Source organism: Leopardus geoffroyi, chromosome D2 (genome assembly GCF_018350155.1).
Source record: "Leopardus geoffroyi isolate Oge1 chromosome D2, O.geoffroyi_Oge1_pat1.0, whole genome shotgun sequence".
Taxonomy (NCBI): domain Eukaryota; kingdom Metazoa; phylum Chordata; class Mammalia; order Carnivora; family Felidae; genus Leopardus; species Leopardus geoffroyi.
This window is the reverse complement of record NC_059334.1, coordinates 85,993,373-86,137,551: the sequence shown is the minus strand read 5'-3', so window position 1 is coordinate 86,137,551 and position 144,179 is coordinate 85,993,373. Positions and strand designations below refer to the sequence as shown.

The following is a 144,179-nucleotide window of genomic DNA, read 5'->3' as shown; positions in this document are numbered from 1 at the left end:
TTGTGTAGAGCAGAGGCAATTCAGGGGCGTGGAGACCATTCCTCAAATTGTACTCTCTGATTTCGTTTGTGTTTTCTAGCTAATAAAATGTGAGACAAATACCAAATGGCAGAAGCAAATGCCTGTGATCTTGGACTCAGCCCCTCCATACAGGCGGCGTTCCTAATGAACATGTTAGTGCGACCATATATTAAAGACCTGGCACTCTTTATGAGTGGTAATAGGACATTTTGCCTCTCATCTAAAGACTTTATTTGCCCTGAAAAAAGCAGTTAAGATTGTTCTGATTTCTCTGCATGGCCCCCTGGATGTCTGAGCATGGTTAGAGCCCAGCGGTAGGGCGTGCTGAACCAATTAGGGGTGTTTACCACCTGATGACAAGAAAACAGCCCCAGGATCAAGAAGACGTCCTCAGAGAGGCTCATCAGCTCTCCTTCAAAGGGAAAAGGGATGTGAAGTCGTTATTGCTCAAGATATAAGAATCTTCAAATGCCATCCTAATATGATATTTTGACAGATATTTGTTTCCACAAAAAGTAATGAATTTCACAAGGGAAACAGATTGGGAAATGATTAAATGGACACAGTGCTTTAACGTGTGGCTCCTGGACCGCGTTCCCTGAATAATGATGCTCTCTGCTGTGCGGTTCAGGCAGAAGCGCCATCCAGACCGTCCAGGCCAATCTTGGTGGGCATGTGTGTGCTCCCTGCCTGCGGCCCCTGGGACCGCATAAGGTAAGGAGGGGCTTCTGTAACACCTGGAACGGACCCAAGAACAGAGTGCTCAGGATTTCCCAGAGATGGGAAGTTTCCAGTTTCTTCTTCATTGAACTGTAATTACCATATTGATCCATGATGTTATCAGAGTCCTCAGCAATCCATTACCCTTTATCTGGCACTTTTTCAAGTTTTCAGCGTTTTCATATATTATGCTTTTTTAAGTGATAAAAGCAGAGACAGAACTCTGCTTTGGACGAGACATTTCTCTTGGTTCAAAGACGACATATCTATAGGGTCTGTTCACTTGGGACTCTGAGCATGAGGCCTTCCATCCCATTTTGGTTTGTTGAAGTTTTCTCTAAAGGCTAAATTTCACCCCTTTGAAAACAAAAATCCCAACAGCCCATTTCGGATCGGCCCCTGTCCCTCATCTTGTCAGAGCAGCAGCACATCACTGAGTGACGCCTCACCAACGTGGCCACTCCTGTGTCACTGGGGCTGCAGATGTTCTGTCCCCTTCACACGTGGCTGATAAGAGCCGAGTTCGTAAGCCACGTGATGGCTGTTGGACTGACCTTGTGGCCCCTACCATGCGGATTCTGTCAGGGTCCGGCAATGACTGGATCATAAATTCCGCCCAGTGAGAAAAATGGGGCCACACGGGGCACAACAGGCTGCCTCGGGGATGGCAGATCTCATATGGGGAGACGTGGGGAGTTTGGGTTTGTGTTACTATAGACAAGGTCTTGGTATTAAGACAATGTGCAATAGATTTCTTTCTGAGCTTAAATGGAGAATCTGCACTCGCGTACTTAATTGAAGTAACAATTTAAAATAAACTTTTTTCGGGCACCGGTGTAGCTCGGTTGGCTAAACATCTGACTTCAGCTCAGGTCATGATCTCATAGTTCATGGGTTCGAGCCCCACGTTGGGCTCTGTGCTGTCAGGGAGGAGCCTGCTTCAGATCCTCTGTCCCTGCTCTGCTCCTCTCCCCTTCTCAAAAATAAACACACACACATACATACATACATAAACAAACAAACTTTTTCACATTTGTAGAATGTCGGTAATACTCTGCCCTGAGTTTTATGAATTAACCTTCACTGTCATTAGAAATATGTTTGAGAAAGAACATTTACTCAGTCGGGCCCTCGCACCCTGGGGTTTGAAGGCAGGCTGCCTCCTGTCTGACACCCCAGGAGGAGCTTCCCAGTTTTCAGCACTTACTCATACACCCCGCTAAGGGTCTCCAGGAGATATCCTCAAAATTGAGGACTCAGAATCAATGAACTATCAAGAGAGATAGCTTTCATCTTTAAAAAAAATTTTTTTTAACGTTTATTCATTTTTGAGAGACAGAGAGAGACAGAGCATGAGCAGGGAAGGGGTAGAGAGACAAGGAGATACAGAATCTAAAGCAGGCTCTAGGCTTTGCGCTGTCAGCACAGAGCCCGACGCGGGGCTCGAACCCACGAACTGTGAGAACATGACCTGAGCCAAAGTCGGATGCTCAACCGACTGAGCCACCCAGGCACCCCTAGCTTTCACCTTTTAAAAGATCCAACTTTTTCAAGGTGCCTGGGTGGCTCAGCTGATTAAGCGTACAACTATTTCGGCTCAGCTTATGATGTCACAGTTTGTGAGTTCGAGCCCCACATCAGGCTCTGCACTGAGGACAGAGCCTGTTTGGGATTCTCTCTCTCCCTCTCTCTCTGCTCCGCTCACTCTTGCATGCTCCCTCTTTCTCAAAATAAATAAATGAACTTAATAAAATAAAAGATCCAACTCTTTAAAAATGTTTTAAAACTGAGATGCAGGTGGTTTATACACACATAAATAGGTCTGCAATTTATGCGGAGGAAGCTGGAGAAAATGTAAGCCATAAATCTGGAACGTTTGGCCTCCTGTAAACAAAATATACAGTAATGGATACGATCGTAAAATGAGACCCAGCTACTTCCTGTCCTTTGCAGAGTGTGGCTGTAACGCTACCGCCAGTGGCCCACTTTACAAAATAGCAAAAACACCTGGTGGCGGGGGGGGGGGGGGTGGCGGGGGGAGGAAGACGCGTTTGTTTTAAAGTTGAATCAGTTCTCAGAACCCGTCATCCAGGCCTAACAGCCAGCAAGTGGTGGCCAGAGGCAGCAGCAGGGGTCCGGGGCCCGGGCCATTCTTTTCAACATTCACAAGCCAGGTCCAGGGCTCAGTCTGCACGTTGGCACTCGTCCAGTGGTTACAGGGTTTGTGAGTCTTTAAATATTGTATTAATCACGATTCGGTGGCTTCGCAATTTTCCTTGGACTGTGGGATGACACGGACGAAACAGGGAGATGAAACGCAGAATTCGACAGGCACAGTGGGCCCAGGAGGCCGTGGGTTTTCATTCTTCCACCGACCGAGCCCACGGACTGCGCAGAAGCAACGTGCTGAGGTCACAGGGATCCTGTGTCATTGATCCTCCCATGCTCACGTTCCCGTGAGAGGGCATGGCGCATCCTGGTATCTCATAATGGTCTACAGCTGGCATCTGGACCGTCTGGGCTGAGTGCTCGTCCCTGAAGATCCTTCTGTCCCTTCATCAGTACACAGTGGACAGTCTCCATCTGAAGCAGCCTATCGTTTCAAGCAGCCTATCGTTTCTTCACCCAGAAATACTCACCGCGCACCAAATATGCGCCAGACGTGATGCTGGACGTTCCTTGACTCCAGCCTGAGATCCAGCAATGACTGAAGGGGCACGTTTTGCCTGTCCCCTTAACAAAGGGCAATGGATGCTGGCACCCACGATCAGGGAAGATGTGAGGAAATAGGGAAGGTCGGAGGAGGAATAACAATTGAACAAAATATTACTGGTGGGCAAGTTGTGGGGGGAAACATCAAAAAATGTCTGTGTCCTGGGGCGTCTAGGTGGCTAGTCGGTTAAACGTCCAACTCTTGATTGCGGCTCAGGTCATGATCTCGCGGTTTGTGGGTTCGATTTGAGCCCCGAGTCGGGCTCTGTGCTGACAGCGTGGAGGCTGCTTGGGATTCTGTCCCTGTCCTCCTCTCTCTGCCCCTCCCCCGCTGGCTCGCATGCGCTCTCTCTCTCTCTCTCTCTCTCTCAAAATAAATAAACTTAAAAAAAATGTCTGTGTCCTTTGGGTTAGCAATACCACTTGCAAAAATTTATAACAAGTAAATAATTAGAAATGCATTTGATAAATTATATTTAAGGAACTTCAAAACAGTGCCTTTTGTATTAATGAAAAACAGAAAATATCTAAATGTCAAGCAATTAGAGATTGCTTAGGTAAATTATGGTATGTCCACACAATAGAATTCTTTAAAGAATTCACTCGAATCATCATATGAGAATACTACTTGATACAGGAAAAATCTCAATGCACTGACTCTAGAAACCAGTTTTGGGGGGAATTTATAGCTTTATGATATTGTGTCTCCCTCCATGCACTTGTTATAATCTCTCTGTTTACTTAGGTCTTCTTTAATGACTTTTTAAATAAATTTCCACTTTTTCTTACACATCTCCTTTAGATTTATCCCTTGATATTTATTTTTTTTAAGTTTATTTATTGTTGAGAGAGAGAGAGAGAGAGGAGACCATGTGCTTGCACATATAAGAAGGGAAAAGCTGAAAGGGAGGGAGACACAGAATCTGAAGCAGCTCCGGGATCAGCACAGAGCCCGAAGCCGGGCTTGAACTTGAGAACTGCAAGCTCATGACTTGAGCAGAAGTCAGACGCTTAACCAACTGAGCCACCCAGGCGCCCCTATTCCTTGATACTTATTCAGATATATTTCTGGAATGTTTTTTGCTGATATTAAAAATGCGATTTAATTTAGCATATTGATAAAATAGTGGCTTTCTCTTAGTTACTGTTTTCCTGGTATATCTTCTGTCCAATCTAAAAAGCAGACATAGTATCACACACAATCTTCCTATTAAAAATATAATAAGGGGCGCCTGGGTGGCGCAGTCGGTTAAGCGTCCGACTTCAGCCAGGTCACGATCTCACGGTCCGTGAGTTCGAGCCCCATGTCAGGCTCTGGGCTGATGGCTCAGAGCCTGGAGCCTGTTTCCGATTCTGTGTCTCCCTCTCTCTCTGCCCCTCCCCCATTCATGCTCTGTCTCTCTCTGTCCCAAAAATAAATAAAAACGTTGAAAAAAAATTAAAAAAAAATATATAATAAAATTATAGCCACAGATATAGGCTAAAAAGTCTTACCTCAAGGTTAGCAACATATACACCTGGGTAGTACCGACATAGGCAATTCTATTATTTACTTATTTTAGTCCTTGTGATTTTTTTTCATTTTCTCAGACTTCCATTCTGAATACATATTTTTCAACTTGAATAAACACAGAGGCATTCTTATTCAAAAGTGTATAATGTGTCTTCTCAGTTAACCACCTCCGAGCACCCCTCGCCCTTCTATAAACTAGTAAAGCACATACACATGCTTTATTTTGTAAATTCCAAACCCAGGTTGCATTTGCACACTAGAGGATCTATTCTAGACGTTAGGAAGTGTCTACTCTTCCTCTGGGACTCCTCAGCTTCAGCCTGATGGACACTGCTTCACTCGGCCCCTCCCCCTGCACCCCCTCAAGGCCACCTCTGTGGCCAGGGTCCCATCCATCCCTGGGAAATGAGTCGGAGCCCCAGCAACCACAGCAGCTGTCTGCGGACCACTCAGAAGGGACGGTGCACCCTGCAAAGTCAAGCAGGAACGGTGCACCCTTCATGGTCAAGCCGGAAGTTCAGACCCAGATGCAACCTGTCCTTCGACAGCAATGCATCTTCTCTCTTGTGTGAAAAAGAACAGTTGATGCCAGCGTGGGCTTCTATCAAGAGGCAGGGATGTGACCGAAGGGCTGGAGGAGGTTCCCACGTCAGGACCTTCGAAGACACGCACAGCATCGTCCCCCAGACACAGCGAATGCTTGAGATAATCAGGGGAGGTGGAGGTCCTAGGCAAGCCCCCCAGTCTCCCCATCAGAAAACTATGTCAGAGTTGTGTTCTTAGAACAGGAGGCACCGATGAGCCCACCTCAGAGGCCTCGGCTTTCCTTCTGATCCGCTGGCTTCACTCCCTAGTCTGTGGTCCTCTGGGGAGCGGCCGTCTCTGGAGAGAAGGTATCTTAGTCAGTGGGGGTCACCATAACAAAATGCCACAGACAGGGGGGCTTGGGCAACGGGCATTTATTCTCATAGTTCTGGAGACTGAGAAGATCGAGATCAACGTGCCAGCAGGTTCTGTTCTTGGTGAAGGCCCTCTTCCTCGCTTACAGGTAGAACCTGCTCACTGTGTCCTCCCGTGGCAAAGAGAGCAAACTTTGGCGTCTCTCTTCGTCCAAAGGCACTAATCCCATCATGGGGGCCCTACCCTCATGACCTCATCTGCCCCTAATCCCCTCCCAAAGGCCCCACCTCCTAATTCCATCATGCTGGGGTTAGGGCTTCTTGTATGATTAGCGAAGGAAGCATAAACATTCAGTCCAAAACTGGGAGGTGACCGTCCCCTGGCTCACACATAACCACCGAGGACTGGTGAGTGATGATTCCCTCTTTCCTCCAGGACCCTCTGAAATATTGGAACAAGGTCCAGATAAAGAGCTCCAAGCTCACACGTCACCCCTCAAAGCAAGCATGAATGTCCAACTTAAGTTCTTGCCTCAAATGACACCCAGCGCTGTGGGCTCATAGTCCTTCGGCCATTAGATAAGGAGGCTAAGGGCCAACCTCAAATTCCCCAAGACATACGTTAATAACGTAAAAATGGTGTTGGTGCTGTCTTAACATGTACATTGCCTTGCATTATGAAACTCTGAAAACTAAATCTCTCTCCTTGTGTCTATTAAAGCCCGAGGACGTTGATCTCTAAAGTTGTTCCTTCTCCTCCTTGGTCTGGTCAGAGGGTCCTGTCTTGCACAGAGCCGTCTGCTTCCTGCCAGCGGGTGCTGTGGCGCTGACTTCCGGGGGACATGAGAAACCCCCCTGCTCCCTCCCCCGCTGAATTCTTCTTCCCCACGAGTTCTGGAGACGAAGATCCCATCCCACGGTCTGTGACAGCTCCCGGCAGCACGTCTGGATCTAGAACCTGACGCACGACAGAAGTCGAGAGCGCGCTGATACTGGCCACAGACACTCGGCGTGAGCTAGAGGAAGGAAGTCACACAGACAACACGACAAACATGGGAGGAAAAGGCTTTTGACTTGTCTGAATGCCAGCCAGTTGGCACTTGTTGTCCGGAGGTCACAACCTGTGAACTTCAACTCTGCCGGGAGAAATCATCCATCAGGAGTTTAATTGAGTTGTCCTGTGCTCTCCTCTCCTAGAAGCCCATGGCCTTTTGAAGCCCGTAGTATGTTTCTGGGATTTCTGACCTCTGTCAGAGGCTTCTCCCCGACAAAATTGCCTTTTCTCCGAGTTCGGTTCTCTAGGGCTTCTGTTGACCTTCGCTACATTCAAGGTCGCTGAGGTCTGCGTCATCAGCAGCTGTTGCACAGCTACAAGCCGTAGCACCTGACTCCTCCCCACACCCGGGTCCAGCACAAATCCCAGCCAGCCCCACCCAGCAACCGGCTGCCGGGGAAAAGCAGCCACCCACCCGGGAACACCAGACACCATGCATCACAGCCACACCATAAGCACCGCCCCCGAGCATGCGTCATCGCTCCCCGAAAGCTACACCTGTGGAAGCATCCCACTGGCACCACGTTGGGCACCAAGATGGCAGAGGTTCAGCGTGGATTTGCTGCCTGAGTCCCGCGCTCCTTCCTTATTCCCCCCAGGGTCCAACCAATAAAACATAAACAGGCAAACTGAGAAAACAGTAGAGGCAAGGCGTCAGGCAGAGGAGACAGAGATTGCCCCGAACCAAGGGAGGCAGATACCCGAGGGATGGGGGTAGAGACAAGAGGAAAGTCTGCCTGGGAGAAGCCGCGTTCGACTCTCCCACCGTCACAAAGAGCATGGCGGGGGGCTCCCTTTCCCATTCTGACAGCGCCCTTCCCATGGTGCGGAAAGCCAGTGCTGGCCTACACAAGTGCTCCCGCAATCCCGCCTGCCCCATGGAGGGACCCCTGCTGGGACGGCGTGGCAGACGCAGGCCAGGTGGCTGTGGCCGTCCTTCTGCGTGAATTCCTCTGATGTCCCAGTACTGGCCACAGGGGACTGTTGTCAGACTTACATATTCTTCATCACTTTTTGAAAGTATGCCTCGAATCACAGCTCATGTTATTTTTGTGATACTCCTGTTTTTATAAGCAGAACAACAATTATATCCATGCCCTTTGTAGCTTCAGTAATCTAATTTCAAGATTTTTCTCCTGAAATGACGGATTTTACCCTACTGATAGAACGAAGTGTGTCTATCAATCTTCTATTATTGAATTAACCTTTTCTTTTTAAAATAAGCCTTTGGTTGTGGTCGACTATCGTTTAAATATATAATTTTCCTTTCCCTCTGGACTCTGAAAGAGCCCCTAAACTTCCCCTCTTTGTGCTGGTTCAGCACTCAGCTGGGGAATTTCTCTGCCTCTCAGCTTTACACGCTGCTTTTCTTTCTGCTGCCACACGTTACGTTCTGCTGCGGTGTCTCCTGACCTCCGGGCCCCCCCTGCTCCTGTGTTGCCTTTCTCTCTCCTCCCTGTCTCATCCGGCTCTGACCCCTCACGTCTCTCCAGTCTGAGCGTTTCCAGCACAGAGTTTAAGAGGAATGCTTTCCTCCATGGCTTGGGCTCCGCTCCTTCCCTGGTAGTTCAGCAACGTTAGAGTCCCCGTGTGGCCGTGGCTGTTTGTCCTTCTGGTGCACAGATCCCTGGAGACTCAACATCTGCCAGAGACTGAGAGTCCGGGGTGGCTTAGCCTCCAGGACCAGCGCCTCGGGTCCAGGCAACCCTTCTGCTGGGTAAGAGCACAGCCACCCACCTCACACGGTCGGGCCATCAGGTACATTTGTGGAGCGTGACGTCTCCTCTTTAGTTTCTAACACTGGCGTCGTTTCTCTCTTTTCTCCTATGCCCGGGACTATTTACAAATAACTCAGGATAGTCGAAGTCGTCTTGTCACAACCCCAGTCTCAATGGCCGATGTCGATGAAGGCCTGTTTCTTCCTCCTGACACATGTTCGCTGACAGACATGGTGGGGTGGGGGGAGCGGCACAGGGGGGAAGGAGGGTTTTCTCAGCCTGGTCCTCAATCCAGGGGGGAACGGTGGAATAGAGACTCAATCTCGGAGGGGACAGAGCCCTGCAGGGTCTCACCCTGGCCATCAAACACGCCATGCCAGCAATGGCGCTCAGGACTTCTGGTTAGAATCCCTGGCCTGGACTCCAGTCTTACCTCGAACCAGCAGGAGCAGGAGGGGGAGATCGGAAGAGCAGCGCACAGACTTCCGAAATGTCAAAGGTAAGCGCGAGGCAGAGTCAGACGTGGCTGGTCCCTTGCCATGTTACCCTGGAGCCCTGACACTTTCTGAATCCGGAGCTCGTCCCAGAAGCACAGCTTGGTTGCTCTGGGACTCCGCGGCTCTTTGCCCACCTCTCGCTCCGGCCCTTGGCAACACAAATCGCCCACAAATCCGGAGTCCCTGGCGTGCTCTCTCCCTGGCTGCCCCTCCAGGCACAGGGGTGTGCCAGCCCATCCCCATCGGCCAGTGGTTGAGGGGCTCCGTTCCCCTTCCCGCCTGCACTCTCCACCAGGGGCTGGCACCACCTCTGCACCTGCCACGTGTGCATATCCAGCCCCGAACCTGTGTCTGAGCTCAGACCCACATCTGCAGCCACTTCCTCTAGAGCCGGATGTGGTGAGCTGCGGGCCTCACACGTCCCCAGAGCCCTTTCCATCATTCCTCCGGCACCCCAGGCCCCATCCTGGAAGTCCGCGTGTCTCCCTTCCCTGTCTCCCCCTGCAACACATCCTCTCCCACGTAGCTCCTGAACTGCCTGCTTCCTCACGTTCCATTGCCACCCCCACTCCCCGACCCCAACAAGCCATTGACGTGCATCTCCTGAACACAGCTGTGACAGCTGCCACATTAGTCACCAGCAGCCAACCCAGTCCATGCTCCACACAGCGGCCAGGGAAACCCCTTAAAATGCCAGTCTTGATATATTCCCACCCACCTGGACCCCATGACCTCCAATTACCCTTGGACCAAAGTCTGGCATCTCCGTATGGCCTCCCGGCTCAGCTCCCCACCCCGCCTCCCTATCCACCTCCTCCTGTCCTCTGCCCTCCAGCCCTGGTGCTGTCCCTCCTGGACAGGACACAGAGCCCTGTGCTTGACTCCATGCTTTCCTGTCACCATCTCTAAATTCCTAATAAGTTTTGAACAGGGGCCCTGCCTTTGTATTTTGCACTGAACCCCACAAATTATGTAGCTGTCCCTATTGCTGGAGAGGTCTCCTTACCACTCAGGACTCTACCCAAGCCAGTCTGTCTGGAATGTCCTTGCCTGTCTCCCCTCCTATCCAGTGTTCGAGTCCCAAAATAAACACTTCTTCCCCAAGAAACCCTCACAATCCTGTGGCCTTCCAGAGCCTTCTCTGTAACCCTCATCATTGCAGCCCTGGTCAAGCTCTATCTTGCCTCCTCACCCAAGCCCCAAGGGCTTCCAAGTACTTTTCACAAACACAGTGTGGTCAGGGGGCACAAGTGCGGGTCAGGGATTGACTCAGGGGACAGCTGGCCTGGACTTGAATCCTGCCTCATCTACTTCCTGGCTGTGTGGCTCTGGGCGACTCCTTAACTTCTCTGTGCTTTAGTTTTCTGAAGAGCTACTAACAGCACCCAGTTAAATTTCCATTTTAGATAAATAACAAACTTCTCAGTACAAGTTCCACTCTGTATATGTCCCATTAAATATTTGGGACAATAATTGGGATCCATTGTTATTGATCTGAAATTCAAATTGTAAAGGGTTATTGCAAAGATTGGACACGTCCAGCACATTGGGCACCGAGCTCTGCCCCCTGAGTGCTTCACGTGGGCCACCACCACCCTCATGGGGAGGAGCACTTGGCAGGAGCTAGAAATTCACTCTCAGCACAGAGTAGTTACTGGAGAGATGTATAAGAACTTCTGGGACACTTAGGGGTGCCTGCGTGGCTCAGCCGGTTGGGCGTCCGACTTCCACTCAGGTCCTGATCTCACAGTTCATGAGTTCGAGCCCACGTCACGCTCTGTACTGACAGCTCAGAGCCTGGAACCTGCTTCGGATTCTGTGTCTCCCTCTCTCTCTGCCCCTTTCCCACTTGCTCTCTGTCTCTTTCTCTCTCTCTCAAATATAAATAAACATTAAAATTTTCTTTAAAAAAATAAAAAAAACAGAAAAGAACTTCTGGGACAATTAAATGATGGAAAATACGTAAAACACTTAGCGTAGCCCCCTTTAACACAGTGAATGTTAAATATTCGCTATGATTATTTTATTGTTCAAATAAGGTGTCACGGTAAAGAAGCATTTTGGGGAAAGCTGTGTTATGATGGGGTCTCCCTGCCAGGTGCGTGAGGGTTTACTGGAGCCCATATGCTGCACATTTGCTTCCAGGGGATGTGGAATGCACTTTTCTTTCTTTTTTTTTTAATATGAAATTTATTGTCAAATTGGTTTCCATACAACACCCAGTGCTCATCCCAAAAGGGGAATGCACTTTTCAACCTCATCATTGGAAGCACGTCTGCGACGAGACCACCACCCTGGATGTGCACACTCAGATGCCCTCTCCGTGCACAGACTCGAGCCTGGGGCCTCCCAACAACTACTCAGAGCCCTGGCCAGCACCTCAGAACCCAGCGTCGCCTCCACTAGAAGGCCCATCTCGTGAATTCCAGGAGGTTCCTCATGGGCTTGTGAGCCCCTTCCTCCTTCCTCCCTGACCCAAATGCCCACCCCAGTCTATCCTTGACAGACATGGTCAATAAAAAATAGGGTGCCTAGTTAGTTTTGAACTTGAGATAAGTAACCTTTTTTTTTTTAGTATTAGTCTCGGGGACACATATCCCCAAATACTGACGTCGTTTATCTGAAAATAGAAGCGGGCACCCTGCGTTCTATCTGGCAACCCTACACCAGTCCTACCCTCCTAGCTCTCCAGATCCCCATCTGCCTCCCGCTGACTCCCATCCCGGGGGGTTGGATTTTGCTCACCTGAGTCCCACCCCCACCCCCTGAGGACAGCAGGAAACACTGACGTCTCTCCTTGCTTCCCGCGGGCCTCTTTGCCGACCCTGCTCCCCTCATATCAGGCAAGTCCCTCTGCTACCAGAGCTGCCCTGGGGAAGTGACACGGGGTCTGGGTTCAGAGGGTGGGATGGCAGAGGAAGCCTGGGAGCTCGGCGGCCGCAGAACCGCTTCGCGTGCTTTGCTGGTCTCGGGCATCATCTCTTTCCTGTTCAGCAAAGCACTTCCCAAATGGAAACATTCACCTGTTTCATCGTCCGGAGCACCATCCGCTCTCCCAAGAAAGGTTCCTTCTCGGAGCCGTGGGCCCGGCCGCCCTCTGTGTCACAGCCCTCCGGGCACCAGAGGCGACCAGTCACCCTGAAAGATCCATCACAGCTCCATTCCCGTCTGTCAATTCTCCTTCCTTTTCGCAGCGATGAGGGAGCCTCCCGGACCTTTCCCTCACTGCACAGACGTTTCCTTCCTCCCCTCGGTTTTCATTCAGCCCAGATGGTCTCATCAACACTGCATGATTGTAACAGACCCACCATCCTGGATTCTGGGAAGTCACCACACTCCCTTCACTAATTTTGTGTAATGGGGGAATTTTTCTCAATACCAGGCAAAAAGGGACAGCTTTATTTTCAATAATAATGCTATTTCAGAATTTTTTAAAGCATCCTTCTTCCTTGTGAATCTTTGACATTAGAGTTGCAAATTAACTTAACATTTTCTTAAATTGGAGATTCTCGGTGAATAACTACATCTGAATCCCAATCAAATTTTTCATGTCAACAAAGTGGTTCACATCAAAGTGGAAAAGGGCTTTTAGCTCCTCATAATGAATCTTGCTTGCTGCCTCCAAGTGCAATCACTGCGAGGCTACAGATAATTTAATTACCACGATTGGTGCCATCTGCTTTAACTCGCGTTTCCAGGCAAAGCGACAACGGAGACAGAACCTGCGACCAGAAAAGACGGAAGGGACCTGGGCCCAGGGGGCGGTTTGGGGACAGGGAACGGGGACGGGGTCAGGGACAGAACCGTGAGCAGGGACGGTTTCTTTTCTTGTTTTATTAAGTTCCACAAGTAACTGACACTGTTCTATTTTAATAAAACCGATTGCGTAACAGAAAAAGTCCTGGTGTGAAGATTAACTCTCCCTCGTGGCAGAGGAGGCAGATTCCTGCCATTTTCCTGATGCAGATTCTCTTCTGTCCTTAACACACTCGGGAAGGTGATGAAGGTTCTGCTCTAGAACGTTGGGCAGAAGAGGAAGAGAAGCGGCGGGCAGCCTTGCTTCTGATCTAGAATCAGGAATGTCCCGCGTGTAGTTTAGAAGCGCTTTGCTCTCACTAGTACAATCCATAGCCTGTGACACGTGCCCTTAGGGTCCACACCGCAGCCTTTCCTTTGACGGAAGACGTGAGAAAGACCTCACTGCTGGAGGACATCTTTGGCTGTATTTTCATCCAAATAACTGCAAAAGTTAAACCACAGGACTCATCAGAGTCAGCTAAAGATTTTATCTGTTGAATAAGTTCTAAGCCCTGTCTTTGGCCTGGTCTGGCCTATAGGACGACCTGAGCAAAAGCAGAATCTGTGACTGTCGCCCGCGGCCAGTCTGGCGCGAGAGACTTTGCCTGTAAACGGTTGATCCCGATCCAAGACGACACGGCTGCTTCCGGTGGGGTCTTCCTGGCTTTGTTCGTGTGGGGGTTTCATAGTTACACACCTCCACAGCGACCCTGCTGGGTCATCCCCCAAGGCGTCCCACAGAAATAAATGTCCTGCCCGTGCCTGGTCAGGCACACGTCCAGTGGCTCTGAACTGAAGGACACTGTTCTCGGCCCAAAGGAAACCATGAAGCCTGTCTGTGCCTACAGCCTCAGCTGTGGCCCGGGACCACCCGCCCCGCACCTGAAACAGCAATGGCAAATCAACACCCGCAGATGCTTGAACTCCGCCGGGATTCTAGGGTCAGAGGAGATACGGTGTCCACTTCTTCTGATGCAGTGAATCACACAATTCGCTGAGTCCCAGCCTTTCCAGAGCATTAACTGCACAAGCTCGAGCAGAGCTGCTGCATGTACGTGACCTCATCGGACCCTCACGGTACTCTGAGTGTCCACAGTATAACCTCTGCATCCGAGGAGGTCTTACATAACCTACTCCAGGTCAGAAACCTAGGCAAGGGGGAAACTAGGTTCATATTCAGAATTCTCTGACCCCAAAGACCCGTGCTCTTAAGAGGCACCTGCTTTTTTATTCCGAAGATGGATACAGATGGTTATTTGTGAAGAACTAAAGCCCGTTACCGTGTGGAAAAATACAAATTCTTGGCTCGCAAAGGAAGTCCTCTGGCAGAAAATCACATCATTCCTTTGTAAAGCAGTTCCTGTTGTACTGCCCAACAGAGGGCCTGAACTTTCTAAATGGTGAGGGGTCTGGCAGAAAATTCAGAGTGAAACTATATTGAAACTGAAGGGAAAGAACTGAATTGCACGGGGCTGAAAAGCGGTGTGTGGTTGCTGCTCGGAGGCCGTGGCAGATGAGGCGGATGCCCGCTGGGTTCGGAGCCGCCATCGACAGGCATCTCCCCCCTTCAGCACCCCCCCCCCCGCCCCGGCACGGCTGCACGCTCTCAGATGGCGCGGCGACTCCGATGTCCTCGTCCACCCCGAGGAGGGTCCTCGTTCCTGAGGAAATGTAAAGGAATCTTCAGGAAGGGCTTCTGGGTCAACCGAGGGTGGCCGTTTAGACACTTCATGGGGCCTCTACACTTCTGCTCAGACTCGAAAGAACTGAACTCCTGCGGAGACTGCCTCGTTTATTTACGTATTGAACCCTGAAGGACTGAAAACCAATGACCGCCCTGTAGTAGTTCTAAACTGAATCGTTCCTCAACAGTGAGAAGCCAGGCACTTCAGGTAGCAGATACCGCGGGTGCCCTACTCCACGCTCTTTCTCAGATGTGAGATCCAAGTGGGCATCTGAGTGAGCGGGTCCCCGTGGGCACCTGTCTTCTCAGGTGGACTGTCCCCCAGGGGCATCTTCTCCCTGGGTGATTGACACCTTGGCCACGGGCACAGCCCGGAAATGCAGGGACGCTTTGTTGGCCCCGAGGCTTCCCTCGGCCACTTGTGAGGCGCCCCTGCCTCCAGTCCTTCAGGCTGATGCCCCTGGGGGCTTCTCCAGGGGTCCCGGAGGAATCAAGGGCCCCCTGCCCACAGCAGGCGCCTTGGAGATGCTCCTCGGTCCGGCCTGGCTCTCCCTGCTCCCTCACACCTGCTTCCCCCAGTAGACTCCCTGCTCCCAAGGCCCAAGCTGTGCTCCCAGCAAACCCAAACCAATGCAAAGACACCCCGTCCGTAGTTCTTGGGGGATGTGTGAAGTGACCTAATGCAAGCATTTCAGACCGAGAGGCAGAGTTCTGTGGCGAAATACGGGTTGTTGCCTGTGTTTGGGGGAGCATTTGGAAACACTGTCACGCATCCTGGAGGGTGGTGAGGGTATGGGGTGCAGAAATAGTCCCCCTCTTCTGTACCTCCACTTTGGACGAGGGCTTGCCGTGAGCACCTCCTTGTGGAGACACAGACAGGAAAGGAGGAGGAACCCCTCACACCAGGAAAAGGAAGACGCTTGGGCCACGGAGGGCTCTGCCTAGGCCAGCCTATTGGTCTTTCCATAACGAGTTAAATCTCTGTCCCCTGCAGCAAGCCCACCCTCTGTGGTTTGGGGGGTTTCCCTGTAGAAGGTAACTATTCCCACCCTCTATCCCCCTAGGAGGGGCTGACTCTGAGGCAGGATGGAGTCAGAAAGAAAGGGGACTGGGGTGAGGCAGGGAACAGCAAGGTCTCGCCCCGTAGAGGCGCCCACAGTCCCTGGGGAGGGTGGTGCCAGCCGGAGACAGCCCCGGGACCATAGGAGATGGTGTGCAAAGGCACTGGGGAGGGGAGGGCAGCTCGACAAGAAGCGGAAGAGGTTTGAAGGGGTCGGAAAGTGCCTATGAGACCGAGAACCTGGGGCTGCCCTCCTGCCTGCTCGGCCACGGGGTTCAGACTCTCTGGGAAGGTGACGGTGAAGACTGGAGGGCGTGTAAGCGCGGTGGCCGATGGAGCCAGGCACAGCTGGCTGCACTCAGGGTGGCCTCCCCCCCACCTCCAGCGTGGGGGCAGGGGGCAGGGCACCAGGACTCCGTGAACTCAGAGCACTTAACTAGGTCCGCTGGTGACCAGTGCCGGCCTGGGCCCCCAGGCCCCACACCCACGGCCCCTCCCCGGGGCCCATGTCTCTGAGATCTGCGAGTCTGCTCCTAATGCAATCAGACATCATCCCTGATGGTCCCGGGTGTCGCCACCCCCCCCCCCGCAGGCGTGTCCTTCAGGAGAGCCCAGGCACACGGGGATTAGTGTCCTGAACCCCCTTCTCCCCAGGGATGGGGGCTGCAGGAGCCCAGCGCTGACACAGGGGTCCAGGTGCCCAAGTGCCCTGGGGAGACCCAAGGCTGCTGGCCCCCGGCAGCGCTTGCCAGCAACGGGCCACCTCCTGCGGCAGAGTGACAGGTCTGTTCTCAGTGGGTGAAGAAAGCAGTCTTTACGGAGAAGATTGAGGAGTCTCAGACTGAATAAACCTGCCAGATGGGTTACTGATTGTGGCCATAACACACTGGCTGATTTGCTCTTTCCCTTCCTGGGAGAAACGAGCTCTAACAGACTGCCGTGGCTGCCTTGGCCCCGACCACCTGCTCGCTGACGTGCGTCACGCTGTGCCGACGCGGGGTCCGTCCCGGGTGGGCAGCTCGCGGGCCCTCAGGCCTGCGGGGGGTCGGCCCGGCTCTGCGGTGACGCCCTGTGCCTCCTGGGGACACGGCACTCAGCCCGTGGCTGGCAAACCTCAGGTCTTACCCAGTGCAAAACACGTCCCCTACACGCACGTGACATCGCTTTGGGGAGGGCAGCTCAGGATAATAGTAGTTTGCGTTCTGCCTCTTCTTCGGTTAACTTATTATGACACCCTGAACAAGAGTCATACTCTTATCGTATTGGATCCAGTGTTTAAAATGGAGCCCACGGTGTCTGACACACACACGAGTTAATCGGCGGGGAGGGGGGCCGATACGGCGCGGGGGGTCCGGCCGCTGAGCCCGTCACCTGCGAAGCCACTTTTGCTCATCACTGGAGATGAGTGACAATCCCCTCAGTCCTCTTATGATGTTCTCGCTGAGGTTTGGTGGCCTCCCGGGCCACCCTCCGGGGAAGGTCCCAGCTAGCGTCCCCGACACCTCTCGCCCTCCCTCCACCCGTTTTGAAGCCTCCATGCACCAGCCACACGGTCACCCAGAGACTCCGGGAAAGGCCTCACGTCCGTCCGTCGGCAGCGAACGTGAACAACGTCTCCCCTCAGCAGCCCGCGGTTGGGAAGCTCCTGGTCACACACCACTGTCCCCAAGACTCAGGGACACGGTGCCCCCACCCCCAACACCCACACCCCAGCCCCGCTGCGCCTCCGCCTCCCTCAGACACATCTGCCTGCTTCCCGCTGCCGCCACACTCGCACACGCACACACTCACTCTCAAGCACACACACACATGCTCAAGCACGTGCACACACGCTCAGGCACACTCACACGCTCAAGCACACTCACACGCTCAGGCACACTCACACCCTCAAGCACACTCCTGCTTGTGCACACTCGCTCTCAAGCACGCTCACACACACTCAAGCACACTCACACGCTCAAGCACACTCCTGCTTGCACACACTCACTCTCAAGCACGTGCACACTCACTCAAGCACACTCACTCTCAGGCACACTCACACACACACTCAAGCACACTCACACCCTCAAGCACACTCACACCCTCAAGCACACTCCTGCTTGCACACACTCGCTCTCAAGCACACACACATGCTCAAGCACGTGCACACTCACTCAAGCACACTCACGCTCACTCTCAGGCACACTCACTCTCAGGCACACACACACACACTCAAGCACACACATGCACACACTCATTCTCAGGCACACTCGCTCTCAGGCACACTCACACACATGCTCAAGCACACTCACACGCTCGGGCACACTCACATGCTCAAGCACACTCACACCCTCAAGCACACTCCTGCTTGCACACACTCGCTCTCAAGCATGCTCACACTCACACTCAAGCACACTCACACGCTCAAGCACACTCCTGCTTGCACACACTCACTCTCAAGCACGTGCACACTCACTCAAGCACACTCACCCTCAGGCACACTCACACACACACTCAAGCACACTCACACGCTCAAGCACACTCACACCCTCAAGCACACTCCTGCTTGCACACACTCGCTCTCAAGCACACACACACGCTCAAGCACGTGCACACTCACTCAAGCACACTCACTCTCAGGCACACACACACACGCTCAAGCACACACACATGCACACACTCATTCTCAGGCACACTCACTCTCAGGCACACTCACACACATGCTCAAGCACACTCACATGCTCAAGCACACTCATGCTTGCGCACACACTTGCTCTCAAGCACTCACACACACGCTCAAGCACGTGCACACTCACTCAAGCACACCTATGCTCACTCTCAGGCACACTCACTCTCACTTTCAAGCACACTCGCACACACACACAATCATTCTCAGGCACACTCGCTCTCAAGCACACACACACACTCTCAGGCACACACACACGCTCAAGCACGTGCACACTCGCTCAAGTACACCCATGCTCACTCTCAGGCACACTCACTCTCACTCTCAAGCACACTCGCACATGCACACTCACACACATTATCAAGCACACACACACTCTCAAGCATACGCACTCTCGAGCACACTCACACACTCACACATCGACATCAGTAACCGCCCACGCGGGCAAAGCAGTCTGCGTCGGCAGCGTCTCCGGTGGGACTCACACCCCGGCGGCCGCACGGGCTCACCCGGGAGACGCCGTACGTGGCTCCACACCGCCCCACTGGAGCCAACGTCCCAACGAGGAGAGTCAAACGACTTCCGGGTTTCCCAGTGCACAAAAAAGTCACGCTCACACAACACCGCAGGCTAAGAAGTGCTCAACAGCAGTTCATCTAAGAATACGACGCACGTACCTGAACGAAAAAATGCTAACCGTCCTCCAAGCTTTCTGGGAGTCACAATCACTGGTCAGAATAACAACTATAACGATCGTCAAAGGTTGGAAACATTGAGAGAACTACGAAAATGTGACAGAGAGGCACGAAGGGAGCAAACACTGTTGGAAAGAGGCCACCCACGGACACTGGACACAGAGCTGCCACAGACCCTCAGTTTGTCCAACACGTGGCATCTGTGGAGTGTGACAAAGCGACGTGCAGGAGAGCCAGGCGTGCCTGTGAGTGGTTACCGCCTTTCCTGGGGACGATTCTGCAGTGATGGCCTCTCGCCTTGGGTGCCGCCAAGGGTGAAGGCCTAAACTCTGCGCCTGCCGCAGAAGGAGGCCGAGCGCACACGTGTCCTGGAGGACAGGGGCACCTGCCTCTGACGACAGCAAGCAGAGGAAGAACACACACAGGAGAAGCCGTGACCTGGGGATGCCCAGGTCCCCTTAGAGGGAGCCCCCACATCTATCAGGAGGAAAGCTTAAGTGAGCACCAAGCAGGTTGTCTTTTCTTCAATGTCATCTGTAAATCACTCATCCTGAATGACGTCACCACCGTGTCCTTTAACCAAACATGCCACAACGTCTTCATATTCTACTGGGCGGGGAAGAAGTCAGCCTCTCCACTAAACTGATGATGCTTTCCACATGGTTACTGGAAACAGCACTCTTGTGCGTGCGCGCGCACACACACACACACACACACACACACACGTGCACACACCCTTCCTGTGCCGGACACGTAGGACGGACTGGAGAAGGTATTAATTGGCTGACATCACATGAAATCACCGAGCTGACTCTAGAACGGAACAGTTAAAGACATTTCTGCTGAGCAATGCTATTTCTCACTGCTTTCTCCTGCACGGCTGGGATGGAGAAGCCATCTGACTGCCGATACCACGTTCGTCGGAGTCACTGCCTTGCATCTTTGGATTTCATAAAATCAATCCCCGTCCCGCCGGCCTCGCTGCTCATTAAACCCGCATCTCGTTCTGAAGTGTGGCAGCTCTTGGCGAAGGCGACGCCGATGTTCAAGAGCCGCAGTCGGTTAGGAAATGGGGCCTCGGAGCTCAAGGCAAGCAGTCTAGGCTGCCACACTGGCCCTGTGCCAGGCAGAACCCTCTGGCACTGCACTCCACGGGGAGGAAGCAAGAGCGTGGAGCTTTCCTTTCGGGGGCAAATCTTGACACCGCTCGCCTCTTGATACTAACAAGCGGCCAGCTGAGCAAGGTCAGGCTGCACCGGTGTCCCTCAGTAGCTGCAGAGAATAGATGCTGCAAGGAGCATCCCTTAAATGACTGGAGTGGGTCCAGCAGGGGGATGCGGGGAACGGGTATGGGAAGGTGCAGTGAGTGCAGGACCGCAGGGCAAGGCCTCCGTGCCCGTGCCCGCTCGCCCCATTGCTCGCTCCTCCGGCAAGAGGCCGGACACACGGACAGTGGACGTCCTGCGGGCAGACAGATATATGTGATTGTTAACAACAGGCACCACGGCCAAGAGGGAAAAGCAGGAAACTGACCCCGTGCTGCTCTCTGAGCAGGGCTAGAACACGGAACGTGGAAACCTTCACTGATGTGGACCACAACAGCCCTGGGGACGGACCGCGGATGTTCCCCTGATTCAGAGAATCCGCCAGGATGAAGAGAGCTGTGCTCCTTGACAAGATTCCAGAGCCAACAGGTGGAGACCACCTGGTCTGTGAACCAGCCCCAGGAGCACGACCAGTCCCTGAGCAACTGACACTTGTCACGCCCAAGGTGGAGTCTGACAAGTGTGTCCTGGGCCAGTGAACTGGGACAACGGGACGGACTCCCGGCTGCTGCCTGCTCTTACTGACCCAAAAGGGGACTCGGATGACCAGCTTCCCAGGGCTTTTGTCCCAGGGTTTTTTTTTTTTTTTTTTTTTTTTTGTAATATTCTTTCACATTGAAGCATGATTTACATACAATTAAAGTCACTCATTTTAAGTGTGCAATTCAGCAAGTTTTGACAAGTGCATAGATTTTTTTTTTTAACAACCTCCACAATCTCGACACAAAACAACCCCTTCCCCACAAATACTTTCCTTGTCTCTTTGCAATCAAGCTGCTTCCCTAATGGTACCCGCAGGCAACCACTATAATTTTGGGGGTCCGTAATAATCCGGTATGGAGTATCTGTGCCTGGTTCGTTTTTCCACTCAGCACACAGCTCACCATCATGGACATGCTTTCGCTGGCTGTCCCTTTTACTGCCAAAGAGCACTGCCCCAGATGGATACTCCACGGCTTGTCTATCCTGCCGCAGGTGGACACACTGGGGTTCCTTCCAGGTGGGACTATTATAAAAATTTCCTCTGTGAACACTTGTGTACAAGTCTTTGCACGGACACGGGTTTTCACTGGTCTTGAGCAAATACTGAGAAGTGGGATTGCTGGAGTGTATGTTGAGTGTGTATTTAACTTTATTAAATAAAAGCTACTAAACTTTTTTTCTGAAGTCCTGTATCATCTTACATTTCCACCAGAAACACACGAGAGTTGTGTTTATTTCACATCGTACCAACACGTGATGCTGTGTTTACCACTGCAACCATTCTAAAGGGTGTGAAAAGGGATCTCATTGTGACTTTAGTTTTCCCTTCCCTAAGGAAATATTAATATTAGCATTTTTCCTGGCCTTGATGTCCATTTGCATATCTCCTTTGATAAAGGGTATGTTCTACTGTTTGTCCTTCACTTATCAGGTTCTCTGTCTTACTATTGAGTTGTAAGACTTCTTTATATATTGTTGATACACCTTTAGCAGATATGTTTCGCAAATGCTTTCTTCCTGTACGTGGCTCACCTTTTTATTTTCTTTGTGACATCTTTTGAAAAGCAATTTTTAAAAATATTCATGAGGGGCGCCTGGGTGGCTCAGTCGGTTGAGTGCCGACTTCGGCTCAGGTCACGATCTCGCGGTCTGTGAGTTCGAGCCCCGCATCGGGCCCCTGTCCTGACGGCTTGGAGCCCGGAGCCTGTTTCGGATTCTGTGTCTCCCTCTCTCTGACCCTCCCCCGTTCATGCTCTGTCTCTCTGTCTCAAAAATAAATAAACGTTAAAAAAAAAAAAATTTAAAAAAAAATGTTCATGAAGTCAAATTTATGTATTTTTATTCTTTTGTTTGTCCTTTCTTTGTCCTAAGAAATAAACCTTTGTCTACTCGCAAGGTCACACAAAATTATCACCGATGCTTTCCTAAGAACTTTTATACTTTTAATTTTTACATGGAGGCCTCTTACACACACATATACACAGTCTAGCACCATCTGCTGAAAATCAGTTAACCAAATACGTGAGTATCTGTGTGCAACCACACGCACATTCTGTCCCTTTGATGTTTGCGTCTGTCTGTAGGCCAGCACCACACTTGACCTCTGTAGATGCACATAGTAAACTTGAAATCAGATAGTATGATTCCTCTTTCACTTTCCTCTAAAGTTTTTGGAAGTCCTCCGAATTTCCACATAAATCTTAGGAAATGAATCCTGCAAGGATTTTAATTGAGTTTGTATAAATCTATAGATCAATTTAGGAAAGAGGGACATCTCAGCAATATTGAACTTTCTGTGATATGGACATGGGATCAATTCTCCACTTCTGTAGGTCTTTTTTAATTTCTATGAGGAGTATTTTATTGTTGTCAGCCTACAAATCATGCATATATGTTCTTCAATCCATTCTAAGGAATTTCATATTTGAGGGTACATGGGTGGGTAAGCTGGTATTTAACATAAACATCTTTTTTATGTACTTTATTTCATTTTTTGGATTGTCCAGAAAATAGTATCCCTAATGTTTAATTTATAATTGTTTATTCATCAAAAATAAAAACGCAATTCATTTTTTGTACATGGGCCCAGCATCCTGTGACCTTTTTAAATTTACTCATTAATGTTAGTAGCTTTTTTTTTTTGTAGATGCACTAAGATTTCTTTTTAAAAATCATGTATTCTGTGAATAAAGGGAGTTTTATTCCTTGGTTTCCAATGTAAATGATTTTTGTACTTACTTCTTTATCTTTCCCCATTACACTAGCAATTGGGGCGGTGGTGGGAATCAGTCTTTTACCATGAAGGGTGATATTGGCTGTTGGTTTTTCTAGACACTGTCAATTGGGTCAAAGAAGGTCCCTTCTATCTCTAGACTTCTAGTTTTTATCAAGATGGAGGTTGAATTTTGTCAAACGCGTTTTCTGCATCTTTTTAAATGACCATATGGTTTTCATTTTTACTCTATAACTATCGTGAATTATCTTAATTTTTCAACATTAAACCATCCTTAAATTCATGGAATGAAATTCACTTGATCAGGCTGAAATATCTTTTGCTATAAGGCAGGCTTCAACATGCTATTATTTCGTTGAGGATTTTTACGTACATGTTCGTGAGGAAGAGTGGTAGTGTTACTCTCTTACAAGAAGTATGACTTATAAGAAAGTAAAACCACATGTCAATCTTCTTCATGAACATATATTATTCTGATTTTGGTATCAGGGTAATAATACCAGCTTCATAAATTGAGTTGGAATGTATTTCATGTTATTGTTTATTTCTTTTGTGATATCCTTCTTGATAAACACACACAAAGAGAATGTTGTTTTAAATTCTAAAAATTTGAGGATTTTCCCAGATTCAGTTCAGTGTTTGTGGTGCACCTTCTACGGGTTGTGAAATTCACCCAGGATATTTACCATTTCTGACGTTCCTCATTCTTTTTGAAAGACCCAATTTTCTATCTAGTAGCGTTTCCTTTCAGACTGAATAACTTAGGTCAGCATTTCTTCAGTTATTGATTACTTGTATAATTTGCTTGTGTTAGAAAACATCTTATTTGCTTTTTCAGTCCTCTAAAATGTATTGAGAACTTTGTGGCCCAGGTATGGTTATTCTCCAGTAGGGTACTGGCCCCAGTACTGGCTCACTAGAGTTAACTGCGCACCTCTCTTCCCAACACGGCATTAAGCGACATCGTGTTGGTAGCTCGAAATCAGCCACAGTGGGAGTATTTACACCACGGAAATTGGCCAGCCCTACACATCAGGGCTTCGGAGAGCCAGCTATCAAACAGGTATCACCACACTACTGTCTGTCTTCTTGAACAGTCCGTGTGCCTTAACTAGCTCTGCGTCTATCTGCAAGAACATGAACATAAACAGGAACCCCTGGCATCTCTGACTCTCGTTCACCACCACAGGGTTCACTCTATGTAGCTTTCCCCTACTTACCTGTACCTTCCTTCCTCACGTTGAGAAACCTGGCTGCTTTTATCTACAGTTTATTTACTCATTTAGTCAACCCTAGCACAGATGTGAACTAGCTTGGACCTGCTAAATCATACCCATATGAGAAAGAAATGTGGCCGCCAGAGAACAGTGCTTACATGCAGTTCTTTCCATCTTCAGACTTAACAGTATTCAGAGCAAACACCAAAATTATCGAGTTCCTTCCCTCCCCTCCCCCCTCAATGTGGCTACGCCACACGTTATTTTTTTTTTTTTCAACGTTTATTTATTTTTGGGACAGAGAGAGACAGAGCATGAACGGGGGAGGGGCAGAGAGAGAGGGAGACACAGAATCGGAAACAGGCTCCAGGCTCCGAGCCATCAGCCCAGAGCCTGACGCGGGGCTCGAACTCACGGGCCGCGAGATCGTGACCTGGCTGAAGTCGGACGCTTAACGGACTGAGCCACCCAGGCGCCCCATACGCCACACGTTAATAACACAGTTAGATACATCCTTCATAGTCTGTGTTCCGTCCTGGGGTCCCCAATATCTGTCTTAATCACCTAACTTTGCACACAGTGAAGTTCAGTGTTCGTGGTGCACCTTCTACGGGTTGTGAAATTCACCCAGGATATTTACCATTTCTGACGTTCCTCATTCTTTTTGAAAGACCCAATTTTCTATCTAGTAGCGTTTCCTTTCAGACTGAATAACTTAGGTCAGCATTTCTTACAGCCAAGGTCTCCTGGCAGCAAATTCTTTTAGTTCCCTTTATTGGAAAATGTCTTTATTTTACCTTAATTTTGAAGAATGGTTTCACTGAACAATGTTTGAAGAATAGAACACTGAATAGAGTTTCTTTTTTGCCTTCAGCACTTTAGAAACGTTGGCTTTGTTTTCTTGTCTCACTTCGTTTCTGATGAGATACCAGCCATTAATTGCATCATAGCTCCTTTGTAAAGTGACATGCAATTTTTCTCTCCTCGCTTTCAAGATTGGATCTTTATCTTGGGTTTCAACAGTTTGATAATATGTGCTCCAGCAGCGACTTCTGTGTTTTTTCTTCCTGGCATTCCTCTAGAACATCTCCGTCTTATGTCAGACGTAGAATATCTGTACCTCATTCTCTCTTGTCCCTCCTTCTGGCACTCAATTCTATGTAGGTGGAAACCTTTGCTTTAACCGAAGAAGGCACCCAGGCTTCATTCTTTAAAAAGACAAAAAACTGTTTGCTCTTGGATAATTTCTGTTGATGTCTTCAAGTTCACCTGCTCCAGACTGTCTTGTCCATTGGGCTGCTCCACTCATCTCCTGAATATTTCATTCAACTACAGACTTTCTGGCTCTCTGCAGAGCTTTTCTTTAAACAAAGTCAGACTTCGGGGCTCCTGGGTGACTCAGTTGGTTAAGTGTCCGACTTCGGCTCAGGTCACGATCTCATAGCTCGTTGAGTTTGAGCCCGGCGTTGGGCTCTGTGCTGGCAGTTCAGAGCCTGGAGCCTGTTTCGGATTCTGTGTCTCCACCTCTCTCTGTCCCTCCCATGCTCATGCTCTGTCTCCCTCTGTCTCTCAATAATGAAGAAACTTAAAAAAAATTTTTTTTAACAAAGTTATACTTCAAGTTTTAAAATAAATGATAATGAAAGAAGTCTCCATTTGGAGAGGAGCACACTTTTGTGACCTCTATTTCCAGGAGTCCTGGCTACCAGATCCACACCATGAAGATCCAAGAAAAATCCTACTGCCTCCCACAGGGGACAGGAAAAACTGTTTGGAAGTATGCCCAGAACATTCTGTTCTCCTTAAGGGCCCTGCCTCAAGGAAAACTGCTTAACCTGAGCCTAACCTAATTCCACCAGAGCCTAACCAACCTGGAGAAGGAAAGTTCCCAACTTGGGGCTGGGCCCAATCACAGAACTACAGAACACCTCCCTCCCCCAGCCTCAACACCACATCAACAGCCCTCCTCTGTAACACAAGGGTTACACTGAAAGGATATGAAAGCCCGAGACCCTGCTTTAAAATTCCCCAGGACAACCCAAAGACAGCAAGAAACAAGAACAAGGATACCAGGGGAAATCTGGCCTCTGACACGCTGTGTGTCACATGCTTCCTCAATTCCCTTCACCCAGTACATTGTGCTTGGCTTTCGAAAAACACTACAAGGCATATCACAAGGCAAAATACACAAACAGAAGAGACAAACCAAGCATCAGAACCAGACGTGGGTGTGGCAGATATTTGGGGATTATCAGACTAGAAACTTCAAATAACTATCATTACTTTGCTAAGAGTGCTAATGAAAACCGGGCAGCATGCAGAAGCAGAGAGGTGACAGAAGCAGAGTGCATATCCTAAACTGTAGGAAAGCATCAACAGGAGATGTGGGAAATAAAAAAGACCATAAGAGAACTGAAGAATGTCTTTGATGGGCTCAGCAGACTGGACACAGCAGAGGAAAGAATCGGTGAGTTTAAAGATCTGTCAAGGGAAACTTCTAGAGCTGAGAGGCAGAGAGAAAACAGAATGAAAAAGATGAAAGAGAACGTCCAAGAACTATGAGATAACTACACAAGGGGTAACATTTTTGTGATGAGGACACATGAACACAAAGAAAGAATACAACCCATGTTTGAAGTTACAATGGCCGAGCGTTTTCCAAAGTCAATGACAGACACCAAACCACTGATCTGAGAATCTCGGAGAACACCAGCCATATGATAAATACCCAAAATAGACACCTTTGTATATCGTACTCAAACCTCAGAAAATCAAAGACTAAGAGGAAATCTTGAAAGAAGCGGGGAGGGAGAAGGGAGACATATCCCACCTGCAGAGGAACAAGGGTAAGAATTACACTGGACTTATCCTCCGGAACAATGAAAAAAATGAGAGATTGCAGGGGAATATTTACTGTTGAAGAAATAAAACCAACAACCTAGAATTCTGTAGCCAGCAAAATTTCCTTCAAAAGTGAAGGAGAATAAAGAGTTTCTCAGACAAACAAAAATTGATGGAATTTGTGGCCAGTTACCTGCCTTGCAGGAAACATTAGAAGAAGTTCTTTCGGGGCACCTGGGTGGCTCAGTCGGTTAAGCGTCTGACTTCAGCTCAGGTCATGATCTCACGATTCGTGAGTTCGGGCCCCGCGTTGGGCTCTGTGTTGACGGCTTGGAGCCTGGAGCCTGCTTCGGATTCCATGTCCCCCTCTCTCTCCGCCCCACCCCTGCTTGTGCTCTGTCTCACTCTGTCTTTCAAATATGAATAAATGTTAAATAATTGTTTTAAAAAGAAGCTCTTTCAAGAGAAACCAAATTATATACGTCAGAAACTCAGATCTACTCAAAGAAAGGAAGAGCGTTATAGAAAAATAAATGAAGGTAAAATTAAAATGTGCTTTACTGTATTTGGGATAATTATTATATAGTTTTGGCATCTTGCATGCCAGAGTCTATTATTTTGTTTTCCTGTCCCTTGAGAACATATTCCATTTTCTTATTTTATTCACATGTCATGTAATTTTGGATTGCATTTTGGAAATCACAAGTGTTAAGATTTTGAGATCCCAGAACCTGTGATTTTCTGTAAAAACCATGGTTTTCTTTTTCTCAGCAGGTCATTTCCTTGGCTGGGTTTGAACTGCAAAGTCTCTCCTGGGAGGCAGCTCGACTCATGCACGTTGACTTTAGCTGAGCTATGCCGAGTCTGTTCTGCACCTGTGTGCTTCCAGGCTCAATAAGAGATGGCGGTAGACTTGGGGGCCCCTCCCCTGGCTTTTCCCTGTGATGGTTCCCCTATCCCTGCAGTGTTTGTAATTCGGTTTTCTAGGTAAGACGGTGCGGCCATTTCACCTGTGTGCTGGCTGCACTGAGCGCAGGCTAAGCCTCGGTGACAGAGATGTGCTCGTATGATCTCACATCTCTACTCCTGATGCAAGCGTCCACCCCTTGAGACTCTATTAAATTCTGTCCGCTTCCCAGCACATTCAGGAATAACCTTCTTTGTATCGTTTTCTGGATTACAGTTGTTCTCTGGAGGGGAACGCTGTCTGCTAGGTTCTTAGTCTATCATGCTGAGGAACAGAAGCCCACCTTCATTTTCAACAGATGTTTTCATTGGGTGTAAAATTCTCAGTGGAGAATTTTCTTTCAGTATTTAAAGGTATCGCTCCATTTTCTCCCGGCTTACCACATTTCTGATGCAAAATGTATTACCACTCGTCTTTGTACTTTGTATGTAATTATGTAATATGTACCTGTATTTCTCTTACATAAACTGCTTTAAAGATTTGTTCTTTTCAGCAATTTGCGACTTGGCGTGATTTCATGTTTCTTCCGCTGGAGACCTGATGAGCTCCCAGAATCTGTGAATTTATAGTTTTCATCAAATTTCAAAAATTTTTCAGCTACTATGTCTCCAAATAATTTTCCTTCCACCTTTGCTCTCTGTTCTCTGTGTACAGGATTCAAATTACACTAATTTAGACCACTTGACGTTCTCTCCCAAGTTCTCGTGCTCCGTTCTTCCTCCTCTCTCTATGCTTCATTTTGTGCAATTTCTATGGCTACATCTTCAAGCTCACTAATGTGTGTGTGTGTGTGTGTGTGTGTGTGTGTGTCTGCACTGTTTTAATGCCCTTATCTGCTAATTCCATAATCTCTGTCATTTCTGGGAACGTTTCTATCAACAGAGTCCCCCCCGCCCCGTTATGGGTTTTATCTGCGTGCTTATTTGTGTAACTGGTATTTTGGTTGGATAACAGGCATCGTGAATTTTAATGTCATCGGTGCTATCCTGCTTTAAGGAGTGTTAAATTTTGGTCTGGAACACAGTGACATACTTGAAATCAGAGTGATTATTTTTGAGGATATTTTTAAGCTTTTTTGCATAAAGTCCCGAGCAGTCTTTCATCCAGAGCTAACTTAACTTCTAAGGCAACACCTTCTGGGGACTCTACCCAATGACCCACACTAGCAGGTCTCTCTAATCTTGTTGGTGGGAATATGAAATTTCCTGTATCTGTGTGAGTTCCGGGAACTGCTCGTCCTAATGCTTTGCACCAATTCTTCCCCAGCTTGTGGCGATGCACCCCCACCCCCACAGTCGCATATGAACACTGAGGCAAAGACTCCAGAGAACCTCTGCAGGTTCAGGCGCTCTGAGCTGCTGGTCCGCAAACCCTGGTGACCTCTGCTTCGCAGACCTTCAGGTTCTGCCTCCTCACCTCAGCAAGGCTGCTGAGCTCTGCCCAGCGTACCCTCTTCTGTGCCACCGCCCGGAAACGCTGAAGCAGTAAGCTGTGGAATGCTATGGCTAACTGTTCATTTCCCTTCCTTCGGGTATTATTTTGGCCCTGTGCTATTTATTGTTCAAAGCTCAACATCATTGTTTTGCCTATCTTTTATCATTTTCTCTTCATTCAGGGCGGGAAGAAGAGGTCCTTGGTAGGCTTATTTCCCACAATGGGACAAATTAGCAATTCTGCAAATGCTTTCTGTATTCATAGGATTGAGCAAGTTGGGAAACGCCATGATGATGCGTGGTGCTAAGTTTCTCTCTGTTGGCAAAGGAAGACACAAATATGAAATACAGGAGGCTGAGAAGAATCCCATTGTGCCTGAATGGAGATTCTTCTGGTTTTAGAGATGAAGAAGTAGATACAAGAAGAAACAGACGGAAGATTGACAAGAGACAAGTGTATGTTTCTTTGCTTTGTTAGTTGAAAGACTCAGATCAGTGACACCCCATTAGCCCATGTAGCATATAGATCTCGGTTTCTTTCGAAAAAATTTTTTAATGTTTATTTATTTTTGAGAAAGAGAGAGAGACAGAGCATGAGTGGGGGAGGGACAGAGAGAGACAGAGACACAGAATCAGAAGCGGGCTCCAGGCTCTGAGCCGTCAGCACAGAGCCCGACACGGGGCTCAAACTCACAAACCGTGAGATCGTGACCTGAGCCAAAGCCGGTCGCTCAACCGGCTAGATCTTGGTTTCTAAATACAGTTTCCCACTAACAGGATAAGTAAGCTCAATAAGTAACTGATTCCTAGGCTGGGCCACGGAAAATATAAGCTAAGCCTGCAACATATTTTTGTGCAAACAAATACACAAATAAATAAATAAATAATGGTCAAAAAGTACTGGGAACCTGTCAGCACATGGAGGAAAGCAGCTTAAGGGGCTCCGGGTGAGTAAGTGTGAGGCCTCAAAATCAATAATAATATTACAGTATTGCAAGCCATTTAATTTTTTAAGTATGTATTAAAACACATTATTATCCTGTCAGTACTATGGCAATAAATATTCTGTTAATCTCATTATGTAAGTACGACTCTTAATAAAGTAAGGAGAGAGAGAAGAGAGATTAATAATGTATACAGGACAAAGTAAAAATTAGTGAATCTGGGAGTTCCTTTAAAAATTAGTGAGATGGGAGTGCTTTGTACTACTCTTGCAACTATCTTCTAAATTTGAAATTACTTCAAAATTGTAAGTTAAAACCATTTAGATCATTACGATGAAGTTCTAGGAAGTAAACTGACTGAAGGGTCTCAACCTGGAGGCATTTTGGTACAGGGTTGCAGTGGGGCTGGAACCCCGGGTCTTTCATTCCTCAAAGGTCTCCTCTCTCCCGCAAGGGCAGCCCCTGGTCCTCGGGGCACCAGGGACACTGGGGCCTGGGCAGGATGCCATCACTCCTCAGAAGGGGGTCAACCAGCAGCTCCCAGGCCCAGGGCCCACGGCCCACGGCGCAAGACAGAAGCGTGAAAGTCACATGGGACTGAGCCTCCACAGGCGCTCCCTGCGATGTCAGAAATGTCATGGGGAGGTGTGGGGTATGTCTCTGTGGCAAACCGATTCGGAGTTTTCCAGATGCTGTGTAACCAGTTCTTTGTAAGGACATCTTGCCGTTTCAGGTCTAGCTGTGCCTCCTGAAGCCTTCTTCCCCCTCGCAGGCTCAGGAGTGTTTATGAGGTTCTATAATCAAACCTATGTTTTATGCACAACACCTCGGCTACACTTTCCGTCATCCCAAAGCTTATTTAAATATAGGACTATCTGTATCAATTGCCAAAGGACTTCTTTTAAATACAGCTCTTTGATATTTCCAAACTCCAGCTGAACTCGGTGTCAGGAAAGGAAACCACAGCCCGCAGAAATGACAATATCTGCTTTGATTGTGAGCCCTCCGCGAAAACCCGGCGAGCATCTCATTTATAAAAGAATCAGGTGAGTTGGCATCTGAGTGTTCACACCTGCAAGAAGGGACCAGAGCACGTCGGGTTCCATCCACCTGTGGCTTGGAGCACAGGAGCGGGTACACTCTGGTTTGGAGCACAGGACAGGCCCCGTAAGGCAGGGAATCTGGCAGCCTTCGAAGTGCCCGCCGAGGCTTGGGAGACACAGACACAAAGATATTCCACTGCATTCTGGAGACGACCTGATCCTTCTAGAAAGTCCATGGCTGTGAACTGCGTGAGGACGGGACCAAATGGAGTCTGGCAATGTGACGACGCCTCGTGAGTACTAGGAAAAGTTATAGGAAGCAGCCGGTGTGGACGAAAGCTGAGAGCAGGTGGGGTCCCACGGCGGGGGGGTCCTGCTGCACTGTAGCACTGTAGTTGCTGTGCTCCCCTCTGGGCCTCACCTGTCATTGCATCCTCCATCATAGAACAACCAGAGGCACCTGCTCATTTCCAGCACCCCCGGGGCAGGGCGACTGCACTAATGGAGAACTATGGCTTCTGAGTGATTTCAGACCCGCAGTGACATTTCTGACCCGCCCATGACAGCAGAATTTCCCTCCACCTGGACGCTGGCTGCACACCTGGCCATCCCAGGGGATGTTCCAGCCCCTGCCCACATGTCTGTCAGGGGAAGAGGGAGGTTTTCTGAAGGATCTGTGCTGACTCTTCTTTGGGTTTGAGTGAAGAGGGTTGAGCAGATTTTCCTAGAGGCATCGGACTGCAGAAGGGCGGAAATACAGACAGGACGCTGGTGAACTTCACCAGCACAGTCCTTCACCGTGACCCAGCGCTCATCCGCTTCTGGGTGAAGAACGTCCAGGGGTGCCCGGGGGGCTCAGTCGGTTAAGCATCTGCCTTCAGTTCAGGTCATGATCTCACCCTTTGTGAGTTCAAGCCCCACCTCAGGATCTCTGCTGTCAGTGCAGAGCCTGCTTGGGATCCTCTGCCCTCCTCTCTCTGCCCCTCCCCTGCCTGCATGTTCTCTTTCTCTCTCAAAAATAAATTTTAAAAAAAAGTTTAAAAATTTAAAAAAAAAACAATAAATTAAAAAAAAAAAAAAGAAGAGGGACGTCTGGGTGGCTCCGTCGGTTAAGCATCCGACTTCGGCTCTGGTCATGATCTCACGGCTTGTGAGTTTGAGCCCCACGTCGGGCTCTGTGCTGACAGCTCGGAGACCAGAGCCTCTTCAGATTCTATGTCTTTCTGTCTCTCTCTCTGCCCCTCCCCCGCTCATACTCTGTCTCTGTCTCTCAAAAACAAACATTAAAAAAAATTAAAAAATAAAAAAAATAACCAAACCCATGACCACAGCCCCAGTGGCTCCACGAGCCAACAACACTGAGCCCTGGATATAGGAAGTGCGTCTACAGTGGGGGACCTTGGGCTTCAGGGGAACAGAGCAGCGAGGACAAGGTGTCCAAGGGCAGGGATCCCGGACCGAGCATGGCAGGTGGTCACACGGTCCCGGATGAGGAAAATCAGGAACTCCAGAACAATATTTCAGAAGGAGGTAAGAAGACTTAGTCTCACAAAACAGTTCCCCAGAAAAACCCAGGCCCCTCCGAATCGCCACAGAGAGTCCAGGCCCAGCAGGTCTACATTAGCCGTGTGACGAAGGACATCTTGAGCCACCTCAGAGGGACACGTCTGGATCCAGGAGGCTCGCCAGTGTGCATCTCACCGTGGGGACGCCTCGGAGGGGACATCTCTGCGCACAGCTGCAGAGGCTGCTCAGGGACTTACAGGAAGCCAGGGCCGTGTGAGAGCTCTGGAACATTCCACACACAGAAGAGAAGGTGCCGTGTCCGGCCAGGGAGCGGAGCCGCTTTGTCAGGGGAGTGGGAATCATGCCACAGACCAGCACCGCTGATGTGCCGGGAGACAAGGGGCAGAGAGAGGAAGGGACAGGCAGGAAATAAACATAAAATGAACCAGGCAGTCACCCGCAGGTTACTACACCCCCCCCCCCCAGGAGAGGCCGGTGCAGCGGCTGCACGGGGGGAATTTCCCGAGGAGCCACCACGCGTCATCGCGGCCAACACGACCACTGGTTTGTCACTAACCCACAGGGCCCCCTGCCACAGCCAGCAGCAAGGACATGGTCTTGCTTTAGGAAAAAACGAGCCTCGCGGACACTATCCAGAGCCTAGACTGGAGCTGGCAGGCTCTGCCAAGTCCCCAGTGACCACCAAATTGTCCTCGTCACAAACACCATGGAAAAGAGCGTGTGTTCTGGGCACGGCCAGCGCAGGCTCGGATCCCACAGTGTCAGTGAGAATCAGGACACTCACAGCAAACACTGGGGTGTCTCCATCCACCCTTACTGTCCCAAACCACGGTGAGTGCGAGTGTGCAGTTGTGTGCCCGCACACCTTTAGCTACAAATGTATATACACACATACGCCTGTGTGTATATGTGATATGGGCCGTATAAATGTGCATATATTATAGATGCATATAAATATGTGTGTATATTATGTATGCACAAACATATAAATATAGAGATTATATATAAGATTACATATAAGTTTGTATGTAAGTTTATATGTGTGTATAGTGTCCATACATAGATGTAAATATGTATATAATACATAAACATACATAGATATAAAACTATATAGGTATGTGTATATATATGATGCCTTTATGCACATTTTATTTTCTTAAGTTTATGTATCTATTTTGAGAGAGAGCGCGTGTACACATGCACATGATTGGGGGAGGAGCAGAGAGAGAGAGAGAGGGAGGGAGGGAAAGAGAGAATCCCAAGCAGGCTCCACACTGTCAGCATGAAGCCTGCCATGGGGCTCGATCTCATAAACTGTGAGATCATGACCCGAGAAGAAATCAAGAGTCCAATGTTTAACCCACTGAGTCACCCAGGCACTCCTTTATGCACATTTTAAATTAATGGTAATGCCTCGTCTTTCCAAATCATCATGAGCTAGAGACGAAATCTCTTTGCTAATGTGGCACAACTGCCCAGCAGCCCTTCAGGTCCCCAGTCTGCAGGAAGGGGGCAGAGGTGGCCATCTAGAAGTAGTTTGGGGTGCATTGCTGCCGGCTTTTCTCCCCGGGACTGATGGTGCCCACGAGCAGACGAAGGGCAGAGAACACCGCCACCCTCTCCCTCCCGGCGGAAGGATGGGCCACAGCACGAGTTCACACAAACAGACCAATTGAAGCGATTTGCTCCATTGCTCAAATGTTTCACTGAAATTCTTTTGTGGCAATTCAATTGATTCAGGAAAAATCCACACTTGGCTTTGTTTGTCCCTGGAGAATAAATGACCTTGTCCCGCTCCCGACCCCACCAACAGCCAGAAGAGAAATATGACGGGAGCGGTTGGCAGCCAGGAGGTGGTGACCGCGACTCTGCAGCAAACCCCACTGCGTGGGTCTCAACCTCCTGCTGCAATAACTCTGTTTCATAAATATTTAATATTTCAGCTATGTTTTCTTAAACATAAGTTGACCCTTTTTCAAAGTAATCATATAAGTGATCAGTATTTGCACTGCCTGAGGAAATAGGAAATTTGCATCTGGCATGTCTGAGCCAAAATTAAACATTTATACATGTTGTTCACATTGCTTGTCGTTAGACATAACTTGCCACCGCTCTCTGGGTTCGGTTCCCTGCTAGAAAAATGTTTCCTCTTTGAAACAAAATCACCCATGAAAATTATACTTGTTCTGGGAATGGTAGTGTGCCCCTCTAAGATTTTCTAAATGGTCTTTTCAAGGAGGAAAAAGTTTGCCGGGAAAATGCACTTGACCTCACTTGGAGAACTCCAGATCCGAGGGCTCCATTCCAATTATCGCGCTCCAGTAGGGTTTGTTTGCATGTTTTGTTTTTTGCATAATTCAGTTCTTAAATAACAACTTTGCCTCCAGACTATTATTCCTCCCTTGACTAACATCCAAGGGGGAGGGAGAGGCAGACAGTGGGACAAAGAGATGGTGAAGAATAGAGAATGGCCGATAGAAATAAGGATAAAGAGAATTCAAAGGGTTTCCAAAGCCATAGGCTTGGATTTGAATGGTCTTTCAAAGGCTGGAAAAGGAACTCCTTGGGTTTTTTTCAGCCTAAGACTTAAGTAAAATCTTTAACAAAGGAACGTGACCCGCGTCCAGGAACTTGGAACGGTCCCTTCCTTGGACCTTCCTGTCCACACTCAGAGTTTCTGTTTCCAGGACACTGGGTTTGATTTCGCCCATTCCGTGTGGCTGCTAGCCTCCTCCCAGTGAGGTCCTGACTGGCAGGTCTCCGTGCGAGGTCCTTGGGAAATGTTCTGATTGGCTGTTCGTTTTGCCTGTGTTGTATTTTCAACCATCATTTTTTAAAAAAATTACTTAGATGTGCAACAAATATCAGTGTGAACATAATGAATTCTGATAAAGCGAACAATGTGTAAGCACCGAGTCATTAAACAGAACATTGTCAAGATCCCAGAAACCTCTTGAACACCCTTTCAGGCTCGGCCCCTCCTTCCTTCCCCTGTATCAATAGTCTCTACCTGATTTGCTTGGTAACCAGTTCCTAGCTTTTCCTATATCAGCACCGCATAGTTATTCACTGGTGAATACTAAGCTTAGGCTCACATTATTTTATTCTTCATATAAATGAAGCCATCCCCTAAGGAAGCTTCTATGTCCAGCTTCTTGCACACAACACACCACACTGGTGAGACTTGGTCACACTGACGGGTAGAGCTGTGCTGTCTTCCAATTTTCGGTTATTGCAAATGACCGAAGGGCTGAGCAGTCTTCAATATATTTGCAATCGCATTAGGGCATGAGCTGCCTTTGGGTATTTACCTAAGGGTGCAACTGCTAGAGCCTGCGGGCGTTCATCTCACAGCCGCTGAAAGGTTTTCCGCGGCATTGTTCCCATTGACGTTCATGTCCGCGAGTGTATTAGCACCCCCACTGCGTCATCTCCTTGTCAACACTAAGTATTTCTAGTTTTACGTTTTAGCCATTGGCTCTCGGTATCCCATTGTGGTTTTAATTAGTATGAGCAGAACAGCAAACGTTTTTTGTAAACCGCATTCTTGCCTTATTTTATAGCGAGAGCCAACTCTGCAGGACAGCTTTGTTGTCAATCAAGTGAGGACAAAGCTTATCTTTATTTCTGGTTCCTATTCTGTAGCATTTGTTGTATGCCCATCCTTGTGTGAATATAACCTGGACCTGATTACTGTGGTCTTGATATCTGGGAAAGCAGGGTTTCTACTTCGTCCCTCATTGTCAACTAATCTTCGACAAAGCAGGAGAGAATATCCAATGGAAAAAAGACAGTCTCTTCAGCAAATGGGGTTGGGAAAACTGGACAGCAACATGCAGAAGGATGAAATTGGACCACTTTACCCCATACACAAAAATAAACTCAAAACGGATGAAATACCTAAGCGTAAGGCAAGAAACCATTAAAATCCTAGAGAAGAAACTAGAAACGACCTCTTTGACCTCAGCTGCAGCAACTTCTTACTTGACACATCTCCGAAGGCAGGGAAACAAAAGCACAAATGAACTATTGGGACCTCATCAAGATAAAAAGCTTTTGCACAGCAAAGGCAATGATCCACAAAACTAAAAGACAACCAATGAAATGGGAGAAAATATTTGCAAATGACATATCAGATAAAGGGTTAGTGTCCAAAATCTATAAAGAACTTATCAAATTCAATACCCAGAAAACAAATAATCCAGGGAAGAAATGGGAAAAAGACATGAATAGACACTTTGCCAAAGAAGACATCCAGATGGCCAACAGACACATGAAAAGATGCTCAACGTCATTCATCAACGGGAAATACAAATCAAAACCACAATGAGATACTACCTCATACCTGTCAGAATGACTATAATTAACTCAGAAACAACATGTTGGCGAGGATGCAGAGAAAGAGGAACACTTTTGCACTGCTGGTGGGAATGCAAAGTGGTGCAGCCACTCTGGAGAACAGTATGGAGGTTCCTCAAAAAATTAAAACAGAGCCTATCCTATGACCCAGCAACTACACTACTAGGTATTTATCCAAAGAATACAGGAGTGCTGATTTAAAGGGGCACGTGCACCCCAATGTTTATAGCAGTGCTTTCAACAATAGCCAAAGTATGGAAAGAGCCCAAATGTCCATCAACTGATGAATGGACAAAGAAGATGTGGTTTATATATACAATGGAGTATTACTTGGAGATCAAAAAGAATGGATAGAACTAGACTGTATTATGCTAAGTAAATAAGTCAGTCAGAAAAGACAAATATATGGTTTCATGACTATGTGGAATTTAAGAAACAAAACATGAACACAGGGGAAGGGAAGGAAAAGTAAGATGAAAATAGAGAGGGAGGCAAACCATAAGAGACTCTTTTATTTTTTTAGTGTTTTATTATTTTTGAGAGAGAGAGAGAGACAGAGAGACAGAGAACACGTGACCAGAGGAGGAACAGAGAGAGAGGGAGACACAGAATCTGAAGCAGGACCCAGGCTCTGAGCCGTCAGCCCAGAGTCTGACACGGGGCTCGAACTTGTGAACCACGAGATCATGACCTGAGCCAAAGTTGGATGCCGAACTGACTGAGCCACCCAGGCACCCCAAGAGACTCTTAAACACAGAGAACAAACAAAGGGTTGCTGGAGTGGAGGTGGGTAGGGGGATGGGCTAAATGGGTGATGGGGCCTTAAGGAGGACACTTGTTGGGATGAGCACTGGATGTTGTATGTAAGTGATGAATCACAAAATCCTACTCCAAAACCATTATTACACTATATGTTAACTAACTTGATTTAAATAAAAGTTAAAAAACAAACAAACAAATAAAAATGAAAGCTTTGCCCGGTCTCAGCTTCCTTGAGATACTGACAGAGCAGAGGAAGGTGGGGAATGAGCTCGTCCTCCTGCTGGGACCTGACAAAGACGATTTGTCCTATGTTAACCGGCTGTTAAGATGGTCCACATGCATTATTGCCTTCCCGTTCCCCTGTAGGGACCATATTCACTAGATTCTTCCACATACTTACTGCTTCTTTGTTCTTCATTCTTGCTTGTCTCTCTTACGTGGGGATCATTTTTTCCTGCAGCCAATGAACACCTTTAGTATTGCTTTCAGTGTGCGCATGCCTTTGGTCGAGTGTGTTTGCCTGGAATCTATTGACCTTCATCCTTGGAAAACAGTATTGCTAGCTTAGCAATTCTTTTCACACCGCTGTTTTCTGTTCCTTTGTCTGTCTGTCTGTCTGTCCGTTCACTGAGCAGCTTTATTACTTCTTTATCTACGTTTCTGGCCACAGTGCCCTGGGTAGGACCCGACCAGCCAGTGGAGAATAGAGATGCTTATAGCAGACATCCTTCCCTCATTCCTGCTCTTAGGATACAGCACTGAATTTCTCAGCATTAAGTGTGATATTGGCTATAGAGTTTTTCAAAGATGTCCTTTATCACCTTGAGGAAGTTTCTCTCTGAGTTTGCAGAGAACTTTTATCATTGACAGGTGTTGAATTTTGTCAAATGCTATTTTTTCATCTATTGAAATGACTACATTACTGTTTCTCCTTTTTGTCTGTTAATATGGTGAATAATGTTAATTTACATATACAATTTTCATTGCTCTTTGGGATACACTGTACTTGACCACGATGTACGTATACATAAGCACACATGTGTAGGCATGACATACATAGGAACGTAGTCTGTATTGTGTGTATGTGAACATGTGGTACATATAGTGCGCGTGTGTGTGTGATGCTGGATTGGCTTTGCTAATCTTTTGTGATGAACATCTGCGTCTAGATTTGCAAGGATATTGCTCTACAGTTTTATTTTCATGCCCTTGCATGCTTTTGATTTCAGGACTCTCCCAGGCTGCTAAAATGACTGGAGAATTGTTCTCCTATTTCAGAAAATGTGTACATGGTTGTCACTTGTTTTCTTGCTTATTTACTAGAATTTGCTGGTGGAGTTTGCACCTGTGCACCCGGATGGTGATCTTGTGACAACGTAACTTGCCTTCAGGTCGCAAGAACACCATGTCCACATTCAGTGGAGCATCAGTGCTCTAACCATCACTTACTAACCATGGTAGGGACCACTGTCACTTCCACAGGCACTGGGAACACAGGCAGGGGCCATTCTGTGCAGAGCTGTGCAAGACAGCTGAGCACAGGTCGTGCGTGAACAGAAGTGATATCTGAGCCTAACAGGGGAGGATGAGAACCAGTCACTGGGGTGATGGAGGAGCAGGAGGGAAGCTGGGGGTGGGCCCGGGACCAAGCCTCGGCGGATCGACAGGGCCACGTGGCTAAAACGAGGCTGTGATATGCGTCAAGCCTCTTTCTGTTTTGGAAACTTGGGGCCCCGATGTATGTACGGAGCTCGGAAACTCCTCCTACATCCTAACTAGGTTCACCTTCTGGATTTTCCCCTGTAGTCTCCAATCCCTACTCGTCTTCCATGGGTTATTCCAGAGGGGAAAATCGTATGCTAAATTCTAGAGGCAAAATGGTCTGTTTGGGAACCTGCAAAGGGGTCTGTCAGCCAGAGTGTAGCATTGAGGGGGAGGCCATGGGAAAGACTGAGAAGCTGAACACGTCGGCGGCAGGCAGACCAGGCTTCCACCTCCAGGAAGCAGAATATTACCATGAAGGCCATGGGAAGTCATCAGAGGGAGGCTGCGGCTTCTGGTGCAGACAGCTGGGCAGAGGGAGACCCGAGGCTCCATGGATGCAGAAGAAAGAGGTTGTCCAGGGCATCAGGAGAGAGCAAGCCTAGGCTGGCACATGGTGTGCTCAACAAGCCTGCGGGACACCCAAATGGGAGGCCCCTGGGCGGGTGGACAGGGGCTTGGGGCAGGAGAAAACCTACAGACAGACACAGAAATGAGATCTGTGCATCACCTGTGCTGTGGACCGAACGCTGTCTCTCCCCTGCACCCCACCCACAGTAGGGCTTACTGGAGACAAGGTGCGTGTGGATGTAACGGAAGTTGAATGGGTCATGAGGGTAGAGCCCTGGCATGACAGGATCAGTGTCCTTGCAGGACAAGATGGCAGAGGGCTGGCCCTGAGTTTCTGCTTCCCCGAAGACAGGCCACGTGAGCACACGGCAAGAAGGCCGCTGCCTGGGACCCAAGAGGCTCAGCACGAAACCCACCCGCCAACACCGTGAGGCTGGACTCCTTGCCTCCAGGCTGTGAGAAGTACATCCGTGTTGTTCAAGCCGTAGGGAAGGAGAAACTCTGCCTCTGTCCCCCTAGGTCACCAGCCAGGCCCCAGGTCACAGGGGAAAGCAGGGACATGGGCCTCAGGGAAATGAACACCCAGAGAGCAGACAGGCCCGAGTGCGTATGGACAAAGGAGAGCAGGGACAATGGGAGGGGACGGGAAAGTAAGAGCTATTTTATCAGGGTCTGCGTGTGCCGGCTTCCCTTGGCCCCGACGCCCTGCATCTCTGGTGAGAAGAGTGTTTCCTCCCTCCGGGTGCAGGGAGGGGATCTTTCACATGAGAGTTTTCTCTCCTACTTTTGGGAAGAAAAGTGAGGGTCAGTGTCCTTCTTGCTCTGCTGTTTTTTAAGCATCTTCGGCTCAAAATGAGCATTACGCCGAAGTGGCCTACTTTGGGGGAGGGGGCACATTCTGCCACTTTTCAAAGCCCCCCAGCCCAGGGGTCCTGTTACATAGCCTGAACAGACCACGTGTGCACAGAGTTCACCCGCAGCATGGGAGTGGCTGCATGGCCACAGCGAGGAGAAGCCGGAGCACCAGAGCCAAGAGCGACTCCAACGCTCAAGGCATCGCGTGAGCAGAGCCCCCAGGGAGCTCAGCAGACCCCAGTGATAAGAGGAGGCCAAGGTCAGCAGCCTCACAAGATGCCCAGGGAGGTCCGGTGTGATCACAGGAACAAAGTGTCCTCAGGCACGTGGCTTCTGACCAGCGCCTCTGATGGCTCTGCAGAGCCCTCACAGCCAGAATGTGCCACAACCTGGGAGTACGGCCAGGCAGTGACAGGGACACGTGGCTTCAGGGCCCAGGTGTGCACACAGACGACCCAGCTGATGGCCACTTCCCTGAAGGGGTCTCTTGTGGTTATAACCCAGGGTTATAAACAGACTCTGAGAAGCTTGACAGAAACCCCTGGGGTCCCCCGACTCATGAAGGGGGGAGCTGATGCCCGCAAGGCAGGCCGTGCAAGGGACCAGGACCCGGACGCGGCAGAGGTCTGGGGATGAAACCACACATGTGGTGAGTCCCTTGGCTCCTCGCGGAGCTCACTAGGGGAGAACGCGGACCAAAGTCTGGTTGTAGATACTCCTTGCAGGACTCTTGAGGCTGCGATTTTCCAGTCTTCTCTGTGTGTCAGTGGAAGACAGTTTTTGGAAAGAAAGGTGCAGTTATAGAGGAACATGGCTTGAAATAGAAATGCCCCCACACCAAATCACAGTGTCCACAAAGTCGGTCCAAGAGTGTGCGGCCGAGCATGGGGCGGGGAACGCCCAGCGCCCAGATGCAACGCCCGGTGGGAAACCAGCTCCGTGGCCACCTGGTGATGGAGAACATCTTTCACTTTCCTGAACCTTGAGTCTCCTTGCCTCTGTGATGGAGATTTCGGTCCCTGGCCTTGCTGGGGATGTGTGAGGGCTAAAAGGGATGAGCTGAGATAGCCGCGTGAAGGGCCTCGCAGAGGGGACCGTGCACGCTGGTCCTCAGAGGCCGGCCCCTCTGCTCAGACTTCAGTTCGAAAGACCCAGTGCACACCAGCAGGACCCATGTTGGGGTTCGCACAGGTTTACATGGACAACGTGGCCAAGCTGAGTCCACAGTGTGATGCCGTGGGAAGGAAGCCCATGGTCTTGTAGGCGCCCAGCTGACAGAAGATTCGAGGGAGCTCAGAGGCGAGGCCCACCTGCCCCTCCAGCCCACCCTGGCCCACGACCAGCACTGACCAGCCGTGTCACATCCGGCACTGTGGGGTGCTGGTGGCAGGCTGCATTCAGACCCTTAACCACCAGACGCCTTCTGGGAAAAGAGGCCAGGAGAATAGGCGGTTGGGGACAACACCAGCAAGAAACAGACGATAGAAGACGCATTTACCTGGACGGTCTCCCAGGACAAGACTTCCTGGAGGCTGGTGAGGAGAGGCGGCAGGCCCCCACATCTTCGGGCCCATTGCAAATCCTGACGCGCAAACCAGCCAGAGCGGGGCCAACCTCGGGGACGGTTACAGACACAGAAATTGCGTTTTTCTGAGTATTGGCACATAGTACCTGGGAAAAAAATAACCCACTTTAGTGCGGATCCTTCCTCAGTAGTGAGATGGGAGCTGTGAGAACAGGTACCCTGGGCAGGTCCTACGGGAAAGGTCATTCCCGTGATCCGGGGGAGCTGGTGGCTGAGCCAGTATGGAGAAGCCACAAAGCAGCAGAAAGCAGCAGAACCCCGACCAGGCTCCCCGCCTGCCCACGGCGGCCCCGCCACCCTCAACAACTGACCTTCCGATTTAGCAAAACAAAATGAGAGCCAAGCCAGCCTTTCCCCCATTCCGAAAGATGTGAATCAGAATCCCACAAAATCTGCGCAGGAACCTGACTCCCGTCCAATAGCGCTAAGCATGAACCACAGCCCCATGCAGCTGGGTGAGCAAAGAGAATCTGCACAGCGATTAGCGACTAAAGGAAAAGCAGTAATCTGTGTAGTCAGCAACGTTCTCCCATGTGCAGAACTCACTGCAACATCCATCCAAAAGAGAACGTTTTATTTCCCTATTTTAATTTTTTAAAGGAAGTTTCAGATGACGGCGCACTCTGCAATCAGAAGTACTGCTTTCGGTCAAAAACCAAGATGGTGGAATTTTTAACAGGACAATGGAAGGAGAGAGCAGAATGGAACAGGAGAAAACCTCCTCCGCGAATTAGATGACCAGCTGCAGAATTTCTCCCTCGACTGCTGAGAAAAGGGGGAAAGAGAGCAATAGAAGTAAAATATAAACTAAAAGAAAATGCTTCTGTGCTCTAAAACCTAAGTACTGAGAAGTGCAGGCTCTGGGGCCACAGTCCCTGGAGTTCAAGTAGAGACGCGCTGCTGTCTCCGTGCCCGGTGAGCTCACCACCTGCGGGTCTGTCTTCACTATCAAATTGCCGAGGTGCCTGCGGAGGACGCGTTCCAAGGACAGAAGAAGTAATGGAGTCCTCAGTACATTGTGTGAAGAAATAATAGCTTTTATGAATCTCAGAAAACACCAACAATCACCATGGAAAACTTGTGAAGAGATGTGTATCCGCACGTAACGTATAAAATTTCTGAAGTGTAAGACTCACCGTAAAGCTACCGTAAATCTTCTAACCAGATACACAGTTTGACTAGAAAGGAGTAAGAGTGGGGTGGCTTCAGACTTCCCTCTTTTTCGTGGGGGCAGTGTGTCTCTTCTCTCTTCTCCTGCCCTCGCTTACTCAAGCCACATGGCTCCCCCTACACCACCTGCTGTGATGGCCGCCTTCTAGGGGCATGTCCTTGCTGCCTGTCCTCAGCCACATGCTTCCTCGTTGATGGAAGAATATGGAGGAAGCCCACCATGGTTTCCACAAATTCTTGGACTGTCATGAGTATAACAGAGAGCAGGCGAGCGTGTGCCCCACTGGGAAGTGTCTATGTATTTGCCACTGACCGTCAAAAACAAACATGGTCAATGCCAAGCCTTCTTCGCAGGAGCATACAAAGCCTGAAACAGTTTTGTTTTTAAACAACAAAGAAACAGTAAATAAACCAAGCATCTAATCTGAAAATTTAGAGGGGAAAAAACAGTAAAATTCAAAAGAAAAGAAAAATCAATACAGTTAAAAATACAAATGAAGAGGGGCACCTGAGTGGCTTAGTCGGTTAGGCATCTGACTTCGGCTCAGGTCAAGAACTCACGATTTGTGGGTTCGAGCCCCGCATCGGGCTCCATGCTGACAGCTCTGAGCCTGGAGCCTGCTTCAGATTCTGTGTCCCCCTCTCTCTCCGCCCCACCCCTGCTTGTGCTCTGTCTCTCTCTCTCTCTCAAAAATAAAGATTAAAAAAAATTAAAAAAAAAAAAATAAAATTGAAAATATACAGATGAAGAAAGAAATCCCCTTAAAGTAGTGAAACTCATAAATTTTGTCTGTGGGCTTCTCATCATCATGACAAAAACTGATAATAAAGAAAGTTAAACGAATCTAAAAAACATACATGTTCTAATCAAACAGGGAAAAAGGGAATGAAAACAGAGATAATCCCAAACAGGAAGTAAATTTCGCAAAGGTGACTAATACCTACAAAATACCCTATAAAATTTGCAATTAATATTTTGATGCTCATAATGCTAGTACGTTCGAACCTATATCTTTAAAATCTGCATCATCAGTAGCAGAATGAGGTCAGGGGTCTTGGTCTGTCCCGTCCAGAAATTACATGCTGAGCCTCTGGAAAAGTGCCTTGGCACACAGCTAGGGTTCAATCAGTATCTGTTGAATGAATGAATGCGCGATTTACTAAGTGTAGGGAGAGACAAAAGGAAGTCTTGGTGAAATTAAACATATCTTAAAAAGCAAATGCTGGGGCGCCTGGGTGGCGCAGTCGGTTAAGCGTCCGACTTCAGCCAGGTCACGATCTCGCGGTCCGTGAGTTCGAGCCCCGCGTCGGGCTCTGGGCTGATGGCTCAGAGCCTGGAGCCTGTTTCCGATTCTGTGTCTCCCTCTCTCTCCGCCCCTCCCCCGTTCATGCTCTGTCTCTCTCTGTCCCAAAAATAAATAAACGTTGGAAAAAAAAAAAAAAAAAAAAAAAGAAAATGCTTCCAAACTCGTTTAAGGAAATACTGGAAAATATAAACACACAATAACTGTAAAAGAAACAGCACTAAAGGCAGCTAGACTAAGGTGATTTCCATCATATGGTGTCCAATAGTAAAATACAGATTTAAATGGACCTGCTGCATATATCCACACAAAAAGATTTCTGTAGGATTTATCATGAAAAGAAACAGCCAAGTTACACATTCGGAATTATTGAATTTCTCTGAAAATAAAGCAGAGAGGAAGATGACGTATTTTCACAAGGGCTTACATACGCTTTGAAACACACGGGAGAAAATACAGAGGAATCCCCACCCAGGTGACGGGAGCAGGAAAAGCACTGCAGGAATTATTACCAGAGGCTTCTGCGTTTCCTGTGTTTGTAAAAATTCATATAACAAAAGTATATCCGTATATGGCTTTTAGTTAGAAATTAATCTAAAAGATGAAATATTTAAAGCTGCCCAAGAACTAACTTCATAAAATACACCGGGTCCAGGCATTCGTATGAGTAGGTTATTTCAGAAGAGATCATTCTTACGCTATTGAAATTATTTCAGTGCACAGAAACTTGGAACAACCAAAAACAACATTTCTAGAATGTTGAATTCTAGAAAAAGTACATTTATTAATATAATTTGCCAGAGTAGGTCCAAGAAAAATAAACTACATGATTATTGTAATAAATGTTCCAAAGGCCATTTGGCCAAATTCCGCATTAATTCCTGACTTTTATGAATTACTTATAAAATAAGGACAGAAGAATATTTCTAAAAATATTTTAAAATAAGATAAAGGGGTGTCTGGGTGACTTGGTCAGTTGACCACCAGCCCCAACTCTTAGTTTCAGCTCTTGGTTTCAGCTCTTGGTTTTGGCCCAGGTAATGACGTCATGGTTCATGAGATCGAGCCCCACATTGGGCTCTGGGCTGAGCATGGAGTCCACCTGGGATTCTCTTTCTCTCTCTTCCTGCCCTCCCCCCATCCCTCTCTCTCTGTCTCTCTCTCTCTCAACATAATAAACTTTAAAAAACAAAATAATAAAAAATAAATAAGATAAAAAAGATTTATCTCAAATTATTAGCCCTTCCTACTAAAGCAAAAATTCTCATAACTATTACTTTTGAAGTCAATGCGAATTTTCAAAATATGGGGCACCTGGATGGCTCAGTCAGTTAAGCGTCTGACACTTGATTTCAGCTCAGGTCGTGATCTCACAGTTGATGAGTTTGAGCGCTGTGTCAGGCTCTGCACTGACAGCACACAGCCTTGTTGGGATTCTCTCTCTCCCTCTGTGCCCCTCCCCTGCTCATGCTCTCTCTCTCTCTCCTCTCAAAATAAATAAATAAACTTAAAAATTTTAATAAAAAATAAAATATGATACAGCAAAATATAAAGAATTTTTATTATAATTTTTTATACCTGATCTGACTTAGAGAATCAAATCACAATGTATTAGGACAAAGTGTTTTAATGTTTGTTCATGTTAGTAGACCCAAAACTGATCACTTTATCAGAGCCAGTAACCATCAAGTACAATGTAAAAATGCAAAAGATCCATTTATGATAGCAACAAAACTACAATATTTCTAGGAAAAAAATAGCCTAAAATGTGCGAGACCTGCGCAAAGAAAATGTACAGAGTGTGGACGTCACAAAACTTGCACAAATGAAGTTGTATCATGTTTCCAGATGAGACCTTCCAGTATTTATGAGGATGTCATATTTTCCTCAGTTTACTCGACAGGTATAATGTAATTCTAATAGAAATCACAAGTAGATGGTTGTTTCTAAAGCTATTTTGTCAAAGAACATGTATAAAAATATTAGAGAAAAAAATTAAAAATAAAATAAGATAGCAGAGTAATAAGGATGCTTGCCCTGTAAAATATAAAACACACATTTTAGCAATATTCATTAGAATAACATAAATGTCACGCACACACACACGAAGGCAGAGCACCAGAATAAAAACAAAGTTAAGAAGCAAGTCCGAGTACACAGAGCTACTTAAAATTGAACAGTGGGATTTCAAAGAAATTAGAAAAAGATGACATTTAATAAATGATGTGAAGAAAATAGGAAACCGTATGGGAATAATATTTAGGTCTCTGTTTTCCAACCTACATCAAAATACATCTTTGGTGAACTGAAATTTAAATGTAAAGTAAGCCAGAACTGCATTGAAAGAAAATGCAGATGACTTTAGTATGTAGAAGAAAGATCACTTTAAATGTTAATACCAGATGAAAGAAAGAAAGAATATATTTCACTATATAAAAATATAGAACTCTGGGGCTCCTGGTAACTCAGTCGGTTAAGAGTCCAACACTTGATTTCAGCTCAGGTCAACTCAGTTCATGAACTCATTGTTTGTGCATTCAAGCCCGTCATCGGGCTCTGCATTGATGGTGTGGAGCCTGCTTGGGATTCTCTTTCTCTCTCTCCCTCCTCTGCTTCTCTCTCTCTCTCTCTCTCTCTCTCTCTGTCAAAATAAATAAACATTAAAAAAAAATGAAAAAAATATAGAACTCTAGATCAGCAAGCACCATAAACAAAATTAGAAATAAACAAGGCCTGGGGAAGCTATTGATGGCACCTACAGCAAAGGTTTATAACCCTAATGCATAAAAGTTATAGCAAATCTACAGAAAAATATTATTGTGCAAAATCAACTCACAAAAGGGAAATTCTGTATAGCCCATAAACATATGGAAAATATTCAATCTCAAGAGCAATCAAAGAAATGTGAACTATTAACAACAATACAAAAACCAAGTTAACAAAGTAGATTCGTTTTCAAGTGTTTTTAATCTATTAACAAAAACAGTAAGTCACACAATGTCCATATAAAAATAAAAACCAATGCTCACAATGCATTGGATATAAGATGCCCATTTCTGATTTACTAAAAGAAAAAAAATTGAAAACCAGCCATATTCAGATACTTCTACTACCTGTAGAATTCTAATTAACAATGAAAGATTAAAAGTGTTCTAGTAAAAATAAGGAAAAGCCAATACACTCACTCTTCCCACAATTGCTTAAATTCTTCCAGAAGGGTAACCAATGTACTAACACAGAAAAAGAAAAACAAAAAAGTATTTAAAGGGAACTATTCTCCTAATCACAGGGGGAGGTAAGAACCGAAGCATAGCGAGTGTTCTTGCAAACTCTCCCCCACATAAAATGATAATCTCGATGAAATGCTAAAAACAGCTACTTAAAGACATTTAGAAAGCAGAAAGGAATGGACAAAGGCCAGGGAAGGGTTCATGTTATTAAAAAAAAAAAAAAAAAAAGGCAACTAAAAAATGTGAGAATATGAATTTGTGGCATTTGGAGCCCAAGGGGCTTTCCAACAACACTGCTGTGGTCATAGCAGCGGCAGCCCAGCCACCTCGAGGTGCAGGCCAACTCTGCACAGCCGGGGACACCACAAAGGACTCAACGGAAAAGCCGCAGAGATGGGGAGGGATTATTCCTGAAATTCAGCTGCAGGGTGAGCTTATGTGTTTGCTGCTTTGTTAACTGAGTGCATTCCCCAAACGCACGGTTCGAAGGGCAAAAAGCTAACGTCTACCGGGCTTGACATTTCAGAAGACAGAGCCTCAAGTGGTAGAGCTGCTGGAAACTAGCAGGACCCTTGGGAGCAAGGAAACCTTGGAAAAGCTGAGCACCCAAGCCTGAAGTAAATCTCAGGCTAAGTCTTCGGTGGACTGCTAAATTATCTGGGCATAGGTTAATTGTCCAAATGCATTAAGAGCTGGGAAAAATCAGTTTTAAAAATGACAATGAAATATAAATACAAGCAAGTTTGATGTACAAAGGTAGGCTGTATATCCACACTGGGAATTCATAAAAAACAGAGTAGAGATTTCAGTAGCTGTATAAAACACAAAAAGCAAACTTCATCATCAGAGGCCCAGCAACTGAACATGTGAGAACAAGACAAATAAACACTCAGAATGCAGCAGACTCCGGAATCACTATATCATACTCTCCACAATGTCTAGTTTTAAAACCCAAATCAGTAGACATATGCAAATAAACAGAAAAGTGGAATCTCTCCACAGGAAGAAAGGCAGCCACTGGAAAGTGACCACGGACGGCCTTGATGTTGGCTTTAGCAAGCAAGAGCTTCAGAGCAGCTCTTACAAAGAGAATTAAAGGATGAAAGAAAAGTGGTCTTGCTAACAGGAGACAGGAAATCTCAACTGAGAAACAGAGCTGTAGAAAGGGAAATTCATCACTAAAGAGTAGAGCAATGGATTTTAAAATCCATTCTAAGGACTCAATAGCGGATTGGAGATGATAGAGAAGAAAAACTGGTTACCTTGTCTACAGATAAATAGACATTAACGAGTCTGAAGAATGGGTAGAAAAAAAAAATAATAATGAAGAGTGAAAATCATAGGATCAAAAACAAAAACAGAGGAAAGCTTCTTTCAGAAGATCTATAAAATTGAAAAATCTGCACAAATAAAACAGAGAACGCAAGTTACAGAAATCAGGAATAACAGAGGGGACTATTACGGGCTCTACAGATACTAAAATGATAAGGGAATCATAAAAATAATGTTATTTCAATAAACTGGACACCTTAGATTGAAAGATATCCGTGACCTCTGACCAAAACCCTCACCAGAGCAGACAAAAATGACCAACAGTGATAGAAAAAGACACAGAACATCAGAATTTCTACCTGCATCTACCAAGAAAATTCAAAACCTTCCCTCAAAGAAAACGCCACACCAAGAATGCATCAATGTCAACTTCTATGAAACATTACAGAAGAAATAACTGCAATTCTTCGGAAATTCTTTCAGAAAACAGGAGGAAGTGGAGACACTAGCCAGTTGGTTTGATGAGATCCATTTTCACTTGGACAACAGAGCCAGAGACGCTGCGAGGGGTGCCACGAAACAGAAGCCCACGTAACCACACACACAAAAAACCCTTCATAAAACATTAGCAAATTGAATCCAACAATATATAACAAGGGTAACACATGACCAGTTAGTGTTTGTCCCAGGAATGCTAGGTTACTTTTCAAAAATTATAAAATCCACCATATTAAAAAATAAAAAGGAAAACCAGGCACTCTGATCTCCACAGATGCAGAAAAACTACTGGGCAAAACCAAGCTACTCGTGATAAAAAAAAAAATCTCAGCAAAGACTTTTTAGGGAAAGAAAGAGACTTCATTTGGTTAAGGACATCTATGTAAAAGTCACAGCGAATGTCATTCTGAAAAGACTGATGGTAGGGTTATTGGGTTAGGGTTTATAGGGCTTTAGGGTTAGGGTTATGTCCAGGGTTAGGGTTAATGTAACTGATGCCACAAGTCAAGAAAACAAAATAAAAGGTGTGCAGATTAGAAAGAAGAGTTGAAACTGTCGTTTTTCACAGTTGAATTGGTTGTATAAATGAAAAACACTAAGGAATGTACCTAAAAGCTACTGGAACTAAGTGAATTTAGGACTGTTCTTGAAAGCAAGGTCAGTATGCATTTCTGTATACTGGCAACAATTGATTGGAAGTTAAGTAAAAATTTAATTTACAATCGCATGCACAAATGTGAAATAATTAAGGGTGAATCAAATGGAGTATGTGTAAGTCTCATCTATTGAAAACTACAAAACTTTCCCTAAAGACATTAAGTCCTAAAGAAATGGAGGTGCCTGGGTGGCTCAGTTGGTGAAGCATCCGACTTTCACTCAGGTCATGATCTCACGGTCCGTGAGTGCGAGTCCCACGTTGGGCTCTGTGCTGACAGCTCAGAGCCTGGAGCCTGCTTTGGATTCTGGGTCTCCCTCTCTCTCTGCCCCTCCCCTGCTTATGCTCTGTCTCTGCGCCTCAAAAATAAATAAACGTTAAAAAAGAATTTTTAAAAATAAAAGAAATGGAGAGACATAGGGTATTGATCGACTGGAAGGCTCAATACAGGAAAGATACAGATCCTCTTTGATTGCTTTTTCTGTTCAACACAACCCCAGTCCAAAGGTCGGCACGTTTTTAGGGTAGACATTTGCAAGAGGACTCAAGAATGTCTGTGGGGATGCAAAGGATGAAAATAACTTTTATAAGAAGGAAAAATAGTTAGACAGTCGGCTGTGTTTGTGCAAGTCCTCTGAGAAGCCAGTGGGAGGGTGTTACTGGAGGAATCGTCTGTGTGAGAGAGAACAGGGGGGCAGAGGTCGGGAGCTCTGGAAGCCGAGGTCAGGACAAGCGGACGTGAAGCAGGAAGAACCCAGAGGAAGCAGAAGGAAGGCAAGCTGATGGAACCACCAGCGGCTGCCGTGAGGTCTAACGGGTTGTGCCCCGCCTGGGGACGTCCTTGAGACAAGCCCCCAGGACTTCCATGAAAGAGCCTGCCTCCGTTTCTGCGTCACTTGGCACCGCCTGGGAGCGTGTGGTTGGAGCAGCCTCCCAGCAACGCAGGATGGATTTAGGAGCGCGGCTGGGCCCGCGGTCGATCACCCGCCCCAAGTAGGAGGTCCTTGAGGCGCCTCCCGATGGCCGCCACACGTACACCAACCAATTTCAAGACTTACCATGAAGCTACAATAACTGGAACAGTGTAGTGTTGGCAGGACAGGGATACAGATCAATGGAACGGAGTAGAGGGTCCAGAGATGGACCCGCACACAAATCTTCAACTGATTTTTGACAAAGGCACCACTGCTGTTCAATGGACAGAGGAATACACGTCGAACAGATGGCGCTAGGACACCTGCATGTCGACGTGGGGTAACAAGTGATATCACACGCCAAAAGCAGCTTGAAAGTGCTCCCAGACCTAAAAACATAAAAGCTAATAGTATGAAACTTCTAGGAAAAAGCGTAAGAGAACACGTTTGCCATCCTGTGGCGGCCAAGGATTTCCTAGAAAAGACACAAATAGATCATGCTTCTAACAAAACCTATGAAGTAGGTACCTTTACAACCACGTTTACGTGTGAAGAGTCAGCTGGTCACCTGCCCAGGCGCATGTCCCGGAAGCGGCAAACGTGGGGCTCAAACGCAGGTGGCGAGGCTCAAGGACCACGGCGACCCAACTCAGGCCAGCTGATGCCAATTTCAGGAAAAACCTCAACGTGCGTTTTTTTGGCGGGGGGGGGGGGGGTTCATTGCTCCAAAATTATTCTAAGGAGTGGAGGAAAAAGACACAATAACAACAAAGAAAATTTAGAGGAGGAACACTGCCCTGTGTAATTCTTTTTTTCAACGTTTTATTTATTTTTGGGACAGAGAGAGACACAGCATGAACGGGGGAGGGGCAGAGAGAGAGGGAGACACAGAATCGGAAACAGGCTCCAGGCTCCGAGCCATCAGCCCAGAGCCCGACGCGGGGCTCGAACTCACGGACCGCGAGATCGTGACCTGGCTGAAGTCGGACGCTTAACCGACTGCGCCACCCAGGCGCCCCTGCCCTGTGTAATTCTAAAATACATGGTAAAAATACCAAAATTCGAAGTATCAGATGGCACCCAACCAAGCATAATCCAGTGAAAATATCCTCAAATGAGCCTTCGTATCAGTCAAGGTGGTGTGGCAGAACACAGCCCATGTCTCTGGGCCGGAGAATCGCTTAATCCAGGCGATTCTACTTCTGCAGGCAGAAGTAACTGGGCAGCTACTGAAACACAAGTTCGCTCGGAACATGACCTCAAGCCATACCTGAAACATTATAAATGGGTTAGGAATCTGGGAGAGGAAGGAAAGAATCAGCCTTATGTCCGGCTTTACTTACTAGTCCCGGAGCCCGGGGTCTCTCCACGCTGAGTGACGAGGGAGGAAAAGAGAGAGAAAACCCACTTGCCCCGAAGATCCAAGTCTGGACTCCGCCTGTGTCCACGCACCTGTGGGACACACCTCCCAGGCCAGTGGGTGGGAGACGGGAAATGGCCATGTGGATTTGCTCCCGGAGGGCACAGAGCCTGCGGGCCACACGGCACCAGACCCAGCAAACCGCGTGCACACCAGGACCCCAACTGGGGTCCTCTAAGTGTGACCTGACATCAGAGAAGTGACCCCCGTGCTGGGGTGGCAGGTTTTGTCTTTGATTCCCATTCGCATGGGGTGAGGCTGGGGGACACACGAGCAGAAAGGTGGAAAGACTTTCACACTCCGTTAGCAAAGCCAACTCCAGAGAAGCCGGGTGAACATAAGCGTGCGACCGGTGGAGAGGGGTTGTCAAACGCAATGTGCCCTGTGCTACAGTCTGGTTCAGCAGGGTTTTTTTTTTAATGTTTATTTATTTATTTATTTTGGGGGAGAGAGAGAGAGAGCAAGTGACCATGAAGGGGGAAGGGCAGAGAGAGGGACAGGGAGAATCTCAAGCAGGTTGCACACCGTCAGTGCAGAGCCAGAAGTGGGCTTGAACTCACAAACTGTGAGATCAGGACCTGAGCCGAAATCAAGAGCTGGACGCTTAGCTGACTGAACCACCCAGGCTCCCCTAGTCTGGCTTGGTTTAACATGATAGGGACATGTGACAATGCTTCTGATATGTTGCAAAACATCAGAATAAAATTATCCAACAACGTACCCAGAGAAGGAAGGGAAAACACAGAAATACTGACAATTTTCATCTCTGAGAGGTGCCCATGTTCATTTTTACGACAGTCCTTCTATTTTCCGTACTTTGTGAGACTTTTTCAACAAGCATGCATTACTCGTTACAGAAACGCCCGCCTTCCCACTGTAACTACGGGCGTCCTAGTGGGCGGTGTCCATTTTGCTTGGCTGTGCACGGGCTGAGCAGCAGGACTGTGCGTGCCGCACAGACAGCCCCGGCACCTGGGGGTCGGCCATTTAGTGACTTCACGGGGAGAGGATGGGGACCGGTCGCTGGGCTGGGCGAGCTCGGGCAGCTCTCCAGGGGCAGGAAGCGCCCTTGTCCACTCCACCCGGGAGCAGCACCGTCTGGAATGCCAGCCTCCGCAGGAGAGACGTCTTTGGAGGAGACTGGAGTCTGTTAGCATGAAACACGGCAGGCGGCCGTGGAGGCAGGGCCACCATACCGTGTCGCCTCCATGTCCTCGCGTGGGCCGGCTCGGCGGAAGGGGACCCCGACCTCCCTCCCGGTGACGGGGACAGGAGGCTGCCTATGAGGGTCTGCATGGGCTTCCCCGTCTCAAGCCTGCAGATGCCCGAACACAGGATGCCTGGCCTCGTGCAGGGGCCGCAGGGGACAGAGGCTGACGGGTGGCTGGTACCTCCAGGGGACAAAAGGCCACGGGACCGCAGGTGTGTACGCTCTGGCTAGTGCCGCTGAGCGCCACCCACATGGCACCAAGGACACGGAGCCCGAGGGAAGCAGACGGGCCTGGTACAGCCTCCTGGCTCCCCCTTCCCGCCTCGGCTCCCGGGGAGAGGCAGTGTCCGTCGAGCAAACCTTTCCCAACCGGTTTTGTGTTGTTTCTTCGCACGGCCATCGGCAGCAGTGGTGTGCTTGCAGATGTGTGACAACCAGTTCTGTCTGCGGGCGAGGAGGGTGGGGGACATCCTGGTGTCTGTGACGACTTCCATGGTGTGGATACCCCCACCACGACCGCGCTCAAGCCTCCAGGGTAACTCAGGGCAGACAGGGCTGGGGAGACACTGGCTCTGGGAGCCCGTGAGAGCAGGCTCCAGCTCAGGCCGACACCGGGCGCACAAAACCGGGGCTCCCGTCCACGGATGGCACGAATAGAAACTCCTGCAACCCCTTTGGAAGAGAACGTGGAGATATTCATCAAATGCCTTCAAAGTGACCAGGACTGTCAACCTAACAGCATAATCCCGTTTCTGAACATCTAAAGACGCAACGGGCCGAATGCAGGGATGTGTGGGTCTGGAGCCACTGGTGGGTCCCCCCCCCCCAAATCTATGTCCCCTCGGCTACCAGTCATGTTTTCCCACCGTGAACAACTGGAACGTCGAAACCAAAAAGCGATATCCCTTTATTTGGGTGTCCCGAACTTCCTCACCGACTTCAGAGCAAAGCACACACGCACACACACGAGTTACAAATGAGGGCCCTGAACCCACGGAGGTGACAGCAATCACAGCCAACACGCGGGTTCGAGGGGCTCCCTGACGCCAGCAGCCCGCACTCGGCTGACAGGCAGGCGACGGGCGGAAACTGGTCCCGGTGCCCGCTACCTGCACTGAGCGTCGAGATGGAAGGGGCTCAGGCAGAGGGAGGACGAGGCACTGCCTGCAGCTCGGCTCAGATCTCTGACAGCTGCCCGAGACACAGCCTGACGAGCAGGAGGAAAAGGGAGAAGGAGACAGCCTTCCGAGGAGCTCATGACCTGTAGATGGGGCAGCTCGGCGTGGCGCGTGCTTGTGGGGGTGGCGGAGACCACGGGAGACTTGTGGGAGGACCACGCAGGCCCCCGGGAGCGGGCTGGACCCCCCGGGCCGGTGCCAGGCCAGCGCTGAGCGGGCGGACGGATGGACGGACGACTGAGCGGACGACCCCACAAGGCACGAGTGGCGTGAGAGCCGGCTCTCTGCTCCCAGAGCTAGGCAAGCAGCCAGAGGCAGGGGGAGCTTCCCAGGACGCGCCGGCTCCCTCCAAGGGCACTCCCCGCCCCGCACATCCTGCCCCCGCCCTGCGCCCCCCACGTCAGGGCGTGGCAGTCACCGCTTCATGCCGGTTCCCCTACCCTTGCCGGGCTCTCCAGACACCACACAGCCTCATCCTGGCCCCGAGGCGAGAGACACACAGCTCGTGATTCACCGCAGAGTGGACGTGGTCGGGGGGGGGGGGGGGGTCCCTCATCTACGCCACAGTGTGGCCCCTAGCGCTAAGGCCCTGGCAAGGCTGTGCCCCCCAAAACCAGATGCTCCTCTGTTGAGTGTGGAGACACTTGGGCACAGACAGCTGGCAAATACGTCCACAGGCATACTGACATGTGACCAAGGTCCGTCTATGGGACAAACGTCGGGGAAGCAGCCATTTATCCTCAAGTCCCCCCTGAACACAGCCTGGCACTGTCCCCCCTGCAATCTCCCCAAATTCTTCCCGGCGCGGCCCAGAACATGTATGAAACACGGAAGGTTCGTAGAACTCAGTTTCATTTTGGGAGGATGCCGGCCTCTTCTGCCCCCTTTTCCCCAGGAACATCCATACTTGACCATTAAAGAAAAAGGAACTCTTGGGGCACCTGGGTGGTGCAGTCGGTTAAGCGTCCGACTTCAGCCAGGTCACGATCTCGCGATCCGTGAGTTCGAGCCCCGCGTCGGGCTCTGGGCTGATGGCTCAGAGCCTGGAGCCTGTTTCCGATTCTGTGTCTCCCTCTCTCTCTGCCCCTCCCCCGTTCATGCTCTGTCTCTCTCTGTCCCAAAAATAAATAAACGTTGAAAAAAAAAAATTAAAAAAAAAAAAAGAAAAAAAGAAAAAGGAACTCTACAGCCTGGGGGTGGGGGGGATGCACCCCAGCGCCCCCTGCTCCCCGGCTCCCCGCCAGAGCCCCGGCCACATCGCCGGCCTCCCACACAGACGCTGGCTCCTCTCAGCCACCTGCAGACATTTCTTTTTGTTCTGTCAACAGCACCAGTGAAAAGGGCGAGCCACCCTCCTCTCGGGTAACATTTTCACGGAAATTTAAATCGACTCCTGTTGGCTGAGTCTTCTCGGAGATACATAAGCCCTCTACTCTCCTTGGCCCAGTGAAACATGTTCGTGTGGATTTTATATCTTCTTTTAAATGGTTGGTTGGGAGCTTCTGGCTCTGCTTAAGGTCACTGACATTTTAGACACGATCGTTTCTGTGTCCCTCCACGTTGCCACGTGCACACACCCGTGTGCACACGTACACACACACACACACACACACACACACACACACACTCATCCTACTTCCAGAATCGTCACACTCTTACCCATGCTCTATGTGTCTCAAGGGCGTTCCGAGAGAGTCAGTCTGCCTGGTAAGTCTTCTGGGCACATTTCCACAATTATCTACCATTCCATCCATCTACCCACCTATTCCTTTCATTTCACATACTCATTATTATTTTCTTCATTTGCTCCTAACACTTGGGCGCTATGCTGAGTCATGCAACAAAATGTTGACCAAGACAAACCTGGGGCCCTGATCTCATGGAGTTTCCAGCCCAGCAGAGGAGCGGGAGGGTATACGAGGAAGTACACATCTGGTGATGTCAGTTCAACGGCGGTAAAGGCTAAAAAGAAGAATGTTTTCCTCCCTATCAGCCAGCGAACAATCTCATTCATAATGAGTGCACCCCACCAATTCTTTCTCATGATGCTGTGCTTTGCTTACATAATTAAATGGGGTTTTACCTGGCAATTTATACCCCAGGTTTCCCCAGAAGAACCCACAGATCTTACTGGCCTAACAGCATCTCAGGACAGTCAGCTCGAACAGTAACCTGAGAAGTGGGCTTTTCCATCCATATATTTTCAATGGTGGTGCAGAGAGAATAGTGACAGTGGCGTTACCACACCTCCCGGAACCACGCCAGGTTCTGCACACGCATCTCCTTCTCGCGCACCCCCCCTCCGGGGACCCAATGGTGAGGGCGTCCCTGATCACCCTCGCTCAGACCACAGACAAGTCTGACACGTGATGTCCTGCTCCCACCCCTTCCACCCAAGCCACCCTCACACTCCCCAACCATCTCGCCCTCGAGCAGACTTAATGCTTCTCCCCCAGCACGAAAATGTCCCCCAGCTCCCACTTTCCAAGAGGCGAATGTTAAGTATGTTGGTCTGGCTTCAATGCCCTCTGGAAAGTTTACAAAAGAAACTGGTTGGGAGCGGGGGGTCGGGGACACTTCTCTGGAGAGCCCTTAGAAAACTTTGAGCCCTGAATCTTTAATTAATTTATTAGAAATAAATGAAGTTTCACAAAGAACGAAGAGAAGAATGTGTGAGCGCTTCTAAAGATCTGCCAAAGGTGTTTCGTGTGGTCCTAAATGCACACAGGCCTGGGGGGCCGATAAAAAGTGGGCTCCTGAAGCAGGAAGAAGCCTTTAGAACAATCCTTGTCCGATAGGGAAGGCCCACTTCCACGTGGCCATCGTGCCTCATGAGGCCAGAGGGCCCGCCTGCCGCACAAGATGTCCTCACCAAGCTTAATGTCTTAGTGTTGGGGTTTAAGACGGCGTCTTAAGAAGCCGCAGGTGCACCCCGTCCCTTGCTCCTTCCTGAAAGAATCCCAAGGACAAAGTGAGTCCCCAGAAGGACAGGAGAAGTCAGGCTGGCGATTTCCTGGCGCTCCTCCAAGAAGATGTTCTACAAGAAAAGCCCCCTGATCCTTCCTCACGGCAGGAGCAGACCTCAGCCCCGACCCCTGGGGAACGGTGGGAAGGCCATGCCCCCCACGATTTGGAAACCCAGAGTCTCCAGCAGAGCAGACGCTGCAGGGCAGAACCCTGAACCTCAGATGGGCTGAGTTTGCTCCCTGCACCATCATGTTTTGGGGACGATATTTGTAAATGTTTAAAAATGCATAAAGGTTACAAAAAATAATATCACAAAGACTTCCAGGAACTGCCACCCAGAATTTTAAAACAATCACTACTTTCTTCTTTGTTTCTTATTTTAGGAAAATACAAGAATCCAGGAGACAGCAGGGCTCTCAGAGGACCACCCTCCGCTCTCAGCTGTGTCAGGGGACCGCCCCTCCCTGGGTCCCACCTCCTTCCCCGGGAAAGCCCACAGCCAGTGCCTGATGACGGGGGATGAAAAGACCCCACTCAGGACAATCTGCAGGGGGCCCAGGCCCAGTGCTTGCCCCAGGAGGCGGCTGGGTCTTTGCTGGGTCCACATCCCAGCTCATTTCTCCCTTGGCCCGTGGTCACTGGTGTGCATCCCAGGAGCAGTGGATTCCCTCTCCCTCCCCCTCCTCCTCTCTGATATCCTGCCACTCCAGAAAACCCACTGTGAGACAAAAATATTACCGATACAACAAACCCCCTTTGTACTTCTCCCTGGTCCTCGTCTCTTCCTTGTCTTTCCATGGACAACCACAAACACGAATTTTATGTTTATCCTTTGTGTTTATGCCTTACTATCACCCAAAACTGCAAACGACATGCAGTTTGTGTCCTTTTTAAAGAACACACAAATGTTAAGCTCTACTTTCATTCTACAACTTGCTTCTTTATTCAACATTGCTTCTAAGATCTGTCAAATTAATACACTGCTGATCAGGTTCAATCATTATCATCTCTGTAGAGCGCAGTAATCTATATCATAAGTGCACCAACGGACCGTATTAATTCTTCTGTCAGTTCTGCTGTCTGTATTAGTTCTGCTGTCAGCGAACGTGTAGACTGCTTTCCAAATTTATCGCTGCAAACCTGGCTGCAGCAAACAGCACCGTGCACAGCACCATGGACTGTAAGTCCCAGGTAGCGCCCACCACGTTTGCTAGAAATCGCCACGCCGCTCTGCAAACAAACGGTGGTAGGAGTTCACACCCGACAGTATTCTCCCCTCACCATGTCCACACCAACACGTAGTCTTATCATGTATTTCCAGTCTTCTGGGTGCAACATGGTAGCTCACTGTTTGACCCGAACCTCCAGAATTAATACCAGCGATGATTAGTGGAACCGATGGATGGAAGAGAGAAAACTGTAAGTATTTAACCCACAATAGTTAAATCACAACTCTTCTTTCTTGGTTCTAATATATGCACTAACGCTAAATCTACCGAAAGAAATGACTTTGCTGCAACCTACAGTGTTTCATAATTTTAGCTTTATGGTTTTGCCGTCCAACCTACATTCACTGAGTACCAACTGTACATCAGGCATCATTCTGGATGCTGGGGATAGAATTCTAAATATCTTATAATTACCACAGATTCCAGTTTAGATTCCCATCACAGGAGTATTCTGTTTCTTACATCTTTTTATTACCGGATTCTACATGTATTGTCCTACCAGCAGAGAACACATTATGTATAATATTGACCCTTTGGAACTGGAACAGGTCTCTTGTTCCATGGCTCCCAAGTCATTATTGTAAATGTACTTTGGGTAAAGAAAAGGACATGACTTTCTGTGTGGGGAATGTAAACATCGCTGCACGTGTACCATCCAAAATTCAGTGGAGACTCTCCAAGTTTTTGCCCGATTGGTCCAATGCTAAAAGAGGTGTCTTAGTCTCGTGCACTGTCAATGAGATGACAGGCTTGCACCGGTTTTCCTCTTAACCCTGCCCGTGTGCGCTCTTTTTATTTCAAACCTATGCTGCTAACGTGCATATAATTTCGTCATTTCTATATCTCTATTGATTTCTCCTTTTATTACAGCTCCTCAAAATTAACTAAAAATATAATGAGATTCAAATCCAAGAACTAGTCAGAGTTTCTGAAGTGAAGTTAGCAGAAGATTTCAAAATTTGTCTGAATAAATAAACTCCTCTGTTTGTTCAAGAAATATATTTATGTGTCCACAGTGTGCCAGGCACTGTCCTGGGCCTGGGCGTGTACTGATGAATTCCACAGATACAGCTCATTCCTTCCAGGTGTTAATGAGGGAGAGGATGTCACTGGAGTAAGCACGGCTCAAAGACAGCATGGTGAGACACACTTAACTACACGGGAACATCAGGGAAGACCACTCCAAGGAAACACACAGGCTCTGATCTGAAGAACGCACACGGGGGTAGCAAGGCAAAGGGTGGAGACAGGAAAAGAGCTAAACACGGTGTGTTTAGGAGAAGATAGGATTTTACGTACGGAAAATCCAAAACAACCTCCACATGAACCATAAAAAAATAGTAGGAGGCTTTTCGGACTCAAGATCATACCATATCAATTGTATTTCTCTATCCTGATAATAAAAAGATGTGACACGAATATTTGAAAATGTTAACAGTACTGAAGATTGTCAGGTACAGTATCAGAATAAATCCAACAAAAGGTGTGTAAGGACTCGATGGAGAAAATTAAATTTTAAAGAGAAAAAAACCTACAACAAATCAAATAAGACGTAAGACAGACAAATGAAAAGATGGTATAAAGTGACAGTTCTCTCCAAACTAATTTATTAGTTCAGTATAATGCTCTGCAGATAGATTGACAAGCACTTCACAAAGAAAGGATCCAACCAGCAAACAGACAAAAATGCACGGCATTTCACTGGCAGTCAGGGAAATGTGCGTAAAAACTCTATGAGATACGACTTACCCTACGGGCTGGCCAAACTGAGAAAGACTGATAACACCAAGTATTGATGAGGAGAGGGGGCAACCAGAACTCACAATTGTTGCTGACGGGAGATTAAGGGGTTCAACTAATTGGAAGAACATTTGGCAGTATCTACCAAAGCAGAAGATAATACAAACCCTACGAACTCCCAAATCCACACATGGGTGCCTACCCTGGAGAAAGGCAGACGCACACACGCTAAGATATCTGTACAAGAACATTCATAGCAGTGTTATTTGCAGTACTCCAATCTACAAACGATCCAACGTCCACTGACAGTAGAATAAATAAGGAAGCCTTCAAACTGTGGCATATTTATACAATGTTCTGCTGTACAGAATGAAAACAAACACACCATGAGTACCGTTGGCATAGATAAATCTCAAAGACATCATTTTGAGCAAAAGAAGCCAGACACCAATGAACACAAATTATAGCATCCCATTGACATCATGTTCGAAGCCAGGCAAAATTAAACTCCATTTATCAGGGACGCATAATTAGGCAGTAAACCTATAAAGAAAATCAATCAAGGAAATACCATAACATTCAAGATAGCAGCTACATGGTAAGGTATGGATAGGGATTCTGGGACACTTGGCAAAGTCTTAGTTTTGACCTAGGTGGAGGCAATAAAAGTGTTTGTTTTATTGTAATTTGTTAATCTGTATATCTACTCCCTCCCACCACACACTTTTATGGGTTTGTCACAGCGTACAAAACGAAAGAGAAACAACCAACACTACAAATACTATACATAAAGTTTTAAAAGAAATGGAAAGAGGGGCGCCTGGGTGGCTCAGTCAGTTGGGCATCTGACTTTGGCTCAGGTCATGATCTCGTGGTACATGAGCTCGAGCCCCCCATCAGGCTCTGTGCTGACAGCTCAGAGCCTGGAGCCTGCTTCAGATTCTGTGTCTCCCTCTCTCTCTCTTCCCTGCTCATGCTCTGTCTCTCTCTCTCTCAAAAATAAACAAACATTAAAAAATAACTACAAAATAAATGCAAAGTGTGATAACAAGAGTGCCTGGAAGGTGCTAGAGAGACCGTCTTCTTTCAAGGTGGGAAACACTCCCAAAGAGGCCCGGGAGTGTGCATGGTGGCCAAGGCAGATCTCTGACACCAGGAAAACCCGAGCAGGCTTCCGGGAAGTTACTCCACACCCCTAAGCCTCTGGAACAACAGGAAAACCGGGGCAACATGCCAGGGAGGGGGTGTCCCCCACATACTGCCTGGGACGCCCACCCCATCCTTGCTGGGTGAGACCATCGAGGACCCCCAGCCTGCAAGTGAACATATACTATGGAATGAAAGAAAATAAACCTCAAAATGATAAAGCCCTCCTACTTTTCAACATGGGTTTTTCAATAAAACCCACCTCACGGGACTGGGGACAAGTTGCTTAAGAAGCTAACTCACAGAAACCACTAGCAGAGTGAATTGGCTACCATATTTAATGAATGAAGTGTTCCAAACATCAGAGAGGAAAAGATACATTAAAAGGCATGTGAACGGCGAACAAAGGAAGGCACACAAATGGAATTAAACTATGGAAAGGAGCCATTGTCATGTAATTACATTCATGTGAAATTTACCAAGATAACATTCTGGCCCCACCCTTCCAAGATTCAGAACATCTTCTTTTTTCTCCTCTTTATTTGTTTTTAATTTTAGAGGGAGAGAGCGAGGGAGAGGAAGAGAGACAGAGAGAGAGAATCTCAAGCAGGCTCCATGCTCAGTAAGCTGACATGGAGCTTGATCCCACGACCGTGAGATCACAACCTGGGCCGAAATCAAGAGTCGGTGGTTCAACCGACTGAGCTACCCAGGTGCCCCGAGAGGCAGAATATTTTAATATCCACTGTTGGTTAAGTTTGGGGGAAGCAAACATGGGGTAGTCAGAGCTCTAGAAATCGCTGGAAGCATCAGGCACCCCCCACATTTAGAGCTGAGTGTGAACAGCAAAGGTGTGAGCAGGTCTTGCGTCTGTCGCATCACCGCAGCGCTACACTTCACAGGTGGGGAGAAAGGCCCAAAAGAGAGACCCGGGAGGCTGGGTCCTTGGGGCAGGGCTTGGGCTTGGAACTGACCCAGGAGCTCACTCGACAAGACGTTAAGTGGTTTTGTTTGTAGTGTTTTAAGCCACCCTGTGCTTTAGATCCAATTCTTTGTGAAAGAAATATTGTTTCTAAGACGTGACGTATTGGCAAGAGCTTGGTGTCTCTTCATTCTAAAAGGATCACCTCCAGAAATATCTTTCTATTAGGGGCATTGATTTTTCTGAGTCTCTCATATCTTTGCTGCAAGACTTTCCTCCAGGAGCTGATACTTCCGCACTGATGTCCTGACACAAGACCAACGGGTACCTCGCTGGGCGCTGACTCTATCAGGAGCAATAAACAGCAGGCACATCCCCGGCTAATAGAAATCGCCTCCCAGCTCTGCGCCCGGATTGGGATTCCAGACACCTTTTAGCCGAGCCTCTGCAGGGCAGGCCCTCAGCTCCGTGCCTGTTGGAGACTTATTTCCACAAAATATGTTGCAAGGCTACCTCCTGCTCCCTGACCCGTATTAGCATCGAAACCGCCCATGTACCCTGGCAGTGGCATTAGCATCCGGCATGCCTGTTCATTTCTTTCCTTCTTTACTGAGGAAATTGCCTGTGGTTCCACAGGATCGTAACTGTTATGACCAGTGAAAACACCACGCTGAGAATTTCTTGTGTGACCTCACACTGTTGACACATCTATTTAGATCTCAAAATTAAAACCGCACGCCTCGAAAGTCCTCGAGAATAGAGCAAAGGACACCACGGCGCTACATTTCATAACAGAAAAGCATTCAATCGTGCATCTGTTATGTCCCCTAAAAGGGAGCTCCTTTGTTAATCTAAGTCGCCAGAATTTATTAATCACTTACTGTGTGTGAGGCATTGTCTGGGGACTGGAACAGCAGCCGGGGAAACAAAGAGGAACCACAGGCGAGCTCCGCCTCTTGTGGCAATCACGGGCCAGAGGGGGCAGCTCGAGAAGGATTAAACTTCGCCAACTCCGACACCGGGTAAAGTGCCTCAAGGATTACGTGGAAAAATCATGGCCGTTCAGGGAACTTGCGGTTTCCATCACCTCCCACGTGGACTGCTCCCCTGCCTCCAGTCTTGTTCCCCTGACCACGCTGGCCTCGGAATCAACTTTAAAGCACAGGTTTGGTCATGCCGGTGTCTGGGCTAAAACGACTCAAAGGCTCGTGCTGTCCTTAACCTTAAGTCCAAAGTTCTTAAGAGGCCGGTAAAGTCTCTCTCTTTTCTCCTTGCTCACATCCAAATCTTTAACGTCAGTCAGCTCTTTGCAGGTGCCCTGCTTTGCTCTAGAACTCTCTCCCCGACCTCACCCCCTGGCTCCACTCCATCCTGTAGCATCCACTTCCTGTCTCACCGTGGAGATCCCTTCCTCTGTGACTCCATATCTAGGTTGTGTGGCTTCCTGCTTCTGTCCGTCACAGCCCCTGCACTTGACTTATCATGTGACTCCTCACACCACTATTATGAGTGCCCATCAACCAGAGCAGGGCTCTGTGAGGACACACAGGGTCTGCTCGGGCCACCATCGTCACCTCTAGCACCTAGCACGGTGCCTGGCTCATAGCAGATGCTTAGGACATACACATGGATGAGCAAAGGGGGGAATGTCTTCACGCTGTCCTAGCCGTGAAGCATCCATAACTGCACTCAGCAAGTGTGCCTTAGTCCATCCAGGCTGCCACCGCAAATCGCCACAGACCGGGTGGCTGACAAACAACAGGAATGTATTGCTCCCAGTTCTGGAGGCTTGGAGATCCAAGACCAAGATGCCAACATGGCTGTCTTCCGTGGGGTTCTGCTTCCTGGTTCACAGGAACCTTCTCACTGTGTTCTCAATGGTGGAAGGGGGGTGGCGATCTCTCTGGAGCCTCTTCAATAAGGCATTAATCCCACTGGCGAGGGCTCCACCCTCCTGACTTAAGCACCTCCCAAAAGCTTCACCTACTAAAACCACCACGTTGGGCATTAGGATCTCAACATAGAAATTCGGGAGGGGACACAAACATTCGGACCATAGCAATGCAGAAAACATGCTCCTTTTATTGGGAATTTCAAAAGACAGGCATGCAATGAGAAATTCAGTTGGAAAGGCAGGTTGAGGCCAGATCCTAGGAGGCCTTGAATGTCAGGCTAGGGATCAGGGAGGCAAGACTTGTGCTACCTCCGGGAGACTGCCAGGGACAGGATTCACTGCCCCACCTGAAACCATCAAAACAGAAGAGCAGGCAAAACATACAAAAGAGCAGTTCTCAAGAGGCGGGACATCAGGTGGTGAACAACAGTGATGCGTGAGAGGACGTTCACAAACCACATGAGCCTTATTGCTGCCCCCCCGCACTGCCTTGAGAGCCACAGCTTGGGAACAGCAACCCAGAAGACAGGACAGAGACTCCGGGACACTAGGCTGGTGAGAGTTACACAGCGGAGTGCTGACAGAGCGCCCTGCACACAGGGAAAACCCATTTCTGCAAGAGGATGTCCTGCGATATTCAGCCAGGGAGAGCCAAGTACACGTCAGCCTATGTGGCAGGTGGGAGAATCTACATGAGGACAGGGGAAACCTACCCAGAAGAAAACCGCTGAGCCTCACATAGGGCCAGATATGGTGCTTGTTCTCATCAGCCAGACTGCAAAATGTCATCATTCGCGGTGCACTGGGTAAATTACGCCGGAAGATCTTGCCTCAGTGACGGGCACAGTTGGTTCCAGATGGTACCCCCCCCCCCGCCATGGACCCAGCCAACAAATCGGGCGAACAAAACCTGAGACAATCAAACTGTCTCCTATTAGCTTGACCGTGTCCCCGAACGAAGTCCAGTAACAGCGGTGGGGTTGCAAAAATATCCAGCACTGAGTAAAATCTATGATGTCTGCTATTCAGAGATGAACAGATAAACAGAAGAACAGGGAAACACAACCCATAATGAGGAGAATTGATGAGTCAATTGAAGCCAAGCCAGAACTGACACAGAGGTTAGGATCAGCAAAAAGAAACATTAAAATTTATCACAAATGCATCCCCTGTGTTCGTTTCTTACAGACTTGAAAGATATAAAATAACACAACAGAAATCCTCAAGTAAAAACTACAAATCTGAAATGAAAGTTCCACTAGATGGGCAAATTAGACACTGCTGAAGAAAAAATAGTGAGGCTGAAGACATAACAATAGAAACTACCTAAAATAAAACACAAAGAAAGAAAATAATCAAGAAAAATGAGCCAACCCTTGGGCACTTGTGGGACAACCTCAAGAGCTACAATATATGTGTAATTTGAGGACTGGAAGGAATGGAGAGGAGGGCAGAGGAAGCATTGAGAAAATAGTAGCAGAAAAGGCTTCAATTTGATAAAATAATAAACCCATAGATTGAAGAAGCTTAATGAATCCCACAGCATATCCTAATTGAAACAGTGAAATCTTGTCAGAAAGCAATCCTAACTACCTGCTACCTAGGTGAAAAGCACTTTATTATTTTTTTTAATGTTTGTTTATTTTTGAGACAGAGAGAGAGCATGAGCAGTGAAGGGGCAGAGAGAGAGGGAGACACAGAATGTGAAGCAGGCTCCAGGTTCTGAGCTGTCAGCACAGAGCCCGACACGGGGCTCGAACTCACGGACCGTGAGATCATGACCTGAGCCGAAGTCGGACGCCCAACCGACTGAGCCACCCAGGCGCCCCAACAGCACTTTAAATATAAGCATAAAGAGGAGTTAAAACAAAAGCACAAGGAGAATATATACCTGCTAACACTAGTCAAAATAAGGTTGGACTGACTATTTTATTTCAGACAAAGAGAAGTAACAGGTTTTGAAAGTCACTTCATAAGGAGAAGGGCGCTGAACCAGTCAAGAAGCTCAAACAATTTTAAACCTTTACGAACCTCATAACAAAACTTCCCAATACATTGAGTGAAACAGATACAACTACAAAGTAAAGGAGAGAAAATAAAACCATGGTAGCTTTCGCTCAGGACCTTGTTGAAGGAGCAGAGAACCAGCGAGAATGTGGCCTAGTTCGATACCACTATCAACAACCTTGACTGACACAGAACGCCGGACCCAAAAAAGCAGAATGTACATTCTTTTCAGGTATGCACATAAAGTTTCCCAAGATAGATAACGTTCTGGAGGATAATTTAAGTCTAAACAAACTTCAAGGGATTCAAATCATGAAAGTATGTGCTCTGACCAAAACGAATTTAACCACAAGTTAATATATACAAGTTAATAACTATAATAACAAGTTAGTAACTACAAGAAAGATATCTTGAACATGCCCAGATATTTGAAAACAAAAAACATGTATTTCTAAATAAGCTGTGGGTCAAAGAAGAAACCAAAAGGGAAATTAGAAAGTATTTTAAACTGAATGAAAAACACATCATATCAGAATGTGTGAAACACAGCAAGTGCAAGAATCAGGTAGGAATTTATAGCACCAAATGCCGACATCAGAAGAGAAGAAAGATCTCAAAGAAGGACTTCAGCTTCCTCTTTGAACAACTAGAAAAACAACAGCACATTAAACCCATAGTGAGCAGAATAAAGGAAACAGGAAAACTCAACATGGAAGCCAACAAAAAAGAAAACAGAAATGGATCAAATCAAAAGTTGGTCCTTTGAACAGATCAACATAATTGATAGTGATAAAGAAACAGAGAAAACACAAATCACCAACGTTAGGGATGAGAAAAGTAACATCACTATAGATTCATAAGTTATTACAAAGGCTAATAAGGGACTATTAGGAACAACTTGAAGCCTCCTTTCAAAAACATAGATGCTATGAAAGATTTCCTGAAAGGTACAAACTGCCAGAAAAATAGATAATGTTAATAGCCTTATATCTATTAAAGAAATGGCATTTGCAGGTACAAGTCTTCACCCACACCTAATGCCAGCCACATCCACCAAAAAAACAAACTCTAGAATCAGATGGTTTTACTTGTGAGTTATACCAAACATTTAAGGAAGAAACATATGAATTCACCAGAGACACATCCATAAGACTGAACAGGAAGAACCGTTTCCCGATTCATTTTTGAGACCAGCATTATGCAGATTCCCAAATCAAAGACATTATCAGAAAAAAAGACTAGAGACAAATATCCCTCATAAACATAGACTGAAAAGAAATCTAAGCAAAATTTTATTTTAGTAAATCATCAACCAATACGTTAAAATAATAATATATCATGGCCAAGTAAGCTTTATTCCCTAAAAGCAAGGTCTGTCTAACATCTGAAAATCAATCAGTATAATTCACCACATTACCACACTAAAAAATAAAAACTATATGATCATCTTGACGGAGGAGGACAGGCATTTCACAAAATCTGACATCTCTTCTCCTTAAAGACTCCCACAAAACAAGAAATAAAAGTGAACTCCCTCAACCTGATAAGGCGCATCAATGAGAAACTACAGCTGATGTCATCTATAATGATAAATGTTTTCCCCTAAGATCAGGTACAAGACAAGGATGTCTATCCTCACCATGTCCATCAATACTGTATTGAAGCTTCTGTCCACTGCACTCAGGCCAGAATAAGCAATCAAAAGCAAACAGATGGGCAAGGAAAAAGTAAAACTGTCTTTAATCTGAGATGGCATGATCATTAATGACAAAGATTCAATAAGATCTGTAAAAGCTACTAGGACAAGTAAACGAGTTTAACAAGGATGTGGTGTAGAAATAACACCAGCACCCCAAAATCGATTATATTTCTATATCAGAAAACAATTGGAAACTTAAAAGCTATTTACAATAGCATTAAAAATATGGACAATGGATGCATTCAACAAAACGTGTGTAAACTAGTCTACAAAGCATTGCTAGGAGATATCAAGGACTTAAGTGACTGGGGATACGATTTTGTTCACAGGTCAGAAGCCCCGGTCGTGTTGATCCCAGTCCCCCTAAAATGTGGGGATCCGGCGCCACCCAAACAGAAGCCCGTCAAAGTTTTTTGTTGGAATTGAGAAAGGGATTCTAAAATTCACGTGGGATTCCAAAGGACCTAGAAAATGGAAGGAGCTTTGAAGAAGAAGCACGGCATTGGGAGGACAGCACCACCTCGCGTGACAGCTTGCTGTGAGGTGACAGTAACCAAACAGGGCGCCACAGATTTCAAACCAAACCAGTAGGTTGAAAGAAGAAGGAGAGATTCCACAGCAGACACACAAGGATGGACCCTGACCTCTGACAAAAGGGCAACGACAATTCAGTGGAGAAAAGACAGTCCCCTTGACAAATGGTGCAGGGAAAAGCAATATTCTGTGTGCACAAAAATAAAAAATAAAAAATAAAAACAACAGGGACGCCTGGGTGGCTCAGTCGGTTAAGGGTCCACTTTGCTCACGTCATGATCTCATGGTTTGTGAGTTCGAGCCCCACATCGGGCTCTTTGCCGATGGCTTGGAGCCTGGGGCCTGCTTCAGATTCTGTGTCTCCTCCTCTTTCTGTCTCACCCATGCTCATGCTCTGTCTCTCTCTGTCTCTCAATAATAAATAAATGTTACAAAAAACTTTTTTTAAAAAACGACAAACATTAACTCATACAAATATGCCATATACATAATATTCTCTCCGACCACATGTAAAATTTAATGCAAAATGTTTCACAGACTTCAAAGTGAAACCTAAACCATAAAGCTTCTAGAAGAAAATAAAAGTGAAAGGAAATATTTGTGATCTTCATGGAGGAGCAGGGTCCCTACATACCATCCCCAAAGCACCATCCGTACAAAAAAAAAAAAAAAAAAACACTGCTAAACTTGAGTTCGTGAAAACTGTAAGTTTCCACTCTTCAAAAGACCCTTGAAAGAATGGACAGATGTTGGAGGAACTATTTTCAAACCACATATCTGATGGAGGAGTTGTATCGAGAATCTACAGAGAACTCTCAAACTACAATTCAACACAGTAACCCAGTCTTCAAAATTAGGAAAGAGATCTGGACATTTCACCAAAGAAGCGGTATGGACAGCAAGTAATCTAATAAAATGTCCTCAATAGCATGAGTCATTAAGGAAATGCAGATGAGAGCCATGGTGAGATGTCCCCGCAAACCTAGTAGGGCTGCAAAGCTAGAGGAGACAGAGCATGCCAAGTATTGGTGAGTCTGTGGGGGAACTGGAACTCTCCTGCATGTGTAATGGTACAACCGCTCTGCAAAACAGTTTTCCCTACATCTGAACATACATTTAACATATGATCCTGCCATGGTCCATAAAAGAAAAAAACTGATACATGGGATGGACCTCATTAAAATTCAAAACTTCAGCAAGTCAACAGACGCTGAAAAGAAAATGAAAATACAAACAGGTTGGGAGAAAATATTTGCAGAAGATATATCTGATAAAGGACTTGTGTCTAGAATATAGTAAAAACAAACAAAAACACTTCTTACAACTCAATAATAAAAGATAGGCAACCTGGGGTGCCTGGGTGGCACAGTCAGTTGAGCATCTGACTTTTCGTTTCAGCTCAGGTCATGTCCCAGGGTCGTGGGATCAAGCCTCGAATCAGGCTCCATGCTGGGCAAGGAGCCTGATTAAGATTCATTCTCTCTCTCTCTCTCTCTCTCTCTCTCCATCTGCCCTTCTCCCCAACTCACACTTGCTCTTACCCCCCCAAAAAAACAAACAGAAAAAGACAAGCAACCCAATCAAAACATTAGCGCAAAATTTAAATAGCTATTTCCCCATAGACAACATACAAATGGCGAATGAGCACATGAAAAAATGCTCAACATTTTAGTCATTAGGAAAATGGTGGTGAAAACCACAATGAGGGATCATTTCACCCACAATAGAATGGACATAACAAAAAAGGCAAACAACTAAAGCTGGTGAAGATGTAAAGACACTGGATCCCATGTGCACTGTTGGTAGGAATGTAAATGGTGCAGCCACTTCCAAAAACTTTGTCCACTTCTTAAAAAGTAAAACGTGAATTTACCATATGACCCAGCAGTTCAGTTCCACTCTCAAGTATCCACCTAGGAGACGTAAAACTACACGCCCACACAAGAACTTTAGTGTATTTCTTTGCTGCATATTCTGAGCATTTACTCATAATATCCCCAACGTGGTAACAACCTAAATGCCCATCCATTGGGAAGAAGACAAAGGAATACTACTTTGCCACAAAAGGGGAAAACCCACAGGTACATTCTATCACCTGGATGAACCTCGAAAACATTATGCTGCATGAAAGAATTCAGACACAAGAAACCACCCACCATATTGTTTGATTTTTAAGAAATATCCAGAAGGGGCACCTGGGTGGCTCGGGTGGTTAAGCGTCCAACTTTGGCTCAGGTCACGATCGCACAGTTCGTGAGTTCGAGTCCCGTGTTGGGCTCTGTGCTGACAGCTCAGAGCCTGGAGCTACTTTGGATTTTGTGTCTCCCTGTCTCTGCCCCTCCCCCACTCACACTCTCAAAAATAAATAAACATTAAAAAATTATTTAAAAATTAGGGGCGCCTGGGTGGCGCAGTCGGTTAAGCGTCCGACTTCAGCCAGGTCGCGATCTCGCGGTCCGTGAGTTCGAGCCCCGCGTCGGGCTCTGGGCTGATGGCTCAGAGCCTGGAGCCTGTTTCCGATTCTGTGTCTCCCTCTCTCTCTGCCCCTCCCCCGTTCATGCTCTGTCTCTCTCTGTCCCAAAAATAAATAAACGTTGAAAAAAAAAATTTAAAAAAAATTATTTAAAAATTAATATCCAGAGAGGGCAAAGCTACCAAATAGCTTGAATCCACAAAAGTAGATTAGTGGGCAGATAAATGTGCACAGGGAATCTTACTGCATCAGTGAGATGTTCCAGAACCCATTCATGGTGATGGTTGTACAACTCTGTCAACATACTAAAAGAAATTAAAAAAAAAATTTACATTTTAAAAAATCAACTTAAAACAGGTGATACATATGGTATACAAAATATGCCCCAATCAAGATTTTAAAAAGACCAAAGTGGTTGGTTTTTTGGTTTTGGGTTTTTTTTTTTTTTTTTTTTTTTTAGAAAGGGAATGCGAGCAGGGGAGGGACAGAGGGAGAGAGAGAGGGAGAATTTCAAGCAGGCTCCATGCCCAGCACTCCGTGCTGAGCCTGACTTGGGGCTCGATCTCACAACCCTGGGATCATGACCTGAGTTGAAATCAAGAGTCAGATGCTCGGGGCGCCTGGGTGGCTCAGTTGGTTAAGCGGCCGACTTCAGCCCAGGTCACGATCTTGCAGTCTGTGAGTTCGAGCCCCACGTCGGGCTCTGGGCTGATGGCTCAGAGCCTGGATGCCTGCTTCCGATTCTGTGTCTCCCTCTCTCTCTGCCCCTCCCCCGTTCATGCTCTGTCTCTCTCTGTCTCAAAAATAAATAAAAGTTAAAAAAAATTAAAAAAAAAAAAAGAGTCAGATGCTTAACCGACTGAGCCACACAGATGTCCCCTAAGTAGTTAAAAAGAAAAAAAAATTATTAAGGCTGTCCCTGAGTTTTTGAGGATTCATGATCAAAACCGTATTTTAAGAAGATCCAAGCTAGATTTTAGGAACGGCTCCTACCGTTATATGAAAGATCGATCAGAGGAGAATGCAGTGAAACATATATTATGGCTTAAATATCTGAAGTCAGCCAAGTCCCATTTCAAAAGCTCACGTAATAGAGAAGACAAAAGACTCTCTCACTTCTTAAATGCCTCCCTCCAAGGAAAATAATTCCAGCAAATCAGGCAGCATTAAAGACAAGGAAAGCTGTCGGGCGAGGCCTGACTCCCAGCGATCTCCTCTGCTGTGACATCTGACAAAAGCTGATCCAGATTTCCGGATTACACTCTTTATGCAGTAAAATGCTGTTTCCTATCACAGCATCTCCCGCTAATGTGACAAGTCGGAAAACTGACAGCGCTGATGTTCTGTGCCAAAAACCATCCAGCAGGTGACTGAGCTCACTTCACTGTTTGAAAACCAGAGCCATCTGCCAATTGTAGGTGAGTGACACCTGGGAACTCCGACGTGGCGCTTCCGAGAAGATGATGTAGACGCCAATCCTGTATCTGATTTTGACAAAATGTCTTGTTCCGATGTAAATACACTGTATGAGTCAAATATAAATTTTTTGCAATATCAAGGTCTGTACTGGCTTGTAGGAAGGGGGTTTATCTTTCTGACAATATCCCGCTCAGATCTCTAGAACAGAATTTGCCACTCCAACTTCCTTTTAAATTTTCCCTTAATTGTGCCCTAATGCAATCCTTGCTCAGAAACTTTCTTGATATCATGAACACTTGGATTTTGTTCCTATTCCCTTGGAACCAGCTTTTATTCATCGGCTGTCATTCACAGTGCTAGGGAGGGACCATTCCCTTACATTTGTCTGAAATGCAATCACGCCAATGTCATCATTTTAGGTCAAGGTTAAAGTTAAAAGGAGTAAGAACGGATGGAGCTTGGGTGTAGACCACACACTGCCCACACTGGGAAGCTGTCATAAGACATTGTGCTGAATGAAGGCACTAAAATCCTGTACTTGGAGGCAGGCGGGCTTGGGGGCAAAAAGCAGAGGAGACAGGATGCGGATGTGTAGTGGAACGTAAAATATAAAGACACTACTTCGGGGCGCCTGGGTGGCTCAGTCGTTGAGTATCTGACTTCAGCTCAGGTCATGATCTCACAGTCTGTGAGTTCAAGTCCCACATCGGATGAGCCCCACTTCTCTCTCTCTCTCTCTCTCTCTCTCTGCCCCTCGCTCACTTGCACTCTCTCTCTCTCTCTCAAAAAAATAAAATATAAAGACACTAAGTACATGAATAAGCTTAAAGGAAATTGCACAAATACTCAGAGGCTACAAACAAGATTAAAATATGAAATGAGGTGAGTCCCCAGTCTGGTGTCTCTCTGGAGTCACAGACTGATCTGCAGTGACGTAGGGCTTCCTTTGACCATCCCTGCAGTGATGGTGCGTGAAGCCAGAACTTCCACAGAACACACTTGCAGTGAACAAAATCAAGCCCTAACTTGCAAACACGGCTAGCAAGCCCACTTGGCTCTCGTGCCCCGACTCTGGGTGTAACGGGCAGCATCTGCTGGCAACAGTGACATGTCGGCCCAGACCCATGGCTTTGAGAGCCATCTGCAAGATCCACACAAACACAAGCTGAGGACTGAGGTTAAAGTGGTCCCAGATACTAAGTCAAGAGACCCTGGGTTTCCTGGAAGAAGCAAATCCAAATACTTCCCAAAGGGTCTTGCACATAAGGAAGCGGACTCATCAAACAAAAACAACAACAAAGGAAATGAGCCACACGAGCAACAGTTAGAAGTAAGCAGCAGCAGGGTCAGATTCAAATAGATGCCAGATGGAGGGGCGCCCGGAGGGCTCAGTCAGTTGGGCATCCGATTTCAGCTCAGGTCATGATCTCATGGTTCATGAGTTGGAGCCTGAATCGAGCTCGCTGCTATCCATGCAGAACCTGCTTCACTTCCTTGTCCCCGCCCCCCCCCCCGGCCCTCCCCTGCTCATGCTCTCTCTCTCTCTCTCTCTCTCTCAAAAATAAATAAAGCACTTTTTTAAAAGTTTTTTAAAAAGATGCCAGATATTAGAATAATAGATTCAAAATCATGATGCGTATTATGAACAAACAAAAGAGAGACACAAAATAGGGCACAGAACAAGAGATGAATGGTTATGCAGATATAAAAATAAACAGTAAAACCCTTAAAGAAATCAAATGCTATATTAAATTAAAACGCATGAGATTTAAGAAAAGATTTAAGCAGGGGCGCCTGGGTGGCTCAGTCAGTTAAGCTTTCCACTTCAGCTCAGGTCATGATCTCACGGTTCATGGGTTCGAGAGCCACTGTGCTGACAGCTCGGAGCCTGGAGCTGCTTCCGATTCTGTGTCTCCTTCTCTCTCTGCCCCTCCCCTGCTCACGTTCGGTCTCTCTTTCTCTCAAAAATAAATAAACATTTAAAAATTTTTAAAAAGAAAAGAAAAGATGTAAGCAGATGCAGAGAGAATTGGTGAACGGGGAAGCAGATGGGAAGGAAGTGCCAGGGGCACAGCAGAGGGACAAAGGAAGGGAAGACACGAATGAAGGGGTGAGAAAGCTGGTGACAGCTGGCACATGTCTGATTAGGTTTCAGAAAGGAACCAAGAGATTGGGGCAGAGGTAATATTTGGGGATAATGTACGAGATGCTTCCATACCCAGGAATGACATAAATCCTCAGAATCACAACACAATGAATCCCAAAGAATAAACAAAATGAAATACAACATCACAGCATATCACAGACAAGTTGTGGAACATTAAAATAAAAAAATCTGAAGAGCGGCCAGAGAGAAAAGAAAGATAAGTTGCTGTGGGTGGTGAGCAGCCTGGCAGCGGTCTGCTGGCCAGAAGGGTCCCAGGAGGACACCATCCTCAGTGTAGAGAGCTGCTCCCAACCAAACCCCAAAGACGGAGAAACAAAGACATTTCAGACAAACGAATCTCAAATTTACTGACAACAGATCCTGCCAACAGGGACTTCTCATGGATAAGTCTGGGGAAGAAAAGGAAAATTATTCCAAGAAGGAATTTCTGAGACTGAAAAAGAAAAATGATAAATATGAATAAATTTAAAGAAGCATTAATTCCATTCTTAAAAAAAATGATATTAACACTAACTTGTGACTCTGGGATTCTACTTGTAGAGACAGCATATTAGGAAATTTGAACTAACACTTCCCTGAGGAAACAATATATTTTAAAGATTCGTTAAAGACACTGGATATCCAGTAAGATCAGAGGAAGAAAGTGACCCAAGGAGGTAAGTCCTGCTTGGGGACCCGCTTTCCCATTGGGCTCATATCCAATCTAGAGAACAAGGCTAAGAAAATGCCAATTCCTTTGACAGCACGCAGGACGATGGTAAAAATAAATCTCGGCAAACTAGAAAGAGCAGGAAACTACCTTCCTTGATACCATTTTTCTGTATTGATAAAATGCTTATGACAAAACCGAAGAATAAGAAACTTGACCGCTATTGTCCACAGATGACATGATTGTGTATGCATAAAATCCAAAGGAAGGTATAGATAAACCAACAGAGAGTTTCGAAAAGTTGCTGCATGCAAATTTGATCTGTGGAAATCAATTATACTCCTAGACACCATCAAAATTAAAAAGTACAGTTTACAAAGATGCCATTTAGAAATATAATGAGTATTATGACTAAATCTAACAATATTGCAAGATCGTTAGGCAGGGGGAAAAACATTATTAAGACAACTTAAGGCAACCTTCAATAAATGGAGGAATAAACCATATGCATGTGATTTAAAGACTTAATATTATAAAATGTCAATTTTCACCAGTTGACTCAAAACAATACCAATCAAAATCCCAATCTGTTGACCTTCACAAATTTAGTCTAGAATTTAAATGGAAATGCAAAGGACCCGGAATAGGCAAGGTATTCTTGAAGAACAAGTTGGGACAGCTTACTCTACTTGTATCAAGATGGATTACAAAGCAAAAGTAAACAGCACAGACTGGAACTGACACAAGCATGTACATGCCGATGAGACAGTAGAAAGCCCAGAAGTAGACCCGCGCATATACAGATCCCTGGCTTACGACAAAATGGCCCTGCAGAGCAGCGAGGAAAAAGATGGTATTCTCAAGAAATGATGCGGAAGGACAGTGTGAAAGGAAGGACAGTAAAACTTCTAAAAAATAAAACGATTGCTTAATTTCTCCTTCTGTTGCTTCATTGTTGGGTATAGAAGTGCAACAGATATCTGTACATTGATTTTGTATCCTGAAACCTTACTGAATTGGTTTGTCAGTTCTCGTAGTTTTTTGGTGGAGTCTTTAGGGTTTTCTACATAGGCAATCATGTCATCTGCAAACAGTGAAAGTTTTACTTCTTCCTTACCAATTTGGATGCCTTTTATTTTTTTCTCTTGTCTGATTGCTATGACCAGGACTTCCAACGCTATGTTGAATAAATGTGGTGAGAGTGGACATCCTTGTCTGATTCCTGAATCTCTCAGTTTTTCACCACTGAGGATGATGTTAGCTGTGTTTTTTCCATCATGGCCTTTATTATGTTGGGGTATGTTCCCTCTACACCTACTCTGTTGAGAGTTTTTATCATGAACAGGTGTTGTACTTTGTCAAATGCTTTTTCTGCGTCTACTGAAATGATCATACAGTTTTATACTTTCTCTTGTTAATGTGATATATCACGTTAATTGATTTGCAAATATTGAACCACTTTTGCCTCCCAGGAATAAATCCTACTAATGACTTGAAATAAGGAAAGTTTCCTTAAACAGGAAATAAAAATTATGAACAAAAAAGATAGGATTGATACACCTGAGTCTATTAAAATTATGAATTTATGTTTATGAAAAGTCATCATCAAGGCAGTGGAAAAGCAATCTAAATGGGTAGGAGAAGATATTTATAATATATACAAATGTTATTGACTGAATGTGTCCCCTCAAAATTCATATGTTCAAATCCTAATGCCAAGTTGACAGTATTTAGAGGCGGGGCCTCTGAGAGGTGATTACATCATTAGAGTGGAGCCCCCATGTTGGGATTAGTGCCATTGTAACAGAGGCCTCAGGGAGCCCCCTCACCCCTCTCTCTACCATCTGTGGACACAGTGAAAAGACAGCCATCTATGAGCCAGAAAGTGAGTTCTCACCAGACACCAAATCTTCTAGTACTCTGATCTTTGACTTCCCGGTTTCCAGTAGATACGCGCACACATGAACCACCACCCCCCCCACACACACACACAGCCACCCACACCACACACCAACACCCACATGATGTAAGCATGTTCATTGCTACATTATTCAACATAGTCCAAAATTAGAGCTACACTTAAGTGTCTTTCAACAGAAGAACGAATAAAAAAATTGTGGCTAATTTATATAATGAAATACTACGCAGTATGAAATGAATAAATTATACTCTAGTTATACTCTACAAACTGGGTCACACTGACCTTTGTCAGAAGCTAGTGTCTGATGATTATAGACTTAAATGTGACAGGCAAAACTATAAACCTTGAGAAGAAAATGAGGAAAATATCTTCATGCGTTTGAAGTAGGAAATGATTTTAAACCAGAGAAAGAAGCAAAAACATAAAGGAAAGATGGATAAGGTTTGATTATGTTAAAATAAAAAATATCTATTCATAAAACACACCATCAAGCATGTGATGATCTATATTTTACAGGAATTCTTAAAAAAAAAAAAAACCAGGACGTTAGTATTCAGAATGTGTAAAGAACTCAAATCTATTTTTTCAGAAGCGCCCAACCAACTAAATAGGAAAATAGGCAAAAAGCTCAAACACAACTTTCATAAATCTATGAAAAGATTATCAGCCTCACTAATAATCATGGAAGTGGCAGCTAGAACCACAGTGAGACCCCTTTTCGTATCCAGCAGCTGAAGAAAAACTGAAAAACCTTACGGCCGGAACCTCTAACGAAGGGAGAGAGACCAAGTTTTTGATGGGAATGTCAGATGGTGTAATCAGTTTCAAAGCAGAGTAAGTTCTGGTGATCTAAGGCTCAGTGCGGTGATTACAGCTAATAATGCTGTATTACACATCTGAAAGTGGCTCAGAAAGTAGATCTTAAATGTTCTCACCACTAAAAAGAAATGGTAATCACATGACATGACAGAGGTGTTACCTAGCTCTCTGGTGATCATTTTGCAAAATGTAAGTGTGTGCAATCAACATGTCGTACACCTTAAACTTACACCATGTTCCGCGTCAATCCTATCTCAATAAAGTCGGGGGGCGGGGACAAATCGGCATGACCTCATTAAACGGAAAGACGTGTCTAACCTATGCCCTGAAAGATAGACATGCACGTGAACATGTTTGCTTTTAGATAGCAGGAGACAAATGCAAGACTACTTATAGCAGTGTTTTATAACAGGAAAACCCTGAAAATAATCCACTGGCAGTGCAGTAGATAAATAATTCTATTCTCTATTAACAGAATGCTATAAAGCAGTAAAGATGCACGAACTACGACTCCTTCCCTTTGTCACCATGGATGAACTCACAAACATGATAGGACACACGAAGGGAACTACAGAAGAATGCGTAAGGTTTATATAAAGTCCACAGTTTTGTAAGGCTAAGTAAAATACTGTTTACGGCACACGTGTCGTAAAACACCAGGGGCCGCCAGGGTGGCCACGAGGACACTTGGCTTGGTGAAGATCTCGGGTCGGAAGGGAGCCCGGCGCTATCAGCGAGAGACCCAGAGTGGGCTTCGAAGAGTCCTTCATATTCTCTGCCATTGGTTGGGTGATATGGACGCGGGCGTTTGGTTCATCAGTATGACTTCACAGATGCCACGTATGTTGGGTATATATAATCTGGCCAAAAGATGCAGTATTTTATACGACATCCGCACCGAGCTGTGCGCTGTATGGCTTTGCTTCTCCTCTTACGCCAGAATGCGCCCTGGGTCTCTCCTCCACCACCGCTCCTCCCTGGGGGGCTCCGACTCGCTGCATGTGCCCAGCGCCTGGCTCCCTGGAGCCCGTCTGCTTCCCCGGCTCCCGTGTGGATACCTCACGGTGAACTTGAGCCGACAGGGCCCCGCCACACCCTCCCCCGAGGCACGGTTCTCCCACGTGGCTGAAACCGCTGACAGAAATGTCACGTATGTGAGATGACACGTTGAGTAGCGCTAAGAAAACACCTGATCATGGTCTCTCTGGACGTGATTCGCTCCCATTTGACTCTTCATTTAGCTAATAGTGATAGTGGACACCTAGAGTGACCTCAAGACTGATCCTTGGGAACACACTTTGAACCCTCTGTGGCTGTCTCACCCCGCCCGTGTCAGACTCGGCACTGAACTCTCCCATCACTGGCCGTCAGAAAAGTTTACTGCCAGAAGACGCAAGTCAGGAATTAACTCTTTTCTCCATAGGGCACAGCAAGAACCCCTATTGCCAGCGGGTAAAAACCGCCTCTTCATTCATCCTCAGTCCTGTGACAGCGACAGGATCCAGAGGGAAGCGGGCCAGGCCAGAAGACGGAACGGGGAAGGTGGAAGGCAAGAGCGGACGTCGGCTGTCGAGAACAGGAGGGGCGCCGCTCAGGGCAGAGGCAGCGGTGAGGACTCGCCGACCTCAGGAGGGAGGCAGAGGGAAGCAGGACGGGTCTTCAGTGAGGGGAGGGCCGGCTCTGGGGAGCACCTGGCCCCCGAGGCATCGGCGTGACTCAGTGGAAGCTTTCGGACTCTGCACCACCACTGCCGGGGACGAGGGGCCTCTTCACTGCAGGGACCGCCTGAAGCCGGCTCTGACGTCCCCGAAGGCACCTTCCGTAGCACGCTTGCAAGGGCCAGTGCTGTATGCGAACCGGGCAGGACGTCGGGCACTACTAGGGCGGGGATTATAAGATGTACGTGTGGCCTACGCTGATGTGCAAGTATCATTGGCTGCATTTGTCCCCCACCACCACCTTGCCCACCAGAGAGAAAGCACGTCCCCTGAAGTCTCCCACCACAGCTGTGCTCTCCCCACCCGGGTCTCTGAAGCCAAGTCAGGGTAAGGAGAGGGGGAGAGGGGAGGGATACGCTGGGCAGGCTTCAGGGAGGAGATTTTGCAGGACGTTTTGCGAGGTCTGGAGGCCAGCAGGCATGTAAAGAAACCAGAGAGCGGGAAGAGAATTCTGTGTCTGCTCTACGTTTTTCTGAAAAGAGCAAGTTAAGGAATTGAAATATTTGGACATAAATTTTCAAAAGCGATCTGGAGCCCTGCTCTGTGACGGCTGCGTGGGCCTGACATCGTCAGGTTGCTGGCGACCGATTTTATGTAACTGTGCATCGAGTCTTGGAAAAATAATTCTAACAGAAGATTTTAACTAACCTAGCTGGGAATCAAGCAAGTTAGGGGCCTAGATCACAAGTTCTGGACAAACAGAGCATAAAATGCACCTTGTTTCTCCCATTTTGAATCTGACCAAGCCCTGAAGCCCTCCTCAAGAGTCACCTTCTCGTCCCAGCTGCTTGTAGCGGGGGGATTCTGGCTCCTGGGGGGCAGCGGGAAGTAATGGTGAAATCATTGCCTGTTATCAGGATCATCATCACAATGAATGTTTTAAGTGTCTTTCAAAGCCTGTTCACTGGGGCGCCTGGGTGGCGCAGTCGGTTAAGCGTCCGACTTCAGCTCAGGTCATGATCTCCCGGTCCGTGGGTTCAAGCCCCTCATCGGGCTCTGTGCTGACAGCTCGGAGCCCGGAGCCTTCTGCAGATTCTGTGTCTCCCTCTCTCTCTCTGCCCCTCCCCTGCTCGCACTCTGTCTCCCTCTAAAAGTAAATAAACATGAAAAGAAAAAAATTTAAAAGCCTGCTCATGACCCTCATCTGTAGGCATGATTATTATGATTATTATTGGCATTTGTCATATGGGAAAATCAAAATTCAGAAAGTTTATAAGATTTCCTCAATCTGCCAGCTGTTAGAAGAAGCAGGAATTCAAACCCAGGACTATCTGACTTTAAGGACCTCTGTGCCATCCACAGGACATGGTGTTTGTGATACCAGCTCTGGGGGAGTCGGCCTCCCTTCGCCCACCTGACCGAGGCTCCCGGGGGCACACCCAGAATCCGCTGGGGGTGAATCCCACGCACTTAGCAAAGATCAGGCAAACAGATGAGGCTAACTATTTGCTGATGGATGTAAGGCATTATTAGACATGGGGGGATTTTAAAGCATAGGGAACGGCGTTTATTTGCTCATCACATTGACTTCATCGCAAATTGATCGGTGGTGCTCCAGCAAGAAGGTAGATACACTTCATTAAATGCATCTATTAGCCACTGCAATTATACACACTATATTACTCAACCTGAAAATTGCAATAATTTATTTTTTATTTAAGCACTTTCTTGCTGGAGCTATCACTCTTGAAAGGCTCGCAAATGTGACTAGTTTGTAATCATTTAAACATATTCCCACTTTAAATGTACAAATGGAGTGACTTTTTTGTTTTTTAGAAGAAACAAATCACCGAAAAGCCAGTCTCTCTAAGAATTTAGACTGTGCATGAGGATTTCCTTTCTCCCCACAAACGTCCTTTTCTCGGAGTCCTGCAGAATGCAGTATTTCAGTGTACCGGAGCCCGGTGCCCGCTGGCCCTTCCCAGCTTCCAAAAGGACCCACGTGAAATCAAGCAGCAGGGCACAAGCTCGTGGCAGGAGAGCCTCAGAGGGCTGAGCTCCACGTCCACAGAGTCTGGCGAAATATGACCAGAGAGCCACGAGAGATGCCACTTAGAAAGTATGGGGGACAATACAGCCCCCAGATATCAAACAGTCCAATAACTAGGGAATGTTTTCAAGAGTTACCTTTAAAAGAATCTCCAGTCTCAACTTCTACTCTGGTCTCCTGGGCTTTCGGCTACCAGGATACGTTAGCTTCTCGGCCCTAAAAACACCAACAACTTCCCGATCATTTAAAGTCACTTCCCCCGACTGGAGTCTAATGAGTCACAGTGCTGACTGCAGAGGCAGAGGGAGACAGAGTGGAGGATGGAAGAGGGACCCAGAGGAGATGGGAGGGGTGAGACGTGACCCCCAGAGAGGAGGAGGTCGGGCCACCTTCCCTGCAGCCCAAGGGCAGAGAGGGGTGGAGCAGGGGCGTGGCCCCTGCCGGAGAGGACGTGGAAATAGCCGGAAATAGCCGTTGAGAGGGTGCCAGATGGGTCAGGATCTGTGGTGCTGAACTTGGCTCTCAGAACCCAGAGCTGAGGACAAAGAGCTATCAAAGTATCAAAACCTTGAACCACCTCATGTTCTGTAAGCACTGCAGATGACCGGGTGGCCGATGGAAGGGATCGCACCGGCTCCGCCCCTGCTCCCCTCCAGGCCTCCCCTGCCCGGGCCACTGATGCAGCCCAGAGACGGCAGGTGCGGGGCACCGGGACTTTGGAGCCTGTGCCCTCTGCCTCCAGTGGGAGGTGGGGTGTCCTGCCTGCCCCCAGAGCAAAGAGAGTGACACAGACCTGGCTCCGGGCTGGGAATGTAAACAAGGGTTAGACCAGGCTTTTATTTACTTACTTACCTACTTACTTATTTATTTATGTTTATTTAATTTTGAGAAAGAGAGAGTGAGAGAGACAGACAGACAGACAGTGTGAGTGGGGGAGGGGCAAAGAGAGAGGGAGGCACAGAATCCGAAGCAGGCTCCAGGCTCCGAGCTGTCAGCACAGAGCCTGACGCGGGGCTCGAACCCACAAACCACGAGATCGTGACCTGAGCTGAAGTCAGACGCTCAACCGACTGAGCCACCCAGGCGCCATAGACCAGACTTCGCTAAAGGCTGACTCACAGCCTCCTCCTCCTCCTCCTTAAACAGAGGAGAGTGTGGTGGTCAGTGGGGCCCCTGCTCTGCCACCTCTGGGTCAAGTGGACACCGTGGGGTGGTGCAGGGCTGGAGCAATTTTGCTGCCCCACCACATGGGTGGCACGCTGGTCAACGGGATCCAAGGAGCAAGGGGCTCGGGGGCAGGTGAGAGGCACAGGATGAGGGAGAGCTGAGTGGACCTCCCACAACAGAGAGGGGAACCTGGAGGGGCCCTGGTGTGACACTTCCAGGACATTCCAGGGGCCATCTGCCAGAGAACAGCTTTGGGGATCGGCCATTCAGAGAGAACGTGCCAGAGAAGCAGCCACAGCCAACAAAGTACTTTGACAGCACTCAGGTGCCTGAGGACACATGTCCCCTCCCACCCTGACATAGCGTGGAAGAGGGACCCAGGAAGACGAGGGACTGGACCACACCTCCTTCTCACTACAGGACGCTGGAGCCTCAGAAGGAGAGGAGGTAAGATTGGAGTTCAAGTTGGACACACTTGGGCTTTTCAATAAACAGAAGTGACCAGAAATCTATGGAATGCTGTCCGGATGACAGCAGGAGGCACAAGCAGGAAGTGACACACCGCTCAAGAGCATTCTCGGAAAATACCAAAGTCACTTTGTGTTCGTGCCCCACTGCGTTGCCAAGTCAAACACTAGCGTTTGGGTCACTGGTGAATCACAGTGGAAAAGAATGAAGACAGGCAAGTAGAGGAATGTGTACCTGTGCCAAGGGGCCCACGAGACAGTAGAAGCGCCAGTCAAGAACCGTAGGATTTTTCTTCGGCAAAGCCGGAAGCCAGGTGGGCATAAAGACAGCAAACGATGTGTAAAATTTCCTTATAAACAATAAACCATCATATAAGCAGCTTACAATTATGTCTATTTTCTTCCAAGTGCAATACCTTGAAGTCAGTTGCACCCCGGTGTCTGGTGTTGACTTTCCATGGATACAACAAAGGACAGATTTAGCACCAGTCGTTCAAAGTCTCACATGTTCCAGATGAGTCAGGATCTCCCTACACGTGTCCGGCTACACTCTGGTTTGTCTAAGGGTTTGGGGGCATTGAAGGCAAGACAATACAGAGAATAGGAGCCAGACCGCAATATCTCAAACCCTGTCTGCCACCGACTCTGGGTGGTCTTATGGAGGTTACAAGTCAACACCGCTCTGCCTGTGCTCTTTGAAAAATAAATTTTTTTAAGAGAGAGAGAGAGAGAGAGAGAGAGCGCATGAGTACATGTGAGTGGGAGAGGAGAAGAAAGAGAGGGAGAGAGAATCCCAAGCAGGTTCCATACTCAGCACAGAGCCCAGCGTGGGGTTCAATGTTATGACTATGAGATCATGACCTGAGCCGCAATCAAGAGTCGGCCGCTTAACCCCCTGAGTTTCTCAACTTCATATGGAAACACAGCTTCAAGCCCCCACTCCCAACAGGAATACCACCACGATGCTACAGAGAAATCCTGGAGCTACCTCTCCCCCCAAAGCCTATTTACACTGCAAGAGAGCCCCATCCGTGGGCAGGGCTAAGTTACGGGACAGAGGACGTTTTGGCCACCTCCTTCCTATTCAGGGCAGATCTGTGGGCCTCTCCCCATGTCCACTGCTGTGTCTCTCTCAGTGTCAGTGCAGGCAGTTAAAGTGTGCTGTCCACTTCGTCTTGACGGGGCATCACGATATACTCAACCCTCCAGCACTGACTCACTCAGCGGGGCCCACAACCCAAATGGAATGATCTAAGTCGGGTAGATGAGCGCATTTTTTGAAGCCTCCATTTTTCAGTGCCTGCAGTTGGGTCCAGCAACCCGGACATCCATTTGTCAGCTAAAAACCTGCAACTGAGAGGGAAGACAGAGAATGTTTTGCTCAATTTAGAGTCTACTTGAAATTAATGGAGAATAAACGTTCCAAATTCAAACCTTTCAAGGGACAGTTTCCATTAAGCCCGAGCTCAGCTTCATTTCTGATCCACTGTTGCAAGGAGTAACAGCTGTTAGGGGCTCTGTAACTGCGATCAAACCACGGAGGCCATAAACTTTGAAAAGAAAACTCTCTTTCTGATGGTCACCGGGAGAAAAGAGAAGTGAATGGCACATTTGATGAAATCTGATCACACCGTGAAGGCCCGCCAAGTCCTCGAAGCTGCACTAAAGGTCGCTGTGTGGAGATGCGAACCCATCAAACTACTTCCCCTCACTCCCCTTCCGTGGGCAAGGCAAGCCTGATGAGGCAGATGAGTGGTAAGGGAGTGAGGGGGAGGAGAAGCCCGCCCCAACAGGTCTGCTGTGGGCAGAATGCAACGGGCACTGTGAGGAGGGGCCGGAGAGGACCTCCTTCAGCCTGTAGGCCTTTCAGTTGTCTGGCTCCTATGTCCAGGGCAGCCCGGACTTGAGAACACATGACCAATCAAGCTCACACACTCCTTCATACAAGTTTACAGCCCCAAAAGTAAGGCAGACAGGGGGCTAAATACCTGTACCAAAAAAAAAAAAAAAAAAAGTCCCTTTTATGGATGGCAGATGGCAGCTGCTATCATACCCGAGCAAATTCTGCATCAATGTATCCTAGAGAATGTCTGCATCATTAGAGACCGCTCTGTTGTGTTGTCCATGGGCCGGAGTGGACAGGAGGACAGCAGACAGGGGATGAGAGCAACAGTCCAGGCGGGAAATGAGTCAGCTGGGGTGGATAAAGACTCCCAGAACATGGAAATAGACCATCAGATGTGGGGGGATGGTTTCTGGCCTCGGCGATGATGGCCCATGGTGCCCTTGCTGATATGGAATATTCTACAGGAGGAAGAGAGAAAGACTCTCCTAATATGCTCCCTCTACGAGTCCCTCCCAGACCAACAAAACCAGACGTGACCTGCTGGTCTCCTAACAATGTACAGCACATTTCCTGCCTCCAGTACAGTGAGTACCACGCACACAGATACTGTAGTGTCACGGGGGAGACAGCAGCCAGCTGTGTCCAAAGGGATAAAACGTCAAGAGAGATAAAGACGAAACCTTTCTGCTGGATTCAGCAACATGGAGGACGTGGGCTGCCCTAAGAAGGACGTTTTGGTGAAGTGGTGGGAAGAGAATGGAGGTAAAAGCCAGCTGGACAGCACAAAGGAAGGAACGGGAAGGAAAAAGGACAGAAGGAGGTGAGGATCTCTTCAAAAATTTGGCAGCAAGGAATCTTCCTGAGGACAGGGACCATTACTTTTCCAGAGTCTGTCAAAGTACCAGGCATATGATATGAGGTGCATAAATGTTTCATGGATAGATGGATGAATGAGTGAATGAATGAATGAATGCCTTTCTGTGGAGGCTCAGAATAGGAAGAGATCAAAACCAGGTGGGCAGGCTGGAAGGGCAGGAGACTGAGCCGAAATGTGGGCCTCAAGGGGAAGCCCTGGAGATGGTCACGGCTCCAAAGACGATGTTCTGTAGGAGCAGGGGAGATATGGGGCATCCCACACAAAAGAAGCCGTAAGCCCTCAGTCGCTACATGGGAGGTGAGCCTGAATATGCTGACTGAGTCTAGACTGGAGAGCCTCGCTGCCATGCTGAAAGTCCTCTACCTACTTCAAGAGGTCATGGGGAAATATCCAAGGCCTGTGAGCAGAATACTTCACAGTAGGTCCCACGCAGACGGCTCAAATGAGGACATAGGCAGGGCAGGAGAGGGACTGCAAAGAAAACGCATGTTTCCTGGAGTTGAGGCAGAAGGAGCTCAGCCAAGGACATGAGGACAGGGGCTGGTTAAAGGGGCCGTGCTTCATCAACCAACTGAGTCTTCCTGGAGGAGGCTCTTTTAAATGAGCCTCAGAAACTTACAGCCTTGAGATCTAGCATCTGATCCGGTGTCTTGCTGGATGCTGATGGGCAGAGCTAAGACTTAAGGTCCTGTAGAAAATCTGAATATAACCTCCTCCAGATTCCAGCATCAGGAGAGAAACAGCACACGTCTAGGATGAAAGTAGGTTGCAAGTGCAAAAAATAGTCATTACTGTCCAGGGAGGGTATGTTTTACCAGCTCAGTAAATGAGATCCAGAGGGACACAGCCCCTGGGAGAGTGGACGGGGCTGTTCCCGTGAACATTCTAGAAGTCTCTGGCAGCTCCCGAGTGAGCAGCCCAGGAGAACAGGAAGAACTAATGCATCTACAGAGAACCCACCATGAAGGGAGAGGAGGAAAGTCAGGGTCACAGGCCTCAAATGTGGGATTTTAGCCTTGAAAAGAGAAAGAGGTCGTGACTTCTAACTTCAAGTGCAGATGAAGTTTTAGGGTAGGAGAATTAACCAGGTGATGCCAGAACCATCATCCTTGAGTCCTAATTCCATAGCATTTTCCACTCACCAGGTGAAGGTATGGGCATAGAAGCACTTGATAAAAGTTGGATGGAAAATAAATCAGTGTGAGGTTTTTAAAAATTACAGACAGGTGCATCACCATCCACATCCACCATCCCACAGCTCAGAGGCTTTTATGAGGCGATCCCGCCATTAGGTCATCCGATGCCTGACTCATTCACTGGTCAACAACACTGAAACCCTCTCCTGGCTGAGGACCACTTCTGGACCCCTGGGCTAAGAGTGAATTTTGACCCTCTGCTCTGCGAGACTTACTCTGTTCACAGATCCCACTGGGGCTCACCGTCAACACAGAAGCTATTACCCAACTGGAATGGCCCAAGGGCTTTGGGGACCAACAGCACTTTCCCGTTGATGTGCACATCTAGCAAATCCAGAGTCTCATTTTTCATAAAGATGTACAGGATCAGGATCTTCCCAAATTATTTTCCAAAAGAAATTAGTATGCAAATAAATGCTCTTCCTGCTGTAACTTTACCAACTTTGATTTTGAAGCAGGTGGCAATCAGTTTGTATTTATTTTGGGAGAACAGCTTGGACTTGATGCTACTTCCTAAGTACCTTGTACCCTCCGAGGAGACACGTTCAACTTCAATGTGGTGATGATATGATTCAGTTAGAAGAGCCACCTCTCCTAATTAGCCTGATTGGAAATTCAACAAAACTTGATGCACCACTCACTAGGGAAATCCCCCAGCATAATGTTTGCAAGCATGCAAAACAGTCCCAGTGACAACGTGCAGAGAAAAACCACAGCCTCCTGCCCCAGCTCCCAAGTCAGACCCTCCCAACGCCTGCCTCCCAGCCGCTGTGCATGATGACCAGGCAAAAGTGGTCCCCAGCACCCTGGACGGACCTGCTGTCGGGTGTCAGGGTGCTGTGCCCAGCCCAGGCCTGCTGGGAACGAGTGCCAGATGCAGGGCTCCTCATTTTCAGATAAGTCAGAACGATGTCCCAGGTTCCCCACTCTGTCTTCATGGTATTTTCCTCTGTCACACCTCTCACAACTGTAATGAAACTATGACTTATCTAATTATTTGATTAATGTCTGCCTCCCCCCACCAGATGAAGGTCTGTTATGCCAGGGACCTATCCCATTATCCTCGCACCAATGAACGTCGTGTCTGACATAGAGACATTCGATGGAGAGTTGGTGAATGAATGAATCAATAAACCAACGAATCGATGCTCTACAGTGACATCTATTTTCTCTTCATTTGGGGCATTCGGTTTTGAAGAACACTGCTGGAGTTACCGGAAAGAACCGGAAGCGGCAGTGGCCCCCTCTCTTTGGCAGAGTCATGCATATCAGAACAGGATCACGATGGAGTCCTCTTACAGCCCGGTGTGTCTGGATCCCACGCCATCGGACCCCAGCAGGGCTCCATGACAGTGAGCCCCAGACGCATCCCAGCCAAGACATACCTGCTCCTGGGTCACCCGTGTGGGGTGACAGGTGAGCTGGCCTCCCAGGCTGATTCTGAATTGCACTGGCCCCCACGCCGCCTCCCTGCACGGAGGGCACATGCGGCACAGAGAGCTGTGTGTTCCCCGTGTTTACGAAGCAGTGGACGGGTCACAGGTCTGTGTGGGAATTACAGGTTTTAGAGCTTAGCAACTGAAAAATGCAGAAAGACCTTTTGTTACCAAAATAGAAAACAAAATGCTGATTTCTTTCCTCCAAAGAGAAAAGGCTATTTCCCAGAGATCGCAATATGAGGGCAAGAATCATCTTTGGGTGAGTTGGAAATGGCTCTCCGTCCCAGGAGTTTGGGCAGGTAATTCGCCCACATGTGATAAGCCAGGAATGCTCTTCAACCGTGGCGAGGGAGGATGCCCGCAGACTTGCGCTGATTGTCACTGAATACCTCCCGGACGCGTGGCCGTCCACGAGGGGCTCAAAAGCAGGGATGTGGTACCATCTGTATCGCACGAAGGAAGCCCCACACTCAGGACCGCGGAGCAGGCTGAGTCCTCCTTATATCACCATACACCTGCTTCCTACGCCCTTCCTTCTTCATGCCCCCCATCACTCTTCCCTCTACTTGTACCCCACCTCCCAGAGGGAGCCCCACTGTCCTGTGCATGAGAACCGCAGGGAGGAGAGACAGCCTTCGGGCTCTGCTCACCCCTCTGCGGAGGTAACAAATCACGTCCGTCTGTCCTCACGCAGGAACCCCACAAGCCACTCCCACTCACCCAGCTGCTTAAGACGTGAGAGTCCATAATGCTCGGAAGGAGAAAAATACGGCCTCGGTAAGAACAACAGTTAATATGCACAAGTAAGAAATCACAGCACAGTATTGAGAACTTAATAACAGGAGGTTAATAACCATAAAATACTATGATCCATTTTCCTGTGGGGCCAAGGAAACAATTCCAGCTGTTCACAAGCAATAGCCTGTTTCTAGGAGAAACCCAGACGGGGCCAAGACATCGCACTCCCGTACTGGCACCCGCGTGTGTCACAGGCACGGGCCTCCAGCACAGCTGTGCATGGGGCACGTATTTGGGGGGTTTCGAATTTTACTTGCGCTACAACACAGACAAAACACAAATACAAAACAGGAAAAGATAGGAGAATGGCTGTAAGTTGTCAAGTCAACATCAATGACAGACAGAGTTGTGTTAAATTACATTATTTCCAGGTTTCTAAGTATTTTCAACAATCTAAGCGAGCGTCGTGAGGATGGTCTGGGCCCCTTCCCGAACCCCCCCCCCCCATGCTTCTTCTCTGGTTCCACTGCACCCCTGACCTCTGTGTGCTGGGACGCTTGGCTTTCTTTCTCATCAGTGACAAGTCTTTTCAACCACGTGGCAGTGAGTCTATTCTGTGCACCTCCCACGTGGAAAAAAGTTATCATAATTAAGGTGAAATACTGCAACCAAGATATGACTGATTGTTAACAAACCCACTAGAATGCTCTTTTCCAAACGATTGATGTGGTTGTCTGGAAAGCTGTGGTCCTGCCCTTTACTTCAGGCGGATCGTGGCCCTGGGAGGGAGGCTTGGAGCTCCAGAGTGGAGAAGGGCTGGGCCCGAAGGAGAGTGATGCCCATGTCAACAATGCACGCATGTGAGTTATTGAGGCAGAGCTGGCCAGGCTTTAAATCCCCCTGAAGGTCATTCCAGAAAGACATTTGTAGAATGAGATGCCTCGATAAAAATTCAAAACCCTCTTAGCTGTAAGGGCTCAGTACATTTGATGAATATAGTCTTGTTTTGCACAGGGTCAGGAGGTGCACGCTTTCTGGGCACACACACAGAGTTCTCTCACACGTGCACACACACACCAAAGAGAAGTTCTCATCGAAGTTGCTTCCCAAAGGGATTCCTGCAATACTCAGGGTGAGAGTGTGGGGCCATCCTCGGGGAAGGTCACCAACGACTCCCCATCTGGCACTCCCCACTTCACTTGGTTGGAAGTCCCCGTTCCTACAAGCCAAGGTGGATTGATGGGGCACAGCCTCTGGCAGTGGGGGAGCCTCACGCCGGCTTGGGGCACTCTCCTCATCACAGCAAACAAACTCCAGGGTGAGCAGGTCCTTTAAACAGGGCTTTGCTGGAGGCCCCACCCGTTGGGCAGGGCACAGGGCCACCAGCCGCCCCCTGAGGCCACAGCCACACAAGGAGGGCCCAGAGGCCCAGCCCACGGCACTGACCGGGAGGCGCTGGTGGGCGCCTCTGACCTCTGCACCAGGAACGCAGCCCACAGGCAGGTACCACCATCCCGACGCGGCTGGAAGGCGGAATCTCACAAAAACCACAAGGTGAGCGGACAGCGTTTAAGGAACTCAAAGTACAGCACTGCAGTAGCCACAGAACGCTCCTCCAGGGGGACAAGGAATGCGAAAGAAACAGGGTGGGCGCCGGGGCCTTCCGCACATCCTGGTCTACCCTTCACACGCCACGTGGGCACCTGCCCAGGGAGGGTCAGGAGCAGACAGGTCCTGAGCAAACCAGGCCCGGAGCAGTCTGGGTCTCAGGGTAGGGAGAGCAGAGTCTGAGGCCGGGGACACACCGAGGCTGGAACAGGGGAGACGGCGGGTGCGCCTGGGTCCAACCTCAGATGCCGGCCGCAGGCCCGCTCAGGTGACCGGCTCCCACAGGTACAGCGGGTGCAGGGAGGCTGGAACCCAGGGAGCGGGGAGGGGGTGGGGGGGCACAGAGGCTCGCGGGCCGATCGCCACGTGGAACCAGCCAGCTTCTCCCCGCTTACTGCCGATGCCGCAAAGCGGGCAGGAGGCCAGGGGAGCGAGGGGCTGGGTGCAGGGGTGCAGAGAGCTGAGGTGAGCTGCAGGGCAGCTGTCAGGCACCTTCCCAGGAGGGAGCAATGACGAGGACACGGGGCTGGAATGCTTATCCTCTACGTGCCCTAGGTCTCCAGGTCTGAAGGGCAGCAGACCATGTGCGTCTGGTTCCTCCTCTGGGATACACGTCGTTAATGAGGGGCGGGGAACCAGGGCCCTGAGATGCGCTGCAGGGTGGGCCCCTCGCTCACACCCATGTGTGTACATGCACACTCACACAATACAACACACACACATACATGCGACACAATGTGCACACAGCACACAACATACACGCGACACACAATTTACACACAGCACACATACACATACAACACACACATATACACACACACCAAACCCACACAACGCACATCACAACATACACACAATATAGAACACAATGTGCAGACAACTACACACAACAAACAACACACACACACACACACACACGCACAACATGACCCCGTGTGTTCTGGGACCATGAAGAAACTCAAAACAAAACACAACTGAGTGGCCACCCCCACCCCCCCCGGGAGGAGCACGCCCCCAGCCCCAAGTGTGGGCTGCACAGCGACTTCCTCCAAGAGCTCAGTGAGGAAGGGGAGAGAACCTGGGGGTACTGGGGACGCGGCCTCAGCCAGGGGATGCAGGTCAACGTCGGCAGTGACCGGTCACGTGGACAGGACGGCCCGTGGCTACGACGCAGTGAGAAGGCACTTCTCTCTTCCTTCTCAAAACACATGATCCCAGCTTGACTGCAAACAAAACATGGACGGCTCCCCACAGAGGGCCTTTGTCCAACCTGCCCGTCCCGAACCCTTCCAACTGCCAAGATCAGCAAAAATAAAGGAACACCGAGAAACCGAAGTGGAGCCAAAGGAGACCTTTCCTGGGACGGGAAACACACACGAGATGAAAGCTAAGGAGATAGGAAGAAAACGCACACCGTCGTTTGTTCTAACACGCCAGCGTCACGGTCCGTGGTGACGAGTGTGCCGTGGCCGTGTCAGATGTCAGCCGTCGGGGACCCTGGGTGTCACGTGCTGAAACACTCCGTGTGCTTTTGCAACTTTTCTGTAAATCTCCAACCATTCTGAAGTGAAAAGTCTATAAGAAATTAAAATAGAATTAGGTCGCGTTGGCCACGGGACCTGTTGGAAGGGCTGTGTTCCTTTTGCCCTTCAGACCCCACGTCCTCTGCCTCCTCCGTCGGGCAGAAGCACCTGGGCATCATCCATTTGCCCATTCACCCCTTGGAATCTGCAAGTTGAGGTGTTGGTTAGAAGTTCAAAAAGCGGAATAGGCTGTAAATTCTGGCATGGTGTAAACATCACCGTTTTAAAATAAAACTATCACATCATCATTCATTGTACCAATTGGAATCAAAAAAGTGAGGCATTTCATACCCACGGTCACCATTTCAAAAATTCAAGAACAGGTCCTTCAATAGCAGAAAATCTTACATATTTCTTTTTTCTTCCACTTAAACCTGTATTTCCGAGCCACTTCTTCCACAGGATTTTGTCCCGAAGGGATCAATGTTTACGCTTGAGATTGTGTTATTCATCATCCTATCGTACTTCTCTGCTCAAGAATATTGATACGAAATATATATCTACTCTTTATTGCCAGTGACCATAGACTCTAAGTGTTAAAAATAATTTTCTTCTGGATTGGATTTTTCTACATTATTACTGGCATAACAAATCAAAACAACATAAATGTTATCTATATTTCGATAGATACGTATTAAGCGTAAAAATGAAATGTTAGTAGAAGTGCATCTTCGATGGAATGGATGTGATTTTTCCAAATGGCTCATTTATCCTGCAATGATTCCATTACTTATTTCTGGATTGGGGCTGGGGTCAAAGATTGATTCTATTTCCATTTATTTTCTGTAGAGGTATGAGCTGAGGAAGCGTCACCTCGAGCACGGAGATGACAAAGAAGCTTTGTTAAGGCTCTATCACTCTAAGTGGCAAACTTCCTCCAAGGGATGTGCAAAGACATTGGGTGGATGAGTTGTAATTGTCTACCAGGCTAACACTTCTGCCAGGTCAACAACCAGCCTGGGTCTTTGTTCGATTTTGTCTTGAAACCGGGTATGAGAGCCATTTCACTTGCAAAATGAGCCCAGCTCACTCCTTAGGAGCATTTGTTTTCCCAAAAGTCGACAACATCTCAGGTTACCGTGACTGTTACTGGCCTTCCTACGTGGGTGTGCACCGAGGTGACACCGAGGGCAAGGGTGTTCACCTGCCTTTACTGTGCAAGGGTGTGGAGAAGAAGGGCAGTGGTGGATGGGGAACAACAGGGTAGAGGTAAGACGGGTCAGGTTTAGGAAGGATAGGAAGTAGGGAATATGGAAACCGATTTCCCCAAAGGGCCTCGTGTTCACAGACACTCCTCAGCCGTCTTCCTGAGCCCCAGCGCACAGATGCTGAAAATCCATGGACCTTAGGAAGAGAATGCCCTCGGGAGCGCTTGGACTCCAAGGACACAAGGCTCCGGGAGCACGCAGAGCCCCAGAGTGCAGTGACACCAGGAATACACGGTCCCCAGAATCACAGGGACTCGGGAACACACCGCCAAAGCAATGAGCTGTTGTTTTGCAGGAAGCTAACACCCTCCGAGGCCTTCAGAGGACTTTCCTGCTGCGCCATTTGGGGGGCGAACCCCCAGAAGCTGACAAGTCTGTCATCGAGAAGACAAACAATGGGGAGCCCATCTCTTGAGTGGCTGGACGCGCCTGCACAAGTCCTGCTGGTTACGGCTGGTCGATGGTGGGAAGTGGGCCCGGAGGCCAAGTGTGGAGGACGCTGCTCGCTGAGCAGGTGTAGCGCCCGGTGCCCCGTCAGTGAGCTCACGGGTGCGGGCAGAGCATCCCCCGGCCTCGCCCACCCTCCGCACAAAGGGGAGCTGGGAGGCGCCCCCACCCGGAAATAGCCGCCAGGACTAGGCCACCGTGGGGGAGATAAGCCGCTCCAAGGGCAGGCAGCGGGCACACCCGGGAGCCAGCTGGCTTGGCCCGTCTCAAAGCCCCAGTCCTCACGTCTCCCAGCCGCCCAGCCATATGCCCGAGTCCTGACCCCTCGTTTCCGCACGCCCAGGGGGCAGCCCTGAGGCCGTCCACTGCTGCTCCACAAAGTGCTGTCCTGGAGGCCGAGGTGACCATGCCAGCTTCCCTCTGGTGCCCGGTGTGCAGAGAGGAGGGTCAGTCAGCCTCCGGGGCAAAGAGAGGGCCGGCTGTTGGGGAAATAAGGCAGCGGCCCAGAAACTGCCTTTCAGAGAGGGCGAAGGCATTCTAGAGAGTTCCTAACTGCAAGCAGCCACGACGTCTCTGAGTACATCTGATGCAGCAGAGAGCAGGAAGGAAAGAATGTGGCGTCCCTGGATCTCCAGAACATTCTCCCCCCAGGCCCAGCGTGAGAGGCCTCGATGGAGGGGTGCGAGGCTGGTTCCGAGGGTCCCCAGTGAGATCACAGATTGGGGTTGGGGGAATCAGGGCGGCAAACGTTACCACCCTGGGTGCCGGACCCCAATCCCTGCCCTGAGACAGTGAGAGCAAATCACTAAACCCCTCAGCCTAAGCGTTATCGTCTGTGAATCACGGAGCCTCCTCCGTGCTGACATGTGATCAGAGCCGGTGCCCCTCTCGCACTGCCCCGGGCTCTCCGTGGGCCGACACACGGGCACCAGTACCCTCAGCGTCACCCCACCTCTCGTTGGGAGCCCGCACTGGCCAGTCTGGATGACTCAGCTAAGAAGAGTACAGCAGAGCCTCAAATGCGGGTTGGCCAACAGTCCCGACACTTGCTCTGGCCAGGGTTCTGGTGAGGACGCGGCACGTCCCAGCCCCCAGGGGCCAACGCCTTCTGCAGACCCTGAGGCAGGGCCGGGAGGAAGCCCGGGCTCCAGAGGGCAGCCTGCATCGGATCCTGCCCTGGAGGAGGCTGGGATGTGCTCTAAAGGACACACCCAAGGGACAAGCCTAGGATTTCCACTCCAGCCTGGACAGAGGGCTCCGAGGGCAACTGTTTTCAACCCCTAGGGCTCGGTTCCCCTTGACTTACGGGGGCAGCGAAATAATCACCACCTAAGTACGCTGTGCGGCCAGCAGTGTTGCTGCTGAACTAAAACGTGGTCACAGTGCTGGCTTCATGTGACAGAGGGACAGACGCAATCTCATCTGCTGGGAGCACACCCAACACAGGCAGGACGCACGCCCCCCCCCCCCCCCCCCCCCCCCGCCATCCAGCCAGAGGACGGTCCCCTCACTGGCCCTGGGGCGCACACAGAGCCGACTTGCCTTATCCGGCGTGATGGGTCCTTGAACACCGTGTGCTGGAGGCACGGAACCACCACTGAGAACAGCACAGGCCTCAGGGAATCGGTGCCATGCATGCTCTGGACTCTGGAAGGTCTTCCTAGGCTGATAGTAGCAGCCCGGTTTTTATGATGTCCCGCAAGCTCATTTTTGCCATTTGACGTAGCAGGACACAGAACCGCATTTTCCATTCTGGTCGAGCTACAAATCCCGTAACTGCTGCTCTAAAAGCTACTGAGGCTTTGTGATACTTCCTTAAAGAACCAAAGAGCAATTATCGGCAAAAAACAAAAACACGAAAAACAGTAATTTTATGCGTATCAGTCCCTTGCTACAGAGGTCTCTTAAAAAGGGGGGCGGGGGTGCAGGGGGAGAACTGTTGGATCATATTTCCTTTGTCTTGTGTCCGCGTGTCCCTACACACTTTGCAACCGTCTGTCTGTGCCATAAACATGGGTCTGGACTGCTAAGTACTCTGGCTGCTTTGCAAGGCTCCCTTGGAGTCGAACATCGTAATTAAAATTCACAGCAGATGCTACTGAAAACATGTAATCTATGCGCAGAGGAAAAACAGTGAAACAAAGAAATATACCAGGCCTGGTAAATTGCTAAAGAAAATTTTCAAATAACCAAACGCGCACACGCACAGAACGGGAACAGCAGCCCAGAATCGCTTGATCAACGGAATAAAAGATCCATCTTGAGGGAACATGCTGCCCCCTGCCCCCGACTCCGCTCAGACGGGCAGGGCGAGGCACCCGGGAAGCTGTTTTGCTCCCTCCTCCTTCACTCCCGCAACGGGCTGTGTGCCCTGAGGGCCTCCCTTGCTCTTTTGCCAGCCATCAGTCCAAATTCTAGAAGAAAATGTGAAGATCTGGCGTTTTCCTCTTCCCTCCAGGCATCTGACGGCGGGCAAGTCGCTTCCCTGACTCCTGGGAAGGTGCCCTGCATTCCCAGGGCGGACAGCCCAAGCCAGGCAGCGCCCCAAGGCCCTTACGCTCAAAGGCTCCGCTCACAGGCGCCCCCTTCACAGCCCTGCCCCCCTTCTCCCACCTCCCAGGTCCTCACCACTTGGTGATGACACCTGGTGAATAGGCTTAGGCAGCCAGGGCCAATGGCATGGGGCCGGGGAGGCGGCAGGGAGATGGCCCCAGAGGACCCCTTGCAGGTGGCTGCAGGGTGGTCGGTCCCTCAGCAGGCACTGATCCGGCCTGGAGTCTGACCCCTCGTGCGTGTCCTGAAGGTGGAGGCCAGAGCCATAAAATCCAGGGACTCCAAAGACATGCCCAGCCCTTCTAGAAACAATATTTGACCATTCTAATAGTTTTGCCGTAGTGCTTAGATAAGTGCACAGGTAATCCCTAAAATCCACAAACGTCTATTCAAATAGATGCTCCGAGATCACCTCATCAGGAAGCCTCCCTGTCCCACAGACGAAAGAGCAGTGCCCACCATCTGCCCGCCCAGCTGCAGACCCTCCCCGTCATCTGGCATAGGATATGCTGACCAGGAGTCTGTGTGGCCACGTCTACCTGAAAGCGAGCCCCAGCGGGGTTCCACCAGGCCTGTCGCTGTGCCCTCAGAGCCCGACAGTGCTCAGTAAACATTCACGGACAGACAGTCCAGATCCCCCCCCCCTCAAATCCTTCTTCGTATTTCAAGACCCGTGCATGCTTTCTAGACTATACCAGTACCCAGGGCATGATTCTAAGGATACAGTGGGACACTGACTAGCCCCTGGCTCAAGTCACAAGTACCAACCACCCTTAAGGTTCACAAGGGCGGGTCACCTGTGGGCAGGTCCATCCTGGTCTCCCGGGGCTTTCCGAACGCCAAGACTTAGCACAGGTTCATGATGGCAGCCGGGATCTTGTCCTGACAACTGCTCAGTCTCCCCGAAGTGGCTCTGCGTCCAACTGATCCTCCTCTGGCTTGCTCAGAGAACAGGATTTTTCTCAGGCAAATAACAGTATCCCCTCTTGCTGGAGGTTCAAAGAGCTCTTCTCCCTTCAAAAGGCCCTGTAGTTTTACCACCAGCTCCTACCGCATGCAAATGCATCTGTGAATAGAGATACAGTCGTGGAGGATAATTGAAATTTCAAAATATTAAGAACTGAAGAGTTTTAGGGATTTGGTCTTATAATAGAAACAAATAAAGGCTTGCCATATTGGCAAATAAAAGCTGACAGTTAAGAAATTAGATTTGCATACCAAATATGTTACATTATGAATTAATCGGCAGCAAACTGTGCTCCAAGCCGGCCCATAACGGGAAGGGCAGGTGTTGACCCAGAAGACTCTCTACACCAAAGGCCACTGAGTTTGAAAGCCGCCCCACTGAGAGCCACAGTCACCAGCGGGAAAACACGGCCAAAAGCCGGCCTCCGCTGCAAGACGGAGGGATTTTGTTCTTGTTGTTTTGACCTGAAGGGCCTTTGACAAGACGGGAGGGTGAGGGCTGCAGGGGTGTGCCCTGGGAGATACCCACGGTGAGGCCGGCCACACAGACGGATAAAGCCTGAGCGCTCAGAAAGGGACACGGCCCACGAGAGCCATTTTAGAGCCAGAACAAAGTGATGAGAACACAGCCCAGGAAACTAGAGTGATTTTATGTCTTAAAGACCCGAGGGGACATACCTTCTCTAGATCACTCCTCTCTCCCCCATCCCCTCCCCTGGGCAGCCGCTCCTGGCTCCCAGTCACCTGGAGAAAGCTCTCCCTGGTCCCTGCAGCTCTAGGACACAACAGCAGGTGCCAGCATTGAGTGTGGGAGGTGGACGGTGCACCACGAATGTGCCGAAAGGCAAGAAGGGCTATGGGGAGATGGAACAGGCTGTCACTGTGCCCCCGAGGTTCCTGTGCAGAGAGTGGGCACGTTAGGCTTTCACAGACGGATGGACAGCTAGCCTGAGGCAACCAGAGCCACGGAGAACTCCAAACAACTGCCCACGAAGGAGGAAATCCCCGGTAACCAGTGCGACGACATCCTGCTCCAGTGAGGCACCTGTCCCACTCAGAACCTCCTCCAGAGGCCGAAGGAGGGCACTTCTACAGGGAAAGGAGGGCAGAGACGTGTCGCCACCCAGGACGGGCTGCAGCCCGTGCTCTCTCGACCAGGAGACAGAAAAAGTCCCGGAACCACCCGTGCGACCCATCCCCACGAGGGCGTCCCGATGGCGTGTGCTCCCCACTGGCACTGTGGGCTCGCTGGTCCCCACGGGGGAGTCCCGATGGCGTGTGTTCCCTGCTGGCACGTGCTCCCCACTGGCACTGTGGGCTCAGGGAAATGAAGACCTTCTCCTGGTATGCACCATGGAACGGATGAGGCAGTTTCCCAGAGCAGAGAAGCACAATTTAATTTTTGTAGGAGCCACGAAAAGAACAAGTCTTTGGGGAATGTCAGGGGAAAGAGAGGCAGGGCACAGATTCGGGGCAGGGTGGAGGCTCCGGCAGGGAAGGGCCCCTGTGGGAGCAGCTCAGAGCCCCAGGCACAGATGCCCAGGAGTCTTCTGAGACTGAGGACAAAAGAAGGAGCAAAACTTGGTAGAGAACCACGCACCAAGAGTAAGGAGAAGGAGCCTCCAAGAGTGCAGTTCATCTGGCTCCTCCCGTCTGACTCAGAATTCCTTAATTTCTCATTATCCCAACCCTTCCCCCCCCCCCCCCCGCAAAGTCTATGTTCATAATATTAATCACCTGTTAACTTACTGCGAGGCAATCAAGATGAAGTCGATTATCACCGCCGAACACATATTCAAAATATTTGGCCGACACCGAAATAGCCTGGGTAATTTCTCTCCATCTAATTAGCTCCGAACGCAGCCTGGGACTCCCTCCCATTAGCACAGAAGCTCTCGGTCCCTCCACGTAAAGCTGAGGCGCTATGTGAACGCTTTGTGGACACGGTGCAGGAAACCACGGCCGACTCACATAGACACGTGCAGCCAGATGGAGAGCCAATCTTAATGCTCACGCCCTGAAAAGTTGTTCAAATGTCTAAAACACATCCCCTGAAATTGTTTACAAATCAACTGTATTTAAAAAAACAAACCTGAGCCAGAATCCAATCCTGGTATCTCAGAAGGAAGGAAAAGCCATGACTCCCAAGCCCTCCAGAGAAGGGTAAAGACACCTAAGACCAGTCTCAGAAGGCACCTCCTCCAGGAAGCCTTCCCAGTCCTCCCCATTCACAAGTAGTTTCCCTAGCCCTATCTTTCTGAGAGAGCACTGTCTACCCCATGATAGAAGAATTCTTTGGGACATACACAATTGTAATTCGGAGATGTTATAAGTTTGGTTCCAGACCACCACGAGAAAGCAAGTATTGCAATAAAGCTAGTCAGATGAATTTTTGGTTTCCCAGTGAATGTAACAGGTATGTCTACACTCTACTGTAGTCTATGAAGTGTGCAATAGCATGACATCTAAAAATAACTATGTAGCTTAAAAAATACCTTATTTCTGAAAATACTCACCATTATCTGAACTTTCAGCAAGTTGTAGTAACTGATCACAGATCAGAATCACAAACGTAATAATAACGACAAAGTTTGAAACACTTTGAGAATTACCCATGTGTGACACAGAGACACGAAGTGCACAAATGCTCTCGGGAAAGTGGCTCCAACAGACTTATCTGACGTAGGGTTGCCGCAACCTTCACGTTGTTAAAAGCACAGAATCTGTGAAGCACAATAACGTGTACAGTGCTGCGTGAACATTATGGTTACTACCAACGCACCTAGGAGGCCAGGTGTTGTGACACAACAAATCTTGGTTTTCGCAGCTTGTGAGCACATGACCGTGAGGGCAGGTAACAAGAGGTATTATCCAAGAAGAAGAAACTTTCCAAGAAGGAACCACAGGGCGTAGTAATGGCAGACTGGCCCGGTGGAAAGAGAGCGGCGTGGAGGCCCGCAGTCCTGGCTGGTCCCGCCTCTGCAGTGACAAGTCTGTGACTGGGAGGCAGGTCACCGTTCCCCCAGTAGGGGGCTGCTGCAGGAGACTGGCCCTCGGGGTCCTTCCTGCTCCAGGCGGCAAGGGATCAGAGCCCACAGAAGGCACCTGTTACTGTAACGTGGGCTACGTTTACTTTAAAGAGTAAAGAGGGCGCCTGGGGGGCTCAGTCGGTTGAGCGTCTGACTCTTGATTTCGGCTCAGGTCATGATCTCAGGGTTCATGAGTTCGAGCCCTGTGTCGGGCTCTGTGCTGACAGCGTGGAGCCCGCTTGGGATTCTCTCTCTTTGTCCCTCCCCTGCTTGCTTTCTCTCTCTGAAAATAAATAAAAATTAAAAAATAAATTGAAAACAATAAATAGGGGCGCCTGGGTGGCTCAGTCGGTTGGGCATCTGGCTTCGGCTCGGTCATGATCTCGCGGCCCGTGAGTTCGAGCCCACGTCGGGCTCTGTGCTGACAGCTCGGAGCCTGGAGCCTGCTTCAGATTCTGTCTCCCTCTCTCTCTGCCCCTCCCCCGCTCACACTCTGTCTCTCTCTCTCTCAAAAACAAACATTAAAAAAATTTTTTTTAATAAATAAAAACTTAAAAAAAAAAAAAAAGAATAAAGATAAGTACCAATAGTGCTGTACTCCAGGGGCAGAATGCCAGCTGCAAGGGGCATTGATGAATATTTACTATTTTTTACACAATTTTTAAAATTAAGTTTTATGCCATTTTCCCCAATAGGCATGTATTACTTTTATAATCCTAAGACAACAATTTTTTAAATTCATGGATTTTGGCGCCAGAGCAGTGACTTCTCTTAAGTTTGTAACTATATTAGCCAGCTTACCAAGAAAACTACGCGAGCGTTCACGACTCTGCATACGGAAGACCACAGGCGCTCTCCGTCAGAACAGAATTGTTTTCAGATGCACAGCCTGGGCGCCCGTCCCTGCCTTCTGCCCGCCGCTGGAAGCCTGTGGAGTGTGACCGGGAGCATCCAGGGCCACCTTCTGCGCACAGCTGGAGGCGGGCGGTCGCCCTGTGCCCACGGCCGGAGGCAGGCAGCGCATCGGCGGACAACCGTGCGCAAGGAGGGGCGGCCCTGGAGGGTACCGTTCAGGAGAATGGAAAGGGCCGCAAGCTTCTGCTCCTGAGTCAGCGCATCACCCGCCAGCGTCCGCGTCTGGGCCCGAATCCTGCCGAGTGGTTCGGTGAATGCCTCCACCCCCCCCCCCCAACATCCTGGGAGGTGACGTGTCATCAGAGCCACTTCAGAGGCAGAACAAGCTCAGAGACCCCCAAGGATGGCCCCAGGGCTCTCTGTCCCTGAGCGCGGGAGTCTCCCGAGCCGCTTGTGACAGCACCGCCCCCGCCCCAACTCCCATAGATGGCAGGGTCAGGAAACAAACGGCATCAAACCCACCCGCCCCTTTTGAAAGGGTCCTTTCTGAGCCCCGTGCTCGTGTCACCAGTGCTCACCGTCATGCTGGCCATGCCACAGACTCGTAGTCTCCAGCAAGAATGTTGGCGACCTGAGGGGCACAGGCGTCTGCCTCTTCATTTCGGCTCAGGTCACAGTCTCACTGTTTGTGGGTTCAAGCCCCGCATCGGGCTCCGCACTGACATCGCGGAGCCTGCTTGGGATTCTCTCTCTCCCTCTCTGTCTCCGCCCCTCCTCCGCTCACACTCTCTTTCTCAAAATAAATAGATGAAACTTCAAAAAAACTGTTGGCAACAGGAGCTGCCAGGCTCTCGCGTCCACTTCCTGGGACTTGGAGGTGGACTCTATTAGTTTAAACGTTAGGAAGACGCGTGGTTGGTTGTTTCACGCTACCAGTCAGATCTGCGGTCATTGAGAGATTTCGGTCAAAAACGTGGTTAGCAATGAAAACACTGTATTCAGACCAGAAAACACAGCATGCCCTCAGGCAGCCACGTCCCGTCAGCAATCCTCTCTCTTGCTCAGGCAAAAAATGGGGCCACGTGCCGCTTAGTTACCATTTTATCTAATATATTCTGACTTTGCGTAAACTGTTTTTGCAAATATGATCATGTAATTGCAGCATCTGTCTTGTTCATTATTTAGCAAATGTGCCCTTTTAGCGCTCGTCCAAATGAAATTTGGGAGATTTGGCTAATCACAATTGAACAGATGTTTTGTCCAGTTCTATGCAATCTTAATTTCGACAGACACATACCCCTCCACTCACTGGAGCTCTAATTGGTGTCTCTCTTCGCCTATACAGAATGGTAAAGGTAAGAGCATAATAATTTTATCACACAGAGCCTTGTTCCTGCGGCTTTAATTAATTTAAGTGAAATCCCATTTGACCTTGACAACAGCAATCATTTAAAGCAAGCCTTGACAATATGTTTCACCCGGCACACATTTTTCAACAACATATCTCCATAGCCTCCCAGAGCTGACGTCTTAAATATCGTCCAGCAGAAGTTGGGGGCTTTTCCACGCAGAATCCTACATAAAAGCCCGTGCAGGCCTAGAAAGACCCAGAGTCCATTTCAACACACAGAAGACGTAAAAGGCAGCCTCTCCTTAAATAAGACAGTGTCCTCATCCTTACCAAGGACAGCAGAGACTCCTTTAACATCGGGCCACTGTTGCAAAGACTGGAGGTAAGAGTTTGACATTCTGGTTTCCTCTCGTGCAGGAAAATGGGTTCTCCTTCCTTTGGATAGAATTGCCCAGGGGCTGGCATCTGCCTCCTCTGAGTGTTGGCTTTTGACCTCAGGTGATTAAACAAAGTACGTCATGTTTTACTTCGAATAAGAGAGTGAACTTTTTACAAGGACCAGTGTGAGAGAAATTAAACAGTGGTCCTTCCACGATCGTGTGGAGAAATGAATGGACAAGACACGTGTTGACTAAGAAATGAGATCGTTTGAGGCTCAAGGGGAGCCCCGGCCTGCACCGCCTCTGCTTATAACAAAAGTGTGCCTCTCCTGCTGCACGCATGGGAAGCGTTTCCATCATTTTATTTTCTTTTCAATGTTCGTTTATTTATTTTAAGAGAGAAGGCAAGCAGGGGAGAAGCAGAGACAGAGGGGCAGAGGGTCCCAGGCAGGCTCTGCACCATCAGTGCTGAGCTCCATGTGGGCCTTGAACCCATGAACTATGAGATCAGGACCTGAGCTAAAACCAAGAGTCAGACGCTTAACTGACTGAGCCACCCAGGCACCCCCGTTCATTCATTTTAAAGCACTTGCTCTCTTGGTTTCCCCATCTTTGATAGTGAAAGCATCTGCTTCGTCACTCCTCTCTCCTGGGACAGCTACTCAATCGCCCAGCCCTGTCGCAGTTACCCAGATGCTGGCCTTGGAACCCCATCCACACGTCAGCCCCCACTGACCAGCTCCGTGATGTCAAAGGTCTCAACAACCTCCTGAATCCTCAGTTTCTTCATCCCAAAACTGAGGGCAGTGTGGCGCCCACCTGCCAGGGAACCGGGACAAATAACCCAGAAGACACTTGCACAGGGCCCAGTAAGTGGTGGTGGTGTTTCCACGGGAGGGCCACCAGACACACTGCCGGACCTCGGGGCCCCTGCCACCCCAGTGGCCCAGTGCCTCTCCCGGCACCTCTCCTGCAGCCTCACAGCCACTTGCAAACCCACTGGCGACCCCACACGTTTCCTCTGCCACCATGAACAAAGGACACTGACGCCTCCATGGACACACAGCCTAGAAGATATGCAGCATTGCAGGAATCCCGAACGGGTTTTGCTGCGTGGGGTCTGTCACCCCCGCAGAGGTGCCCCACTGGCCTCGCGCATGCCCGCGTCCCTCTAGAATCAAGCACAGATCACTTAGCCGTGCGTGTGACCTTGCAAGTCACGGACCACAGCTGATCTCTCAGCCCCAGCCTGACACATCCGAGAACATCCCCATCCCCAGGAGGCAGCAAAGATGCTTTAAACAAACTCTTAATCACATTCAATGCATTCTGATTTTTAAAAAGTCCACATGAAGAATATTGAGTAAATGTCTTAAAATGAGATTTCTTGGGGCGCCTGGGTGGCTCAGTCGGTTGAGCGTCCGACTTCAGCTCAGGTCATGATCTCGCGGTTTGTGGGTTCGAGCCCCGTGTCAGGCTCTGTGCTGACAGCTCAGAGCCTGGAGCCTGCTTCAGATTCTGGGTCTCCCTCTCTCTCTGTCCCTTCCCTGCTCATGCTCTGTCTCTCTCTGTCTCAAAAATAAATAAAAACATTTAAAAACATTTTTTTTAAATGAGATTTCTTAATTTCCCTTAAGTAACCATGAAAACGTACAAATGGAAAAAAAAATCTGCTTCTATCATAGAACCAAGGAAGCAGTTAGTGAAAAGAACCCAGGCTTTGGGGGCCAAACTGCATCCGAACAAGAGTCCTGGCCCCCTCGCAGCAGGACGGCGGACAGATTGTGACATGCCAGCACGGACCCCAGCGCAAGGGGGGCCACTAACGCGAGGGCATTATTGGCATAATTCACGTAACTTACTCTCCATGCATTTTGCAAAAAGAGAATGAATGTCACATGAAGAAGTGACATGAGCGTCCACCTGACAGGCCACCTTCTGAGTCCAAACATCAGAAAGTAAGACAAGACCTTACCTGCCACCTCTCCCCTGCAACCCACCCCTCGCACAGAGATCACCCCTCACACACAGATCAGAAAAGTGCGCCTATCTGAGAAATGGGGGGCTAGCAGGATTTTGTCTCAGGGGCGGGGGGTGGGGGCTCTGAGTTCCCTGCACCTCTGCAATGGCACGTGGTAGCCCCCCTGATGCAGACAGAACCTCCATCCAAGGAGCTGTGCGTCCAAGGAGCCGTGCTCACCAGGGCGGGGGAGGTGGTGAGAGAGAACCTCCATCCAAGGAGCTGTGCGTCCAAGGAGCCGTGCTCACCAGGGCGGGGGAGGTGGTGAGAGAGAACCTCCGTCCAAGGAGACGTGCGTCCAAGGAGCCGTGCTCACCAGGGTAGGGGAGGTGGTGAGAGCGAACACCAAGACATAGCTGCCCCGAGCCCCCCGGCCTGCAGCGCAGGAGGTTTGCAATCCTGCCAACTGTGTGACAGAGCAATGTCTTCTCACGTTTGGGCCCGAGGAGCTGGGGCAGTGGGTCTCAAACATTCCAAGCTAGGTTTTAAATCAAAGCTCTGTATCACGGACTGCTAAGGAAAATGAAAATGAAGATCTCCCCCAGAAGACTCTCCAGAACCTCTCGGAATCCACAGATTCCAGTTTAAAAACCATGACCTGAGACTGACCTACAAGGGCACTAGCATGGGGGCGGGGGTGGCTCCAGGCTTGCCATTGCAACGCGTGAGTCAACCGCCAAGGACCACGCGCTTGCACCCTGTGGCCCTCGCATCTTCAGATCTGAGCCCGGGCTGGTCTTTCTTTAAGAAACACGGAAAACACTTTACCGTGTGCCTTGCGATGAGTTTCTGCAGCCTGAAAGAATGAGAATAATATCCTAGGGATTTGGAAGGGAAGTCTGCTGAGCTGTTTATGACAATAAAAGAATATTTCATAAAGCATCAGATTCAGGTTTCCAATAAGATTCAAGAGGATATTCCAATAAGGAGTAGAAAACAGGCAGAAGAAAGAAGGCCCTGCGAGGAAAACAAAAACAGCAAATTAAAATCCACACTGCAGGCAGCTAAGAGCACACGCAATGGTGCAGCAGAAACCAGGACAAGAGGAAGAAACGCGTAGAACACTCCATGGTGGGGGTAAGGATAAGACAGAAGAAAAGACAAGAAGACATGAGAAGTGACCACAGACCTCCAACCAACACTGTCAGGGGTTCCACAAAGAAGAGAGAAAGGAGCAGAGATACCACATGGTCGGGCTGGTACTGGTGCCCTCCAGGTGGGACCCAGGAGACCCCGTGAGGCGGGAGGTACAGCCACACGTGCCACGCCTGCCCAAGTTGCTCCCAGAATCACTCGGATGTTCACAGAGAGGAACAGTACTCTCCACACACAGATCACCAGAAAATGTCCTGCCCTTGCACCGTGACCAGAAACCTTACCCTGCCGTGTCCATCATTGAAAGACAAATCAAAATAAGGACATAAAAATGGAGGGATTAGAGGGTATGTGGTAAGCACCAAAATTAAGTGTAACCACATGAGGTGACTAGTTCTGTAATTATTTAATGAACGTATGGAAAAAGGCCCTTGTTTAGTATGGAATATTATAAAGAATTCTTATCTGAAATGAATTAAAGTTGGTAAGTAAATCAGGCAAAGCCAGAGTACCAAATACTTTGCTTTGCATATGAGATATGAAAAATTCTATCTTATCAACTATTAATATTGGTATATATATATCAATCAGCTTTTTCTGTGTTAGCTCTGTATTAGAAATAAACACAAAATTTCCGTGGCTTACAACACCAAACATTTCATTCTTACTCATGGGTCTACAGCACAGAAAAATCTGAGGAACTGCTAGACTTGCTGGAGAAAGTGAATACAACCCTAATATCAAAAACTGACAAAGAGAGTGTAAACTAAATAATTTTTAAAATAAGTTACAGTACAAATAACTTAAAAATAAATTTATTTACAAATAAATTTGTTTAAAAAGGAATCTAAAAACTCACTTGACAACATTAGCAAAGCAAAAACAAAACAAGTATCAACAGGATACAAATCAAATAATCTTGGAAACCAAGGAGATTTTACCCAAAACTGCAGACACTTTACATTAGCTGATAAACAAAAACTCATCACTTTTCAGTGCTTATGTGTATTGTAAGCTCTATAAGTGGATTTTTCCAATTTAATGCTTGTTAATATTTCATCTAAAACATGAAAATTTTATATCCTAAAGCAGTCAAGTGCAAACAATGCAAGTCAAAATCAGTAGATTTGAGACAAAAGATGTGATAAAATGCTATGGTTATTCAAATATTTCATTATATTTATTGTGCTTAAATTGAAGTTTTAAAAATAAAAATAAGCAAAGAATTTTTCATTTTAATAATATGCCCATTCATTCACACGGCAGCGTGTGTGCACACACACACACACACACACACACACACACACACACACACACTTATTCCCATGGGAAAATTATTTTTGTATAACATAACTTTTAAAACCCCTAATGAGATGGACATTCATACCTTGTCTGGGAGGGGAAATAAGCAAACCCTTGCATAAAGCAATCTGTGAGTAGGCAAAGAAAACTTCAACAATAGTTATCTCATGATTTCTACATTCAGAAAACTGGAAAAAATATTCTTATCAGCCATACTTGTAGTAGAAAAATAAAGCGTAAACACAAACTATATGTCTGATTGAAAGAAAAATAGTTAACCAAATTAGGAAACACACAGGATGGAATATTCTGTAACTGTTAGAAATGATGCTGATTAAAAAAAAAAAAAAAAGCAAGAAAGAAAAGAAAGGAAAATCAACAGAGCACCAATGAGCTATAGAACAACTTCAGGCAGCCTAATATGTGTGTTATTGGAGTCCCCTAAGTAGGCTGGAGTGGGAGAACAGCAAAAGTACTTGAAGAAATAATGGCTGCAAATTTTCCAAATTTGATGCAAACTCTAACCCTATTAATCCAAAAATCTCAAGAAACTGCAATCAAAAGGAACGTGAAACTTACACCAACATACATGATAATTAAATTGCTCAAAACCAGTAGTTAAGAGAAACTCTTAAAAGCAACCAGAGGAAAAGGGCACATTGTGCACAGAAACAATAAATGTGAGGATAAAGGCAGATTTCTTGTCAAAAGCAATGCAAGACAGCAAACATCTATAAAAAGCATAAAGGGAAAAATAAAGCTGCCAACCAAGAATTCTACGCCCAGCAAAAACAAAACCAAAAACCAAGGCAAAATTAAAAGACTTTCAGACAGACAGACGTTGAAAGAATTCATCACCGGAAAACTCATGCTACAACAAAGGCAGGCAGAAGGAAAATGACGACAGAAATACAGATCCACGGAAAGGAACGAAGAACACTACAGGTGGTAACTACCTCCAGAGGTACAGAAGAGTATTTCTTGTTATTTAAATCTCTGTGAAAGGTAGCTAACTATTTTGACAAACTGCTGAATAGTGAGGTTTATAACATTTACATCACTCAAGTGTATGACAGGATGGTATAAAAGCCAGGAGTGAAGAAACAGAAGTCCTCTACGACACGTTACAACATCACTTGAATAGGCAAAACCACTAACAAAACAAAACAAAGAGTTACAGCTAATTAGCTAACGAACGATACAAAATAGAACTGGGAAGAAACACACACACACACACACACACACACAATCCAGACAAAAAGGCAGAAAAAGAGAACAAACAGAAACACAAATAGCAATATGGTAGCCTAAAACTTAACTATATCAGGAATCACATTAAAGGTCTAAACATCTCATTTAAAAGAAGACTCTGACAGACTGGATTTAAGAAGACAAGATCTAACAGAAAGATGAGGACAAGAAACACACTTTACATATAAAGACACACAAATTAAAATTAAAGGGAAGAGAAAAAGTTATACCACGTAAATATTACTCAAAACAGCTGCAGTGGCTACACTAATAACCATACTAAGTAAATTTCAGAGCAGTCTTATTACCTGAGATTTATAAAAGGTCATTTCATAATGATAAAGGGTCAATTAATCAAATGGACACAATAATCTATAAAAGCTTCTAAAACTAGTGGGGTTAGCAAGGTTGCAGGATACAAAGCCATTACAAAAATTTAAAGGTTTTTGTATATCCTAGCAAAAATAATAGAAAATGGAATTTTAAAACAGCAGTTCATTTACCATAGTATCAAAAATAGGAAGTCAATGTGACAAAAGATAAGCGGGACCCGTGTACTGGGCGCTGAGAACAGTTCTGAGAAACATTCGTGAGGTTGCCCAGAAAACTTCACGAGGTTAGTGTGTCAGTTCTCCCCTAAACTGATGTATAGACTCAACATAATCCCAATGGGCTTCTTTGTAGAAATTGGCAAACTTATTTTAAAATTCTTATGGAAACACAAAGAACCTAGAATGGCCAAAGCAACTTGAAAAAAGAAGACTAGAGGGCTCTCACTACCTGATTTCAGGACATTATAAACCTATAACAATTAAGATAGCGCAATACTGGCATAAAGGTAAATAATTAGATCAAGTGAACAAAATAGACTTCAGAAATAGATCTGCATATGTATGGACAACACAAATGAGTTCTGACAAAGATACAAAGGCAATAAAGTAGAAAAAGGGTGGTCCTTCCAAACCATGGTTCTAGAACTACTGGATATCCATACGCAAAAAGTAAAAAGAACTGCGAGCCACACATCCTCACATATACAAAAATCCATTCAAAATGGATAACAGACCTAAAAATAAAACCTAAAATTACAAAACTACACAATAAAATACAAGATAAACATCTTGTGACCTTGAGTTGAACAAAGACTTCTCAGATACGACACTCCAAGCACAACCCATAAAAGAAATTTTAAAAAACAGGACGTCATCAAAATGTAAAAGACACTGTTAAGAAACTGAAAAGACAGGCTTGGAGAAATTACCTGCAAAGCATGTATCTGAAGAAAGAACTCATGGCCAGAATATAGAAAGAATGCTCAAAACTTGACAATCAAAAAAAAGAAAGAACAAAAAAGTGGGTAAAAGATACACAGACACTTCACCAAAGAAGATTGGTTCACTAAGAGATGTTCAACGTCGTGAGTTACTGGGGATTTACAAATGAAAACTGCAGTGTGAAACCACCCCACACCCAATAGAATGGCTAAAACTAATGACTGACCAGTTAATGACTGGGCAAACATTGGAGAGACTGTGGAGAAACAGGAATTCTCATACGGGGCTGCTGGAAATGGAAAATGAGAATACTGCTTTGGAAAACAGTTTGGCAGTCTCCTAAGATATTAGATGTATAATACCCTAGGCTCGAGCTATTCCACTCATAGGTAATTCTCATAAGAAAAGAAGGCACACATCCATACGAAGACTCATACGTGAATTTTCAGAGCAGTTTTATTTACAAGAGCCAAATATTGGAAATAACCCAAATGTTCCTCAGCAGGTGAGTGGATGAATTAACTATGATATATCTATGCCACAGAACACTACCTAACAATAAAAAGAATGAACAACTCAACACCCAAAACCTCCAAACCATCCAATTAAAAGTCGGCAGAGGACCCGAATAAATATTTTTCCAAAAAAGACATACAGATGGCCAACAGATACATGAAAAGATGCTCAACATCGCCCGTCATCAAGAACATGCAAATCCAAACCACAATCAGATATCACCTCATGCCTGTTAGAATGGCTAAAATCAAACAAGAAATAGCAGGTGTCATAGGATGGGAAGAAAAAGGAACCCTCTTACAGTGGTGGTAGGAATGCAAACTGGTGCAGCCACTGTGGAAAACAGGATGGAGGTGCCTCAAAAAGCTAAAAACAGAACTACCCTATGATCCCGTAATTCCCCTACTGGGTATTTACCCAAAGAAAATGAAAACACTATTCCAAAAAGATATATACACCCTTATGTTTACAGCAGCATTATTTACAGTAGCCAAGATATGGAAACAGCCCGTGTCCATCGACAGACAAATGGATAAAGAAAATGTAGTGTACCCATATATACACACACACAGTGGAATACCACTCGGCCCTAAGAACGAGATCTTGCCATTTGCAATGACGTGGACGCACCTAGAAGGGATAACGCTAAGTGAAATAAGTCAGAAAAAGACAAATGGTGTATGATCTCACTCGTATGTGAAATTTAAGAAAAACACAAACACATAAAAAAAAGAAACAAACCAAAAACCAGAGAAATTCTTAAATACAGAGAACTGGTGCTTGCTACAGGGGAGGTGGGGGGTGGGAGACAGATAGAGGGGATCAGGGGTCCACCCACTGTGATGAGCACTGAGAATGTATGGACGGGTTGAACCATTATATTGTACACTGAAACTAATATAACACTGTCATTTATACTTCAATAAAGTTTTTTTAAAGAATGAAATATGATACCCTCAACCCCACGAGTGAATCTAAGAACAATTATTCCAAGTGAAAGAAGCTGGACAAGAAAGAATGTGTACCCTACAGTTCCTGGTCTGGAAGACTCTGGAAAATACAGACTGCTGTAAGGCACAAAGCAGGTGAATTGCCAAGAGGAAGTGGGGGGGGGTTGGAGGGGAGGGAGAGAAGGAGGGAGGAAAGGAAGGAGGGAGAGAAGGAGGGAGGGGAGGGGAGGAAAGAGGGACGGAAGGGAGGAGGCAGGGAGGGATAACCAAAGAGGTGAGAGGGAAGCTTTCAAAAGTGATGGGCTTGTTCATTTTCCGGATTGTGGGGACAGTCTCAGAAGTATACACACACACCCAAACTTATCAAATTGCACACTTTCAAGACGTCCATTCACGGAGTATCAATAACACCTCAATAAAGTTGTTCAAGGATGCTTGTGAATGCTAATTTGTAAATAAGGTCTTGCAAAGTCTGCACTTGTGCTGTAAAATTATAAAACTCTTCTGATAAAATGCTACGAGAGAAACAGGACTCTGCATGTTATATAAAGTTTGGATATTTTATGTAAGAAAAAAAAAACAGCTTTTTGTGGGAAAAAAAATGCCTGAAATATCCAAAAATGTGGACAGTGCTTGTATCTGCATGATGAGGCTGTGGACGGTATTTTCCTAAATTTTGGTCATTTCTTTATGGCTGCTTGAATGGACACAGACCTGCTACTGTGCTTCTGAGGAGGGGAATTTTAAATTTTTGATGAAAGGGCTTTTTTTTTTGTTAATGCTTTCTACTTTCATTGAACTGTGATCAGAAAGTGTTAAGGGGCGCCTGGGTGGCTCAGTCGGTTAAGTGTCTGACTTCAGCTCAGGTCATGATCTCACAGTTCATAGGTTTGAGCCCCGCGTGGGGCTCTGTGCTGACAGCTCAGAGCCTGGAGCCTGTTTCAGATTCTGTGTCTCCTTCTCTCTCTGCCCCTCCCCTGTTCACACTCTGTCTCAAAAATAAACATTAAAAAATTAAAAAAAAAAGTGTTCTAATACTCCTACCTCATTAAACTTAATATTGTTTTCTCTGCAACCTAACAAGTGGTCAGTTTTTGTTAACATGCCATGTGTGTTTATGTGAACACATGCTAGCAATTATTAGGGTATAAATTACAGTATTTCCAAAAACCTACCTTATTGATTATGTCTTTTACATCTTCTAATTTTTTTTTTAATGTTTATTTATTTTGGAGAGAGACAGAAAGACAAAGTGCGAGCGGGGGAGGGCAGAGAGAGAGAGAGACACAGAATCCAAAGCAGGCTCCAGGCTCTGAGCTGCCAGCACAGAGCCCAACGCGGGGCTCAAACCCACGAACCGGGAGATCATGACCTAAGCCGAAGTCGGACGCTGAACCGACTGAGCCCTCCAGGCTCCCACGTCTTTTACATCTTCTATAGTCTAACGTATGTTTTGAGCCCTTTCTCTATCTTGTGCGACAGTGACCCGCTAAAGCCTTCCGTTTCTGTGTAAGTCTCCTTGAATACTGGGTCCGTGAAAGTATTGTTATCTGACCTTTGTTTCAATAAATAGCACATTTCTGCACGTGTGTTTACTTTCATCACTTTTGTTTCAGGTGACTGTGTTGCCCACAGAATCCATTTGGGACTTCCTTTCTGAAACAAATTGGAAATCATTTTCTCTTACACAGTGGGCTAAACGTTTGGTTCAAACCCTGTCATTATTTTTTTAACAGATCTCCTGAGGTATAATTTACACCTCATAAAATTCTGTAAGTGTAAAATTCTGTAAGTGTAAAATTCAATGATTCTTTTAATAAATTTACAGACCTGTATAGTCAACACCACAATCTAATTCTAGAACATTTCCATCACCCGTAAAAAAATAACACATGGCCGTCTGAAGGTTATTTTCTCTTCCTATCCTCAACACAGGCAAACACTCACTCTACTTTGTGTCTATATAGATTTACCTTTTCTGGATATTTCATATAAATGGGATCACACTATATGTAGCATTCTTTGCCTGGTTTCTTTCACTCAGAAATACTGTTTTTGAGTTCATCATGTTGTAGCAAATACTAATACACCTCTCCTCTTTATTTGTGAATGGTATTCCACTGTATAGATATACCACATTTTATTTATTTAGTCATTAGTTGATGGAAATTTGGGTTGTTTCCACTTTCTGGCTATTATGAGTAAGGCTGCTATAAACATTCACATGAAAGACTGTGGAAATACGTCTTCATTTCTCTTGGGTAGATACCCAAGGGTACAATTGTGGGGTCTTATAGCGAATATGTGTTCAACATTTTTTTTTTAATTTTTTTTTTAACGTTTATTTATTTTTGAGACAGAGAGAGACAGAGCATGAACGGGGGAGGGTCAGAGAGAGAGGGAGACACAGAATCTGAAACAGGCTCCAGGCTCTGAGCCATCAGCACAGAGCCTGACGCAGGGCTTGAACGCACGAACCGCGAGATCATGACCGGAGCCGAAGTCGGATGCTTAACCGACTGAGCCACCCAGGTGCCCCATGTGTTCAACATTTTAAGCAACTGACAGACCACGTTCCAAAGCACCTTATACTACCGACCTCCCCACTAGCAGGGAGGGGGCCTCTCACGTCTCCACATCCTCACCAACCCTTGTTACTACCATCTTTTGGATTAGGAATCCTGTAGCAAGTGTGTTAAAGTGGCACCTCACTGTGGTCTAAATTTGCATTTCACAATGACTAACAGTGTTCATCATCTTTTTTATGTGATCATTGGCCATTCGTATGCCTACTTTGGAGAAATTGTTCGAGCCTTCTGCCCACTTTTAATTTTTCTTATTATTGAATTGTTAGAATTCTTTAGATATTCTGGATATAAAGCTTTTATCAAATACATGAGTCGCAAATATTTTCTTCCACTTTGTGGATTGTCTTTTATTCTCTTAATGGTGTGTTTTGACATGCCAAAGTTTTTAATTTTAATGAAGTCCTATTTATCTTTTTTTTTCTTTCATGAATTGTGTGTATGGTGTTTAATCTAAGAAATCTTTACCTAACCCCAAGTCATGAAGCTGTATCTCTTAAAGTTTTTTTTAGAAATTTTATAGTTTTACATCTTACATTTAGATCTATGGTGCATTTTGAATTAATTTTTGTGAATGGTGTGACAAACGGGTCTAAATTTGTCTTTGTACGTGTCCGAGCACCGTTTGTGAACACATTACGTTATTTGAGTATCATGATTATTGTGCGTATTGTATCCGTTGTTTTGTTGTTTAGCTGATGTGTTTGCTTTTTTATCTCACTTGTATTTACTGTGGTGTTGATGACCATTTGCATTTTTGTTCTGGATGCGTTGACTCATTCCTGTTTAAATGGTCTTGTTCTCATGGAACCGTTTGGAGTCCCAATTTTAACTCCCTTTTTATAGTAGTTTTGTGTGGATAAAAACAGTCTGTGCTTCCACATTCACATAGACAAGGCTGGAGCCCTGGTGCGGTTCATGCGATCCTTGGTTCAAAACTACCCCCATCTACCCTCTGTGAGAGCAGAGAGGTGTGGTTCTCTACTCCACAATCAGCGTCTGCACTTGGAGGTGACCATAGTGGGAGGGAGTGCCTTTCCACTAGGATCCCACATTCCCTTGCTTCTTCTTCTCTTCACACTGTACTATTCACAGGCCATCTCTCCCTTTTGTTACCCCCAATCCTCCCAGAGCATCACCTTCTCAAGGTGGCTTCCTCACCTTTTCAGCTCACTTTTCAGCGTCTTCTCGATGGTGGGTACTTTGATCTACCAGAGAACCTTGCATTTTCATGCTGAGGGTGACTTTCTCGTTCCAGCAGTGACTTTGGGTCAATTTCATATGTACCGCGAGGTCCCCTCTGCCCTTGCGAATTGCACCTGCTCCCTGAAAACACTGGAGCACAGGGGTCTGTCCTTGCATTTGGGGCTCCTGTCCCTAATTGCAGAGATTTTTATATTGGATCATTCTCCATCTTCCAGTTATGCTGGGACATTGGTTTTGCAGTTTTATTGGTTTCCTTATTCCTCTTTATGTTACTGAGGGGATACGTTGTATGTTTCAGATTTATGCAGTTCCCAGTGCCTGGTTACCCAGAATTCCCCAATAAATGAATTTTTTAAAACTCCAATTTATACCAGAAAAGAAACACATGCATTTGTCCAATATATAGGAATACATTTGAGATTATTAAAATAAAAAAAAATGTTGTCTTATGTGTTACTTACAATCATCCCGCCAATTCCACTGCTTTACCCACTTTGGGCAACGCCACCCACACTGGCATTGTTCTCATTCCCGTAAGGCCCTCCCCCATCCGGCCCGCACTTCTGAAGCCAAGTTTGTCTTTCAAGGTCCTCGGTGAAGCCTTCCTGAGAAGCAGCTGTGACGCTCTCTTCCCAGCAAGTCCCCTCTGCCCTTGCAGTGGTATTTCTTAGGGCGCTTAATTCACCTCTTCTTGATTACAATCGTTCATCTTATGACCACACTTTTTTACCTACGTTCATTCCCCTGCCCTTAGCACACAGTCAGTACTCCATAAATGTTCATGAAATAATCTCGTTTACCTGCTGCACTGCACGGCCAGGAAGAAAAAAAAAGAGTGCCTGACAAACATTCAGGATGACTGTTGTATGTGATGCCACCACCCTAGATGATGTCCCCACTCCTACCAGGGTTTGTGGGTCTTTCTAAACCTGGCCTGCTGTACAAGGCCACAGGGCATGCATTCTAGTGCAAAAGCAGTAACTGTTTCTTTTTTTTTAATTTTTTAATGTTCATTTAATTTTGAGAGAGAGAGAGACAGAGAGCAAGCAAAGGAGGGGCAGAGAGAGAGACACAGAATCCAAAGCAGGCTCCAGGCTCCGAGCTGTCAGCACAGAGCCCGACACGGGGCTCAAACTCACGAACCGTGAAATCATAACCCGAGCCAAAGTTGGACACTTAACCGACTGAGTCATCCAGGCGCCCCATAACTGTTTCTGAGATAAGAAAGGAGAGACGAAAAGAAAGAAGGAGATGGGGCGCCTGGGTGGCTCAGTCGGTTGAGCATCCGACTTCAGCTCAGGTCATGATCTCACAGCCCATGAGTTCAAGCCCCACGTCGGGCTCTGTGCTGACAGCTTGGAGCCTGGAGCTGCTTCAGATTCTGTGTCTCCCTCTCTCTCTGCCCCTCCCCCCTGCTCATGCTCTCTCTCATTCTCAAAAATGAGTAAATGTTAAAAAAAATATTAAAAAAAAAAAAAGGAAGGAGAAGATGAGCTGTTTGCACAGCTAGAAATGGCATGGACACCATAAGTGAGGGCCCTGCTGCGAGTTGTCCCAAATGTCCAGCTGGCCCATATCCCCTATCCATGAGCAATCCAGAAACAGAGCCATCTCGACTCAGAGCTGGCTGACCTCACTATTAGATCAGGTAGGTACGTGACTAGGAGACATGCGAAGTAAAAAAAAGTTACCTTTGAATAAAAATTCTGAGTTCACCAGCATATGATTTCTAAACAGATTATGGGGACATTTTTAAAGCCTTATCTAATAACATCTGTAAACCCTGTGCACGACTGACGGTGTGGCCCAGTCCAGCCTCTCCAGGACATCCCGACTGGGAAGGCACCTTGCGTCACGCACATAGAAGGAATCCCAGAATGCCAGAGCTAGAAGGGGGCTGATCAAGCATGTGTCCAGTCTCCTCACCTGGGAGATGATAAATGGGAAGCCCGGAGAAGTCAGTCCCAGACCAGAAACCAAGCTTCCGTTCCAGCACACACAACGTCGACCTGCTGCAGCTAGGTCCCTGGCTTCTCGTCTCTGCTGTCACCTCCTGCTTGCTGCCCTGTGTCCCTCAGCTCTGCCATTTGTGGAGCACCACCAAGTCTTTGCCATCGTGCCCTCATGGAGGAGTGCCGATGGAGCCACGTGCACCAGCTGTGGGGGCCACGGGAAAGTCAACTATCACTTCCTGTTTCCAGTGTCATACCATCTGGGGGGGGGGGTGTCCCTGTGGGTGGGAGACCCAGCCTATTTAATGCCATAAGCCCTCCTTGTGAGAAATTTATGATCGGGCAATGAATGACTAGGCACAGATGAGTCCAGGACTCAAGAAATTGTAAGTTTCCATTGAAAAGAATAAAAAACCTTCAGTTTGGTTCCTTCATCAGTGGTTGATGTGACTGTTTTCTCTTTACCTGGTATTACACTTTAAGTATAGAAAAAGTTCCAGTATCTCCTTACCCATATGAATACATATATTTCCTATATTTGTAAGGCTTCTCATAGAAACAGAATTACTTGTTACGAGGTTTAACATCTGCGAGGATGCCACGTAAGGATACCAGCCCCCGAGAGAAAATGGAAATAACCCCTCCTCTATATGACCTCCCTAGAGGCACTTCTTCCAAGGGTATACGTGAGTGGGCAGAGGTGAAACTGATGTAACTAAGGGGGTGATGAAACTAATATAAGAAAGAAAAGAAAATATAAAACATCATTATATTCATGAAGTTCTATCAACAGGTTTAAACTGTAACCAGAATATCCCTGACTCAGACTCTCACATAAATTCAAATCATACAACCACTACCATCAGATAAGATTTATGTATTACTGATTATGGTCCCCTCACATATATCGTAATGCTCAGGCTAGGTTCTCTTTTCGGGAGGCCATGACTTCATTTACAACCCTCTCTGTTCCTATGTGTTTTTATCCCTCAGCACAACCTCCAGATTTCATGAGGCAAAGTGGTTCGCCGGGTCTGACGCAGGTCGATGACAGACACAACCCAGGTGCCGTAGGACGGCAGGCTTTGTGGGGACCTGGAGAAACTCTCAGAAGCAGGTGCCAGCAGGGAAGGATCCTCTAACTTGGGCAGACACACGTATGAGTGACTGCACCGAAACCACGTCCCGAACACGTACTGGGTTCAGGCATGACCCCCTGGCAAGTAGCCATGCTGTTCCTGAGTTCGTGTGTACCCTCCATAAGATTTTGTAGGCAGGCAAGAAGGGGAGCTGCCTGCCCTAGCCAAGCTGAAGGACCGTAGGCGAAGGTTAACTTAATCGCCCATGAAAGAGAGACGTTTTTAGCATGTCCAGCTGGTGTGGGGGGGCAGCTAAAGGGCACCTTACCGGCAGCCTTACTCCCGCAACCATTGGATGGGGGGAGTAAAATGTTGCTGAAAACGTTCAGGAAAGAGGACACAGGCGAGGTGTCAGGAAGCACAGCCATAGCAGAGGACAGCTAGACCTTGGGCTGTGGGTACGGCCTGCATTTAGGTAGCAGAGTCGTACTCCGCGTTGCAAGCTCAGCAAAGGGAAAGATGAGTGTACTGGTTCAGGGTGACGACTCTGAATACGCCTCCAGGTCATGGTGAGTCTTGATAGCAGAACACCAAAACATGGAAAGATCACCATAATTGGACATTAAGATCTTAGTGTCTCTCTCTAGAGAAAGACAGAGGCCAGATAGATGATAGAGAGACAGACGATGGATGGATGGATGGATGGATGGATGGATGGATGATAGGTAGGCAGGTAGGTAGATACATACACACACACACACACACACACACACACAGACAGAGATTCTGTATAGGCGCCATCTGTGGTTACTGCATTACAAATTTCTCCTGCTTGGGCCACCTGGGTGGCTCAGTTGAGTTTCCGACTTCAGCTCACATGATGATCTCACGGTTCCTGGGTTCGAGCCCCATGTCGGGCTACTGTGCTGACAGCTCAGAGCCTGGAGCCTGCTTCAGATTCTGTGTCTCCCTCTCTCTCTCCTTCTCCCCTGCTCGCACTCTATCTCTCTCAAAAATAAATAAACATTAAAATTTTAAGAAAAAAAAAACAAATTTCGCCTGTTGTATTTGCAATCTACCTCCTGAAGGTCTCCTTTGATGGACAGAAGTTCTTTGTTCTAACACAATCTGATTTCTAAATCTTATCCTTGGTGGATAGAATTTTCATTTTTATTTTTCCTTTCACATTAGATCAGCAGTTTGGCTGGCATTTGTTTGGTTTATGTGGTGAGGCAATGCTGAAATTTAATTCTTGCCCACATGGATATCCAGTCGACTCCGTATTATTTATTGAGAAAATAAATAAACATCTATCTGCCTGCAGCGCCGCCATGAAATGAAATCAAGTGTCCACACATGCTTCACTTGGCTTCTGGACTCTATGCTATTCCTATAGTTCATCTAACACTGTTATTAATGGCAAAGCATTTCAATTTTATTTTTTACATTGGTTAGTGGTGCACAGAAATACAGTGACTGAATTCAGTGTCATTGCTGAATGAGTACATTAAATCCAATAATTTCTCTATATACTCTTTCGGATGTTTTGTGTACATAAAATACCATCTCCAAATAGTGGTGGTTTTATTTCTTCCCAATTATTATAAATTTCATTTCTTCTTCTTTCCTATTGCACTGGTTATAAACGCTAGCACAATCCAGAAATGGTAAGAGCACACTCTGGTCTGTTTCCAGTCTTATGTGAAGAATTGATATTTCACCCTTTGCTATGATGCTATGTGGATGGTGTGACCTTTATCACATTCAACTGCATACAGTTTCTTTATTTCCTTACTTTCTAAGAGTTTTACCAAATGCTTTTCCCCCCATCTGTTAAAACCATCATGAGTTTTCTCTTTTATTCCGATAATATGCTGAGTTATATTGGTTGACTTTCAAAGGTTAAATCAATCTTGTATTTTAAAATAAACATCACTTACACATACCCCATTACCTTTTTTATGCATCACTGGACTCAGTCTGCTAATATTTTGCTTAGGGTTTTAAAATCTACTTTTGTGAATAAGGTGGAACTCAATTGTTCTGTTCTTGTGATGTCTCTGTCAAATTTCAATATTTCACATTATTTGACCGTTATGAAAGAAATTGGGAAGTGTTTCTTCTTTTTCTATTCTCTGGAATATTTTCTGTAGGGTGTGTGACTTTGTCCGGAAGAGTTTAATAGAATTTGCTGATAAAACTGAGAGCACAGGTGTGTGTGCAGGTGTGTAAAAATGTAATTATAAATTTCACATTTAATTCTGATAAGAATATTTAATTCTGATTAGAATATTCAGATTTTCTGCTTTTTCTTGGGTTCATTTTTAAACTTCTGTTTCCAGGAATTTGGTAATTTCACCTAAATGTCCAAATTTATTTCCATAAAATTGGTCATAATGGTTTTCCTTTTATGATCTTTGTAATGACAGTAATATCTCTGGCAATAACCCCTCCAGCAGTCCTGATATTTTCTTGATGTCTTCAGGGATTTATCAGTATTCAAAGATTCTTTTTAAAAGATCAGCTTTGGCTTTGTTAAATCTCTATATCATATATTTATTTTCTATTTCATTACTTCATATTCTTATATTTATTCCCATCATTCTACTTGCTTTGGGTTTGTTTATTTATTTATTTATTTATTTACTTACTTACTTACTTACTTATTTAAAAGAGAGAGCCTGTGTGTGAGTTGGGGAGAGGGGCAGGGAAAGAGAGGCAGGGGAAGAGAGAGAGAATCTTAAGCAGGTTCCGTGCCCAGAGTGGGGCCAGATACAGGGCTCAATCCCATGACTCTGGATCGTGACCTGAGCTGAAATCAAGAGCCAGCTGCTCAACCAACTGAGCCACCCAGGCACCCCTTAATTTTCTTTTTGAGGTTGGATTCTTTGATGATTAATTATTAGCTTTTTCCCCAATATATGCACTTAAGGCTATGTTTCCCTCTAATTAGAACAATTTAGCTCCATTAACCACTTCCCAACTTGTATGCTGCTGAATTTATGTGTTTTGAGACTATACGTTAAACACCCATAAGGCATTATTATTACAAATATGCTTTTAAATACACCCTCACATTTACCCTTCTCTTTGCTCCTAATTCCTTTGTTTCCCTAAACTACCATCTGGAATCGTTTTTCTCCTGCTTGGACACAACTCCTCTGTATTCCTCCTACTGTTCTCTTTGATGGTTTCAGTTTGTCTCAGAATCCTTTCGTGGCTTCCTGTCTGAGAGCTGCTGTCACAGCACAGCACAGGACACTAGGGACTCAGCTTTTTCCCTCGCGCCTCAAACCGGCGTGCGGCTACTGCGGGAGCCTCGTAGTTCTGTTGAAAAGCCAGCTGTCAAACTTTGTTGCTTCTCTCAAAGTCCTACGTGGGGGGTTTTTGTTTTGTTTGTTTGCTTTTTGCTTACTTTTTGGCTCCTTTTAAGGTTTTCTCTTAGCCTGGGCTTTCAGTTTTGCTATAACGTGGAGAGCAGTTTTCTTTATATCTTATCCTAAGTTTCCGAGCACTCCTGAATTTGGCATTTAGGGTCTCTTGGTATCCTCACATCTCTCCCAGTGAGCCCCAACTTAATGTCATAAGTTCCACCCCAAGGAACTGCCAGTATTCAATCATCTTTCCCTGTGTACCTCATAGAGCTCATCCTACATCCTAATATTTGACGGCTTTGTGGCTTCTTTTTTTCCGATCCTTTTGTCTCTGGGTCACTCAATTCTGATGTGGCCTTCTCACCTCCCTTCAGAGTTCCTGACTCCCTCTTCCCTGGTCTGGAGGGTTATTAAACTCAACCCCTGCACAGTTCAGCTCAGCATTGGGCTTTCTAGTTCTAGAATTACCATTTTCTTATTTGTATCATTCCCGATATTTTGTCAAATTTCTCAATCTCATCTCACGAACATACTGAGCATAGCTATCTTAAATTCTGTGACGGATAACTCTATAATTTCATGTTTGGTAAGTTCCATTTCCTGGATGCCATGACTGTGCCATGTGCTTATTCTTTTGATTTTTTAATTATTTTTAAGGTTATTTCTTTATTTTGGGGGAAAAAGAGCCCGCACACACGTGAGCAGACCAGCAGCAGAGAGAGAGACAGAGAGAATCCCAGTCAAGCTCCACACTGTCAGCACAGAGCCCAGTACAGGGCTCGAACTCACAAACTGCGAGATCATGATCTGAGCTGAGATCAAGAGTCAGACGCTTACCAGACTGAGCGACCCAGGCGCCCCTTGATTTTTCATTACACCTCATCTCCTCCTATGCTAGCTACTCTGTGTGGGGGTGTGTCTTAGGAAATTTAGAACTTTGTATATGAAAATAGTACATGTGACTTGACGATTTCGACAGTGTATTCTCCTCCAGAGAGTACATACTTTTATTCTTTTTGGTGGCTAAACGAGGGTCACTAATACTCACCTTAATCCAATCGGGGTTGAGGGATCGAAAGCTTGTCTGTGTGCACTCTTCTATTTCCAGCTTATTCTCTTTCTTGAGTTGTAAATTTCTGAAGTCCCAAAGCCCAAACCCAGGCGTTGCTGACATCTTTGAAATGAATGCACAATCTTACGATCTGCCTTCTCTCTGTCCTTCCTCCTCTATGTTCCTGTATCCCTTTCTTGCCAACTTTGAGACTCCTTAAATATTTCTATTACTCTATTTGTTACCTCTGCTAGCTTGATGCTTACACAGGCATCTGCAACTCTTCCCATGCCTGTCCTGGAGATCACAACCGGCCCCTGGAGTTACCAAACTCTGACTCTACATTTTGGCTTCTCAGCCCCCAGCACCTGCTGAAAACTTGCTGGTCTCCTCAGCCTCTGAGCTGCCGCTTCTAGAAACCGCAAACACCGCCAGGGTAAGATCCACCCCAGTGACCCTCAGACTCCCAGGTCTGCCCTCCCTGAGAAGCCCACAGTTCCCCCGAGTTTCCTAACAGAACTTGTAGATTCCTTCCCCAGCTCCTGCGGCTGTTATCAGTGGGAGGGCTGGTCCACACCTGGCCCACCGCCCACTACCAGGCGTGGAAACTTGGTCATTATCACTTCCACGGACACTTGGTTCATCTCCAATTATTTTGAATTTTCAGGTGCCAATATAGACGGGGGACTTTGGACCTACATCATCATGTCCAAGATTTGCTACCAAATTCTTACTATGCTCGACACTGGCCTAAGTACTTAGTCCCCACAATAAGGCTTTGAGTTGGGAGTACTGTTGTAAGCTCAGTTTATGAGTCGTTAGCACGATGGGCAGAGGAGAACTGCCAAGGCCGTGTATCACAGCTGGAAAGCGGGAGGAGGGAACCTGCAGAATCTGACCTCAGAGTCTACACTATACTAGTTGACTGGGAAACAGTTCAACATTTTTGAAAAGCCACAGGCCCTAGAACGATCATGTAGATGGCAACGTGAACTTAACAGACTTGACCGTATGTGTGTGCCAGAGGGAAAGATCCAGAACGCAGCGGGGAAGGTGTTTGATGAGCAGCCTCTAACCAGAACAGTAAAAATGCACATTAATAAGAAGGATACTTTTCTAAATATACTGAAACTGGATTACAGAAATACCACTGCAGAGTTCAGTAGTTACACTGCTTGAGAACAATAAAACCATATTTATGTGGGTTTAATTCCAAGAATACTCTCAGGAGGGTGATGCAAACCCCTCCAGTTATGAAACCACGTGCTCCCAGGATCAGGGCTCCCAGAGTATCCTTTTCATCTATTATCCTCAAAGGAGGAGGAGCCCCAGGAGGGGGGCGGGACCAGCAGGCAGCAGGAAGAGAGCCAGCGAAGGGTCACTCTGGTGCTGACATCTCTGTGGCTCCTTGCCCCACGGTTCTGCGGCAGCGCCCCCCGCCCCCCACCTTGAACGCAAACCCAGGTGCTGAGGAGCCGGGTACTGGACCAGCGGGAACCCGTTTCAGCACACAGGAGGCCTGTTCCCAGCCTCCCAGTCGGGACAGAGCTAGAACGACTGAGTCCCAAAAAGCAGGCAATACCAGTGAATGGGGACAATGACGTTAGCAAGGAAACCATCAAGGCCATCTTGAAAAATCCCATTTCAAGTTTTCCCCAAGATGCCATAAACTGAGACAGAGTCAAGCCCAACGTCTTTACCCAAACGAACAATTCGGAAATGAGTTTTATGAACTTCCCATGTCCATGAGCACGGTGGCTAATTACCTTGACAACTGCTGGTCCCCCCAGCTCTTGTGACAATGGAGCAGCAGTATGACTGCCTCCTGGGTGACGCCTGCAGGCCGCGGGGGACCTGGAAGGGACGGCAGCCACGTCCCGGCCTCCCCCCAACAAACAGAGTCAACTGCTCCCAACACGCAAAGGAGCCCGCCTTCAGGAAGGGTCCAGAACCCCACCTTCAGGAAGGGTCCAGAACCCCGCCAGGGCCCGGGGACTTCCGACCTGTGGCTTTTGCTTTCCTGCGCTGTCTCACTACTGCCCACAACGTCTCTGTTCTCATATCCCTGACCCGTGGTGGCCTGAGCGATTACATGGGAAATTATACCCTGGTTTTCATCTCTGCTCTGGGCAAAACACCCACAGTTATGCGGACACACATGTAACTCTTGAGGTTCAAGGGAGCCCTGCTGTTCGAATTGCTAACAGTTCCAATGCAGCTGTGTCCACCGTGGGCCGTGACTTCACCACCTACCATGTGCCGCCCTCGGCAGAGAGCAAACGGTGTCACTGTTCTAATTAAAGAATAAACGCTGCATCGAAACTGAATGTTGCAATAATCGACACCGGAGCCTTGATTTAACCAAGCGCTTGTGTGTTTTTCATTCTCCAACATCAGCCCACAGTGTGACCAATACAATGACACAGCCACTTAAGAGGAGAGCAACCCTTACTACAATGTCCCATTTTTGAAAAGCCCTCAGAAAACTATTTTGGAAGGAATTTTGCCCACTAGGGTCAGAGAGCAATGCTTTTCCACGGTCAGGGTAACTGCTTGGCTCCCGGCCAAACGGCACGCGGGGACGAGTGACGAGGACGAGGGGCATCGGGGAGCTCTGCGCACAGAGGGTGGTGCTCAGCTTCACAGGAGAGGGGGCTCTGAGGTCTTAGAAACCCACCTGCTAAGGGCGAGACGGCCGATGTCTCAGGACTGTAAGGTGAGGCCGTGACACAGGTGCCGCCCCAGGGCTCCCGCAGAGCTGAGCTCACAGACTGGCCGAAAGATAGCCAACAGGCTGTGGTCTGGACAGACCTACGCCGCTGCATCATCGCCTCCCCCATTTTCCCAGCTCTGTCCTCTGGGATCCTCCCCTCCATCTTCCCCTTGAGTGGGAGGAGGGGGACCACGGGAGGAAGCTCCTTGCTAACCCCACAGAGATGCAAAGCCACCCTGATTACTGGCCCCTGGCCTCCACAAGGGCACCTTGCTCAAAGCCGCCAGGGATGAGCACGGCCCGGGAGGAGAGCAGGATTTCATCTGAGGCTCCCGGGGCCCAGAGATTCCACACTGTACCACGAGGCCAGGCTGGCGCCCACACGGGAAGCCAGCCAGAGACAGTCGCATCCTCAGCGTGGCTCCAGCCTTTCTCCAGGACGAGCGAGCATCTGAGCAGTTGTGCTTCCCTCTGACGTACGACCCACCCTCTCCTCTCCAGCGAGCATGGTCCCAGGGGGAAGAGAGGCAGGCAGTCCCACAGGAGTTTCTGAGTTTTCGGGTGGCAATGGCCAGTCTAGTGTCCACGACCCAAACCTGCTCCCAGGGAGGTCAGTGTCCTCCTGGGTGAGTGTGCCCGCACGTCCTTACAACGGTGTTAATTTGAAAAATCACACCCCTTCATTGGTGTATTATGTCCTTGTGAGCATCATCCCAGGAATCTTATCGAAAATAGCTCTCTGTGGGGCGCCTGGGCGGCTCAGTTGGTTAAGCAGCCGACTTCGGCTCAGGTCATGATCTAGCGGTTCACGACTTCGAGCCTCGCGTTGAGCTCTGTATTGACAGCTCAGAGCCTGGAACCTGCTTCGGATTCTCTCTCTCTCTCTCTCTCTCTCTCTCTCTGCCCCTCCCCTGCTTGTGCTCTGTCTCTCTCTCTCTCTCTCAAAAAAAAAAGTAAATAAATATTAAAAAATTTTTTTTGGTTTTTTTAAATAGCTCTCTCTGCTTTTCAAGCTTTCCTGGGGATGAAGTCACCCGCTGGGCTGTGCCAGACAACACACACAAAGGGCCAGAGCTCCATGCCCCCTCGTTCCCTCCCACTCTGAGGACCCACGCTGCCCTGGATGTGGAAGGCCCTAGAATATATCACAGTGTATTCCACACGCCCCTCCAGAGGTGCTACAGGAAGAGCAAGTCATTATCAGCAGTTGCCCGTCCTATATTCTCAGCGGTTTGGGTATCTACAAGAGTCCTCCCTTCATATAAAACATTCCAGAAAAATCAAATTGCCCCTTGTCAACTGAATTTCAGCGTTCCAAAAAGAGTCATATGATAACTCAACCCTAAATAGCAGTTCAGAGCTAGAAAAATAACTTTAAGGTATGTATTGAATTTTTCTAAAGGCTGCTTCCTCTCACTAGTATTTTAAAATTATTTCTCCCTGAAGCACGAACAGAAATTTCACAAAATGCAAATGTCGGGACACTTGAACTCAATAAATTCACCTCTATTATCCTCCTGTTCCTTCTCTGAGCCCGGCCATCACTCTGCTCAAGAATTAAATCAAGTAAGAACCATCGCTTGCTTAATGCAAGCCCTCACCTTGGCAGGAAGCTTACGGTAGAGTCTAATGTATTATATGTTGAAAAAAAAGCTCTCACACAAAAGCTGAGTAACCATCACAGCTGCTAAATTTTCCCCTGGAAAAAAAAATGCATTTTAAAGTAAGTGGTGTATTTTCTTCCTTCTCCCTAACTTGAGATTTCCCTTGGTAAAAGCCAAGAGAACAGAGTGCCAGCATGCATATCACTCAAGGATCAATCAATTTTCTGGAGGCATTTTTCTCCGTGAGAGAAGACCACCACTTGCTCTAATCATTTTGGATCTTTTTGCCTGACATCACACTCGTTTCCTAGGGACAAACTAAATAACCAAGTTCCCTGAACTGAATACGTTTTACAGCGCACTGCCTTGACAATGGAAAATATTTTAGCATCAAAGCCTGGCTTCATCTATCAATGGGTGACATTTTAAAAACAAAACAGGAGGAAAAACTAAAAACAAGAAAACGCAGTTGACCTGTTCTATTAAGGTAACGAAGAAGGCACTTATGACACAGAACTCTTTAGTTTTAGTACCTTTTTATAAAACCAGATGTGTCTACCAGGAGAAGCCAGGGTAGAAAACAGTTACGAACCAGCTCAAGACCTCAGCGAGTGCAAACGGCCAGACGGTCTCTCACCCACAGCACAGGTCCACGGTGCTCATGGAACGGCACGGGCCGCTCCCACCTGCACCTGTACCCACACCTCCCTCCCCCGGGAGCAACGTCACTTCCGGCAACACATTGGCCAGAACCGGTCACGTGGCCAAGCCTAATTTCCAGGGGACAGGGGTATTTCCTGTCTCGAAGGCACCCCAAAGGAAGAGTGAATCCTGCAACGGTGAGCACTGTAGTACGGGCCCCCAAAATCTGATGCCCCAACGTGGAGTTCTTGACATGGCCACCCATTAATAGCCCAGGGGAAAGCTTTACAGGGCCCTTCCCAGACCAACAAATCCCACATCTCTGGGGTGGAGCCCAGCCATCTGTAGCTTTTCAAAGCTCCCACAGATGATTCCAGCTCGCGGCCCTCCGTGACCTGGCTCAGCAGTGTTGCACCTGCCTGTGGCCCAGCCAGGCTCAGCACCGGGCCCAGCCTCCACTCCCCACTGCCGGGGGGAGGACCGGAAGCCTCCTTAAGGCTCGGGACCCGAGACCTCAGTGTACTAGAATCTCCTGAGTGCTGGTGAGCACCATGCATCCGAGTACCCACCTCCCAGAGTTCTCATTCTGTGGCATCCACGGGGGGCCTGGGAATCTGCACTTGACTGATGACCTCCCCCCGCCCACACACACACACCCCAATGTAACATATACTGCTCAGGAGGTTCCCATCTGTGATGGTTAATTTTATGTGTCGCCTTGATTGAGCTAAGGGATGCCCAGATTGCTGGCAAAACAGAGTTTCTGGGGGTGTTTCTGGAAGAGACTAGCACTTGATTGAATAGACCAAGGAAAGAATACGCTCTCCACAGCGTATTATCCAGTGCGTCGAGGGTGGGCCTAGAACAAATGGGAGGAGGTTCAAATGGGCTCCTCTCCTCTGAGCTGGGGCATCCCTCTTCCCCTGCACTTGGGCATCAGCGCCCCTGACTCTCCGCCCTTGGATTCAGACTAGACTCACAGCACTGGCTCCCCTGGCTCTCAGGCCTCCAGACTCGGACAAAACCACACCGTCAGCTTTCCTGGCTCTCCAGCTGGCAGAGGGCAGATCAGGGGGCTTCTCGGCCTCCGTTACAGAGTGAGCCAATTCCCGCAACAGCTTTCCCCTTTCGGGTACACGTGCCTCTCTATCGTCCCAGTCACAACACACAGCCGAGCAGGCAGCCGCTTCAACTATGGTCAAACCTTTTCCTTTGCTTTGTTTCCCCACTTCTCTACAGACAACCCTCCCCAGCTCCTTTTGGGGGAGGGGCGCTCCCAACCACTTTCAGTTTGGCACTTGCCGGTCTGAGTCAATGTTTGCTCAAAAAAAACCCTTGAAAAGCTGTACTGTGCCTCAGTTTACCTTCCAACAGCACATTGCTGGTGGCAGAAGGGATTAGAGAGGCCGGGAGGGTATGGGAATGACAGACAACAAGGAAACATGCCCTCGAGTCCAGTGGTTCGCACCAGGAATTCACGCATTACTACCCGATGTAAATATTTCTCAGCACTAAATAAGCACAATTATAGAAGAAAATACAAAACTTTATTCCTACTCCCTTATCTTCCCCTGCGAGGGCAAGATTCTGGAACACAGAGGAAGAGATTTCATGTTGACATTCCGGGAAAAAGGAACAAAAAGCTTCCTCTCTCGGGCAGAAAGTGCTGTTTTTGCCACAGGATCTGAGTGATTTTTCCACCATTTCATAGAGAGCGAGAAGCCTATTTCATCACCAACTTTGGGGACGATCCATTATCATGAAATGTTTCCCAGACACTCAAAGTCACAGTAAACCGAGTGGTCTGCCGTGTGCCACACGGTGCCCATCGTGGCCAGTTGCCGTGGGCACAGGCAGCTGCCGCGGTCACAGCTGGGCCCTCAACACACAGACAGACAGGCGGGGAGCAGACACCCGCGTGGCCCCAGTGGATGACACATGCAGACGGTCAGGAGCTGAATTAGCTGGAATCACAGACAGGATGCGGTCGGTCCCAGGAAGGTCAGACGTGCTTTCTGAAAGTGTCACCCCTCCTTCTATACGGAGACCAGTCTTTTGTCCGGCAGTTATGAAGGCTTCCTGCTGGGTCAACATAATGGGCACCGAGGACACGGGGAGAAGCCTCCCCCCCCCCCCCCGGCATCCAAGAGGCCCCAGCAGTGAGACCACCTGGAGAGGGTCGTGGCTCCGTGGGAGGCTGCCTGGTCCTGCCCAAAGCTCTCTCCCTTGCCTGGGACTGCAGAGAGAGAAACCCCACCACATGAGGACCAGGCCCCACTCCTGGGGACGCCACCCACTCCCGGCCTCACTGGGCCTCTGGTTTCCTGACACCCTGTAGAGGGAGAACTCGGGTTTCACGGTGGGGAGCTTTCCCGCGATGGAGACAGGAAAGCCCAGAGGAACACGGGAGCCGTGGTCCACCAAAGGCAGTCAGGCGGCATTCCTGACCAAATCTTGGCAGGCACCAGCTGACATAACTTCCTGGATCACCAGCTGGAGGAACAGAATGCCAGCCTGCCCTCCCACAGAGGCAGGTGCGGGCACAGGAAGTGACATCCAGAAGGCTGGAGGAGAGGGTCTGCAGTCCTCACTACACGGTCCTGGGGAAGGCGCTCCCCCTTGCGGACTAGGGCGCTGGGTCCCAACACTTCATAGACATGGGAAAGCCATTCCGGGCTGTACTCCCCAGCTCTGGAACATCCCCACCGGCTTGGGGAAACCCCAGGGGCACATCCCAAAGGATGCCTCTGGCTCAGTCCCTCCTGAAGCCTCCTCCTGGCCTCCCTCCCCCGTGGGGGAGGTGATGACACCTCTCCTGGATGTTTGTTGGACTCTCGAAGCCTCCGCACCAGCAACTTGGCCACAACACTTCACAGCATGCAGAGCCCTGTCATTCCTGCGTCTGCTCCACACCTGTGCCCTCCCACCTGTGCCCTCAGCACCTCACCTGCTCCCACTCAGGTCACCCGCCCCACCCTGTGCTCTTCCCCGCTCGCCTCTGCCCTACACGACCCCCCACCCAAGACCTTCCCCGTATCTTATGATGATCATTTCCCGTAAAATAGTGGCAGAGTCCCTAGCCTTGCTTCCAAGGCCCTCATCTCAGAACAGCCCTGACGAGGTTGCCCCGCTGCCCTGGCCCTGCCCTGCGCAATCCACCCTGCCTGGCCCCCATGTGCAGCCCTCTGTGCCTTCCCTGGACAGCCCCGCTGCCTAAAAAGCCTGCCTCTGACTCCCACCAAAGAAAGCCTTGCCCACCATCCTCTTCCCAGTGCCACGGTGGCAGGACAGACACCAGAATGGAAAACTATTAAAATGGGGCAGAAGATCAACAATGTCTGAACATGAACCCAAGGACTGCTCCAGGTAGGGAATCTAATGGGAGGCTCCCGCCTAAAGATGGGACTGCAGAGGTCTTGTATCCTCTCACCCTAACACAGGGGAAGGAGGAAACACTGCCCTGAACACCACACCCCGTCCTTGTGCAGGTCCACTGTCTGAATTCACACTGTTTTTAATCCAGAAATGTCAAGCAAGACATTTAAATTATGTTGGTGCCTGGCGGCAATACCCGGGTCAGAGGGAGGAGGCAGTCGTGGAGCTGGGTGCCTGGTGGCGCCCGGGTCAGAGGGAGGAGGCGGTCATGGAGCTGGGTGCCTGTCGGCACCCGGGTCAGAGGGAGGAGGTGGATGTGGAGCTCCTCTGGAGGAAATCAATCTCAACACACCTCTCAGAGAATCCCACAGAATTCAAGGATGGGAGCAGCTGATCTCCAAGTCAGGAAATAAACTGCCATGAGTGAGAAGTGGCAAAAGCAACAGAAGCAGGCGGGAAAAGCCTATTGTGATTGATGTTTTAAAGAAATAGAAGGGAAACATGGGAGCGAAGAGCAGAGTTGAGTAATAGAATTTCTGCGGATGAAAAATATGATGACTGAAATTAAAAACTCTGGTCTCCACACCCAGAAAGATGGAGCGCATGCGCCGTTCCTCCTGCTCTGGGTCACGGAAGCCCCTGACGCTATTGTCAAGGAACATCGGAAGATTCTGGAGGGTGGAGAGAAAGCACACATACAGGGACCCGGAGGAGGCCTCTGGGCTTCCTTTCTGCTGCACACGCCCGGCTGTGAAGCGGACCGAGCCCACCAGCGGCAAACAGCAGCAGGAGCTGACAGGAAGCCGGACAACAGGACGAGGAAGGAGCCCCATCAAGACAGAAGGCTTACAGGGGCACGGGGGTGGGGTGGGTGCGGTGGCCTCCATCAGGCAAGCGTCCGATTTCAGCTCAGGTCATGATCTCACGGTTCAGGAGTTCGAGCCCCACATCAGGCTCTGCGCTGACAGTGTGGAGCCTGCTTAGGATTCTCTCTCTCTCTAAATCTCTCTGTCTCTCTCTCTCTCCCCCTCTGCCCCTCCCCTGCTCATGCTCTCTCTCAAAAAAAAATAAACATTTTTAAAAATTTTTTTAGTGTTTATTTATTTTTGAGAGAGAGAGAGATAGCGTGCAAGCGGGGGAGGGGCAGAGAGAGAGGGAGACACAGAATCTGAAGCAGGCTCCAGGCTCTGAGCTGTCGGCACAGAACCTGACGTAGGGCTCGAACTCGTGAACCAGAGATCATGACCTGAGCTGACGTTGGACGCTTAACTGCCTGGGCCACCCAGGTACCCCTACTTTTGTTTATTTAAAAAAACTTTTTTAAGTTTATTAATTTATTTTAAGAGAGAGTGTGAGCAGGGGAGAGGCAGAGAGAGGGGGAGAGAATGAATCCTAAGCAGTACAGAGTCCGATGCGGGGCTTGAACCCACAAACGGCGAGATCGTGATCTGAACTGATGTCAGACACTCAACTGACCGCCCCAATACGTAAACATTTTTTTTTTTCTAACAAAGACAGAAAGCTTACAGACAACAACAGCTTTCCCCCAGCCATCGGGAAAACTGGCCGCACCCCCGCCCAGCCAGCAAAGGCCTGGGGGAGCCCGGACATCCACCTCTACTGGGCAGTGACAAGGCACCTCCACCCCTGCTGGGGTGTCAGCGCAGACCCGGCGGGGAGCCAGGACTCTGACCAGCACCCAGCAGCACCCCTCCATCCCTGGGGAGCACACAGGAGGCGAGGGGACTCCCACAGTGCACACCCCAGCCGGGGAGTCGGTGGACGTGTGGGGGGATCTGGAACTCTTCGCCTCCTGGCAGTGAGCACGCAGCACACCCCGCACCCTGGAGCCACACGCGTCCCTCCAGCTTTCACCTGGTCGGTGAAACAAATGAGGAAGTTCAGCCCACTCTCCCGGGGAAGAAAACCCAGCTCCACCTCTCAAAGGGACAAGCGGCAAACAATCCAGACCACCGCAGTGTCGCAGATGAGGGCAACGAAAACACAACGTATTAAGAACAAATGCAACAAAATGTTCACGAGCCTCTCGGGCAGAAAACCAGAAAACTGGACTGGGAAGCGGTAAAGATGATGTAGAGAAGCAGAGATACTAACCAGGGCCGTAGAAAACCTCAAGGTCCCCACATGATCACCTCTCTTCAAATTGATCTACAAATTCCATACGAGTCCAACCAAAATCCCAACACATTCATTCTTAATATGGAACTTGAGGATTATTCTAAACTGCACACTGAAGAATTGATGACCAAGGGTTATGAAAACACTCCTGGAAAATGATAACCTGCTAGCAGGGGTAGGAGCACTTCCTTGACCAGATATCGAAACATATTATGACCCTAGAAGCATCCTGTCTCTGAGAGGGACTGGACATGGGGGACATCCCAGGGATGAGGGGGTGCAGGCCCACCAAAGCCGCGACCCTGGGGGCAGAATGCGAACAGCGGCATCCACTTTGCAGGAAGACTGGCATCACCTACAACTCGTACGTGTCCCAATCAAAGCCCCACAGAAAGGGGGCTGTAGGGGTACATCCTTGAGAAACTGCTGCCCATGCAGCAGAAGGACGCCAGAATGGCAGGATGGCAGCTCACTGGGGCCCCAAATGACCCGACGCTCCCACCAACAGTGACTGGTATACACAGACCACAGAGTATTGCACAGCGGGAGGAACAAACTAGCCATGTGCGTGGATGTAGACAAACCTCAAAGTCACAATGTCAATGGGGCGCCTGGGGGGCTCTGTTGGTCGGGTGTCCGACTTGATTTCAGCTCAGGTCCTGATCCCATGGATTGAGCCCTGAGTCAGGCTCTGTGCTGAGCACGGGGCCTGCTTACGATGCCTCTCTGTCTCTCTCTCTCTTTGCCCCTCCCCACCTCAAAATATACATATATACATACATACATACATACATACATACATACATACATACATACATAGAAATAAAACATCACAAAGTCAAGCGGAGAAATAAACATCCTCCAGAGTGTATAATCACATTTCTTAACTTCAGGAAGAGAGAAACAAATGATTAAGCAGTACCCATGCGAGTGACATGACACTAGGGAAAGCCAGGGGTCAAGTTCAATTTCAGGATAGTGTTTCCCAGGCGGGGAGCTGGAGAGAGGGGAGGTAACCAGGTTGGGAAATGCGGTGGCAGCCGGATGACCGACTTTCCCAATGTCTAAGGACTGGGAAGGTCCTGGGAGTTGGGAATTTCAGCACTCACACCAGGATGGTCTTGGCAGACAGACAGTTGGCTACCCCACACCGAGAACCTCTAAGGTTCCAGAACATTCTGACTTGACCCTGCTTGTGCTCTGCTTCGCCGTTATTTTCTTAACTGGGTGTAGCAGGTTAAATGGTGAACTGCCCCCACCCTCCAGAAGAGCTATGCCCAAGTCCTAACGCCCAGGACCTGGGAATGTGACCTTACTCGGAAAAAGGGTCTTCGCAGATGTAAATAAACAGGCTCTCGAGAGGAGATCTTCCTGATTAACAGGTGAGCCCTAAAGGCAATGACAAGTGTCTCCAGAGGAGCCAGAAGAGAAGACAGAGAGACCAGGCGGCTTGAAGAGGCGGAGGCTGAGGCTGGGGACACGGATCCCACCCTGGAGCCTCGAGGGAGGGCGGCCCTGCTCGCACCTTGACTTCTCTGGTTTTAAGCCTCCTAGTTTGTGGTGATTGGTTTTGCAGGAGCCAGAGGAAGCCAATACTCTGGGTGTATGTGTTTTAGACCCTGCTTTGTGTGTGTGTTTTAAAATAAAGAGAAACCGTTCACTCCTTCCTGTCCTTCCAGGCAGCAGCCGCAGAAGTGTCCCCAGCCACCAACGGCCCTCGCTCTGCAGTCATTTCTGAGCCCACGTTCGAAACTCCCTAATTCGGCTTCACCTGTGTATATGAGTAAGCCCGTCGAATCTTCCCTGCTAGATGTAAGTAGCCTTGAGGACGCCGACCAAGCCTCGCGTTAGGACCAGGAGGCCTCACGGTGCCCAGAACAGTGTGTGGCAAATAGCAGTGCTCAGGTAACACCGATGAGTGAGTGAGTGAATGAATGTCAGCAAAACTCCACAAGGGCAACACCAGGTGTGCTGAGACCCTCGTGCACATCAGATGCCACAGGTGCCTGGAAGGCCAACCTGGTCCCTGAGAGGCAGCCTGGAGCCAGCGGGCTGCGACTCCGTCAGACTGTGCTCGGTTTCCGTCCATGTGCCCAGCCCCACCGCCATGTTTGCCCGCCAGCTTCCGGCTCCGACTCCTCTTCCGGGAGGCTGGTGTCCACTGGTCAGCCATTGACATTTGCCACGCCAACACTGGCCGTGGACTTGGGCTCCGATCCTCAGCCTGGCTAGAGCTGATACTCCCAGATGCTTCCCAGGCACCAACTCCTGGTTTGAGCCATGTCCCCACCCTGTCTGGCTCCATGGGGCAGCTTCTTCCTCTCCAATCTCATCAATCTGTGACCATTTGCAGACAGAGCTTCTGGAACCTTCCTGGTGCAAACCTGCTATTTCCAGGACTGGTCACCAAGGTACGAGACCCAGATATAAACGTACCGTGAATAGGAGTGTCCATCAGAGCCCGGGCCTAACTCTGCCCAGCACATTCCTGAGACCAGCGTGCGAGGTCCAAGGCTCTGTACTCCCCATCTGCTCACGCCTGCGTCTTCCAGAGTGGGCAGCCCGTGCGTGGTTACCAGGACCAGCCAGAGTGGCTAAAGGCTCACACCACTTCCCAACAATAGTCCTTTGTCATTGATTTGACGAGGACGTCCATGATCTGACACACACACAGCAGTCAAGGGGCTCCCTAGTCTAGACACTCCTTAGGAAAGAGCAGAGGCCAATCCTGGACCTAATACCTGCCTTGCCCGACATCCATCTGACCGGCCCCTGGGACTCACACAGTGGGATTCTCGCTGGGAGAGCTGGTCTGGGGAAACTGGGCAGGACTGGGATCAAAATTACATTCCGCCTCAAAGTTCGTGGCACATTTCTCGGGCCCAAAGTCACTGATAGTTAACAGAGGTCCGACGGTGGGTTCCATTTCTCGGGGAAGAGTTGCTGGTGGCCGTGACTTCATTTTATGAAGGAAAACACTTCCTGGAAAGAGCCGGTGATGAGTCGAATCTCCTTTTATGAGTAAGCAAGACACACGGGGCCCCTGGGGCAGCTCCTATCACTGAATCTGTGTCGGCGTATATCTGGAGTTCTGTGACTGTTACTTGTCAATAGCCACACACAAGGGCTTAACAGTGATGGTGACCGCATCCCAACAGCCTCACCCGGCGGTCTCAAAGAGCGATTACCCAATGCCAGATAAGTACGTACCATGGCAATTAAATTTCTGTGGTGATCCTTCCTGCATATTCTTGTTTTTTTTAATTTTTTAATGTTTATTTATTTTTGAGAGACAGACAGACAGAGAGACAGAGGTGAGCAGGGGAGGGGCAGAGAGAGAGGGAGAGACAGAATCCAAAGCAGGCTCCAGGCTCTAAGCTGTCAGCACAGAGCCCAACACAGGGCTTGAACTCACAAACCACGAGATCATGACCTGAGCTGAAGTTGGACGCTTAACCGACTGAGCCCCCCAGGTGTCCCCTTCCTGCACGTTCTGATTCTGACCTGCATAAGGAAACAAGTAGCAAAAGAGAGATCCCACTGCTTACAGACATGGAAACTATGTCCCCAGAGAGTTCACCTGTAGCAGAGATGATGATTTTCCCCGGTAAAATCCATTAGAAAGGGGTATCAGGACAACAGTAGCAAAAGCCCCCTGGGTGCTTCCTAGACAGCAGGCACATGCATAAAGTGTGTTGTGTAATTTATCTCAGTTAATCCTCATGAAAAGCCCATGCAGCAGATATCACGGCCATCCCCATTTGACAGTGGGGAAACTGAGGCAGGGCGAGACGGAGTAGCTGCCCAAGGTGGCCAAACTCAGTTTTGCACCATGGCCATTGCCTCGATCCCTTGGGGGTTTAGCCTGCAACTCAGTGTTGCCCAAACCCTGAAATACCACAGCACACCTTCCCGGAACGGCTCGGGTGCCCGGCCTCCTAGAGAGCCCACAGCGATGGCAGGGGTGGTCATGCCCAGAGCCAGCGTGCCGTTGGTGCCCGCGAAGCCATGGCACTGAGGTGGTGGCATGTGTGTCTCAGTCTGAACTGTCCCCTCCTAGAGTCTGCGTCATCCAGCCTCGAGGCTGCCGCGGCATCCCGGGTCCCTCCCCTCACAGAGGGCCCCCGGTGGGAACCACCCACGACCGCGGCACACACACATTCATAACCCCCCAGGAAAGGGGTCGTTCCTGGATGTCTGGGGCCAGTTCCTGGGCCTCTGGGTGCCCACCGGATTCCCTGCCCCAGCTCGCCGTGTTCTAACTGGGGCTTGGTCTTACAACGCTGGTCCTTCTCCAGAGCAAGAACGCTGTCTCCTCATGTAGTACTTTCCAGAGCTTAGAATGAGTCTCAGCACAGAGGAACCAAGCGTTTCTCTTACAAGAATACAAACAGGATCTGGTTAAGCCCTTGCTGTACGAAAAAATGGCTATGTGGCCGATGGAGAAAAGGGTGGACAGCGACGGAAATATTCTCTTTGTTCTCAAGATGAACTGAGACTGAAGCCACAGCCTGGCCGTGGCCCAGGCTGTCCACAGGGCTGCGGAAGACACGGCACACACCGAGCACTCCCTGGACCCTGCCCGAGTCTCTTTATGGCTCTAGACTGACCCTGACCAGGGCTCTGAAGGCAGTGACTCTCCACATCCTCCAGCTGTGTCTGGCCACGTGTCACCTCCGCCCAAACGGAGCCCACGCACATGCTGTGCCCCGGGATATTCTGAATGCTTCTACTCGAAAAAACCCAGGTCCCGGGAAATCCGCCCCCCCGCACCTGTTCCCTGAGAGTTCTTGCCGACTGGACGTCCACCTGGGGCCCCATTCCCTCTGTGCCCTCTGCACCCCCGCACACACACACCCAGCTCTGCCGGGCCGGATCGAACCAGGAGAGCCCCAGGCAGCAGCGGGCGGCTCTGCTTTGCACTGGCCACAAGCCCTCGCCTCCCCGAAACCTGTCCCTGGGCCTGTCCTGGCAGCAAGGGAGGCGGAGGCAGCTCAGGGCTGAGCCGTGCAGAGGGAGGGAAAGCCTCTGGGCCCCACTGCTGCCACCCCCGGTTGGGCAGCCAGCCCGCCAGCCTTCTGAAGTGGGCAGGCGTCTCACGCTCTTAAGAAAGCATTCCATACGCTGCTGACCCAGGCAGAGGGGACGCTTCGAATGAGTTTCCACACTTACTGTGTCCCGTGTGCGTGCAGCACACTGTGAAATCCGCAGGACACATCAAAGAGGTCTGCAAAGTGGAAGAGAAAATCATCCTGGAGTCCAAGTGGACCGCCATCATAAACAAACTGTAACGATTTAATACGTTTATGGGCGGCTAAATCTCCTGCATTTTCAGCACACTCTCCTGCCCTTGGGAGCCATCACAGAGTTCACACCCCCGGTGAACAGACCCGCCAGCTACAGAATGTTAATAGCCCGACTCCGCTGGACTCCGGGTGTGTAAGTGATGCACTCCGCTTTTGTAGGGCGCCATCAATGACACACAGCAGGCACACCGTACAACACAATGGGAACGTTTTCCTTCCTGTACCCAAATCTGAGCAGTCTGCCGGGGATGTCCCAGGAGGACGTGTCCCCGGCGTGGGCCTCTAGGTTCCTGTGGAACAGGCACCAGGCTGTTGCAAAGCCACGTTTCGAATCCCTCTCCTCCATCCATGTACTAATGAAGCCGTGAGTCACGAGATATTTTCCAAAGGAACCTGCGGAAGATGCTTTGCTCTGTCTTCAGGTTCCTTCAATCATAAACTGTGCAGGGGTAGGGGGCTCATCACCTGCCGACAGGCTTGCCCGCAAGCAGGCAGCCTCTCGAGACAGGCCCCGGGTCCGCGTGTGCAGTGGGACCGCCTGTCCCGCCAGCTGAACCAGAGTCCAGTCTGCCCCGAGCAGCAGGGAAGGGGCGCCACTGTCGCCAACCTGGGCGGCCAGCGTGCCGGGAAGCAGCTCTCAGGGCCGCCACCCAGCGCGTCTCGGAAACTGTTGATGTTGGACGGGAGGACGAGCAGAACCAAATGGTTAGTGGTAACTGCGTTTCATCACGAAACTTGCAAGTTCAGAACGCCAATAAATTATTTACGGCCCAGCAGACAGACCTACAGCCGTCACGTACATCGCATCAAGAAAGTTTCGTTCAGACGTTTCCAGCGTTTTCTGGCCAAAGTGGGGCTTGGGGCTTCATGCACCATGCAGGGTGGGGCCTTCCCGAGGGACTGCTCTTCTGAGATGGGACGGGCTTTCTCTGAGCAACCCCCCTCCCCATCCCTCCCACCCAGGCCCCTGGGTGTCCCATGTCCGCTCCGATCCCACACATGCCCAGCCGGGGTCAGTCCTTCCCCGGCCCACACCCCTACCACGCCTCTCCCCCAGACGCATTTCTCCCAGCAGCTGGGAGCAGCATGAGCGCCGCTTCCCACCCTGTGGCCCCAGGACTCCTGACAGCTGAGGAGCTGGACTCTGAGTCCTGAAGAGGAAGGAAGGGGCTGCCCCCGGTGTGCCACTTTCCCGGAAGGTCCCGGCACAAACCATGGGCAGCTCGGCCGCTTCCCCCAGACAAGCGTGCCGGGGCCAGGCCGCTCTCCACGGAAAGGCCGCGGAGGCACACGGCAATGTCCCTGATCGCAGGCGCCAGGAGCCTCTCCACCCGCGCCAGCTGCTCCGGGACCAAAGCCCAGTCGTCTCCATCCCGGCCTTGGTCGCGCTCCGGCCCCCAGCCACTGACGCGTGATCCAGTGTCCTCTGACCTGGCAGATGCACCTTCTCGCGGGTCCCGGTGGGGGAAGCGTGTACCCCCCACGGCACGCCCCCACGGTGCTGCCTGGGAAGCGGGCCTGGCCGGCAGACGGCCCCATAAGGGCACCTACCGGTGCTCAAGAAACATGAACTTCTGCAAACCACATGCCCCGGGCGGTGGCAATGGCAGGTCAGGGGCTTGGGCTTCGTTCTACAGGAAAGAAGGCTAAAGACATGAGTGACAGTCACAAACCATTCCCTACATGCTTAGACATTCAGTCACTAGTTTTCAGAAAAGCACCCCCATTCCGTGTTATCGCTACATATTTCATATTATGGATCACTGTCACACGCCAGGTCCTGGGTAGGTCTTGGTAAGCCCTGAAGAGAAATTATCGTCCTACATGTACACACACATACATGCACAGACACATGTGCACAGACACATGCGCTCACACACGTGTACGTGTATGCATATGCGTGCACACAGGCACACGTGTGCACACAGAGACACATGCATGCACGTGAAGACATGTACACACGCACCTACGTGCTTGCATGCACACGCACATGCACACCGTGCATACCTAATTGCGTGCACATGTGAACATACGTGCGCACACAAGCGTGAGTTCATGCCTACACAAAAGCACATGTGCACACATGTACATGCAAAGTCAGACCTCTGTGTACTAGTACAAGCATGTGCACTCATGCACACACACACGCACGCACGCACGCATGCACACGGAGCCTCTGGTAAAAGTGCCTGCTTGTGGCACAATTGCTAAGACTGTTGGGGCTCTGAATGGACACTGCTCCCCGGAGAGGCAAGGCTGGTGCCCACACCCGGACAGGGACCCTGTGGAAACACTGACCCTCTGTCTTCCAGCCCAGCCCCGAAGCCAGGCCCGATCCCCCACCCTGCCCCGCCACACACCGGAGAGAAAAGCGGCCCAAGGTTTGATTGAAACTCGAAAGAGCATCTTGTTATCTCTAGGCCAGTTTTTATTCCTCCATCTATATGGTAATATATCTCAACTTTGCTTCTTATAGAAATGTTCAAACACGCGTGAAAGAGAGAAAGCAATCTAACGATCCCCGTGGACCCATCGCCCAGAGTCCACCCCACATCTTCCCTGCGTCCCCTCCCCTCCTGTTGGGCAAGGCGGGCAGGCAGCGCAAGTGAGATGTGGAGGGCCAGACGGCATCTGGCGCCTCGCCAGCATTTAACTAGCAGTCATTATTAGCGGCAACGGCCCTGGCTGTGTCACGTGGACGTGCTGCACGGGCGGAGAAGCTGCGGCCCAGGGTGCAGAGCCTCGAAGGCCAATGCGCGGGTCCCAGGCTCTGCCTCTCATCCCGTGACCCCGCTGAACTGGGCAAGGCGGCTTCGTAACCTGGAGGAACCCCCCCGACCCCGCCACTTGCCTCTCTGGAACCCTAAGACACGGTGCGGCCAGTATTTGAACTCCGAACCATCACACCGAGAAACAAACACCCCAGAGGCATCATTTTTGTGAGTTTAGCCAGCAAGCATCTGAGAAGAACCTTTCGTTACGTCTGGAAGTCTCCTTTTTCAAACCTTGCTTTTTAAACGCCACCTTTGCCTCTAAAGGACAGGACCTGGTTCCTTGGAGTCGGCAGCAGGGATGTCGCGTTAGGCCCGCCTGGCTCCCACGCGGACTGGGTCTTGCCTCGAGCGTGTTCTGTGCACGAAGTACGCAGCTCGCGGCTTGCGCAGGCATGTGGTGAGAGGAGAGGAGGCCGCACCTCACAAACGTAGGCACCGGGGGCCACGCGTACAAACGCCCCAAGTGTCACCCCCAGCCCCCTCCATCCCCTCACAGCCCCTGGTCAAAGGTCTGGCCATGCGCGTCCCCCTCTGGGCAGGTCAGAGCTGCTCACCGAGAACAGCCGCCTGCCGCTGACACGCACCAGGGAGCAGGTGGTCCGCAGAGACCCCTGGAGCTGCACCGGGCACGGCATCCTGGGACTCTCCAGGGACACTACAATCACGTCCCCGGTCCTCCAGAGGCTGGTGGCCTAGCTGGGAGTGGCTTCAAAGTTACAGATCAGAACCTTAGCCGGGGACAGTACACCACCCACTGCGAACCACGAACAGCGGAAGAGAAGCGTTGGAACCTCGTGTCCCAGGGGCCCCCGTGCCCCGCACCCCCATGTCCCACGTGCCCTACACCCCCGTGCCCCGTGGGTCCCATGCCCCATATCCTATGCCCCTCGCCCCTATTGACACGCTCCATCCAGAGCCAGAAAACAAAGGGCAAAACTCCCAAAGATGATGTCTAAACTCAGCGGGCTGTGCCATCCACTCTCTCCTGCCCCTCCTTCTCCACGCTCAGGCCTCTCACGGTGTTTTGTTCCTGAGGGTAGCTAGGAGAATTACGACAGCACGGCTGGGACCCGGGCTAGAGGAGGGGCAGGGAGGCTCAATGCTCCCGGATTAAATTAAATGAATCATAATTTGGTGTTTCCAGCTATAGAGCGAGTGCACTCCGGGCATGCGCAGGGGCGTGCGTTTGCTGTCCCGGACTTACTTCCCCTAGAAAATGCTTTGGCACATAGTCTGCCCAGGCCCGACTCCCCAGACATCCGTCCCCAGCCGGCAGGAGCTGTTATTCTGGTGTGAGCAGGTGCCTGACACGTCACGCAATTCCCCAGCCAAATAAAATATTCAGTAAACGCTGGGTGTACAGAATCATAATGTTACCCATTGTAGTGGGGTTT

The 144,179-nt window shown here is 48.4% G+C and overlaps 1 long non-coding RNA gene across 1 annotated transcript; it reads right to left on the bottom strand.

The window, feature by feature from the left end:
• Nucleotides 1-32,809: 32,809 nt before the first annotated feature.
• LOC123577230 lies at nt 32,810-99,058 on the bottom strand. Its single transcript, XR_006701776.1, has 3 exons — nt 98,794-99,058; nt 42,636-42,808; nt 32,810-33,408 (listed from the first exon to the last, which is right to left on the bottom strand). It is a non-coding gene; the product is annotated as an uncharacterized LOC123577230 (long non-coding RNA).
• Nucleotides 99,059-144,179: the final 45,121 nt, after the last annotated feature.